Source organism: Cryptomeria japonica, chromosome 10, assembly GCF_030272615.1.
Source record: "Cryptomeria japonica chromosome 10, Sugi_1.0, whole genome shotgun sequence".
Taxonomy (NCBI): Eukaryota; Viridiplantae; Streptophyta; class Pinopsida; order Cupressales; family Cupressaceae; genus Cryptomeria; species Cryptomeria japonica.
In genome coordinates, this window is record NC_081414.1 from 917022210 (window position 1) to 917166388 (window position 144179).

Here is a 144179-nt window from a genome sequence, read left to right on the forward strand (position 1 = left end):
GTGAGTCAAATGGAACAAGCAAATCCTATGGCTCCGAGTGATAAGGGTGATAGTAGTCAAGAACCATTTGGAAAGTTTAAACCAAACAGAGAGTCCGTTAAGTTCAATGAAAACATCATCAACAACAATGTGAATGCAGCATCAGGTGTGCCTCCTATTTCTAAGTTTTTCAAGAAAGAAAGAAAGTTTACTCCTTTGAATGAATCATTGCATAGTATTATGAATAAGTTATTGGAACAAAATGTGCTTACTCTCACTCCTGTAAAACAAATAGATCCTACAAAGATTAATTCACCCTATTTTGATAACAAATCTTTTTGTCAATTTCATCGTCAACTTGGGCATGATACTGAAAAATGTTTTGCTTTAAAGGGTAAGATTCAAGATTTGATTGATAATAATACTATCTCTGTTTCAGGAGTGAATGATAAAGGAAATACATCTATAGCTCCTCCTAACCAAAATCCTAAGATTTTTACTGATCCATTACCTTCTCATACCTCTAATGTGATTGAGACTAATGATTCCTCTTTCTCATCTGATGGTCTTGTGTCTATGACTCCGAATGTGATTAACTTTATAGAGCAGCAAGAAAACCCTAAAGAACTTTCCATCACATTTGATTCTAGTGAAACTATCAGGGCACCTGATGGTCCTTTATACATAGTTGCAAAAGTCAAGAATACACCTTGCCGTGGAGTGCTTATTGATCCTACTTGCATGGTTAATGTTATTACTGAAGAATTTCTTTTTACTTTGCAATTGAATCAAGTGATCTATGACAAAATAGATGTGATTGTGAAATTATTTGATGCATTTTCTTCTCCTGCAATTGGTTCTATTACATTACCTATTGAAGTCCATAACAAATCCCTTGATGTGAACTTTGCTATTATTCCCTCATCTGAACAATTTCGTGTGAAGCTAGGCTATCCTTGGCTATCTTCCATGAAAGCTATTGCTTCTCCTATTCATAAATGTTTGAAATTTCCCCATAATGGTGAAGTTGTTACTGTCAATCATAGTCTCTTTAAACCAGCTGAAAGAACTTCTAGCATTCCTATTGATTATTTTTGGCCTAAACAATTCCAATCTCTTCCTCCGCAAAGTGATCATCTTTTCAAATCTTATCAAAAGTGGAAAATAGATATGATCCTATCTCTAAGTGAACCTAGAACACCCAAACTTGATATTCCTATTGTTCTTGAGAAGGAAGTTCTTCCTTTGAAAGATAAAACTAATGTCTTTCCTCAAGAAGATTCCCAACCCATTCCTATGGATGTGACTATGTCTGTGTCTAATAAACTTTATAAAAGTAGACCTATACCTCCTCGTCATGATGGACTTGGTCTCCTTCCTAAACCAAATATTCCTCCTTTATATGGAGCAGTTCCTCCTCCTTCCTTTTATAGAGAGAAGAGACCTTCTTCTTCTCCTATTATCCAACCTAAGAAACCACAACCTAAACACCCAAGTGATAAGGATGAGAACATTCCTCCTCCTCAATCTTCTCCACTTCCTACTAAGACTAGACGAAACCGTTCTGCACGTGAACGCCGACGAAAGCATTGTCTTAGAGCTTAGGCAGTTGCTTCTCAAACTTTGCAATCTCCAAAAACACCTTCAGCTAGTATTATTCCATTTTCTCCTCAGCCGAAAATTGAGCCAAAATCTCCTAAACATAAGATACATGATGGTTTTGATCTTGTGCGAGTTAAAGATCCTATTTTTATAAATCTTGATGATGATATAGATGAAAATGTTATTCATGATGAAAATGTTACTTCTCTTGCTTCTGATAGTGAATATGAATATGTTGATGTTGATAACCATTTATCTAACGAATTTTCTAAAGCACTTATCCTAGCTCCTAGACAAGAACAACGTGGCTTGGAACATGAACATAGCCCTTGTTTGGATCTTGTGATAGCTCCATCTACTGTGTTGAATGTTCCTCCTCTAGCGTGTTTCCTGCCTTCCCGAAATATTGATCAGCAAGATCGGGGGGTGGATGATGTGCTAGACTAGTTACATTAGCATAGCAGACTCTCTCCTCCTCTCTTGTGTTACTTCTTCTATGTGTTATTCTCATTCTTCTATTTGTTGCCCTTAGTGTTGTCTACTTGAGGATGATGCAAAGCATTGAGATCTCTTTTGTCTCTCTCATGTTGACTCAAAAGATACATGTGTTCCCTTCTTCTAGGTGACCTTCCTTAATTGGGGAATGAAGAACAATTATGCATACATACATATGATATACATGAATTATCATACAGCATATTGAACCTAAGGAAAGTGAAGTCACCTCGTGCTTTGTGTTTTGTGTCTATTATCCTTGGGTTTATCTCACACTTGGGGGCTAAATCTTTGTGATAACGTGCTCCTTTCCCTTCTCATTTCTTATGTGTATCACTACCTTAAAGCAATCACCCCCGTTGAGGCATGTGCGATCGCTTTAACATAGGGGGGCATACACCCTGTCTATCCCTTCAGGATACTTGAAAATTTCTTGGTGAACTTAGCTTTGCCTTAAAAAATTTTGGTATTTTTCTTGCATGACTCATAGTGAGGGAACCTTACTACTGACAGTCATGGTTCTCCCTCATGATCTTCCCTTTTACTTTGTCAATCAAAGTCGTAAGATCCTTAGTCCACTGGGGGCTTGGTGTGTCTTGCCTCCTTGATGTGGTGAAAGTCTTTCAATGTTGTTTCCTTGTACTTTACCGAAAGTATGAGGGTATGCTTATACTCCCGCTAAAGTGGGGGCTAAATGTAGCATCCTAAAATTGTGACACTTGCAATTTCAACTGCATTTGGGTCTTCACGATGGCGATGCAACTTGGAACTTGAATGGAGACCTCGAAACTTGTTCATGACATCAAAAACTGCATTTTTCAGCACCCTGGCCTAATCCTCCTTGCACCTTGCTATCCCTAGAGGTGGGACCATGGCACCCAGTGCCCTCGTCCTTTAGGACCATGGCGCCCAGTGCCCTGGTCCCCCAGGACCATGGCGCCTAGTGCCCTGGTCCCTGGCCCTATTTTGGGCCCAGTCTCTTTTGGGCCTCGGGTCTTTATGTTTGCAATTTGGGAAATAATGTTTCCTGGTCGGCCTAAGGTCAGAAAAATCAGTCTATCAGCCCTAATTGACAAGTATATAAACTACATTTCCTCTCCCATTTTGAGGAGGAAGGACATATGTGTACAAGACGTGGAAACGATATTCAAACATTCAAGCATTCAAGCATTCAAGCATTCCTTCAAGCAATTGAGCATTCTAAGTCTCCATTCAAGGCTAAGTGTTGCATTCAAGACAAGGATTCAACCATTGAAGAGGAGATCACATACAACATACAACATACAACATACATTTACACCTTCACATGTAAGAATACAAACATTCTTACAACAAGGTATCAGTACTTGTTTACATTACAAACATTTACATTTACAACATTCTCATTTCTTGGTTAATTCCAAAACCAGGGTTTGACCTAAAGGCAAACCCCTAATCCCTAACCCCCCAATCATCCTCTCTTTTCTGTGTGTAGGTTGTAGGTACGCGGCTGTAATTGAAGATCTGGAACCCTTGTGCAGAGACGAACAGATCCCCCTTCGTTTCGTGGATTTTTTGGAGGACCGTGTGCACGTCGGGTGCCATCGTCCCATCAACTTTCGCTCAAATTTGCAGGATAGCAACGTCTCGACATTTTACTACTAATTCCAGGTCCACAGCTTCATCCCATATCCCTATCTCCATTTACAAGTGAATCTTTCTTTCTTCTACATACATTCCTAGTTCAATCATTCTATCTACATTCTTTACAAAAGAGGGTAGCATTGCTGTCACAACCCTTGAAACCCATTTAGAATCCAATCTTGCATTGTGTGGGATTGGATCTTGTGGGTTTCAACCCCTCTTTTGAATGTAAAGTCTCCCCTAAGTGAAAACCGTCAACCCTTGTGACCTCCTTTCTCTCTCCTTGGAGTGGTGGGGGGAACACTTAGGGTTCGATCACGATTTTCCACTTTACATATAGATGAATGAATGAAAATGGAATATGGATGTTTATTTTTATTTCTTTTTATGCAAATAAATGAGGAGAATGGGTAACTAGTAATGCAAATGTTTATTTTTCTTCATCCAATAATATGGATGCAAATAAGTATAAAATAAAATGTATGGGTTTATAGAAGATGCTCATGTATGCAACTAGCATCTCAATACACGAGTACTTGATCAGAGAAATGATGATGAAAAAGAGACCACTTAGTTGAGAAATGATGAAGCTTCCAACTATTTAGAAGATAAAGAGATTATTGTTATTACACCGAAATCACTCTAAATTCACAAAATGCAAAATGAAATGCAAGATGAGATGCAAAATGAGATGCAATCGAAACCTAGTCACTGGATTTCAAAAGCTTAATTTTTATCATTGAGCATTTTACAAACATAGCAAACAGAATAGAGTTCATTTCTTTGCATATGCAATATGAATTATCTTGTCCACAATGACCCTTTTTTCATTCATATCCTTGGACAAATTTCACAAGGACCTGGATTTCATGATAAAGAAATTCCCTCAAAACAAACAAAGAAATTATGGGAACCTCCCTGTAGCATACAAATAAGTGGAGTTGAGGTATGTGTGGTGATTTCACCTTAATGTGAAGGCATGTATCACACTGGTGCTGGACACCCAATTGATTAGATGTTTTCAGATCATCCGAATCATTCCTACAAGCAGAAAACAAAGAAAATATTGTGCCCCCAATCCTTTCTCCTCTTAGTCAAGATAGACTTCCTCGAGTTACTCAGAGAGATAATAATCAAAAACCAATATAAAAGACAACACACAAAGAAAATTTTCATGCATAGCTCAAACTGTTCAATAGTTGTTTTCAATTATGTTGTTTTGCTGGTTTACTCAATGATAAAAACTCTTCAGTAGTTAGGAGACAGGTGACTGACTCAAAGTGGATGACCAGGTTTCACTGACGTAAAGATGACTTGGTTGATACTTCTTAGGACATGTAGATTGATCAGTAGATTACCCTAAGACTAGGACATTAATCAGTTTCAAGCCATCAGGGTTCCAACAAACCAAGATGTCACAAAAGTGACTGAAATTTATGTACAAATGAAATTAAAGAATACATGAAAGTGGGAATGCCAACGTTGCATTGATAGATGGAGTGCTTGAGTAGAAGAGGCACCTATTTGCTAGGTTTTCACCTGCTTGGCAAAGATTCCCTTTTTTTTTTAGGACTTTTTCTGATTTTTAGGATTTCTTCAGGATATTTTATGATTTTTAGAATTTTTGTTCAGGACATTTTATGATTTTTAGGAGTTTTGTTCAGGACTTTTTATGATTTTTAGGATTTTTAAATGTTTTCCCCTAGTGTCTAGCAAGGCAATAGGTATTTTGAGTACATGAATGGATAAGAAAATGATGGTGGACACTTTCAAGGACTATCTCACAATGTTAATCCAAGCACAGGGTTCAGATATAGCAATGTAAACCAAGGATTTTAGCAATGTAAAGCAAGGATTTTAGTGATGTAAAGAAAGGATATAGCACAGCGAAGCAAGGACATAGCGTAATGAAGCCATATGGTCCAAAGAAGTGGCTATGTCAAGAGGTTTGTGGAAAGCATGTTTTTGCATTTTGTCCATAGTGTTGATCAAGATCAAGGGATAGATTTGGATAGGAGGCAGATATGATAAGCAAGATCAAAAGGGAGTAATGAAGGATGTAAGCAAGCAATGAAGAGGAGCTAAAGAGTCTAGATCAAGTGTAATAGATAGGACACATGAAGGCTACAAAGGTCCTTAACCTTGTCAAGATCAAAGGTGGAAAAGGGATATGAACGTAGATAGAGCGGACGATAGATAATAGAGGATGAAGGATAATGGAGGAAGAAGGATAATAGATGGATGTACATGGATGGAACTTTCCCCCAATGTAAAGTGCAAAAGGATAATGGATTACACATGATGCCTATTTGCCAGGTTTTCATCATGGTACCTGCCCAAGGCACCACAAGAAGTGGTTTTCACACAAGGACAAATTTATTTCTCTTTACTTTTTTTTTTCTGATTTTTTTTTTCACTTTTTCATCATTTTTTTTTTCTTTTTTTGGAAGATAATGAAGGCATGCTAAGGGATGGAAGAAGGACCCCATAATCTCGCTTCTTTGGATGGTACCCTTGGAATATGAGTTGCAATAGACCATGGCTATGAAGGTATGCTCAAAGATGATGGCAGGATAATGAAATGAAACTAAGGCAAGGACTTATGCAAAGGATTGGATAAGAGGGATGGAAGGGTGAAAAAGAGGTGTTGGATAATGGATGGGATGTTAGAAGAATTGTGTATGGATAGATGGAAATGTTGAAAAGATCAACATTGGCACACACCTTGAGGGATGGTGGACATATGGAGGAGAAGTGAATCTTAGATTTTGAGATTTGGATGGAGGAAAGGTTACATATTTTGGAGCATAAGAACCAAAAATGGATGAAGGAGGTGATGGAGGAATAGACTTGGAAGGCTTGGATGGGGGACCAACAATTTTGGATGCCAATTTTGATTTTTCTTTAGACTGTTGTGCTTCAAGAAACCGCTTAGGGATCCACATGGTTTTTAATTTTTCATTCTTTTGTAGTTCCTTAGAGTGCATTTCTTGTACAATTTCCTTAGGAACCCATATAACTTTTGACTTTTCTTCTTTCTTTGTGGGCCTTTGTGGCATTTTGTATTTTTCTTTTTCTTTTTGGATCATATTTTGCTTTTTTTTGACATGTCAATTAGATGAGACATGTTGATCCTTGAATACATGTGGATTACTTGACTTATGACTTTTATGCTTGGCATCCAAATTGCTTGGAGGGAGATGTGTGGATAGATAGGAATGATATGGAGGTATTTTAGATGGATGGAAGGTACTCGAAGATGTGTGCCTTTTTTGATCCCACATAAGGGATGGAGGGGTATAGGGACCTAAAATGGATGGAAGAGGTGAAGGGAAGGTGTGTATCTGGATTTAACTAGAGAAATATAGGATCTATGAGGGATACCAACATCTTGAGAGTGAGCAATGTATCCATTATAATCAAGATTTTCTTTTATAGCAGGGGATTCTAATATACCATGTTCATGAATGTCTAACCCCTTTCTTTGATAATGCATGCTTTGAAAGATCTTTTTAACAAAGGGTTTCTTCTTACTTTTGATGCTAGAGGAAAGTCTATTTTGAGGTGGAGGTGGCTAGCAAGGAATGATAGGATCATGAGAGGGCTTTATGGGCATGATGGACTCTTGAGGTGAACATGGAGGATTATGACAAGGAGATGAAGGGATACTTTGATCTTGACCATTGGATATAGTAGGAAGGGTGTTTGACTCTTCATTTTGAATAGGATCATTTGAAAAGGAGGAAGAGGCATCATGATCTTGCTTAGGAAGTAGACTAGGAATGGGATTTGGAAGGATGGTTTGCTCTTGAGATGGAAGGGGGTCATCTTGGAAGAAATGGAAAGATATAAAGAGATCATCATGGGGTTCTAGTGAAATAGGATCTTTTTCAATAATTAGATGGGATTGAGGAGTTTTGGTGTCTTGATCTTGATTTATGATAGGACTTGTTTCTTCATTTTTCAAATTATCCTCTTGATGCGGAGTCACTTCTAAGGAAGGGGTAGGATTGTGCATAGGCGTAGGGGATTCTTGGAAGATCTCCATATTTTGGCATGATGGAGAAGAATTTTGAGTAGGACTCTCTTGAGTGGGTATGTTTGGAATTGAAGTGTATGATGGCATAGAATCTGGGATTTTTAAATCTTTAGAGGAACTTGTATTACTATTGGGATTAACTTGGATTTCCATAGGAGATAGCCCTTGAAGGTAAACATGAGAAGTTTCATTGTTTGAAGGAGATGAAGACATCATGGAAGGGATGGAGGCTACATATGGAGCCTTGCTAGACATAGGTTCATGAGTTTGATCATGCTTAGAAATAGTTCCTTCTTTTCCTTTACATGAGCCATTAGGATCTTCAATTTCAATGACACCATTATCAATGAGATCTTGAATCTTATGTTTTAATTCCATACACATTGAAGTCTTATGTTTGTTATGCCTATGAACTACTCAAAATTGGACAACCCCATGTGGTATTTTTAGGTAATATGATAAGATTGTTCTTAAGAAGCTCTTCCAAAGCTGACTCAATAGATTGCCCCAAAGGTGTAAACTGTCTATATAGTGAATAGATGTCTTTTTGTCTTGGTGAAGGTGTTTTGTGATCTTGTATGAGATTTGGTCTTTGATTGTCATTTATTTATTGGTATTCGATTGTCAAATCACATAATCATTTTAGCATTCCTTGAAGTTTCTCACTCTTGATATCATGCATTTGTTTTTCAAATGGAGTCATTGACTTATTTTGTTGGGTTTTCATGTCATATATATTTTCCTTGATATCTTGAAGCATTTGAGCCAAGGTAGCAATGGGAATTGGAGCTAAGGTATCCATGAGATTCTTACTTTTGTCAAAAAATTTAGAAGAGCTTCTGGTTTGAACAAGCTTTTGAAAATAGAGGACCAGGCTCTGATACCAATGGTTAGGATTCCCAAAGATACTCAGAGGGGGGTGAATCAATATCTAACCAGTTAATGAATTTTTTGAATTTATTATATGAAAAGCATTCCAAAATTGTCTACCGGTAAACAAAAATTAATGCAGCAAGTAAGAACAACAACCACAACACAATATTTTTAACGAGGAAACCCAGTGTGGGAAAAAAATCGATGGGATTTGTGACCCACAATATTCGCTTATTGGCCAATAAGAGAATATTACTATTACAATAGGGGCCTGTACATGCAGGAAGGCCAAGTGCCTAGAGCTCACTGCTCAGTTACAAAAGAAGTCTCACTGACTTACAAAAATGGATTATACAAATCCAATGTCATGTACTACTTCAAATCAACATCTTCTATGCCAGATTCAGTACTGGTTTAAGCTCTGCAATAATCATAAACCCTTATCCAAAATCTGCCTTACAATTCGCACATTAGGTCTACAATAATCTAACCATATCAACTTCTACTAAATTATCTACAAGATCTCATACTTATATGAGTCTTATTACAATCTGCCATGTCGGCTTACAAAAAGATTTTATAATTAAATACAAAATACAATTAAACAAAATTCCTGTTGGCCATGGTACCGGTAATCAATCTTTTTGGTGCTGGTGAACTATATGTCGATGTAGAGTCTTCCAGTGCCGGTCCTTGTTGGTAACATATGATTGTAAGGTTGCCATCAATGAAAAAACCTTCAATCACATACAATTTCTCATTGGAGTGTGCATTTGCCAACAATCTCCCCCTTTGGCACTGATGGCAACACTCATGAGAAAAATCCAAAAAGTGTCCAAAAAGAATCTGCAAAAATGTCTTATCAAAACTATGTTATCAAAAGGTGCACTCCCCCTGAGCTGATGATGTCTTTCTTCTGATCATTTTTCTCATCACCACTACTCCCCCTTTGGCATCAATGACAAAGGTTGTCATTCACTGTCAATGGAGTGTGGTTCCTACCTAGATCCTTGTAACCAGTGGGTTACAATATGATATATGTCCGCCAATGCAAAATTTTGACTTTCGCTGTCCTTTATTGTTGCTTCTGTTCTCTGAATTGTACTGGTGAGTATGTGCATTTTCTCTTCCAGTGTCTTAAGTCCTAGAACCAGAGCCTCAAAAATTTATTTTCTCAAAGAAATGAGGTAATCCAGTTTAGGGCCTAGTTTGCATTTTAAATCCTTTGCCTTAAACTTTATCTTTTCTTTATCTTTTTCTAACTTTTCAATTTTCTCCTCAAGAATTGCAATATTATTTTCAACTTCCAAAAATGAGTTTGATGTTCCTATTAAGTTGTTAGCAATATTGTTGATTTATTTTTGTGCTTTGTTGATCTCTGAATCTATGTCCTCTATCAAAATATCAGTTTTGCAGGTATCTCTATATAGTTTCTTGAAATCCAAAATTGTTTCTCCTAATGTCGGTAATACGGTTTCCATTTGTTCCTTATTCTTCTTAATAGTTTCCTCAAAGAATTTTTCTTTTTCCTTATTCATTTTCTCTTTGAATGTATCTTCATTTATCTGGTCTAGTGTTATTAGGTTGACGGTTATATACTTAGACAATGTGTCTAATTGGCTCAAAGAATCTTTATTATCTATGTTACACTTTGGAGCTATCATCTTCAAAATTGGTAAAGTGTCATATATAGCCTTATAAGCTTGTGCATTACACTATTATTTTCTTTATTGAATCCAAGAGTACCTCTGTTACATTTGTTGGCCTAAATTTAGTCATTGATGTGCCGGATGACTGTCCAACTATTCTCACAATCTGTAGTCCGCCGGTTGTAGTGATATCTTTGCTTTCCTCTTTCTCTGGAGGATCTGTTTGAGTTTACATTTCTACTACCAAAGGCTTGGGCTTATCAGATGTAGTCGGTGGTACAATCTGAGTAGGTACCTGAGAAGGAGCATGTTTCTCTACATGTTTCTATGTTTTCCTCAGCAAGAGCCTATTTCTTTGATGGTTTCTCTATTTTTGCTTTAGATGATTTTACTTTAGTGTCCACAAGCAGTTTTTCTTTATTTACCTCTATGTTGTCTACTATCGGTGACTCGGTTTGTTTTTTAGTTTCAGTAGTTGTCGGTGGCTCAATAGATGCAACAGTATGCACATCTATGGTCTCTGCCTTTCCAGTGTCCAAGGGTTCATTTGATCCTTCAGTTTGTTGTTGCTCCCCAATTCCAATGTTTTCAACTCCAACATTTCCTGTCGGTGGCTCTATTGTCACATCTATATTCTTAGTTGATTCCTTATCTACCACAGTATTGACTTCCTGAGTGTCAATGTTCATTGTGTATAATACCTTAGAATCAGGATTCGTATCCTCATGTGGTGTACCCATGCCCTCAGTTTTCAGTTGTGTGTCAACAGTTTCTACTGATGGAGTATCAGAGAGAGGTGGGGGAAAGTTATCATTTATCTTTAGGCTCGGAGGTCCACCTACCTTACCTTTCCCCTTATCCTCCTAGTAGACTTTGATATTCTTTGGTTTCTTAAGTTCTTCCTGTTTTTCTTTCTCTATAAAAAATGTCCCACTTATCTATTGTTTCCTCTTATATCTCATTTACTCTTCCTGCCATTAATGCTACATGTCGGTGTCTAGTTGAGAATACTGTCCAATTAGCTTCATTGATTAGCTCAACAATTTCTTCAGTGGAGTTCACTAGGTGAAGTGGAAGTAGGTTTTGCATTTTTATTTTCTTGGCTAACTCCACAATGGCTACCCTTCTAGCTTCTAGTCTTCTGTATAGATCATTGGGTATGTCATCTACAATCTCCATCAAAAAATTCTTATAAATGTCAAGATGTAAGATTACACTATTTTCTATGCTCTCCTTTTCATCATTGGATAATTTATTATACAACTTGCTGATATTTATCAGTTTGCCATCTTCAATGATCTCTTCCAAAAGTTTATCAAAAGTACGAATAACTTGTTTTTGTTTCCTCTTCTTTGGTGTCAATTTCTTAGCCGGAGGCCTAACTGCCTGTTGTTTTTGTCTTGTCTTTCTCAGTGTAGGTAAGGGTGTCGGTGAGGGTTTTCTTTTTCTTTCTACCCTTCTTTTATTGCTTTTGCCTGTCTTGTTCCCTTCCTCACTATCTGTTCAGGTTTCTTAACTCTTTTCTGAGATTGAATGCCACTTTCAATTGTTTCAGCATTGCCAAATACTTTTTCTGTCAGTTCCTTATGGCCTTCTAAGAGGGCTTTTGCATAAGTTTCAACTATGTTGTTATCTGTCTCATATCCCATCTAGGTAACCCAAATAGTTCTAGGGACAACTGCCTCCATCAAGATTTCATCTTTCTTTATCACAAAGCATATCTCCTATTGATACTTATCAACAATTTCTTGAGATATCCTTATTCTTGTCTTCATTCTTGCTTTCAAGGTTTGAATATATTCATTTATATTTTTCTCTCTATCATCTCCCATGTTGTTTAGTATGTCTAACAGTTGCTTTCCTACCGGTATATCAAAACCAAAGTCTTTCCTACCAATATCGGGTACTTCCTTGGTAATGTATAGCATTAAGCACACAAGAAAGATACCAAATCTAAAAGTTCCCTTCTTATTACCTTTGATTTTCTTTAAGTTGTCTATCAGTTCATCTTTAAGCCATTCACATAGATCAATTCTTGCATTGTTATTCACCATGTCATATGCACTTTTAATACATAAGCTAGAGACATAATTTAGTTTGTTTGCATGTGTAGCCTTATAACCAAGAATCATACTGACAAATCTAACATTTATGTCCTTCACATCATTGACTCTCAGGGATCTTTTGTCAAATGTTGTGTCAGTTAAGCTTATCATAGTATCATTCGGAACTTTTTTAGTTCTGTCAGGCCTGCTACCGATGGAAGGTAAGCCTGTTACTACCCTAATTGCCTCTTTAGTGATCTTATGGATGGAATCCAACCAAAAGAATTCACCATGGACTCTACTTAGGACTATCCTTATCACATCTTTAGGAAAATCAGGGATACTAAGAATGTCCACAAAACCTAGGGTTTTCACCACCTTGTGTTCCGGTTTAACATTACCATTTTCATCACAAATTATAGTCCTATACATGTTCATTATTTCTTCAGCTCCTAGTTCCTCAATATGACAATGTATATACATTATAGGATCCTCTACATTAACTACTTCCTTAGGTATTTTCAAAAATGCTCCTAGGGTATCATCTTTCTTTGTAATTTAGAGAATAAGTTTGAACACGGGTCTAGGGCACTTGATAACATCAATCATAGTAGAGTTTGCAATAAATTTAGGTGCAGATGAAGAAGCCATAGTTATACATACCTTAATCTTCCTTTAGGATGAGTGCTTGACTAAACTGCTTCACTTTTCACTAAGGATGCCTTCGCTTGTGATTTTCGCACTCTCTGGAGATTTGAATGCTCAGTGAATGAAAAAAGAGCCAAAACACTTGCTTTATAGTGTTATAACCTCCAACTACCACATTTAATGCCTATCAGTTAAGTCAAAAACTTAACTCATCTGTCAATAAGGAAGTACTTCAACTTCTCACCATCAACTGAGGGTAAATTAGTATGTTTTCAATTTGTTGCCATACCCCCAAAGGATTTTCCTTCGGTTAGATGAAGAATCTCCTGCCGGTGGAGTGATACTCTATTCTACTGGTGGAGGAGTATTCCCATCAATATTTTGATCTGACTTTTTGATCCATTGCTTTACCTCTTCAACTTTTTCTTTACCTTTCCAACTGGTTCCTTTGTTATTTTCCGATGATGTCTTACTTCTACATAATTTTGCATTATGTCCAATCTTGTTTCAAGCATAACAAGTCACATTGTTTTTCTGAATAGCTTTCCCATATCCTATGTCGGTATGTGTTCTGCATTGATTAGATAAGTGTCCAAATCTTCCACAAACATAACATCTTACATTCATTCTGCAATTTTCTGAATTGTGACCAACTTTGTTGCATTTAGAACATTGACCAGTGGGTGTATTAGTGTTCTGATAATTTCTAGATCTACACTGATTTTCTCTATGACCATACTTGTTATAGTTAAAGAATTTCCCATTAAATTTGTAAGCATTAGGTTGTCTTACTGGTTTGCTGTGATCATGATTGTTCGCAGTATCGAAGCTTTCACCAATTTCAAAGCCAAGGCCATTTGTATCACCATTAGGTTTCTAATTCTTTAGCATTTCATCAAGTTCTTCTGAACTTTTCTTGAATTTCTCCTTGTGTTGATTTGCACTAGCCAATTCATTTTCCAAGAAATCTTTCTGTCTCATGAGTTTAGTTTTGTCATGTTCTAAGTGAAATAGATTTTTTTTTATCATATCATTCTCATGACTAAGTCTTAGATTTTCATTTGTAGCATCATTGATTCTTCTAGTCAAGTCATCTTCATTCTTCTTCCAATTTTCAGTCTCTTTACAAAATCTCATAGTCATATCCTGCATCTCATTCTGCATTGTACTGTTTTCTTGTCTTAGTTTGTTCACCAGATCATTAAGAGTTTTCTTTTCATCATCATCATCATTATGCATCTTTCACAAAGTTCTCTTCTTTTGTTTCTTGCAATAGTGAGATTCTCTTGAAGTCCTTGAATGATATCATGTGCAGCCTTCAAATCATCTTCAAGTTTGATATTCTTCAATTTTTCTACATCATAGTATGAAAGAGTTATTTCCAATTGCTTTCTCAAAATTTTCATCACTACCAGTGTCAGAATCTTCCTCAAGTTGTGAGGCTTTTGAAAATAGAGGACCAGGATTTGATACCAATTGTTAGGATTCCCAAAGATACTGGGAGGGGGGGGCGAGAATCAGTATCTGACCGGTTAATGAATTTTTTGAATTTATTATATGAAAATCATTCCAAAACTATGTATCAATAAACCAAAATTAATGTAGTAAGTAAGAACAACAACCACAACATGAAAGACACACCATAACACAATATTTTTAACGAGGAAACCTGGTGTTGTAAAAACCTTGGTGGGATTTGTGACCCACAACATTTTCTTACTGGCCAATAAGAGAATATTACTGTTACAATAGGGGCCTGCACATGCAGGAAGGCCAAGTGCCTAGAGCTCACTACTCAGTTACAAAATAAGTCTCACTGACTTACAAAAATGGATTATACAAATCCAATGTCATGTACTAATTCAAATCAACATCTGCTATGCCAGATTCAGTACCGGTTTAAGCTCTGCAATAATCATAAACCCTTCCCAAAATCTACTTTACAATTCGCACATTAGGTCTATAATAATCTAACCATATCAACTTCTACTAAATGATGTACAAGATCTCATACTTATATGAGTCTTATTACAATCTGCCATATCGGCTTACAAAAAGATTTTACAATTAATAAAAAATGCAATTAAACAAAAATTTTGTCGGTCATGGTGTCGGTAATCAATCTTTTTGGTGTCGGTGTAGAGTCTGCCAATGCTAGTGCCTGTCGGTAAAATATTATTGTAAGGTTGCCATCAATGACAAAACCTTCAATCACCTACAATTTCTCATTGGAGTGTGCATTTGCCAACACAACTCAGATAGCATAGACCTGTAGCAAGGTTCTCGGTACCTTACTGATTACTGTGGCATCTTCCACTTTCCCTCCTACACTCTTTATCTCTCCAACTATCTCTTTAATCCTTTGACCCTAGTGCTGGATATTCTTACCTTTAGCCATTCTCATGTCATCAAACTTTCCTCTTAAACTCTCCTCTTTGGAAATCTTAACATTTTCATTGCCACTATAAATCTCTTCAAGTTTTTGCCACACTTCATGTGTAGTATCAAGACCATGAACATCTACATATTCAGCATTAGACAAAGAACTGATAATGGCTTCTAATGCTTGGCGATTTTCTTGTTGTTCTTTCTTGTGATCATCAGTCGAGATTCCAGTGGGTGCAATATACTTAGTTTCTATATGATCCCAATACTGACTATGAAGACTCTTAATGTAAATCTTCATTCTGTCACTCCATATTCTATAGTTATCTTTGTTGAACTTCAGACCTTCTTTCTTCATCGTGATCCACAAGATCTTTTCCTCAACCTATTAGGCTTTTAGATTAAGAGGACCTGAGACACTCTGATACCAATTGATGGTATGATGAAAGAATAAGTATTCGGTAGAATACTAAGAGGGGGGGGGTGAATATTGAAAAATTGATACAAAGTTACCAATCTCAAACTCAATCACACAAAGTAAACATATCTCAGCCAAGATCAATATTCATAAGAATACTTGACATCAATTGGTTTAACTATTATGACAACTTAATAGTAAACAACTTCAATCTTGTAAACATCAACAATGCTTAATCATAACTCAATATATTCATCTTTCAATGCTTCTACTTATCATGCCTTATCAGAAGTTAAACAAATCAACAAAAAAAGATCACAACCACAAAAGCATTCACCACTTGACACAAATGTTTATACGTGGAAAACCCAAATAGGTAAAAACCACAGTGAGATAAGACTCATAAGGATAGCTATCTGAACTCTTCTGAAGTTCACCCTATTAGGAGCGAAGCCTATTAAAGCTTTACAATAAGTCTTGTTAAGAGCTAATTTTGGTTAGGAATCACTCGGTTAAGGGATTTACAAATATGCCATGATGAAAAGCACAATACCTTGTTAGGAGTAACCTCGCTGGAGGATTTAAGAGTCCAAGCTAATGGACCACCTTGTTAGAGCTTACCCGGTTAAGGGATTTCACTTCTGCTATAATTGTTAGAAAATAATAGGTTTTCTTGATCTATCTGAGTAGCACTACATTTGCTTGATCAGATCCTTCTAAGCTTCAATCTGCCTTCACTCAAAGTGCAGATCCATTCCCTGGTTAGGAAACTACACACTCAACAGGTTTCTATCAATCTTGCCAATAACCTTTACAAACAACTTCATCGACCTTAAATACAAATCAGTTAGGTTGGTAACACAACAAAAACCTAATTATCATCATCGAGATTACAAACAAGTTAGTATAATATTGACCATTAGAAATCATGACAATCTCTTTACATTCTTCAAGAAAAATCCAACCACTCTATGATCACCGCTTCATCAGACTTTGTAACTCATCACGCGTTGTGCATTGCATGCAATCCACTTTTCTCCTTCCCTAGACAAAAAAACAAATGCGCCAAAACAATTTGAACTTATCCTCATACAATGATCACACATGTCTCCATCATTACCGCTTATTAGATAATAAACCATCAAACTTGATCAGTTAGGCTTTAACAACTGATAGGGTTTACCAGTTGCATTGCTTAGAAAGGTTTAAAACTTTACATCAGTTCAGCGATTCAACTCACAAACTTTTACATACCAGTTTACAACATCTTCCACAAAGCTCTTCTTACCGGTTACTAGCCAATATAAAAAACAACAATATCAGCAATAACATGAATACCATTACCGGTTCAATTAACATCAATGACAACATATCATTAATGTAATCTATATGCAAAATTCCAACAAACTCAAAATGCCAACATTGACATAATTGCATGGATCTATGAGGATATGAAGACCTATGATACCTCGATTATTACCCACACCATCCCACTCAAACTAGGGGTGAAGCCTTTCAAGCAAGGACAAAGGCCCATGAATTTCATAATTGAACCTTTGATCTATCATGAGATTAAGAATATGTTAGTAGTGAAAATATTATTCCCCTCTAGACACTCAACTTGGGTGGCAAATTTGTTCCCAGTTAGTAAGAAAAATAGAGACATCAGGTTATGTGTGGATTCCCAAAACCAAACAAAGCATCAGAAAAGGATAACTATCCCTTGCCTTCATTAGATGAGGTGTTATAAATAGTCAATGGTTCTCAAATTATGTTCTTATGAGATGGCTACTCTCAAGATAACCAAGTGATGGTAGAGAAATAAGATAGGTTAAAATAGCTTTTAATACTAAGTGAAGAGTCTTTGCCTACAAAAGAATGTCATTTGGGCTAATTAAGGCTTAAGCTAGGTTACAAAGGGCCATGCAAATCACTGTCAAGGACATGGAAGGGAAGTCTATTATCATCTATATAGATGATTTGATAGTATTTTCAAAGAAAATAGAGGAACATGTGTATGACTGAAGGAAATTGTTTCAAATATGTAGAAAGTATGACATCTTTCTAAATCCAAGGAAATGTATGTTTGAAGTTATCGAAGGAAATGCTGGCAATTGACACTCATCAGGTGGATATTGTTGCTTGATTAATGGTTTAGGGTTGTCATTGATAGCAAATTTTCATGGAAATCCTATCCGCCAATGATGGTTTTTGGTAACTAATGGATTACGTGATCCGATAATCTATTTCTGGTATTTTAGGATAGAAAAGCATTTTTTGGACCGGAAGCATTGCAGTGATTGCAGTGGTGAGATTTGTGCATGGGATAATAGGGACAACTTGTATAATTTATTTTGATATCATTTTATGGATCCACACATGTTTTGGTGATCCGATCTAAGCCAACACCCATTACACATTATACTGCATATTGTGCTTGGTCAACTTGGTGAATGATTTATTTTATGGTTGCGAATATATAAGACGGGTGTGAAAGATATTTTTGATGTAAGGAATGAGTGAATTGAGATTGAGAAGCCATTTTGGTGCAATTTCACGTGCGCATTCTTGATCTGGTAGCTGACAGAGAGGTAGAACACATCAGAGTTGCAAAGGAGTTGCAGTCGGACTTATTGCACTTAACCGAAACTCATCCAAGCATAGTTAGATGCTATTTGGAGTTCATACATTGTAGTGATTATTTTAATTGATTTTTAAGTCAGTAAGACTTTCATTTTGTAACTAAACGTTTGGTTCTAGGCAGCATTGTGCCTAAATTGATGGAGAGGGTGTGGTGTTGGTGCACAACTTTCTTGGTTTCTCTCTTCAAGGGTATTCACCTGACACCATCCAATGGTCAAATGTCTTCATCCTTCCCAAGGCTTGATATTCTTTCCCTAGATCATTCCCAAGGGTCTCCTAACTCAGGACAACTCACAATTGACAAGGAGTCTTCTACTCCTATTAATTCAACCCCTTCAACCAAGGACACCTAACAACCCCAAACCCCTAGAAAACATGATCTTTTGTTCAAATGGTGAAATATGACATTTGTGGATGAAATATTATGTAAGACATGGCATTTGCACTAACTTGGATATCTTCACCAGTTTCTACAAGATCTCCAATGTCATTTGTCCTTAGAGACCTACTAAGGGCTGCAAGCAATTAGGCATCCTAGTTGAGTTTCTACACAATACCTTCCAATATTCCTTAACAACCCCTAGAAAAAAACACTTTTTTAGATACCCTTTTGGATTCCATAAGAAAATTAACACTTTGGCATCTGGGTTTTGTGTGTAAATGGTTTGACCATGCTGCACCTAATTGGGTTTCTCTAATCAGTGTTGGACGCTTCGATCTAAAAGTCTTCACTAGTCACAAAGGAAGGAAGACTAGGAAATTGTCAAAGGTCTTCAAATGTTCAAGAGTCCCTCCCATACCAATTTTTCTCACTCATCAATCCACTGTTCAAGAGTTTCATCCACTTCTTCTACAACACAGGCTTGCCACATAGGAAATATCAAGCCTAGGGCATCATCTTAATAATACTAAGTGACACTTAATGCCTTCCAAACCACTTGGGACATTTATATTACATGTCAATTAAATATTCCCCAAGGTTTGAGGCCATTCCCACAGTGGAATGTTGAATTGTGACCCTTTTTGCATCAAAACCCTGGTTTTAAGGGTTTCTCAGGCCAGCGAGAAAGAAAATTATGTAACTTCTAAACCGGAGGGTCTCAAGACCTCAAACCAACGCAAAATGAAATTTAATTCAATTTTTCAACTTTTCCTATGTTTTGATCATGCAAACCATCCATACAGATCCATACAAATGTAGAAAACACAAGAAAAATGGGATAAAATTACAGTCACATATTTGTTTTGAAAGTAAGAATTTCATTCAAATCTTCTTCTAGCCTATTGGATTCATTCCTTAGGATTATATCATGCTAAGGATCTCCTCCAACCACCCCCAACATTTACACTCAGCCAACTAACCATTGGGGTAACCATAATTCAAAATTTGACAAAGTTGCTTATGACAACATTGGAACTTTTTGACCATTTATTAAATTTTGGATCTTGCCTTCACACAAGGGAAAGAGTGAACACGCAACACAAATAAAATTCCCATACAAGGCCTTGGACCAATTTTACAAATCTTGGAGCCTTAGGACTTATTACATTGTCTTAGGACCTAATCAATAGGCCTTCAAGGCAAAACTGAACCTACAACCTACTTCAAAGCATAACCATGAATCAAACACATATCCTAGTGATGCAAAAATATATTCTAGTGCTCCTGCACCATAGTCCCCAAGATAGGGAAACTCAAGTCCCTTGAGTTCCTAACTGGGTGACTGTGGTTCCATATTTGATGATATCACCTTCAAACATCCATGTAGCTTCAGATTCAGAAAGCCCCTTCCATTTGACTAGGTAGTCCTTGTACACTACTTTTATGGTTTGTTTGATCACCTTGGAGTCAAGAATGCACTCCAATTCCAATGGCTTGCTAGGCGGTAGATCCTTCTCCCAATCTACATCCTCTTCCATAAGAGATGAACTAGGTGATACATCTATCAAAGATCCTTTTAAGGTTGTCAGATCACACACATTGAAGATGAGAGATATCCCCAAGTTTGGTGGAAGTTCAACTTCATATGCATTGTTGCCAAATTTATGAACCACTCGGAGAGGACATATTTTCTTCATGAGCAGGTTGGAGGTTTGGCCCTTGGGTAGCCTCTCTTTCCTTAGGTAGGCCATCACCAAATCTCCTACTTTAAACTAAACATCTCTCCTCTTAACATCTGCTCTGAGTTTGTACCTTTTGGCACTTTGTTGAAGTGAAGCTTTGACTTGATCATGAATCTCCTTCATAGTGATGGCAAAGTCTTCTCCTTGGGCACTCATTTTGTCCATGCCTCCAAGATCTCCAAGTTCAAGTATATCTCTAGGATGTAAGCCATACATAACCTCAAATGGACTCCTCCTTGTACTTCTATTGACTAAATCATTGTATGCATATTCAGCTTGTCCAATCACCAAGTCTCAACTTTGTCCATGATGCTTGGTAAGGAATCTAAGGAGATTGCCAAGAGATCTATTAACCACCTCAATTTGTCCATTAGTCTGAAGGTGGTATGCTGAAGAAAATGATAGATTGGTACCCAATTTCTTCAGAGAGTTCTCCAAAAATGACCCACAAACTTTGAGTCTTTATCAGTGACAATATTGAGAGGCAAACCATGTATCCTTACATCTTCTTTGAAAAACATACTTTCAATATGAGATGCATCATTTGTGCATTTACATGGCACAAAATGAGAAATCTTACTGAACCTATCAACAATTACAAAGACACTATCAAACCCCCTATTGAACAAATTATTTATAATGACAATAAACCATGAGTTCATGTTGAAACTACAAATGTTTTCTAAAAAATGATTAAGTGTACCTTTAAGAGTCCCTATAAAGACAATTGAAAATTTCGTTGACATTACGTTCACAACCCTTATCGGCCAAATTCAACCATCATATGAACATAATTGACTCTCACCAAAAGGCTTAGTTTCATCGAAAAAGATGTATCCAATGTGTTGAAGAAATGGTTAAATGCTTCCTCGATAAAATAAACCATCAAAGAGACCATCACTACGAGTAGACTTGAAAGGGATTCACCAAAGTCATTGGTTCTATTGAAAAATACATTGAAAAGTCAGCAGTGATACTATTTTGAGGAGATTTGGGTTTCGAAGAACCGATACAGCAATAGGTTGACAAAGTAAAAGGGGACATCAAAGAAGGATTGATCATCGGTGAAATATTTTTTGCTCCTGGTGAAATGAAGAGTTTTATCGAAACAACAGTATCGAGTGAGATGAGAAGATCACTCATCGATGATTAGTTATCAATGAAAACTCAGACGTCGAACAAGTCATTTTAGGATATAACGATGGGCTGGGATTCACCAAAAAGAAAAGCGACAAAAACTCCCGTTACAATTAACCATCCAGGATAGGAAGGAGTGGGACCTATTTCGATGAAAAACAATGTTTCGATTGAAACTTAAAGCATATTGGCGAAAAAAATAATTTCACCGAAATGAAGGTGACTTCGATGAAAAAGGACCTTTTGATGAGAAAGAAATGGATGGTTAGAAAGAGAAATATTTCATTGAAGTAAACAATAGCATCTTGCCTGCCATAAAACATCAAAGAAAGGAAATGGAATCATTAGATGAGGCAATTACTCCCTGTTGCGAAATCATTCCAAAAATAAATGAAGTTTGGTCATCATAAATTTAAAATGAGTGAACTCATGATAGTTGCATAATAGACGGATGTAACCGATGAAACTACTACAATATCATAATAAAACAATAGGATAGAGGGCAATTCAGGTAATATTGCGTAAGGAATTCACAGATAGTTTTTCAAGGAAGAGCAGAAAGCCTAGAGAACCAAGTAAATTCCTCATTCCTAGTCTTCAAAATTATAATGAAAAATTCTTCATCTAAGAAACATAGGGCTAGGAAGCCGAAGGAATCCCAATCTACAGAAGAAAAGCCAAAGAGGCAAAAGAAGGAGGGTCACCCATTAGACCAAGATCTATTAGATAAATTTCCCACCTTAAGCCATAGATCAAAAAAGATAAGTCGGGGGATGAATGCCTAGAAGACAAATATTAGAGGGAATGAGCTATTCATGTTTGGATATGTGCGAAGAGATGCTCCAGAACTTGTAAAATAACTTATGGAGATTGAATCTTGGGAAGCTGGCAGTACCAAATGTCTTCGTGAATGTCAAACTTATGAAGTCTCAAGATAAAAATTATGCTCTCAAGACAAAGACCATATATGATTATACGGGAAAGCCAATACTGTCCATCACCGGGGAGATTATAGAAAGTGTATTTGATTTGGACTGGGGGTTTGAAGAGAAAGTAGACACCAACAAGCTCACCCAAGAGTATTTCAATATGGAAGATATCTATAAAGGTGGAGGCTCCCCATCCATAGACCGAAATTTGTAGGGTCAATAGTGCCATTTGGTGGAGGAGATAAATCTCCTTTTGATGTCAATCTTTTCCTTCCAAATTTCAAGTATATGTATTATTGTATGGCCCAGGCCTTAGGAATTCAATCCCCCCCGTTAAAGGATATAGTGGCTATGATAATCTATGCATATGTACAATCAAAAGATCCTAGGATGTTTGAATTTTCTGCTTATTTGTCTAAGGCTATGACTTACGGATTGGAAAAGTTGAAGGGAGATATGGTCAATGTCCACATCAAGTATTACTCTCTTCTCATGCACATATTACTAAGTATTGGGCAAGATAATGGATTATGGTCAGACGGGTTGTGTGTTAGAGCTTATGACAAAGCCAGAGTGAGAAAGCTCATGCAGTTATGGCTGTCTTCATGGGATCAGAGGTATAACAACAACCAGTATTGGCTTTTTGAAGAGTTCTTTGTTAAGACGCTATATAGATTATTGGGGAACCCATGTAATCACTTCATATCTCTAGAGGTCTAGAGATTCCTTAGGCCCAAGGAATTATGTGAAGACACTACGGTTATGCATAATTAGGGAGATTGGTATTGTTTTTTGGATTATACTCAAATAAGGGTGTATGGGTTTGAAGGAAAACCCTATTTACTGCCTATCACAATGCCTGATAGAGTGGCTTACCTTGAGATTGTTAGGCAATTATCAATAGCCAGTGCCAAATATTTGACAGATCATGGAAAGCAGTCCATAGTGCCTGGGTTGCTAGTTCTCTCAGATTTTATTGTTAAGAGTTCAAAGAGCTATGGCTTGTTGTAGAACAAGTTAAGTTACTATAAAATGGTAGAGGGTGATCTTAGGCCAAACTTTGATCTCGAGGGTTACATAAAGGAGGCAAGAGAATCTCAAAAGTTGAAGGCTGGAGAGCACGTCCCGTTGATGCCTAATGACTTCATAAGAAATATGGAAAGGCAGGAAGCCACTAAGAGAAGGATGAAATATGACAGAGTGTCTAGAGCGTACAAGTGGAAACTTGATCGAGGAAAGATAAATAAAGATATCATGCAGGGAATGGAGGACCCCTTGGCTAGAGCCATAAAACTTATGGAACATGAGTTGGAAATTTTAGAGGGTGTTCCTGCATATTTTTTCAAGGATGAAAAACAGAACATCAGGGATATAGAGCCTCTGGCATATATGTATCCCTAATCTATTTCTGAATCAATTCCAATTGATTCACAAAGGGAAGAGTATCCGGCTAGATACAGACATGATGAACAAATGAATTTATCAACTGTCCAATCTGACATCCAGGAAGTCAATGATGTCAAGTTGTTGGAGCATGAAGAATTTACTTCTGATAGTGATTTTATGCATACTAAGGAATTTAGTACATTCTTGTACCAGCACAAAGGGGCATTAGTCAGGGCTGGCACTGAAGGAAGAACTGAAGAAGAGATGATCAGGATACTCCAAGAGGAAGTGGACCAAGCCATGAAGGAGATGATGCCTGAGAGAGGAAGGTTGTTACTCAAGGATGTTGGGGTGTTGATATACCCAAGACAGGATATCAGATATGCCCTATTGTTCGATGATTTTTTAAAGAAACAAGGGCCAAAGAAGCAGATTATGCCTGAAGAGGTGGATAAGATCTTTATGGGATCAAGATATGATCTTGATTAGAAGGATCTTATGTTTTCCACTCTGTATCCCAAATACAAAAGGCCCTTGCTTGTCGACACTAATCAGGCCTTTGGGCATCTAATGATATAGTAGGTTGGGAAAAATGATCATACGGTTACTGCCAAACTGAATCTAGATGTGGAAAAACTCAATCAAGATCAGATTGAGTTTCTAGTCAGAGAGAACAATACTTATAAAGGATTGTATGAAAAGGCCAATGAGGAAGTACAATGGCTACAAGAGAGACTACTGCAGCAGAGCTCTACTCCAAGCATCGGTGAACTAGACATGGCACTTGAGACTGACCGAAAGGTCATGGATGCTCTAATAGACACTATCTACTAGAAGACCAAGAGTGAGAAATTAGTCAAATAAGTGGAGAGTATCTAGTAGAAAACAAATAAATTGGTTAATGATATCATAGAGAACAGGTTCAAAACCATGTTGATACATGCAGATCAATATTGGAAAGTATATACTTGGATTGTCAAGGCTCAAAAGAAGCATGAAAGACTAAAGGAATGATTGCAAGAGGTGATGAACACTGTGGATACCATGACACCTGAAAAAAAACCAGAGGGGATGGAATACTTGGAGAAGCATGATAGATATGCATATGCCTTGAGTAGAGATATCCAAGCACTAGATAATGGGAGCATCTCACAAATGCCGACAATCTACAAGGAGGGAGAGTTGATATCACTAGAGAAATAGCAATATGAGTTGGCTGGTATGAAAGAACAAACCATCTCAAGGTTGGATCGGGAAAAAGATTTGGCTCCTACCATCAACCAAATAATCTTCAAGTATATCTTAATGGGCGAAGAATTGAAGAAGCAAAATGCCCACACCAAAGGCTACAAGGACAATGATTACATGAATCATTTAGGAATGCTTAGCCTATTTTTCTTTAACTTTGTCAAGAATGTACAAAACAATTGTTAATATTGGGAAGAGACATGACTCTTCATGAGGGATAGGTTTTGTTCTCATATATATGAGAAGTATTTTGTAAAAAAAGGACATTCAAGAATAGATGTACAATATACTCTAGCATTTTTTTGTAACTTTGGAAACTCTATCAATATAATCAGTTGCTTTTTCCTTTACATATGTGCTGTGAGTTTTTTTATTTCAATTGGTAGTTGTTCTGTGATATTGTCTCATAGAAGATAAGGTTTCTCGTATCTTCCTAGTGAAGTTTATTTTCCAGTTGCTATTAATTTGAATAAAAGGCCTACTTGTGGATTGTAACTGTTCCTTGTAAGTCTTCCTTGAATGGTTTCTTAAATTAAAGGTTAAATTCATTGAAGCAAATTATAGCATAAGACTATTAAAATGGATATTTTTTTAGGGAAGGTGACTGACAAATCTACTTGGGGGGTGATTTAAAAATTGTCTCATAGAAGCATACATTAAGTTATAATGAAGTAATAGACTCTGTGGCCCAAACAAGAGGAAAGGCACTGATCATTCATAGACAACAACTTTTTACCATATCAATTTAGTTTACTTTAAAGAAATAGGAATAGTTGAGTAGGATATATAGAATCAATTAGCAATAGTGTATACATATAAATTTCAAGCACAAAGATTGAATAGCTTTCACAACAACAATATTGAACTCATCTAAAACCACCTATCCTAGGAACCTATGCCATTCTGAGATAGGGAAAAATTTAGATCAAGATACTCAATCTACTATAAAAAGCATTAGTCATAAAAAATTACTAGTGAATAGGTATACCCGCCTAGGTCTTGCAGAGCCCAAAGTGAGGGAGTTAGTAACCAAATAGGTTCACTCTATAAGTTGGCCAAGTCAATTGGAGGGTTTGATAATAGGAGTTGGCATTTCCTTCTGACTTATCCAATCTATTGATTTGAGATCCAACAAATTGGCGACTCTGCTGGGGATTGATTATGAAGAATTATTAAGACTCTGTTGTGCAAAACAACTCAGAAGAATGAAATAATTTTTATCCTCTATGAAAGAGGTGGTGACTTTGTAAAAAAAAAATGAAATGAAAAAGATCAGTAGCATCCAGTATGTATCAGTATCCATATTCTTATGAGGCTCTGTGTTCAAGGATACAACATACATATACACAATGGAAACTTTATGAAGCATACAAGCCGTTGGATTTCAGTAACATCCCTATGTATCCATATCCATTCCCATATGATCTTAAAACACATATGTTGAGGTTTCATAGAGCAGAAGGTGAATTACCAATTGATCATTTGAAAGCATTTTACTAGTTTATTGAAAATTTTCAAATTTGTGCGGAGGAATTGATCATGAAACTGTTTGTGATGACACTGGAAGATGTTGCAGAGAATTTATTTAGGTTGTTGTCCTCATAAAGATTCTTATCATGGGAGGAACTTGAATGGTGGTTTGTAGAGGAATTCTATGGCATCATTGAAGAAAATGTATCTGCCATCAATCCATCAGTCCATTCTCCACAATGTTTTACATTCCATAATTAGATTCAAACAGATCACTATATTGATCCCTTGGCACATGTTAATGAATTCCTCAACATAAGGAGAAAGGAAGGTGAATCTATAAAAGGATTAATTGGTAGAATGATGACAACTTAATTGCAAACACCTGATGATACAAGGCCAAATATATCTACACTTATGAAATTACTCATGAGGGAATGCGGACTTGATAATTTGCAATTAGCATGTTCGGTTGTTATGGAGATGAATAGGGCAATACGTGATGTGCATAAGAAGAGTAACATCAACATAAGAGATGCAAATGAAGATGAATATATAGGAGAATAAATTATCCATTTGGAAGGCCCTTTTGATGAAGAAGCAATTGATGATGTTTATGAGTATGAGTCAAAACCTAAAGAAATTATTGTTGATAGTGATGATGAGGAATGGTCTACATGTGAAGAAGCATATTTGTTTGACAGTGAACAAATGGTTGATTCATCCATACATGAGAACTACAATGATTTAATTGGTGAAGAAGAAGAATATTCACTCAGTAGTGAACAAGTTTCAGATTTGTTGGATATAGAGTATCAGAAATATAAGAGAAATTAAAAACCTCTATGTACTGCATAGATAAAATTTGATACTGAAGATATGAAACATATAAATTCACTAAAGACAAAAGAGGTGAATATGTTTAAAGAGGAGGTTGTATTTAATAAAAATGTGCATTATGATGAACACAAAGAAGAAAATACATTTGGAAATGGCCTCCAATTGTTTTCAAATCCATTATATGGTGAAGTCTTAGAGGAACCTCAATTATTTTGCCAGGGCATATACACATATGGTATGTTTGAATTTTCCAGTCCAATGTTTGAAGAGGAAAAAGTAGATTTAGATGGAATGTGCAATATAATGATGGATGTTGGTTCGGTGGGAAAATATGAGGTGTATAGTTCTATGGAGGAATGTGAAACAATATTCAAAGAAAAAAATAATTACTTCTTGAGTTCCAATGTTGGCATTGTTAAGGATGAAATAAAAGTTTAACAACAAAATTTTTTGATTAAAGTGGAGCACCCCTATAATATAGGGATGGACAATAGGGCATTTGTTGACATGAAGATAATTTAAAAGGAAAATAGGAAAAAATATAAGTTTTTAACTTTTTATGAGGAAATACCCGAAGAAGAGAGTAATAACATTTTGAACACTAATATTGATATTTCGCCTAAACCTAAGCATGAAGTAGAAGGCGAAAAAAAATGTCAACTGGGTAATGTGCATCATGCTCGAAAAAGAGGAACAAGAAATAAGATATAGGTAAACTAGGGACAATTTCAAAGTGTAGATATAATAATTTATGAAATTTCAAAGTCCCCAAAAGTAGGGGGAAAAGGAGAAAGTAATTACCTGAGTAATTACTCAAACGACCATTATCCAGGTTATAGGACAAATTATAACAATAAAAGTCACTATAACATATATGCCAAACATGGAAAGATGACGATTGATGTGCCTGATGATGGAATTGGATTGGTCAATGATATGTGCCAAATTGGAATGTTGTTACAAAATGAGAACCAGGTGTTTGATCGAGGAAAATAAGTGTTCATGTTTTTGGGACTTAGGGGCCACCAGATGTAGTTTTAACATAGTCTATAGGAGGGAGGTGATTAGCAATGGTCTACTCTACTAGAGAAAACTGGATTCTTGCTATGCCCACAAGAGGCATACATCCCCAGACAGAGTCACTATTGGAACCCTAAATTTTGGCAAAATTTAGGGTCCCCTCAATGAGATAATTTAGTGGACACCCCTAAAAATGCACTCATAGATCTTGATCTTAGTAAGAAATTTGACCTTGCAGTTAGGTTTACCACTTATCAATAAGCATGATTATCCATATTGAGCTCCCCACTATCAAATTTAATACCTCTCTCAAAAAACAAAATTTATGGTCCACACCAGTTGGAGTCACACAACCATTGCAAGTAACCATTTTCTAGGATTAATATCTTTCATGAGTATTCATACTAATTTGCTTTTCCCAATCAATTCCCCTATCAAAAAAGTATTCCTATACCAATTTGCAGATCCTCACTACCTAATTTTCTATTTTTCCTATGCCCATATCATTTGCAATTTATTTCATTTCTTCATTAAAAACTATTACAAGTGGTCCTTTGTTTGAGTTCATATTTTGCAACCTAGCGATCCCAATATCGAACTAGTTGTTTTCTACAATTCTCCATACCATTATGAACCCTTATGCAAGTTTTGGGAGCCCTAACAATCCATTTGATATTTTTTCTAAGCTTAAACCAAATGCAATTTATGCAAATATAAAACTTGTATAAAGTGAAAATCAATTGTGGAACCTACTTTGGAAATTAATGTCTTTCACCTCAGAAGGAATTTATCAAAGTTGTCAGTTGCATTGCATTCTCTAGTTAAATGTCTACATGATTGCCAACTTTTGTGACCTCATGGTATGATTTGGATAGTTTTCAACATTGATTTTGGATGCAAAAATCATGATTGGACACTTCTTACAAAATGTCAAAGTGCACAATTTGATAATGTTTAATTAGTTCATGACCACAAATTTACTCCAAATTATTCCTATCATCTATTCAAATGAATTATTTGGTAAAATAAGTCAGAGCAAGGTATGGAGTGTTCGTTCGAGAAGAATGGTTTATTTGATCATCAGATAAGATTAGTACTGTTACAAGTTCATTAATGAAAGACATCTTCTTTATGAAAGATGATAATTCAAATTAATATATTTGATATCATTGAAACCAAATATTTACTATATGTGGGGATAAATGCGGCTCCCATAAGGGTAGAGGCCAGCATATAGTTTTAAAAGGGGATTGACTTTCATCTGTGCAAACAAATAATAGCTTGTTATTCGAATTCCAATAATAATATTTCAAATGGCCACATGATATGTTTGAAGAGGAATAACACTCAAGAGAAATCAAAATTTAAATCAATAAAAAATGATTTAAATTAATCATTATGGAGCATTATAAGAAATGATCTTCTATATATAAACTATATGTGTGATGGTAAAATGAAGACCATTGAGTTAGTTAATATGAGCCAAAGTGGTGGACCCCGCAAAGAGAAGAGTTTGCTCAATTGTGTTATCGACAACACAAGGCTAATTTGCATAACAAAAAATATCTTCTTCGAAATGGTATGTTATAACGAAATAGTGTTGCAGATTGTAATAACCCATCATAATTAACTCAACAAAATTGACCATTCTTTTTTTTTGATTAATTTAATCATTATGTTTGATTCAATCGCATACTCTAGGCATCCATCCATTTGGATTAGGCATTCATCCATCCGGGATGAGCATCTAACCATACGGGTTAGGCATTTGTCCATACAGGGCATAAGATTTCATCTATCCAATATGGGATAGGCATCTACCCATACGAGGCAGGCATCTATCCAATTGGGATAGGAGGTGCTCTGGCCAGAGATTTAGACTCATTGGGACCATTCGGGTCCTGAGCCACTCACTAAGTACTACACTCTTTTAACAGAAGTGCACCGAGGTCACCGTCCTTAGGAGTAATTGAATAACATAATACAAGATTGAATTCTACCTCAGAATTTGGCTTAAAGCCTCAGGAAGTCAAGTGAATCCATATGGGATTCCTTTCGAGTATGCATTGAATTTCTTTTTCCAATTTAATTATCTTATCTTTTAAAATAGGATTCTTACTCAATCTTTCTTTTACCAAGCCTAGACCCCACCCACAAATGCCTGAGTACGAGGGACAACTCTGTCCCAAGACTACCTACATACTCACTTCGCCATGGGATCAAGTCATAAAGTATGTAGTTCTATTTTCTACTCTATGGTTTGATGTAAACTGATTAGTGGGTATGCAACCCTTTCTAGGGTCAATGTCCCAGACAGTTTCTCTGCGGTTGCTACCCATAGTGGTAGCGCTTAAGCAAAGGCTCAAGATGGCCTATTGCTTGTGGTGCCTATTGCCTGTGGCCTAAAACACTAGATCCTAAACTCTTATCATAAGCGTCACCCATGACCAATTGTCAATTGACAACAATTTTTGAGATTAAATCAATTTCATAAAAGCATTTCACTCACCATCCCTATGGGGGTTTACTATAGTTTAACTCAGCAAATGAAAGATTGTTATAGAGTTATCTTATTAAATTATTGATCCAAGGGGGATTACCCGCCCCTTGGATTTTAACTTCCAATTGTCCCTTATTAATCCTTGATGATTTATAGGGACGATGCCACAAACGTCGTTGATGTAGCTTTATTAGGCGGTAAGTGCAGTAGTTCAACATGACGGTATTACCCGTAAGCGTGACCCAGAGGCATGGTATATACCGAACACTACTTGGTTTTGGTTTTCCAACTTCCTTTATTTAATTTTCTAACTTATGATAAACATCATCCTTGAAAAATAATTATGAATTTAGACATTTGCAAAGCTCAATTACCTAAAATAACTACTTGATGAATTACATGGAATAAAAACCATAACTAACATTATTTCTTATTCAAAACTTGAAATATAACTTTGCATAATAATAACGATTAGGAAACTTGCATAATAATATTTAAATGTGAAACTTGCATGGAGATGTAAATGACAATAAATGAAATTAATCTATAAGTAATTTGCATGTTATAAGAATAGTGCAACTTGCATGAAAAAATCAATAAATGTAATTAATCTATAAGTAATTTGCATGTTATAAGAATAGTGCAACTTGCATGAGAAAGTCAATAAATGTAAATAAATATATAAGTAATTTGCATGTTATAAGAATAGTGCAACTTGCATGAAAAAGTCAATAAATGTAAATAAATATATAAGTAGTTTGCATGTTATAAGAATAGTGCAACTTGCATGAAAAAGTCAACAAATGTAATTAATCTATAAGTAATTTGCATGTTATAAGAATAGTGCAACTTGCGTGCATGATTAAGCAATGCATGATTCCTATGGTCATAGATTCAAAAATAGCGATTAATTTAGTCATTAGATTCAAATCATGATAATGTGCAATAATTACTTTTCAATGAGTCCAAATACCAACTAAGTAATCCAACGAATTTTAAGTAGTTTTCCAATTATAAAATTTAATACAATTTTTAACTTACAATTTGAAAATTGCAAAAAGGTAATTTAATTATTATTATAAATTTTCCTAAGGCAACTATACAAATTAATTTACAATTGGAAAAGGAATCTAAATATATATATATATATATATATATATATATATATATATATATATATATATATATATATATATATATATATATATATACTGTTCAGAAATTACCTAAGTTAAAAATTTCTATTAAACTAAAATTTATATTTATATAAAAAAAGGAATTTAAATAAACTAACGTTTTAAACATATATGAAAAAGAGAATTTCTTTTTAAAAATTAATGTTGCCCTTCGAATTATGTTGATTGGTATTAAAAAGGGGTTAGTGGGAGTGGGACCCCACGGGTCCCCTCCACTACCCTGTGGCCATTGCCACGGCAGTAACCGCAGGCTAGTGGGGGGCTGTAACGGTACCACTCCCTGTGGAGTATTAACTCCATCCTTTACCTACAAGCCGGTACGCACAGGTGCTACATCATGCGAAAATAATATTAATCACCTCACATACTCCTCATAAATTTATTAATCACTTCACATCATTTATATATATATATATATATATATATATATATATATATATATATATATAGTTCATTCCAGAATATTAATTTGTATATATAAAAAAAAGAATACACAAACAGGTATGAACACATAAGAAGATATTAATGTAAGAGGGAATATCATATTAATCGGATGAAATATAATAGAGAAATAAAAATAACCAGAGAAGTAATTTGCTCCAGCGATGCATAGATTATTACAGAGGGATTATATTCTATTCCTCAACCAAAGTCCAGAGAGGGGGATAGAGAGTTGTTTACAGGAGATTATTTATTCTCAGATTTGACAGGGAGATAGTTTGTTCGACTGATATTCACAGAGGTTCAGCTAATATTCACAGAGAAATTTTATTTGACTCATTTAACTAATATTCACAGAGATTCAGCTAATATTCACAGAGAAATTTTATTCGACTCATTTAACTAATATTCACAGAGATTCAGCTAATATTCATAGAGAAATTGTATTTATTCATTCACAAAGAGGGAGATTTATTTATTTTTATATTCAATATCATCTAAGAGAAAATAGAAAAGCAAAAATCTGATTTTCTACCTTTTAAAATAGATAAGATATGCAAGAGAGATCTGCATTTGCATAAAAAAAGAGAAGAAACTATATCACTGCATTTCTTAAAGAAACAAAAATAGATTTATTTATTTATATTTTCTTCCTATCTAGAAATTGAGAGATGATTTCTTCAAAATACTATATTCAACCAAAGAATCTAAAAACTATACAAATTCCTCATATGATAAAAGGAGAGAACCTGGTTTTACTGAAGCTCGAAGTTGAATCCTCTAGCTATTCTTTGATCCTTCCTTGCAACTTTAGAGAAACCCTTCAACAACAACTCAAAAATTCTTGCAACCAAAATGAAACTAACAAAGAGAATCCTACTTCTAAACTTGGGAAATTTTTCTTCAAAACAAAATCAACTCCCCTCTTTGAAACTTGCATATAATTTTATAAGAGAATTCCCTCCATTCCACTATCTGAAAATTTAATTAAAAAAAAGAGATTCTTTCCCAATTTTGGACTTCATGCAAATTGATTAGACTTAGTGGGAGGAGTTACATGCAAGGTGGTGGAGAATCCTCTAGAAGCTTCTTATTCTTCCTACAACATGTGCCATAATTGGATGTGGAAAATAAATAAATAAAAATAATGTATATTTTCCATGTGTGTGTGTGTGTGTGTATTATTATTTTATCCTTTTATAATATTCATTCACTCATTTTAATAGCTTATCCAAAAATATAATAGAGTTTGTATTTTAAATCCAAAAGTGATAAAGGAGGGTTGTGAGATCCTCCCCCCCTTAATTTGTGCATCATCCTGATGCACTTATTGAATGCATCCAAAAGAGTCTATAGTTCATGATTAAAACAAAAAAGGAAACAATTGTTGCATCTCCTTAGTATCTTCCCACGTGGCATTCTTTTCATCATACTAGTCCCATTGCACTTTGCACTGATCAACCTCTCTATTGCGCAACTGGCACTGGCACCTCTCCAAGGTTTTTAATGGCTCTATCATTATTCCTCCCATTTTCTAGACTTGTAAGGCATCCCAATTCAAAATGTGTTTCTCATCAGGTACATACTTTTTAAGAAGAGATACATGGAAGACATCATGGATTTGGCTCAACTGGGGAGGTAAGGCCAACCGGTATGCAACAGGATTAATCCTTCCCAATATTTCAAAGGGTCCAACATAACAAGGTGCAAGCTTAGTCTTTTTCCCAAATCTTATGGAACTCTTGTGTGGCCTAATCCTTAGGAAAACTTTCTCTCCTACCTCAAACTCCCTTGGTGTCCTATTTTGTCTGCATAACTCTTCTGCCTATCCGAGGCTTCCTTCAATCTTTGCCTAATTTCCTTAGTTTTCCTTTCCATCTTTTTCAACATATCTGGTCCAACGATCACTCTATCTTCAAGACTATCCCAACTCAAAGGTGTTCGACATGGTCTACCATACAAAGCTTCGAAAGGTGCCATTCCCAAAGATGTTTGATATGTATTATTGTAAGCAAATTCTACTAGAGGTAGGTATTCTTCCCATTTCCTTTGTTGGTCCATGTAGCCTAAATATTTCCTTAGCAAAGTGCCTAGCCAAGGTAGGTGCATCATCCGTTAGGTTCCCTGGTATAAAGTGTGCCACCTTAGTGATTTTGTCAATTACCACCATTATTGCATCATTCCTAGAAGGTGACATGGGTAACCCTTGCACAAAATCCATGCTAATAACTTTGCCACTTGTGTTGAGGTATATCGTGCAATTGTAACAATCCAGCTAGATGTCTATGTTTTGCCTTTACTCTTTGACACTCCAAACATTTAGCCACATACTTGAAAATGTCATCTTCATCCCTTGCCAAAAGTATAACTTCTTTAAATCTGCACAAAGTTTGTTAACTCCTAGGTGCCCTGAATAAGGGGCATTGTGAGCCTCTAACAAGACTACTTCCCTTAAGTTCCCTGAATTAGGAATATAGATTCTATTATTGTATCTGAGCAACCCATCTTTGTCTAATGTATACCCTTCAATCTTAGGATTGGTTGGATCATATTCTAAAGTCAATTTGACTTGCTCATACCATGGGTCATGTCCTTGTTCATCCATTACTTGCCTTTTGAAAGAAGTTTTGAATGTTGCTATAGTCATCAAGTGTCTCCTCCTACTTAAGGCATCTGCCACCCTATTTTCCTTCCCCTTAATATATTCAATTTCAAAATCATATTCACTTAGAAACTCTAACCACCTTCTTTGTCTGGCATTTAACTGGGGTTGGGTAAAGATGTACTTTACTCCTTGGTTATCTGACTTTAATTCAAAGGGCTTCCCTAGTAAGAAGTGTCTCCATTTTTGTAGGCCATGCACAATCGTTGCCAACTCTAAGTTGTGGGGTGAATAATTGACTTCATGAGTCTTTAGCTTTCTGGATTTGTAATCTACTACCCCTTCATCTTGGACAAGTACTCCTCCTAAACCTTCAATAGAAGCATCAGTTACGACTGTGAAGTGTCCATTCGGATCTAGTACCTTTAGAATGGGTGTTGAAGTTAGTTTCCCTTTCAAAATTTGGAATGCCTTATCACTTTGTTCTGTCCACACAAACCTTTTACCCTTCCTTTGTAATGAGGTGATGGGGTTTTCTATCTTAGAGAATCCTTCCACAAACCTCCTATAGTAACCTGCTAGCCCCATAAAGCTTCTTACCTCTGAAACATTTTTAGGGATCGGTCATTCTACTATTGCCTTTAATTTATCTAGATCAACTGCTATTCCTTCCTTTGATATTATATGCCCAAGGTAGTGAATCTCTTCCTCGAAGAAGGCACATTTTGACAATTTCCCATATAACATATGTTCCCTCAACCTTTGCAAAACAATTTGTAGGTGCACTAAATGTTCCTCCTCATTCCTAGAGTAAATCAATATGTCATCCAGAAATACCAAATTAAATTTATCCAAGTAGTCATGGAGTACACTATTCATTAGGTTCATAAATGAAGTTGGGGCGTTGGTTACACCAAAAGGAACTACAATGAATTCATAATGCCCATATCTAGTCCTAAAATTTATCTTCAGAATGTCTTCCTCCTTAATTTTGAGTTGATGGTACCCTGACCGGAGGTCTATCTTTGAGAAAACTGTTGCTCCCTTCATCTGGTAAAAAAGATCCTCTATGCGAGGTAAGGGATACCTATTCTTTATTCTGACCTTGTTCAACATCCTATAGTCGATGCATAGTCTTAAGGTTCTATCCTTCTTCTTAACAAACAAAATTGGTGCTCCCCATGGTGATACACTTGGCCTTATTAATCCCTTAGCTAAGAGTTCCTCTAATTGCATTTTGAGCTCTTGTAATTCAGTTGTGTTCATTCGGTAAGGTGCCCTTGGTACTGGTTCAGCTCCTGGTAGTACTTCGATAGAAAAGTCAAACTTCCTTTTAGAGGGTAAGCTAGGTAATTCTTCTAGAAAAACATCCTTGAATTCTTTTATGAGAAGTGGGTAAAGTGTTCAATCAAAGAGAAAAATTTATCGATGACCAAGAAGAGTATGATAATTCATAGTGGACATTTTTAAATATTTTCTCCATACGAAATACATTATGGTATTTTCTAATTTTCTATACCCACAATTTGTGAAAGGAAGGATTATTTTTCAAGTGAAAATTATTACGAGAAGTTGCCAGCGAAGGAGAGTTATCATAACTACCTCCACAAAATACAAAGGGACTAAAATTAAAATATTTTTAACCTATTAAAGATTGTGAAGGGTTACAACCCTAAAATGTTATATATATATATATATATATATATATATATATATATATATATATATATATATATATATATATATATATATATATATATATATATATATATATATATATATATATATATATATATATATATATATATATATATATATATATATATATATATATATATATATATATAACATTAGAAAGGAAGGAGAATTAAGAAATAGATGTACAATATACTTTGGTAGTTTTTTGTAACTTTCAAATAATCTATCAATATAACCAGCTATTTTTTCCTTTACATATGTGTTGTGAGTTGTTTATTTCAATTGGCAGTTGTTCTGTGATATTGTCTCATAGAAGATAAGGTTGCTTGTAACTTCCTAGTGAAGTTTATTTTCCTGCTGCTAATAATTTGAATAAAAGGCCTACTTGTGGATTGTAACTGTTCCTTGTAAGTCTTCCTTGAATGGTCTCTTAAAGTAAGGGTTAAATTCATTCGAGCAAATTATAGCATAAGACTATTAAAACATATCTTTTCAAGGAAAGGTGACTGACAGGTCTACTTGGGGGGTGATTTAAAAATTGTCTCATAGAAGCATACATTAAGTCTTGTTGAACTAATAGACTTTGTGGCCCAAAGAAGAGGAAAGGCACAGATCATTCATAAACAACAACTTTTTACCATATCAATTACCTTTACTTTAAAGCAATAGGAATAGTTGAGTAGGATACATATAAATTTCAAGCACAAAGATCAAATAGCTTTCACAACAATAATATTGAACTCATCTAAAAGCCACCTATCCTAGGAACCTATGCCATTCCGAGATAGGGAAAAATTTAGATCAAGATGATAGTTCTGATACTAAATGTTTAGTACATATACCAAGCTAATAAGATGAGAGGGGGGGGTGAATCATACAAACTTAACCTTCCATAAAAACAACAAATTCAACCTCGGTAACCTTATCAGAAAAACTGTAAAGCATGAAAACTCATAAACAGATAAGATCACAAAACATATAACACCAGATTTAACATGGAAACCCAAATAGGGAAAAATCACTATGGGATTTTGGACCCACTACGAAATATACTCTTCTAGAGTATGCTTGGTTAAAAGCAAATCTTGTTAAAGATTACAAACACATTGCTAGATGTGACCCGGTTAAGGGATTTCCCTCAGATCTGTTAGGATCTTCACCTTGTTACAAGTGACCTTGTCAAAGGATTTCAAACACTCAATTAGAATGTCACCTTGCTAGAGGATTTACAAATAAGACTGTTAAGTCCACTCGGTTAAGAGATTTTCTGTCACTTTACAAAATAACAGTAATAAAATCTATCTACAACTTCAAATCTAAAATGATAAAGTAGATTCTTATTTGCTCAATACAATCTAGTCATAGGACTTATCTTGTCCTTTTGCTGGGCTCTATACTCTATTTCACAAATAGGTCTTCAAGCTTTTGTGCTCAATAAATACTTGTGTAGCATCCTTGTGCTTACACTTGCCCGCATGCATTGTTCATCAACAGTTCCTTATTTATAAACATTTTGCCAACCGCTTAATCTCCTTGATCACAACTCCCATGATCAATCATAGCCATCAGATCTTCAAACTTGACTACGTTCAATGTATCCTTCGATCTGAAAATGTTTTACCCCACCTTGGAACTTGCATACATTTCTTGGAACTTGTGCTAGGGTATTGCGGTTCAATCTAAGCTGTAGATCTTCTTGCCGATTTTCCTTTGCCATAGATTCTTTAACAAACTTGATGCATGACATACCAATCATTTAATCAGTTCACACTCATTAGCTTCCTTCATTAAATAATGATTTTATTCATTCTATGCATTTTGTTATTACTCGGTTGCAACTCGGTGAATAATAAACTTCACTCGGTAGACATTCTGCCTTCATTAACCGATAGCGATAACCTTAGGGTTTACCGACTAGGTTCTTTGATCAGTAACATAGTATAGTATTAACCTTACAAACAACAACATATGTAGGATATCAAAACAATCTAAGACATCATGATCTCATCATTGTCTAACTCAGTAATACTTATCCATTGAATAACCTATTTCTCCCCTTATTCATCACATTCATTCTGTATCTTTTACTGACTTCTTTATACTCTTCAAATCATTCTTCTTAAGATACAGCAACATTGTACTGAATCAGAAAATCAATTTCTTGACATCAATGACAAAATAATAATATTAAGACAGTAAACATCTTTAATCAGTTATATCCATAATCATCATCATCCTTCTCAATATCCTTATTGAAATGCCAACAATCTCTCTTTGTGTGTTATAATGCCAACAATCTCCCCCTTTGGCATTGATGGCAAAATCAATTGATTTGACCTAATGGTTCGGATTCAGATTGCTGATATCCTCTTCTTTTGTCATCAGTCTTCTCCCCCATACAATAGTCTTCTCCTCCTTTCTTCATTCTTCTCCCCCTTTGACAACAATGCACAAAAAATTGAGAACTAAAACATAATTTCTTCCTTTGAGAAGTGAATCCTTACTGATATGTGTCAACTCAGTCTCGGTCAAAGCATTTTGTCTTCAATTCTTGTTCCCTGCTATTGTATCCTGCACACCTTTAGAAAACTTCCTAAAGTGTGTAAATAAGCATCAACTCCTAAAAGATATTTTGTAGAGTCATCGAATTGATGCTTTCATTGAACTCGATCAGTGAATGGAAGATAGGGGTAGGACCCCTAACTTGCTTCTGAGACACTCAAAAGTATCCCTTGGCAGTGGCTTGGTGAAGATATATGCTATTTGTTCCTTTGTGCTAACATACTCCAACACCACTTTCTTCTCTTGAACTTCTTCTCTAAGATAATGATATTTGATAGAGATGTGCTTTGTCTTAGAGTGCATAACAGGATTCTTTGAAATGTTAATGGCACTAGTATTGTCATAAAATATAGTTACTGGCTCGGTAAATTTCTCATTTATGCCTTCCAACAGTTGTTTGATCCATGCTATATTGGTACAATTCAATGCTGCAGCAACATATTCAATTTCTGATGTTGACTCTGAAACACATCCTTGTTTCTTGCTTAGCCAACTTACTATTCTTTCTCCTAAAAAGAAAGCTCCTCCACTTGTGCTTTTCCTGTCATCAATGTTGCCTCCAATCAGCATTAGTATAAACTTTTAAATCAAAATCATATCCTTTCTGATATACTAAGCCATAATCTTTAGTGCCTTTCAGGTATCTAAAAATTCTCTTGATCGCTATCATGTGTGTTTCCTTGGGATCTGCAGAAAATCTTGCAACTATACCTACTGCATGTGCTAGACCTAGTCTATTGTGAACAACATATTGCAGCTTTCCAATCATAGATCAGTAAAGTGTCTCATCAACAGATACATATTCATCATTCTTTGATAATTTACAATTGGTAGTCATAGGAGTACTTACTAGTTTTGAATCCTCCATTCCAAATTTCTTCAAAATTTCCTTTATGTACTTGGATTGGGTAATGAAAATCTCATTTTTCATTTGTAGTATCTGTAAACCTATTAAATACTTTATCTCACTGATTAGTGACATCTCAAATTCTTTTCTCATTTCATTTCCAAATTTTTTGCATAGAGAATCATTCCCACAAAATATAATGTCATCAACAAATATGGCTGAGATCAGTATTCCATTGTCTTCATCATTCTTCATGTACATATTGCTATTTTCACTTGTCCTTATAAAACCAATCTTGATCAAATAAGAGTGCAATCTCTCATACCATGCTCTAGGTGCTTGTTTCAAACCATATAAAGCTTTGTTCAATTTACATACCTAATCATTATTCTTTCCTTCAACAAATCCTTCAGGTTGTTCAATGAAAACTTCTTCTTCTAATATACCATTCAGAAATGTAGATTTGACATCCATTTGATATACCTTGAAATTCTTGTAAGTAGCATATGCCAACAATGTTCTTACTCCTTCAAGTCTTGGCACAGGTGCAAAAGTTTCATCATAATCAATTCCTTCTTCTTGAGCATAACCTTTGCAAACTAGTCTTGATTTACTTCTAATGACCTCACCTTTTTCATTCAGCTTGTTCCCGAAAACTCACTTTGTACCGATTACATTTTTGTCCTTCGATCTTGGGACTAGTGTCCATGTGTCATTCTTCTTGATTTAATCAATCTCTTTTGTCATAGCATTTATCCAATCTTCACTGTTAAATGCCTCTTTCACTATCCTCTGCTCAAATTCAGATATCAGACATGTATACTATCTTAGTTTGTTCCTTGTCATCACTAGATCATCCTTATCTCCTATAATCTGACTTGATGCATGATTTCTTCTAACATACTTGGCTAATACAGGTTCAGTAGGCTCTGCATGATCTTCTTCATCACTCGGTAACTGGATATTCTCTTCATTTCCTTCAACAGTCTTCTCAATAAGACTTGTCAGTTGAACATAGACAAATTCATCATAATCTTCTAGTTTCTTGGAATTTCATTCATCATTTCTTTCTGCAAATTCATCAATTTTCACATTTGCACTTTCTACTATTTTGTTAGATGATTTGATTAGACATTTAAATGCTTTGCTTCTAGAAGAATAACCTAGAAATGTTCCTTCTTCACTTTTTTGATCAAACTTGCCATTTCTATCATCTTTGTGAACATAGCATCTACTTCCAAAGATTTTAAAATAACTTACATTACATTTCTTATCATACCATGTTTCATATGGTGTCTTCAAAGTTCCTTTCTTCAATTGTACTCGGTTCAGGGTGTAAAGTGTTGTGCTTATTGCTTCTCTCCAAAATATTTTCTTGTAACTTGTAACTTCCTAGTGAAGTTTATTTTCCTGTTGCTATTAATTTGAATAAAAGGCCTACTTGTGGATTGTAACTGTTCCTTGAATGGTCTCTTAAATTAAGGGTTAAATTCATTCAAGCAAATTATAGCATAAGACTATTAAAACGGATCTTTTCAAGGAAAGGTGACTGACAGGTCTACCTAGGGGGTGATTTAAAAATTGTCTCATAGAAGCATGCGTTAAGTATTGTTGAACTAATAGACTCTATGGCCCAAAGAAGAGGAAAGGCATAGACCATTCATAAACAGCAACTTTTTACCAAATCAATTACCTTTACTTTAAAGCAATAGGAATAGTTGAGTAGGATACATATAAATTTCAAGCACAAAGATCAAATAGCTTTCACAACAATAATATTGAACTCATCTAAAAGCCACCTATCCTAGGAACCTATGCCATTCCGAGATAGGGAAAAATTTAGATCAAGATGATAGTTCTGATACTAAATGTTTAGTACAGATACCAAGCTAATAAGATGAGAGTGGGGGGGGGGGGGGGTGAATCATACAAACTTAACCTTCCATAAAAACAATAGATTCAACCTCAGTAACCTTATCAGAAAAACTATAAAGCATGCAAACTCATAAATAGATAAGATCACAAAACATATAACACCAAATTTAACGTGGAAACCCAAATAGGGAAAAACCATTATGCGATTTTAGACCCACTAAGAAATATACTCTTCTAGAGTATGCTCGGTTAAAAGCAAATCCTATTAAAGATTACAAACACATTGCTAGATGTGACCCGGTTAAGGGATTTCCCTCAAATCTGTTAGGAACTTCACCTTGTTACAAGTGACCTTGTCAAAGGATTTCAAGCACTCAATCAGAATGTCACCTTGCTAGAGGATTTACAAATAAGACTGTTAAGTCCACTCGGTTAAGAGATTTTTTGTCACTTTACAAAATAACAGTAATAAAATCTATCTACAACTTCAAATCTAAAATGCTAAAGAAAATTCTTATTTACTCAATACAATCTAGTCATAGGACTTATCTTGTCCTTCTGCTGGGCTCTATACTCTATTTCACAAATAGGTCTTCAAGCTTCTATGCTCGGTAAATACTGTGTAGCATCCCTATGCTTACACTTGCCTGCATGCATTGTTCATCAATAGTTCCTTATTTATAAACATTTTGCCAACCGCTTAATCTCCTTGATCACATTTCCCATGATCAATCATAGCCATCAGATCTTCAAACTTGACTAGGTTCAATGTATCCTTCGATCTAAAAATGTTTTACCCCGCCTTGGAAATTGCATATATTTCTTGTAACTTGTGCTAGGGTATTACAGTTCAATCTGAGCTATAGATACTCTTGCCAATTTTCCTTTGCCATAGATTCTTTAACAAACTTGATGCACGGCATACCAATCATTTAATCAATTCTAGCTCATCAACTTCCTTCATTAAATAATGCTTTTATTCATTCTATGCATTCTGTTATTACTCGATTGCAACTCGTGAATATTAAACTTCACTCGATAGACATTTTGCCTTCATTAACCGATAGCGATAACCTTAGGGTTTACCGACTAGGTTCCTTAGGGTTTATTGACTAGGTTCTTTGGTCAGTAACATAGTATAGTATTAACCTTACAAACAATAACATATGTAGGATATCAAAACAATCTAAAACATCATGATCTCATCATTGTCTAACTCAATAATAGTTTCCCATTGAATAAATTATTTCTCCCCTTATTCATCACATTCTTTCTGTGTATTTTACTGACTTCTTTATACTCTTCAAATCATTCTTCTTAAGATATGGCAACATCATACTGAATCAGAAAATCAATTTCTTGACATCAATGAAAAAATAATAATATTAAGACAGTAAACATACTTAATCAGTTATATCCATAATCATCATCAACCTTCTCAATATCCTTATTGAAATGCCAACAATCCCTCTTTGTATGTTATAATGCCAACACAAGATACTCAATCTGCTATAAAAGTCATTAGTCATCAAAAGTGACTAGTGAATAGGTATACATGCCTAGGTCTTGCAGAGCCTAAAGTGAGGGAGTTAGTAACCAAATGGGTTCACTCTATAAGGTGGCCAAGTCAATTGGAGGTTTTGATCATAGGAGCTGGCATTTCCGTAGAACCTATCCAATCTATTGATTTGAGAACCAACATATTAGTGACTCTGCTGGGGAGCAGTATTCATTTTAGAAAGACTCTGTTGTGAGAAAGAACACATATACAAAACACAATTTTCACTTCAACAAGAAGGGTGGCGACCCTGAAATAAGAAATTTTATGTATGGAAGAAGGTCATTAACACAAGGTCATCCTATTGTGCAGTTGGAGTTCAATAGAAAAAGAAGCCAAAACAATCAAAAGAAAGAATCACCAAATAAACAAATGGATGATTTCATGTAGAGAGGTATAAACAATATTGCTCTGAGACTAATCCACCTTCATCTTGGAACAAGCAAAGCAATGTATAATTTCCTACATATCAAGGGAGTGAAGATCTGGCAGTTGTGAACAAAGCACGAAAGGGAAAAAGCAAGGTCCCTCTTGGTTTTGAAAACCATTGCTCAAACTCAAGAACGGATTCAACAAGTTCATCTAGCTCGAGGGGGATAGATGCACCTAAACTTTTTACAGGACTTTTGAAGCATCTTTAAGAGGTGGTTGAAGAAATAAAAAATACTGGGAGGTCACGAGAGGCTGTTGAATTATGTGCTAAGTTAGGCATCGAAATTGATGAAGATGACATTGATAATGATTTGAATAAACACAAAGAAGCATTTGCAACTGCTAATACAACCCAAGGGATGAAACAAGAAAAGAATCCCAGAAGTGAAGCAAATACAAGGGGTGAAAATTTTAAAACATGTGACAATCCCTTGTATCATAAACACCACCAAAAGATGAACAATTTTGCACATGTTAACAATAACATACCTTATGAGAAACAATATAATCATTTCAACAACTTCGCTTATCAAAATCACTATCAGAAACATAATCAATTTCCTCCTTTTATTTATCCATATAAGAGTGCAAACCAAAACTATGGGAATTACTTCCAAGGAGGCTTTGGGGTGGTTAACACAAAACATATCAGACAATTTTATTTCTTGGGAATAATGCTCTATCCTCATCCCATATCAAATCAAGTCAAAACTTTAATTTTGAAATTCACAGGGAGCAACGTTGTTACTGGGGAAGTGCACTGTAAAGCTTTTGATACAGTCATGGAGGATTTTTGCCTTCCCTATGAAGATGTCAAAATGAATTTGTTCATGTAGTCACTGATAGAAAATGCAAGGGATTAGTTTAGAACATTGCCTGATGCTTCAATAAGCAACCTTACATAATTCAAAAGGCTTTTTCTAGAGCAATATGGGGATCATAATAGCCCAGAGTTTGCATTACACGAGATCATAAGTATCAAGAAGGAGAAAAATGAAACAGTGGTTGAATTCAACAAAAAAATTAACAAAGTCATGAGCAAAATTCCTAATAGGATAAAACTAGTACTTGAAGTGAGCATCCTTTATTACATAAATGCTTTTGATAGCAAGACAAATTATGAACTTGGAACAAAAAACCCTACAACTCTTCAAGAGGCAATGAAGGCTGCTATAACTATAGAAAATAATAGGAAAGTTGTTGGAAGGGTTGGGAAGAGAGATGATGCTAGACTATTTAATCCAAGAGCCCCCAAGCAAACTAAGGAGGAGGACAAAATGGATAAAGTATTGAGTGCTCTGAAAGACTTATCTATGAAGGTGAACAAAATAGAAAAAAATAGTTCTACCATCGTGACAAACCCAGATTACATGACATGCCTTACAATACTACATGGAAGGATGGAAAACCAGTAGAAAAGCATCAGGTGAATGCCATACCACCCCCAGATCCGTTGAAGAGACCTGTGAATCATATGATAGATGATGGTAAGTGTTGTTTGGCTTGTGACATGCCTCATTCTCTTTCTCAATATATAATGGAAAAGAAGTTACAAGAACAGGAGGAAAACTATGAGTATGCCAATGATCAAACTATAAACATGTTATCATTTGAAGAATATGACTCATCAGAAGAAGAAGAGGAGTGCGATGTAAACTCTAGATGAATCAGTCAACAATATTGTATACAATAGGTATTTTTTGGATGAAGAAGATGAAGTCGAGCTTAGGATCCCTATTGAAGAGGAAAGAGAGAGAATCACAATAGCTGCAGTTGAACAAGCCAAGAGGATGTATAATCTAAGGAATAGAATTATAAACCCTAAACAAGGAAAGCCCTCTAGTATGTTCATAGGAGATAATAACAAAATAATCAAGCAAACAACTAAGCCGAACAAGATCCAAGAAGAAAATTCAGAAAAAGCTAAAGAGAGAGATCTTGAAGCTACAAAATTGCAAAGGACTGAAAAGGGCGAGGCAATAAAATTCCCAATGGTACCCATTACCACGTCATTTGACATTACTAATGCCCTGACACAAATGAAGGTCTTTGTTCCTTTGCTCGAAATGATGAAGTTCCCAAAATATATAGACAAGACTTTGAAAATGATTACAGATATCCTAGAGGAAAAGGTAAGGGGGCACAAAAATAATGATAACAACAAAGGCAATAAGGTTGATCGATCCCCAATGATATATTTTAGATCTGCAATAACAAAAAACCCTACTCAAGTGGACCCTTTTTATTTGACTCTGAAAATCAATAACAAAAGAATTAAAAATTGCATGATAGATTAAGGGCCAGTAATAAATGTTATGCATGTTGGAGTCATGAGGGAACTTGGAATGGGTGTAGACACTATATTTGGTAAATGCTATGCTATGGATAAAAAATCTGTTTTGGTAGTGGGTGTCATGAGAGATGTAGAATTCAAGTTAGTAGCCTACTCTGAAGCCTCTTACAAGATAGATATCATAGTAGTGGATGTTCCTACAAATTATGGGATGTTGTTGTCCAGACAATGGTTAAATCTGATAGGTGGACATGTCCAATTGGATTTGTCATATCCTACCATACCAATAAAGGGACATGAAGTGAGAATTGAAAGAGACCTTTTTTCTCCTTACATCATTGAGGGTATCGAACTAATGGAGAAAATATGTTTCATCCAATTAGATATGGATAATTTTAAGGTATAGTTAACAAAACTAAAAACAAAAGAGTTGACCTCGATCAAATCCTACATCCGAGAAAATGATGACCAATTATGGCGCATGCACTTTGATGGATCATGTAGCAAGGAAGGAAGTGGGGCTGTTGTTTTATTCATTTCACTGAATGGAGAAATATTCAAATATTCATTTAAACTAGTATTTGAGTGCACGAACAACATTGTTGAGTATGAAGCCCTGCTGATTGGATTGAATTTGGCAGCTAAATATGGAATCAAGGTGCTTAGTGTGTTTGGGGATTCAGAATTAATAGTGTCTCTGATTAAAGAAAAATATGTTTCTAAACACCTCAGACTAAGGCACTACAAGAATGTAGTATGGGATACAACTGAATTGCTTGACACTTTCCAAATCAATTGGATTGATAGGTCAAAAAATATAATGAGTGACTTTTTAGCAAATGTTGCATTAAAAGAAAATGATATGACTCTAAATGGAGTATCAGAAGTGGAGATCAAAGTTAGACCCTCTATTCTTGATCATTTGTACAATTGGGAGATCTTCCAGGATGATGCTAATTTACTAAACTTCCTGCAATGTGTCAATCATTATCAAGCACAAGCCATTAATTTCAATGACTTTGTGGAGAAGACTAACAGGAAAGAAACTTTGTTTGGTCAGGAAATCATACAATTGAAATCCAATAAATTTATAAGAGGTCTAGTGGCATTAGAAAGAACCTTCAATGCATAAGAAAAGATGGAAATAAAAGTAGTTCCAACCAAATAAAATGATGTTGAGCAGATAAAATTAGGAAATGAGGAGTCCCCGGGACATGTGTACATTGGGAAAAGGTTAACCCCAAAAATGAGACAAGAATTGGTGGTCTTACTCAGGAAGTACAAGCATGTGTTTGTCTGGTCCTATGATGATCTTAAATCCTACAGAGAGGATTTATTTCAGCATGAGATACCACTCAAATCAGATGCTAAACCATTCAAATAAAAACAGAGGCCTATAAATCCTACATTGCTACCCAAGATGAGAGAAGAAATAATTAAGATGCAAGATGCAGGGATAATTAAACCTTGTAGATATTCTACTTGGGTTTCAAACTTGGTACCTATCAGAAAAAAGAATGGAGATATCAAACTGTGTGTGGACTTCAGGAACCTAAACATATCATCATTGAAAGATAACTATCCTTTGCCCAACATGGATATGATATTGCATAAAGTAACTGAGGGCAAATTGCTATCTATGATGGATGGATTTTCAAGCTATAACCAGGTGAAGGTTAGAGAAGTTGAATAATACAAGACAACTTTTATGACACCATGGGGTACATATGTGTATGTTATAATGTCCTTTGGGTTGACTACCGCAGGAGCCACTTTCCAAAGGGTGATGGATGTAGCATTTGTAGAACTTATTGATGTAATCATGGTGGTATATCAAGATGACATGACTGCCTACTCAAAAAGGGAAAAAGACAATTGTAATCACTTGGAAAAAATCTTTAAAAGAGATTTGGAATATGGGATATCACTCAACCCAAAGAAATGTCACTTTGGTGTTGAGGAGGGCAAGCTTTTAGGACATATAGTGTCTAAGGAAGAAGTGAGAATCGATCTAGAGAGGGTGGCTACAATTAATGAAGTTCCCATCCCAAAAACCATCAAGGCTATTCAGTCATTCCTTGGCTAGATAGATTTTGTCAGAAGATTTATCTTGAATTTTGCAGATATTTTGAAACCTATAGTGTGGATATTAAAAAAGGGAGCTAGAATAGACTGGACTGGTGAAGCATTAGATGCATTTGTAGCCATCAATAAGGCAATAACTGAAGCACCTGTGTTGATGTCACTAGATTTCAATAAACCATTTTTGATATTTTCTTTTGCTTCCTATCACACAGTAGAAGCGATGTTATTACAAAAGAATAAAGATGGTTGTGAACAACCCATTGCATACTTTAGTAATTCATTAAGCCCTACTGAAATAAAGTATGAGATAAATAAAAAGAAGGCCTATGCCTTGGTGAAAGAAATTAAACACTTTAGGCCATATCTAGTAGGGGAAAAATTTATAGCTTATGTCCCTAATGCAACAATGAAGGATATATTTAGACAAACTGAGGTCACAGGGAAAAGATGTAAATGGATAAACCAAATTCAAGAGTTCAACATTGAGTTTAAGATTTCACAAGTCATAAAAGGATAGGGATTGGCTAGACTCCTGGCTAAAGAAGATGTTGAGGAATCACAGATAAATGAAATTAGGATAGAAGAAGCTAATTTTAGTATTGAGCACACAATTTGGTATAAAGACATTGTGTATTACCTCAAACACATGAAGTGTTCAGACAGTATGACTAACAATCAAAAGAGGACTTTAAAGTTGCAGTCCTCAAAGTATGTGACATTTAATGGTGAATTATATTTGAAAAATAAAGATGGAATATTGCTACTTTTCTTAGATGAGCACCAGGCAGAAAAAATCTTGTAGGAAATGCATAGTGCGGTATGTGGGGGTCATTTCTCTACTAAAACTGCAACCCATAAGATACTAAGGGCTAGATATTACTGGCCACATGTCTTCAATGATTCTTATAAGTATGTTAGGAAGTGTGAACCCTGCCAAAATTTCTCAAGAAAAACAAAATACCAGGGAGCACTCCCACTAAAACCCATGCAGATAGAAGAACCCTTCCAACAATGGGGATTGGATTATATAGGAGAAATATCTGATAGATTGAGTGGATGACATAGATGGATATTGGTAGCTATTGATTACCTTACCAAGTGGGTAGAAGCAATCCCTACTAGACAATCTACTAGTAAAGTGGTAATCAAGTTCATGATGAAAAATATTATTTCCAAGTTTGGTGTCCCTATGAAAGTCATTACTGACAACGGTATGTGCTTTAGATCTAAAGAATTTAATACTTTCTATGAGGAGTATAGCATTAAGGTATCATATTCATCCCCTTACCATCCTCAAGGAAATGGACAAGCCGAATACAACAATAAAAATATTCTCAAGATCATTAAGAAAGTGTTGGGACAAAATAAGAAGGCTTGGGATTGGCACTCTGGGCAAATAGGATAACTATAAAAAATTCCATAGGAAGGTCCCCATTTGAATTGGTCTGTGGCAAAAAAGATAGACTCCCCCTTGATAATCTCTTTCATGTTCACACATTTATCATACAAGAAGAAATTGATATTGAGGATCCTCTACAAGAAAGACTTGTACAATTAATAGAACTAGATGAAATCAGGACAGAAGCTTAGAAACAAACTATCATAGCACAAAATTAGATGAAGAGGTTGTATGACAGAAGGACGACAAACAAAAAATTTGAGGTAGGTGATTGGGTCCTGATGTGGGGTGCAAGAAATCAAGAGAAGGACAAGCATGAAAAATTTGAAGCTTTATGGAAAGGGCCATTTGTAATTGTAAACAAAGCAGGGGAAGATTCCAATTTTCTATAGAGTGCTATAGGAGAGATCCAAGAATAGTCGGTACATGGACAATTCCTGAAGTATTTCTTTTCTTAATAACAAGATATTTTTCCATGTTTAGTAGATTAGGACATGTCCTCCCATTGTAGATACCACGGTTTTCCATTAATATGTTCTCCCTATACCAGAGACTCTAAGTTCTTGAAGGCATCCATAGCATACCTCCGTCCCCAATCAGAGCCACTATTGAACAATTTATTTATAATGACAATAAACCATGAGTTCATGTTGAAACTACATAATTTTTCTAAAAAATGATTAAGTCTACCTTTAAGAGTCCCTATAAAGACCATTGAAAATTTCATTGACATTAGGTTTACAATCCTTATTGGCCAAATTCAACCATCAGATGAACATAATTAACTCTCACCAAAAGGCTTAGTTTCACCGAAAACGATGTATCTAGTATGTCAAAGAAATGGTTAAATGGTTCCTCGATAAAATAAACCATTAAAGAGACCATGGCCACGAGTAGACTTGAAAGGGATTCACCGAAGTCATTAGTTCTATCAAAAAATACATTGAAAAGTCAGCAGCGATACTATTTCGAGGAGATGTGGGTTTCGAAGAACCGATACAGCAATAGGCCAACAAAGTAAAAGGGGACATCGAAGAAGGATTGATTAGATCGATGAAAACTCAGATGTTGAATAAGTCATTTTAGGATATAACGATGGGCTGGGATTCATCGAAAAGGAAAGTGACAAAAAATTCGGTTAGAATTAACCATCCAGGATAGGAAGGAGTAGGACCCATTTTGATGAAAAACAATGTTTCGATGGAAACTTAAAACATATTGGCAAAAACAATAATTTCACCAAAATGAAGGTGAGTTCGATGAAAAAGGGCCTTTCAATGAGAAAAAAATGGATGGTATTGAATAGCAATGTTTCATCGAAGTAAACATTAGCATCTTGCCTGCCACAAAACATCGAAGAAAGGAAAAGGAACCATTACATGAGGCAATTACTCCTTGCAATGAAATCATTCTAAAAATAAATGAAGTCTGGTCATCATAAATTTAAAACGAGTGAACTCATGACCGTTGCATGATAGACGGATGTAAATGATGAAACTACTACAAGATCATAATAAAATAGCAAGATAGAGTGCAATTTAGACAACATTGGCTAAAGAATTCATAGAGAGTTTTTCAAGGAAGAGAATAAATCCTAGAGCACCAAGTAAATTCCTCATTCCTAGTCTTTGGAATTATAATGGAAACTTCTTCATCTAAGAAAACTAGGGATAACTTTAAGAACCCTCCCCCCCAAGCAACTGTATAAAATCCTAGCAAATCAGACATTATTTTTGGGGGGGAATTTTCATATCGATGGCAAAAAAAAAATTTAAATGAGGAAAAAATTATTTTGTATTGGCGATTTTTTTTCTAGGGTACGAAAATGCCATAAATTTTTGGCGAATAATACCTTGTTCTATGGGGAAAATATTTATTGTGGGAGGCGAATAATTATTGTTAAAAGGAACAAATATATAATTGTATGAGCGAAAAATTTTACTCCGAAGGATAACTTATTTAAATGTATTGGCAATTTTTATCCACCACTTGAAAATTATTTAAATGTATTGGCGATTTTTATCCACCACTTGAAAATTATTTAATTTGTTTTGGCGAATATTTTGTTATTTATGGTACAATATATAATTCATTGGTGATTTCAGGAATTCATTGCCAATTGCCATTAATAGACAAGGCACATCACATCACATAATACATTGAGTCCAGACTCTGCACGATGTATCAATAAGTGTGACCTCTTTGACACATAAAGGGTGACACATACCTAAAATATATCAATGATTTTAAACCATTCGATGATCGTAGATCAATGACTGAAGTTTTATTTCGGCCCAATTTTCTGAAGAGAACATAGCTCACCAAAAAGTGTCGAGAATGGAATTGGATTCAATAGACATGTATCAAATGTCACGAATCACAATCGATAATTTCTCTCATTTAATATATATCTATTCACTTACGGCAATCCACTCTGTCCCCATGACTTCCAATGTGATACTTGCCAATTTAGTACTGGTCCATAGCTGTTTCCATTTTCACACAATAGTGCATTTATGGGAAAGATTTGTAGAGATACGAAAGATTTAAATTTTTTTATAGCAATTAATATTGTTAAAGAAGTAATTATTACTGTCAGGAGCTTCAACAATTTATATACAATCTCTGCTTCTTTCATCTTCAATTAGCCTTTGCTCATGGTATTTTAGGTTTATAGGCTCACTGCTTAGGTTGTTTAATTTGTTAATCTATTTTCTCAAGATGGACACTCCCATCCGCTTGAGAAGCATTTCTGCATAGGACCAGAGGGCCTTTCTAGGCTCTGTTAGAGACCCAACCCTCCAATCGGTCTACAAGGAGGTTGGTTCATTCACCAATGAGGCTGTGCGGATGGTGTTGGGTAGAGAATTTCTACGAAATGAAAATAGGTATCGTGTTAACATGGACCTTACATCCCTCTTCTTAGCATCTCTTCTGGACCTGGGAGGAGACAAGGTGGATATGCTGATGCTATTGAGGAAGGTTTTTAAGGAAGACTTCCTCAGAGATGACATTACTCTTTTCATTCTTGTAGAAGTAGGGGTGGGGATCCCTTGGGTGAGTGATTTATCCAAGCTTCTCCTCCCTAACCAAACACTGCCAATGGCCAGGCAACCATTTCTCCTAAACCTGAATGCGGAGCAACCAACACATCACAGAAAATGGGCATGGATTGGCAAGGACTTCCTCCAAAAATGTTTCCTCCTAGATGACTTTCCAAACTACATTTGGATTGAAGAATTCTCTCAGCTTATGCTATCCGAAGAATTCTACATGGAAGGAGGGCCAGATTCTTAGGGTAAAATTGTAAACAATTCCACTACCTGTGCCCTAGCCCTGCCCCCCTGTAGTTTTTTTTTCCTATGTCCTTGAACCCTAATAGGCTACCAGTGGCTCACTCATTTTGACTTTTAAGTTTTTGGGGGACTCAAGTCTCAGACGAAAAAATTGTAAATTTCAAAAGCATAAATATTAATGATAATTTTTCAAATTCTAGTTTGTTTCACTTTGCCTCTTACAGTCTTATAGATATAAAAAATGCTTTCTATAATTCTATTTCATTTTTATTAATTAATTTCTTTCAAATGCTTTTTGTATATGAGCTACGTTATTTCAATTATTTGTTAAACAATGGAAATAAATCTAATACCATGATCTTTTTTATGTAATGCTATAAAAAAAAATTCAATTCATTCCATTAATTATTTGTACATTGATTATGGTTGATTATAATTTTATAAATATATACTATTACTATATAGTCATTCAAAATACAAAATTTCAAAAGTTGCAAGATATAAAAGTTTATCGGTAAAGGTTTTCTCATTCAATTAATTGAAAAGTTTCAAGATACAAAATTTGCCCACAGCTTATAGCAAGCAAACAAAAAAACTAGTTCATTGCCGATAGGCCACTCACTCAATCTCACTATCCCCCTAGGTCGCCTCCTCCCAGTCCCTTCCCTCCTCAGAGGTTGATGCTTTGGCTTTCCCTTTTGCCGCTTCAGCTTTCATTTTTGGAATATAGTTTAGGAACACGAAGTCAAGGTCGCCCTCCAAGCTTGCCAGTAGCTATATGGCACTTCCTTCTTCAGCCCTATCTCTCAATGCCCTACCAACCTCCATCCTTGCCACCACATGCAAAGCATTCAGGACTTCATCCACCCTCATTAATTTAACAAAGAGTTTCATCACTTCCCACCCCACTTGGGCTCGTTCATGGCACTGGTATTTGATTTCATCCTCTGGGCCATGAATAAAAGGAAGTAATTCCTCCTGGTCATCCCCTTCCTTAATTCAAATGCCAACTCCCAACACCACCCACTCCAAGATTGAATCCAGGTTAATCAAAAACTCCTCATCAATCAATTTGACCAATGTGAGTTTTACCTTTTCCACCTCCGGTTTGAATTCACAGGCTCACATCATAATCAGAGAGTAAACCTCCATGTTAGTTCGATACCGGTGACTGATATGTGCCACCTCCTCTGCAAGCATCAGTCGAGCTACCACCCACAACTTCTCCTCCTTAAACCTGAACAGTCCTTGCATTTGTTTATCAGATACTTTGCCCAAAAAGGGCACCAACTTCTTGTCTGTTTGAAGTGTGAAATTGGCCTCCATTGTCACCTGCAATTTCAAAATCACTTCCTGCAAAAAATATCTTACAGAAGGTACGATTCTATGAACTACAAATTTGTTCTGCAACTGCTTCAAAGCAAAAAGTGGTACATAGATCAAAAGGTAAAAATATCTGCCTCCTTCTTATAGGTTGGGTAATGAACGTGCACGATAAGACATTAATGCCATGAGATTAGGAAAAAAATTTCTTGCCATCCTCCCCTTCCTCCTTTCATGCGGCATGCCGCAGACAACTCCTTGTGCAACAATTAATTGCCACCTTGGCATTTGTACTTTCCAAATTTGCTCGCCTTAACAGTTTGAGGACTGCAATTGCACATTTTTTTAAATTAATAGACTAAATTTATGTTGAACTTTTATATATATTTTTAAACTATTTTTGAAAATTATATATCGTAAACATATTTTCAACGAATTTTGTTAAACTTTAAATTAATATTTTAGATTTAATATTGAATGTTTTCTTTTTAATATTAAACTTTTACCTTTCAAATTGCATATCAAAATTTATATTTTTATTTAGTTATTTGTTTTATTCTAGAAACTAAGTTTCATGTTTTATACTATTTTTGAATTTCAAATTTTTACAAATAATATTAACATTATATTTAATAGTTATCTCAAACTATTGCCCGACATTGAAAATTTTAAATTTAATTAAATAGAATTAAGTCTATAGTCTATAGACTATAAATCTCTTTTTCGGGCGAAATTTTAAAATGATTAAATAGACTTTAAAAACAGACCCAAAAAGTAACACGAGTATGGTGACATGCCAAAAAAATGGCAGAAGTCGTGGGACCACTTCATCTTAAAATAGGTACCATCGACCGTTGGATGAACAAAGATCAACAACTAGGGTGGATTTCGGCCTGAGTGTGGGAAGTGAACACCTTTCTGAGAACTTTGCCCGGAATTGGACATTTTAAATTTAATTAAATATAATTAAGTCTATAAAGATTTTTTTCGGGCAAAGGTTTAAAATGATTAAATAGACTAAAAATCAAACCCGAAAAGTGACAAGTATGGTGACGTGCCAGAAAAATGGTAAAAGTCGTGGGACCCACTACATCTTAAAACAAGTACCATCGACCGTCAGATGAACAAAGATCAACAGCTTAGGGTGGATTTTGGGGTGAATGTGGGAAGTGAACAGATTTATGAGAACTTTGCCCAGAAAAGTGACATGAGTGTGGTGACGTGCCTAAAAACTGGCAGAAGTCATGGGACCCACGACAACTGACAACAGGTACCATCATCCATTGGATGAGCAAAGATCAATGGCTTAGGGTGGAATTCGGCCCGAATGTGGGAAGTGAACACATTTGGGAGAACTTCACTCGAAATTGAAACATTTTAAATTTAATTAAATATAAGTCTATAAAGCACTTTTTCAGACGGAAGTTTAAAATTATTAAACAGACTTGTAAAGTCACAACAGGTACCTTGGTCCCTCATCCGTTGAATGAGAAAAGATCAATGACTTAGGGTGGATTTCGGCCCAAATGTGGGAAGTGAACACATTTGGGAGAACTTCGCCTAGAATTGAACATATTACATTTAATGTCCTCAAAATTTATACTGAAGTAGTGAATGTTTTGTCCTTTGGCATCAAATAGTTATTAATAATAATTAATAGAATTACAACATGATTCTTAATGTCCTCGAAATTTATACTGAAGTAATGAATGTTTTGACCTTCGGTATCGAATAGTTATTAATAGTAATTAATAAAATTACAACATGATTCTTGATATTTTGCCCTTTAGGTTTTACTTTTCTACTTTTTAGAGTTTTCAAAATAAGAGACTCGTAAATCATAATCGTATTTCATTTCTTGGACAAGCCTGTAAATTGAGGGAGATTCAGAAACAACTACTAGATTGAGGAATGCAAGTTGCAACAAAGATTGTCTGCGCCAATCTAGTGAAATAGAAATTCCAATTTCTAGGTAAAATCTAGAATGCCTACATCCCACATTTTTTGCTTTTGGTAATCCCGTGGTCCAATTTGAGGGTTAGCATTTTCAGGTTTTTATCGAGCATTATTTTGAATTATTAACAATAATAGTGATGGGGAAAATGGGAAGCAGTAGTTCAACAATAAGCCAAGTGAAAAACAAAATGTACCTAACCGAACTGGTTAAAACACCAGGTTTCACTGATGAATACCATGATATTTATGACCCTGCTATCCATGGTGAAAAGCGTATCATAGATATTAGATATACATTGTCTAGTAAGGTGGTAGATGCATCCAGGGCAAAATTTACTGTTTTCAACCCAATGTTACAACAAAAAACAAATAAAATCACATCGTGGGATGTTGGATTGGGAAGCATGGTGTTACCTAAAGTATTCCCTTGCCTTGATTTTGTCATGGTCTGCGCCAAAAATTATGATGAAGATAAAAAAGAAATTGTCAATAAAAATACAAAAGAGGAAATTCTATCCATAAACGAGGGAGAATTTGCTTGTTTGTTGAACCTAGGATTTGAAGCCCAAAATTCAAACGTCCAAATTGACCTTGAAAAGCTGGCAGGGAATTATGAGAGTCTCAATCCAAGTTGCAAAGATTCATTTATCAAAGCTCTAATAAATATTAGTACTGGTATCGTGTTGGATCAGAATCATAAGCCTCCTTATGATTCTAAGATTTTTGTTCCATGGGTTAGGGATACTATTTCCTTGCTGTCGTTTTGCCTGGGATTGGAAAATGATAGGGAAGTGGGTGCAAGCCTTCTTGAAATGATTTATAATATCCATTGTGCAAGTCAGCCAATAAGATATAATTTTATTGAACACATTGTAAAATCCATGCAAAAACAATTACTAATGATCAAAAAAGGTTCTTGTAAGACATTTAGGTTCTCATCCTACTTGTTCTATCTCCTTCTATCCAAGTATCGTGCAATATTTGAGACCAACAAGCTTCAAATTGTGAGCTATAAGATTGATGAGAAGACAAGGAAGAGAACTAAGTGTCCAATATATGATTGGACCCCAAAGATAAGGATGCATGATAATAGAAAGAACTACAACCATTTGTAGACTTCTTTTTAGCACCAATGTATAATGAAATTACAAGCACTCCAATGCCTAGGTTGTCGGTGTCTTGTAGAGATTGTATTCAACTCGAAAGTCAAATAGAATTGGCTGACTGGTTCTTCATGGAAGAATTCACTATGTTAAGGTTTTACGGATCAGCAATAAAACCATACAGACTTCCAATACATGTGACAGAGAGGGTATTTGCATTAGAGTATGTATGACAATTGGAGAGCATAGATAGACACTTCCATGGTCAGCAAAAGAAGAGCATATTTCCTTCCTTGCCTTTCTCATGTGGAGGGTTCACATTTGAGAGAAAAGCATTCATTGTGGCACATGATTTCTTGACAATTTTTAACTTTGGTGATGAGGGTCTCTAGCAGTATGATCCAATCGGTGTAGTTCAAGGAAGGCTTAAGAAAAATGGGAACTCTTCAGCATTATGTCAACATGAAAGTAAACCATTGCTAGAAAAGCTTAGAAACAAGGACTCCCAGGATGAGGTTAAAAAAGAGATGGAGAAAATTGCAGCTGACACTAACATTTCAATAGAATAAATTTCATCACAAATTATGGCATTGCAAATGCACACATAGAGGACAACAGAGGAGGGCCAGGGCATCCAAAATAGGAGGTCCTACAATTTCTACCTAAAATCTACTAATCTATCTAAAAAATCTATTCCCAAATCAATTCTGCACAAATGTAAAGAGAATTATTTCACTCAAACCAAAATAAATGATTTTTGGACTATGAGGATGAATCTCGGTGAACCAAAGACAAGTGCAGAATTTGAGAGCATCGATGAGGATGCAGAGTTTAGCAAATTGTGGGATATAGAGCATGGCGGGACTGAAGGTGATGATGATGAGCATGAGGTTGCCATTGAGCCCCCTCCAACAACTACTACAATCTTGAAAATATTAGGTGGAGTCAGTGAGTCCATGAAAGAAAAATATAGCAAAGGGGCAAACCTTGTGGAAAAAATGGGTTTTGAAGGTGGTGGTCTAGGTGCCAGAGGAGATGTCATTTGGTATCCACTTCAGGTACAACTTCCATCACAGTCAAAATCAAAAGGTCCTTATAAACCAGTCATTGGACTTGATTCTTCAGATTCATTACCTTCAGGGTCCACCTTCATTTGTTTCAGGTTCAAATCCACAACCACCACCACATCATGGTATTCCCATTGGTGGTGAATCAAGTGCCACTACCATTGGTGGAGAATCTGGGGATAGTATTCCTATTATTGTTCAGTCAAGTGCCGCTGTGATTGGTGGGGTTGGCATGGGTACTACTACTGATACCAGTTGTCTTGGTGTTGGACAAGGGCAACAACAAAATATCTCTCACAAGAGGCCACTAGAGGTAGATACTCAATCTCATACTATTGAGAATCCTATATCAAATGCCACTGACACTACAAATCAATCATTTGCAGCTTCAGATCGCACACCTCAAAAGACTATGAAAACTACACATGAAAGTGTCAGTGGGAGTGGGATAACATCAGGAGCTGTTGTTGGTAATCCTAGTCAAGCATTAGTTAAAACATATGTCACCTTTCAAACATTCAATTGCTTCAGCAAGCCCAGATTTTCAATTTCGTGATTACTATGAAAAATATGAACACACAACAAAAGCAAATAAAGAAAAAAAGACAGCATTTCATAGGAATTTCGTGTCTGAAGTTGTAAACGAACAACCTGCAAGGAACATGGTATTTCCAATATATGACCCACAGAAAGATATGATTGAGTTCATGGTTGTTATGCCCCCAAACAAATCTAAAGATAAAAATCCACCACATAGTTAGATAGATCCCTCTCAATTTCAAGTTAGCACCCTCCAAATCAATTTTTCCAAAGTACATAATGTGGACAAAATTAGTGTGTCAAAAAGGACTAACGAAGTGGTCTACACTTCACTACTAAAGGTGGATAGAGAAAAAAATAAACTGGAGAAACAAATAGAAAAGTTACAAGCAAACTTGGAAAACAAAAAATCAAGGAGGAAAGTAGCAAATAGCAAGTGCAATGATTTATAGAAAAGGATTAAAAATTCAAGCTCTGCAGTAGAAATTGTAGAGCAGGAGAAGAAGGATGCAGAATTGAAGGACCTGACTGAAAAACTGGCTAAAAGCAGTAAAAAAATTGTTGAGGAAAAAGCCAGTTTTCAAAAATTATACAAAAGTTATGAGTCTACTGCCACCGAAATGAGACAGTTATAGGACCTATTGGATCATGGGAAGGAAAAAGAAAAACATTTGCAAGAGGAAGTAGAGGAAGAAAGAAAAAAATGTGCACAAATGAAAGAAGACCTGCACAATGCAAATGATAAAATAAAAACTTTGGAGGATAGATTGAAAGATAATATGAAAAATACAATGAAGTATATACAAGAAAAAATTTGGTGGCAAATAATGCAGAGGAGTGAGAAGTTGTGTGAATGGTTTCAATTGACTGAAAGTATGAGACAAATTTTTATAAAATCAAAGGGCACTATGAGAAGAGCACACATGTTTATTCAAAAGAGAAAATGGCAAAAAAGATTCTGAAAGTAGTCTACAGTTCCAATGACAGCTACTTGGCATCCAAGGGAATTAAGAGCCACATTGATGCCACAGTTAAGACATCATCTATCATTCAAAAATGCCAGAAGCTAAGGGAAACATCAGAAGTTATGGACAATTATGGAAAAAAGATAATGAAGTTGCAAGAAAAGAAAAATGATTTGATTAAACTTGGTTTGCCCAAGCCTGCTGACACATGAAATAAATTCATTAGAGAAGAAGCTTACAAAAAAATCATGCAAATAAAAATGAAGTCTAATTTAGACTTGCTTCCAAAGGACACAACTCCCAAAAGCTTTCTGGAATTTATTCAACCATTTACAACTCTAAATATGGTATTGGATGAAACAGTGATGTCAAGTAAATCTTATAAATATGGAATGTTGATGAAGTTGGAGTTGACTTTCCATAGTTTACAAAATATTGACCTTCCATTAGACGAAGAGTGGAGCACCCTACAAAAACTGGCACAAAATTCTTAAGAATCATAGTATGTATTGCATAATTTTCTTCTTTTATTCTTAATTTCAAGGTTTTATGTTTTTTTTGTTTGCTATTTTGCTAATCCAGCCTATGAATCTATGATGCACTCGCTAATGCTATTTTGCTAATCCAACCTATGAATCTATTTTATAAATAGGAAAAAAACAGCACTCGCTATTGCTATTTTGCTAATCCAGCCTATGAATCTATGATGCACAGTGCAAAACTTCAGCCAGTAAATTTGTATTCTCAAATTCTCCCTTTCTTTAACATTTATGCATTTCTCTATTTCTGATTAGTAGGTTTTAGGCACTACTATTATCTATGTTTAATTTGTCATGGTGTGAATTAATATTTAATTTTGAACTCTATTTTTTTAACAGGAGACATCAAACATGTAGCAGATGTTAAATTGCTAATACGACCTGTGATGGCCATATAAATATGTGTTGAGTTTGTGATTTTGATGTTCAGTGTTCACATGTTGCAAACTTTCAATTTGATCTGAAGCTGTTGTTGCTCCCTTGCTTCTATAAAAGGGAATTCAAGGTCTTTTGCAATTTTGCAAAGGGTTCTACTTTTGAAACTTTGTATTCACTTTTTCATGGACATTGGAGAATCACACAGTAGTTGTTGTTGCTCTCTTGTATCATATGGCTATATTTTGAAAGAATTAATGAAAACCTAAGTTCTCGACATGTGTATTACTATTGAATGAATTGTATCATATGGTTCTGAAATGTATCACATAGATTTGAGACTCAAACATGTATAAATAAACAATAAACATCTCTGTATCAATAAACACATTATGGTTTTTTTAAATTATGCTATTTTAAATCTGGAAATAGAAAGTTGAAAAATATAATTACAAATCAATATTAAATTCTAATTGCAAAAAGTAATATGCTTTTGCAATATGAATGATGAGATACAGTAATAAGATTAATAAATACCACTCCCTTACAGTTGTCATTCATCCTCATCAACTTCAGTGATTTCTTGATTCTCGTATGTGGTTTCTACACTCTGAGTCTGAGTCTGCATATCTTCGTCGAACTGCATCTCAATGCTACCAGTAGGTCTAGTAGTTCTTTTGGCACTTTGGTTTGAAGCGTTGCCCAAACCTCTTCTTTCACATTTGGACCTCCAGATTTGTAGTGCCCTATCGTAAGGAAAAGTGTGGACATCATACTTAGATGTATAGAGCCTCAAGCAATTTTCCAAATTTTTGTCTAGTTTGTTTCTTAGCTTTGATTTGAGGAACCCCAAAGCACTGAAAACTCTCTCATCTTCCACCGAAACCAATATCATGGTAAGACATAAATCAGCAAGCTTCACATATTCTGGCATTGAATCACGCAAGGATTTGTTCTTAGCTATATATTTCCAAATCCTTGTTATTGATCCCTCTTTGCGGGGGTTCTCCATTTTGGCATATTGTTCTTTCATAGTATATGCAAAATGAGATGATTGCTCTCGAAGATGAGTTTCATCTAATATTCCATTTATAGTTACTCCATTAAATTCTTTGGATATGCAAAATTGTTTTACCAAAGTCAGTAGCTTACTTCAAAAATCAGTTGCACTGTTGAGGCTCCAATAATGAGGAAACACAATAGACATGGCTTCAAGTAGGTTGTCAGGAGGGAATCTGCTTCTAATTTGTGAGGAAAGATCATATGCAATTTTCTTCACAGAAGTAGTTACAATCTCAATAATCTTGTCAAAATCTTCCTTTGTAACTCTTTCTAGTTTCTTCCTGGAGTGCTTTCCTGGTTCCTCGAGGTCAACCGTGGCATAGAAGTGTATTGGTATCTCAAATCCCTATACATTGGCACATACCTCCCCGTCTACACCGATTTGTAAAAATTTATCAGGATTGTTCAAATCTGTGAGTGTCCACCACTTAACAAATTTTTCATCAAATAGTGTTGGTTGATTTTGATAGAGATTGTCGAGGGTCAGGCATGTCATCTTACGCAGCGTAGCATATTCTACAATATACAGAGCTCTTTTTTGGGCAGCCTTCATAATATTCCTCATTTCCTCTAGCATGGGCATAAGAGCTGCGAAAGTTAAGAGTGTCTCTAAATTACTTAACCTGCCAAGAAGTTCAGGAAATTTTGGTTGATCTGATTCATCATGAGTTGTGTGAAATAGTCCAATCAAGGATGGATATTCTGAAAACACTTGATGCCCTAGACTATCCAAAGAGATCGATCTAGTATCATTATCCTTGAGAAGCTTGTTCCCATCAGTTAATCCATCAGCAAAGTGTTGAAATTCCATAAATTGCTTTGGACTTCGACATAAGTGTGAGTAGAGCTCTTTGATTAAAATTTCAATTTTTTTAACCAGAGCAAACTTGCTCACAATTCCAAAAGCTAGATTCATTTTGTGAGCCATGCAGTGAATTACAGTAATGTACGGTGCAAATGAAGTTTCAATCTTTATACAAAGTCCATTCCTATGACCTTGCATTACTGAAGCTCCATTTGCTCCAACACAAACCAATTTTTTGGCTACCATCATGTCATCCATACCTCCATATTCAATTAAACTTCTCTTTACTAGCTGAAATAAATTTTCTGCTATCGCACTCCTTCATTTTAGCAACAAATAGTAGATGAGGTTGGCGGGTATGATTCTCTATAGTATAAACATGCATACATACCCATGAAGTATTGTCTACTACAGTAACTTCATCTAAAGAAAATTTAATGAAGTTTGACTCTCTTATTTTTTCCTGTACATCTTCTTTTTCAACCTCAACAAGACAACTTGCCCATTTCCATCCATTGTTTACTGACCAGTGTCTATTAGGATAGTTAGGAACTTTCAAAAAGTGTAATAAACCATCAATTGATGGGAAATCTATCATAGCACACCCTCTGCTCAAAATATGAAAAAAAAAACACTTAACTGAACAACTTTTCCCAGTTGTTCTATTTGTATTGCTTTTCCAAAAATAGATTCAATAGAACCTTTAACTTCAGTAGGCTTCGTCTGTAATTTCTCATGAAAATAATACTCTTCAGCATTCCTCACATGCTTACATTCATCCTTTGTTTTCCATCTTATCATTGATTTTTCAACCCCGTCCATCATTTGTTTTCATAAACTTTACCCATATGCTTTTCTATGGTGTCAAATTTTAACCGCAACCTAATTTCCTTGTTATGTTTCCAAGTGCAAATCTTACACCTACATTCTATTGGAGGCTCGCCTTCAATTGGATTCTGCACTGGTTCAATGAATGGATACTTTGATGCCCAATTAATTTGAAAATTCCTCACTGACATATCCCACTCCTGATCCTTTTTTGATTGTGGTTCACCCTTTTTTGATATGGCTTTTCTTTTCCCCTTCCATGCATTATCATCAATGGCATTATCACCCAAGTCGATTATATCATTCTGGCTAACTTGGGTATCTACCAGATAATCTTCTTCAAGATCATCCTGATCTGAGATATCAAGTTTGCCGTCATCTTCAACATGCAGTGTAGGTGGTGAATTTTGTACTTGTACTTGTGATGATGTACCTTCCTGATTTTCACTAGTACCACAATCTTTTCCATTGCCAAAGTACGAAGACAACATTCTGCTTTTTGTTGGCCTCTCCTAGCCTTCCCCACATTCAGTTTTCCTACCCCTCTTCTTGTTCGACATCTCCAACAAGATAAAGGCTACCAAAAAAAATCAATTTGCTGAAGAAGCAATAATAGGCTATAATGTGTAATATACCACTTCAAAAATATGATCGCTCACTTTTAGGCTTTAGGTCACTAGTAGTCGCCAATATAGTCAATAACTCAACAACAATGATTTTCCTTGGTCTAAAACTTCACTATTGATCATAATTCAGAGCCTAGAACCCACCAGATTGTGTTGAGATAGATTTGATCTTTGCATGTATTTATACCAATCCTTTAATGGTGAATTCCATGGGAATTTTATATGGTATACAAATATTTGGCGAATCCCGTGTAACTATAACACGACATGTAATTTTTGAGGTGATTATAGGTCATCCAAATAATAGGTGAATACAATATAGTTGGTGAAAGTTGGGGTGAATGGAGACACACGTCGGCAAGATGTCAGGCGAATTGGGTCCCCCTAGCTAACAAATCTTCACATGCCTATAGACGAATTAAGGTCATCTATTAAGGCAACCTCGGAGAGTGTAGGTGAAACAATTGAATTTATCGTGTGTCCGCCATATATTTTATTGGCAAAATCATCGCATAGAAACATTTATTTGCATAAAATATATGGCAATCGGGCCATGACTTTGACAAAAATTGATAATGTTCTGGCGACATGGCCACCCCAATTCGGTACAAAATATTTGCCATTTTCGACATGGCCGATGTGAGAAATTCGCCATTGGCGAATATTCGCCACTAAAGTAAACTTTGAAGAAAACTAGGGCTAGGAAGCCGAAGAAAGCCCAATCTTTAGAAGAAAAGCCAAAGAGGCAAAAGGAGGGTGGCCCATTAGACCAAGATCTATTAGATCAATTTCCCACCTCAAGCCATCGATCAAAAAAGATAAGTCAGGGGATGAAGGCCTACAAGACAAATTTCACAACCTAGGAGATATTTGGACAGAGATTAGAGGGCATGAGTTGTTCATATTTGGATATGTATTAAGTAATGCTCCAAAACCTGTAAATAACTTATGGAGATTTAATCTTGGGAAGTTGGCAGTACCAAATGTCCTTGTTAATTTCAAACTTATGAAGTCTTTGGCTAACAATTATGATCCCAAGACAAAGACCATATATGATTATATGGGAAAGCCAATAGCGTCCATCACCAAGGACATTATAGAAAGTGTATTTGATTTAGAAAGGGGGTTTGAAGAGAAAGTAGACACTGACAAGCTCACCCAGGAGTATCTCAATATGGAAGATATCTATAAAAGGTGGAGGCTCCCCATCCATAGATTGAAAGTTGCAGGGTCAATAGTGCCATTTGGTGGAGGAAATAAAGCTCCTTTTGATGTCAATATTTTCCTTCCATATTTCAAGTAGACGTATTACTTTGTGGCCCAAGTCTTAGGAATTAAAGCCCCCCATTAATGGATATAATGGCTATAATAATCTTTGCAGACGTAAAATCAAAAGATCCTAGGATGTTTGACTTTGCTGCTTATCTGTCTTAGGCTGTGAATTACGGGTTGGAAAAGTTGAAGGGAGATATGGTCAATGTCCACTTCAAGTATTACTCTCTCCTCATGCACATATTACCAAGTAATTGGGCATGATAACAGATTATGGTCAGACGGGTTGTGTGTTAGAGCTTATGGAAAAGCCGAAGTGAGAAAGCCCAGGCAGTTATAGTTATCTTCATGGGATCAGAGGTACAACAACAGAGAATATTGGCATTTCGAAGAGTTCTTTGGTAAGATGTTATATAGATTACTCAGGAACCCATGTAATCACTTCATATCTCTAGAGGTCCAGAGATTCCTTCGGCCCAAGGAATTATGTGAAGACACTACGGTTATGAATAATTGGGGAGATTGGTCTTTTTTTTTGGATTATACTCAAATAAGGGTGTATAGGTTTAAAGGAAAACCCTATTTACTACCTATCATGGTGCCTGACAGAGTGGCTTACCTTGAGACTATTAGGCAATTGTCAATAGCCAGTGCCAAACATTTGACAGATCATGGAAAATAGTCCATAGTGCCTGGGTTGTTGGTTTTATCAGATTTTATTGTTAAGAGTTCAAAGAGCTATGGCTTGTTGTAGAGAAAGTTAAGTTACTATAAAAATGGTAGAGGGTGATCCCAGGCCAAACTTTGATCTCAAGAGTTACATAAAGGAGGCAAGAGCATCTCAAAAGCTGAAGGCTGGAGAGAATGTCCCGTTGATCCCTGATGAATTCATAAGGAATATGGAAAGGCAGGAAGCCACTGAGAGAAGGACAAAATATGATATAGTGTCCAGAGCGTACGAGTGGAAACTTGGCCAAGGAAAGATAAATGAAGATATCATGTAGGGAATGGAGGACCCCTTGGCTAGAGCCAAAAAACTTATGGAACATGAATTAGAAATTTTAGAGGGTGTTCCTACATATGTTTTCAGGGACAAAAACAAAACATCATGGATACAGAGCCTCTGGCACATATGTCTCCCCGATATATTTCTTAATCTATTCCAGTTGATTCACCAAAGGAAGAGTATCCACTTGGATACGGACATGATGAACAAATGAATTTAGCAACTGGCCAATATGACATCTAGGAAGTCAATGATGTCAGGCTATTGGAGCATGAAGAATTTACTTAGAATAGTGATTTTATTCATACTAAGGAATTTAGTACATTCTTGTACGAGCACAAAGGGCCGTTAGTCAGGGCTAACACTGAAGGAAGAACTAAAGAAGAGATGCTCAAGATACCCTAGGAGGAAGTGGACCAAGCCATGCAGGAGATGACACCTGAGAGAGGACTCAAGGATGTTGGGGTGCTGATATACCAAGGATGGGATATGAGATCTGCCCTTTTGTTTGATGGTTTTTTAAAGAAACAAGGGCTAGACAAGTAGATTATGCCTGAAGATGTGGATAAGATCTTTATGGAATCAGGATATAATCCTGATCAGAAGGCTCTTATATTGTGGGCTCTGTATCCTAAAGAAAAAAGGCCTTTTCTCATGGACGCAGATCAGGCATTTGGGCATCTACTGATCCAGTAGGCTGGGAAAATTGATCCTAGGGTTACTACCAAACTGTATCTGGATGTGGCAAAACTCAATCAAGATAAGATTGAGTTTCTAGTCAAAGAGAACAATACTTATAAAGGATTGTATGAAAAGGCAAATGAGGAAGTACAACAACTACAAGAGAGACTACTACAACAGAGCTCTACTCCAAGCATCAGTGAACTAGACATGGTACTTGAGACTGACTGAAAGGTCATGGATGCTCTAACATACACTATCTACTAGAAGACCAAGAGTGAGAAATTAGTTAAACAAGTGGAGAGTGTTCGACAAAAAAAAATAAACTAGTTAATATTATCATAGATCACAGGTTCAAAACCATGTTGATACATGCAGACCAATATTGGAAAGTATATACTGTGACTGTGAAGGCTCAAAAGGAGCATGAAAGACTAAAGGAATGATTGCAGGAGGTGATGAACACTTTGGATACCATGACACCTGAAAACAAAGTAGAGGGGATGGCATACCTAGAGAAGCATGATAGATATGCATATGCCTTGAGCAGAGATCTCCAAGCACTCGATGATGCGATCATCTCACGAATGTCAACAATCTACAAGAAAGGAGAGTTGATATCACTAGAGAAATGGCGAAATGAGATGACTGGTATGAAAGAACGAACCATCTCAGGGTTGGACTGGGACAAAGATTTGGCTTCTACCATCAACCAGATAATCTTCAAGTATATCTCGATGGGTGAAGAATTGAAGAAGTGAAATGCTGACACCAAAGGCTACAAGGATGATGATTACATAAATCATTTAGGAATGCTTAATCTATTTTTGTTTAACTTTGTCAAGAATGTGCAAACAAATTGTTAATATTGGGAAGAGACATGACTCTTCGTGAGGGATAGGTTTTGTTCTCATATATATGAAAAGTAATTTGTTAAAAAAAGAGATTCAAGAATAGATGTACAATATAATCTGGCAGTTTTTTGTAACTTTGGAAACTCTATCAATATAATTAGTTGTTTTTTACTTTACATATGTGCTGTGAGTTTTTTTATTTCAATTGGCAGTTGTTCTGTGATATTGCCTCATAGAAGATAAGGTTGCTTGTATCTTCCTAGTGAAGTTTATTTTCCTATTGCTATTAATATGAATAAAAGGCCTACTTGTGGATTGTAACTATTCCATGTAAGTCTTTCTTGAATGGTCTCTTAAAGTAAGGGTTAAATTCATTCGAGCAAATTATAACATAAGACTATTAAACGAGATCTTTTTTTAGGGAAGGTGACTGACAGATCTACCTGGGGGGTGATTTAAAAATTGTCTCATAGAAGCATGCATTAAAACCTGTTGAAGTAATAGACTTTGTGGCCCAAACAAGAGGAAAGGCACTAATCATTCATAGACAACAACTTTTTACCATATCAATTATATTTACTTTAAAGCAATAGGAATAGTTGAGTAGGATATATAGAATCAATTAGCAATATTGTAACCATATAAATTTCAAGCACAAAGATCAAATAGCTTTCACAACAACAATCTTGAACTCATCTAAAAGTCACCTATCCTAGGAACCTATGTCATTCTGAGATAGGGAAAAATTTAGATCACGACACTCAATCTTCTATAAAAAGCATTAGTCATAAAAAATTACTAGTGAATAGGTATACTCGTCTAGGTCTTGCAAAGCCTAAAGTGAGGGAGTTAGTAACCAAATAGGTTCACTCTATAAGTTTACCAAGGCAATTGGAGGGTTTGATAATAGGAGTTGGCATTGCCTTAGAGCTTATCCAATCTATTGATTTGAGATCCAACACCCCCTAGGAGTTTTGGGCAAGCAAAGTACAAAATCCATACTAAGGCTTTCCCAAGGCCTAGTAGGAGCTGGTAAAGGCTGATATAACCCAACATTAGTTGAAAGACCTTTTTCCCTTTGACAAATAGGACAATTCGCCACAAATCGTCTTACCTTTGCTTGCATCTTAGGCCAAAATTAAAACCTTGATACCTGCTCCAAGGTCTTATCCAAACCAACATGGAATCAGGGAACTCAACATGAAAAGAGCCAACAAACTTAGTACATACATCATATGCATCCTTAAAATATTTATCCTCCTTGTACATGGCTTTAAGATAGTCAACACCAACTCTTTACAACTCAATTTATTGGACAATGAGGGTTTTCCTACTCAAAGCATCTGCAACCTTGTTATACACGCCCTTCTTATGCTTGATTGTGAAGGTATAAGGTTGGAGTTGTTCAACCCACTTGATGTGCCTTTGATTCAATTTCTCTTGTCCATTAAGAACACTCAATGCATGGTTATTAGTATAAACAATGAACTCCTTTGGAAGAAGGTGTACACATATAAATCTGACCACTTTCCTAAGTGAATACTTAATATTCACTTTAACCTCATTCCCCTCATTAATTAAATTCTATTTAATTAATTTCTCCATATTCACCTATTTGATTAAATGAATTACTCAATTTATTTAACTAAGTTCACCTAAACCTTTTCTAGCCTTTTAATTAAATAAATCACTTTATTCAATTAATTCCCCTTTCCCCCTTTTTAATTAAAATTACATTTAATTAAATTGATCTTTACAAATAAATAAGTCTAAATTGTTTACTTTAATCTCCCACTTGTATTTATGCAAGTTGCATTTATTTGATTGAAATAAAGTAATTTTATTTTAATTAAATTCCTTTTTCCTCCACTTGCAAAATCCTACATCTCCCACTTGCCTCCTAAATCCCTTCTAGATTCTTCTAATCACTTCCAAATTATCCTAATCCATCTCCTCAATATTGTCACAATCCTAAGCAAAGAGAAGTCACTTCTAAAAGTCTCCAAAGTCTTTAAAAACTATTAAAGGCTTTATCCATTCAACAAGATAAATTGATGAGTTCCCCCAAATTTGGAAGGACTCTTACAAATTTGTCCCGAAATTCTTCCTAACCATTAATGGTTAACTCAACCTTCTTTCATGGTTAAATACCTTCTCTCTAACTTAACCCTCATCTAACCCAAGGGTCTCATCAAGCATTCATGGCTTTAACCTTGGTTATCCCTTTAACCCTTGCATAAGAGTTTACCCCTTGGGTAAAAGCTTTATCCAATGGATAACCTGAACCTAACCTTAACACTTACCTCTTAAGGTAACCTTCATGTCTTCTCAAGCATTAAATGCTTCTTTCATCTCCTCTCAAGCAACCTCTTGTTGACAATTTTCACCATTTAATATTATTCAATCTTGACCATACATTGCCCTATTTTCCCTATAAATAGAGCTCTCATTCTATCATTTTGATATAGAAGTCTTTGTGAATCAAACTTATAGTCATTTAACTAAGAATTTTAGCCTCTCTTTGATAAATCATTTTAATAGTAGTTAGAAACATTCTAATATCAGAGCATATCCATGTTAGACTAGTATATCATTGTTAGGATAATTAGCTAATCTTATCATCATCTTTATGCTATATTAATCATCATAGTTTCAATATCATACATCTTAGAATGCATTCAAGCATAATAATCAAATATCACTCATTCTTGGAGTTGTCATTCCTAAGTCACTTCGGTCAATGGTCTGAGAGCAAAGGGATTGACTTTAAGGATCCTATGAGATAGAGAACAATGGGACACCCCTTGTGAAGTTGAGCTATTCAATATAGTTCCTATAACGTGTACCAAGAGTCTCATTGGTGTGTGGACCCTTTGAAACTTACTTTCATGTTTATGTCACCCTCATTTCCCACACACATTTTTAGCACCCACTGTGGCGCTCGAACCCATGAATCATATCATTTTTTATGTAGGAACAAGTTTGCAAGCATGTGGAAAAGTTGTTTTGGCACATTGGAACCTTTCATTAGCGCATTCAGTGCAAACACTAGCACTTTCAATGTATTGTTTAGCGCTTAAGACCCATTCCCTAGCGCATATAGACTTTCTATTAGCACATAACATTTTGGTTTTTATTATGCATATTGGAACAACATCATAGCACATTAGGTAACTAGTATAGCATGTAGGGACCTTTAGTTGGTGCATCACATCTGTGCCACAGTCTAGCACATGAATCTGATAGAGAAAAGGCAAAAACTGTAACCGAAGGGAGAAAATTTAGGCTTGTGTAAGCCCACTTTAGATTATGGTTTTCACTAACTTTCTTCTTGTAGGTAACTAACCATTCTCTTGCAGGTTTCAAATAAGTTAAAATATAAATTTTAATTCTTTCTAACTTTTTAAGTAGATAAAAAGAATTCAGTTTCTTTAAAATTGAACAAAATCTCACTTGTCTTTTGGGTTTAAAATTCACCACATCTTCCTTTGGGTTTCAAAAAGAACTTTATTGTTGGATAAAAAGAACAACAAAGCAAACTTTTCATTGTTTAAAAAGAACAAGCAAATTTGCTTTTCAGTTTACAAAAGGTAAAAAGAATTTCATCTTCCTTTGGTGCATAAAAAAGAACTCATTTTCATTTTGCAAAGGATAAAAAGAACCTCATCTTTATTTTATGCAAAAGAAAGGAAATTTTCACTTGTCGAATTTACTTTTGTTGACCAATATCACGATTTCTTTTGTTGACTAGGATTTTCACTTTCTTAGATAGAAAATCATTGCTATGAAAAGTTAAAAAGAACACCATTCTTTTTGGAGAAAAATCTCCAAGTAGAAGCTAGAAAATCATTGCTTTGAAGAATTAAAAAGAACACTTGTGTGCTTTGTCTCAAAAGTGGAATGTATATGCTTTCCCCTTAACTGGGTGACCAAAAAGCCAAACCACTCTTAAAAGCTTTCTTTACTTCAATCATTTTAAATCCTTTAGTAGGCTTGCCCTCTCGAGTTGCTCTTAGAGTGCCATTAATGACCGATGAGAGGGGAATAACCTAAGTGGGAAACAATTTTATTGCCAAGTGTTCCAACCCACTATAATCAAATGTGGAGGCTGACGAAAGTCCCCTTCAACAGTTTTTCTTAGTGATTAGCCTTCGTCCAGTATCTTTAAGATACATAAAACCTTTGTTCTAAAGGTTGGGAAGCCTCCCGAGGGATTTTATCACTGAAGACCAAACAGAAGCCTGATTAAGAACCTTAGCATTAGAAACTTTTAGCCAAGTCAGTATCCAAACATTTTCAACATCATTGTGCAGGGTGGGGAAGAATCTGCCCCCAAGATAACTACTCAATTGTGAAGTAATTCACTTTGAGTTAATTTCTAGTAAAAGGCAAAAAAAAGGGTGCCCCCTAGGGGGTGACAAGGTTGTTTGAGCTAACAGAGTATCGAGACTAGTGGGCTATGATGTTGTTGATGACTTTTGAATAAAGAGTCTACTTGATTTGTCTTATTTTTTATCTAAACCAGTGAAAACATCGGCGATTTGAACACATCCTCATAGAACATACACTACTTGTCTAGCATAGGCAAAATTTGTTATCTCTTTCATGTTGTGTTTGCAATTTATTTTTCAAAAAGTCATCCATCCAAAACACAAGTGTTAAAAATCCAAAAAGCGGCATAAGCAAAGAAATCAGGGCAGCTTAGCGCATAGGAGAAACTTCCTAGCGCATATCAACTATTTTGTGGCACATTTCAACCAAAACATAGTGCTTTCAACAATCATATTAGCACATATCAACTATTTTGTGGCACATTTCAACCAAAACATAGTGCTTTCAACAATCATATTAGTGCATAACCAATATCATGCTGGTAAAACTTCCAGCAACGCTTTTTGGCACTAGTCTAGCAAATTTAAACATCATCTTAGCACATCAAAGGCATATCTTAGCGCTTTCAGCTCAAACAGTAATGTTTATCAAGGACATATTGGCATGTAACTCTTCCAACCAAGTTAGTTTTAAACAATCCGAGTTAGCGCGTAGGAGAGACAACTTAGCGCATAGAGAACCTTTTGTGGCACATATAGAACATTTGTTAGCGCATCCAGTCTCTATCTTAGCACATATTAAAAACCAAGAAAAACAAAGAGCAAATCAAGCCTTTCAGGAAAATTTCATCAATAGTCTTGAGTACCCTTTTATGTCTTTTTTCAAACTCAGCAGTCAAAAACTGAATCAAATTATCAGAGAAAACAATTTCAAAACCAACAAAGCATCTTTTGAGGTGGTTATCAACATTTCAACTATATTTAGGAAAGACTTTCATCCAACAAGATTAGGGGAATATCAAACCAAGTGATCAGGAGTTTATCATCCAACTATCTCAATGACGACAATACCTAGCTAGGTATTCAAGTTAGTCAAATCAAGTTTCCATATCAGGAGACTTGATCCATATCATTTGATGTTCTTTATCATAAGGGCCTATCAAAAAAACCCTTTATTCGACTTAGTAAGCTTGAGTATCCAAAATGAAGTATCCATCAAGTCATAAAAGTTATTTTCCAACATCAAAATAAAGAAATCAGGATAGTTAGCGCATAGGAGCAACAACCTAGCGCATCTCAAACATTCAATAGCACATGTGCAACAAAACTTAGCGCTTTCATCACTCAACCTAGTGCATAATCAAGGTCATACTAGTAAAAATTCAGGTAGTTCTTATCAGCATCATTGTAGCGCATTAAATCATCAACCTAACACATTCAAGACATCTTATAGCACTTTCATGTCAAACATGAGTGCATAACATATCGAGCAAATTTATTATCAAGCAATCTAAAATAGTGAATTAGAGAGGCAGCATAGCGCATAGTGAACATTTTGTAGCACTTCAAGAACTTTCTTTAGCGTAGAAAATATTTGTCTTAGTGCATGATCAATATTAGTGAAAAGCAGAGAGATAACCAATCACTTTGAGAATTGTTATCAATAGTTTCAAATACCCTTTCAGGTCCTTTAGCAAATCCAACAACAATACTTTAAATCTGATCATCAGTGAGAAAATTTCCAAATCCAACAACGCAGGAATCACATTGGCTCAGGAACAATAACAGAATAGTCGACAAACACCTATCAAAACTGAAGTCGTTTCTCTCATCTATTTCAACTCACGACGCATTGTTCCAAACTTTTTTTCACTAGTTTTGGACCATACATGCTAAGCTGCTACTTATTTGCTATCCTTCTCCTCCAATGTGCTAGAAACTTTACTCTACATGCTGAAACCCCTTACGCGCTAACTGGAAACTCCAATGCGCTACCCTACTAATCGTATGCACTAAACCCCCAACGTGCTACTCTATCTACCCCATGCACCCTCTTGTAGACTCTATGTGCTAATTCTTCACACACGCTAACTTAGCTTATAGACGCACTCCAGAAAGATACTCAGAGGCTAACCTACCTACATTTACCCTATGCACTAACTTGTCTATTATTTACACTATGGAATTCAATCTACATGCTAAACCGACAAATTTTAAACCAAAAAATTAAAAGCGTGATCAAAACATGCAAAATCAATCAAAAACATGGAAAGATTTGGACCACTTATAGGTGGTCCATAGGCGACAGGCCTCCGGTGTCGCCTGACACGCTCAAATTGGTGCAAAAAATATGGAATCAACATTTTTGTTAGAGCTCAAACGTCACAATCACAAAGACCCAAGTGTGCAAATGATATTTTTACAATCACTTTTTACCTTTTTATAGGGTAAAATCAACAAGGTTAGTGGGGCATGTATTTTCCTCACTTTTTCATTTTTAACCTTATCAACATCATTTTAGGGAGATGAATCAATAAAATGCATTCAACATAATCAAAATTTTCAAAATGCAATTAATCAAAAAATGCTCATCAAATCGACAAATTTTTCAAAATCCTTGATTCATCTCCTAAGGGGGCATCATCAATATCGTTCATCAAATCTGGGGCATCATATCGACATCTCGACAGACAACATCATATTGATCAAATTTTGACAGCATAACTGACAATTTTTCTTTGAATTAACATGTCCACACACGTCACTTCAAAGAGGGGCAAAATGTAGACGTATAAATTTGACCACTTTCCTAAGTGAATATTTAAAATTCACTTTAACCTCATTCCCCTCATTAATTAAATTATATTTAATTAATTTCTCCATATTCATCTATTTTATTAAATGAATTACTCAATTTATTTAATCAAGCTCACCTAAACTTTTTCTAGCCTTTTAATTAAATAAATCACTTTATTTAATTAATTCCCCTTTCTCCCTTTTTAATTAAATTTACAATTAATTAAATTGATCTTTGTAAATAAATAAATCTAAATTGTTTACTTTAATCTCCCACTTGTATTTATGCAAGTTGCATCTATTTGATTGAAATAAAGTAATTTTATTTTAATTAAATTCCTTTTTCCTCCACTTGCAAAATCCTACATCTCCCACTTGCCTCCTAAACCCCTTCTAAATTCTTCTATTCACTTCCAATTTATCCTAATCCATCTCCTAAATATTGTCACAATCCTAAGCAAAGAGAAGTCACTTCTAAAAGTCTCCAAAGTCTTTGAAAACCATTAAAGGCTTTATCCATTCAACAAGGTAACTTGTTGAGTTCCCCCAAATTTGGAAGGACTCTTACAAATTTGTCCCCAAATTCTTCCCAACCATTAATGGTTAACTCAACCCTCTTGCATGGTTAGAGACTTTCTCTCTAACTTAACCCTTATCTAACCCAAGGGTCTCATCAAGCATTCATGGCTTTAACCTTGGTTATCCCTTTAGCCCTTGCACAAGATTTTACCCCTTGGGTAAAAGCTTTATCCAATGGATAACCCTAACCTAACCTTAACCCTTACCTCTTAAGGTAACCTTCATGTCTTCTCAAGCATTAAATGCTTCTTTCATCTCCTCTCAAGCAACCTCTTGTTGACAATTGTCACTATTTCATTGGTGAGAATTGTGAACATGGATTGATTAACTTTCATTCCTGATCCTTGTTAAGATTATTCAATCTTGATCATCCATTGCCCTATTTTTCCTATAAATAAAACTCTCATTCTCTCATTTTGATATAGCAGTCTTTGTGCATCAAATTTATAGTCATTAACTAAACATTTTAGCCTCTCTTTGATAAATCATCTTAATAGTAGTTAGAAACATTCTAATATCATAACATATCCATGTTAGACTAGTATATCATTGCTAGTATAATTAGCTAATCTTATCATCATCTTTATGCTAGATTAATCATCATATTTTCAATATCATACATCTTAGAATGCATTCAAGCATAATAATCTAACATAATTCATTCTTGGAGTTGTCATTCCTAAGTCACTTTGCTCAGTGATCTAAGAGAAAAGGCATTGACTTTAGGGATCCTATGAGATAGAGAAAAATGGGACACCCCTTGGGAAGTTGAGTTATTCAATATAGTTCCTATAACCTACACCAAGAGTCTCATTGGTGTGCGGACCCTTTGAAACTGACTTTCATTCTTATGTCGCCCTCATTTCCTTCACACAGAAGGTAATGGTGCCACTTTTTGAGTGCTTGCACCATTTTATAGAGCTCCAAATCATAGGTTGAATACCTTTTATTAGCCTCATTCAACTTCTCTGAAAAAAATGCCACTAGATGCCCTTCTTGGCTAAGGATCGCACCTATTTCTTGCTTGCTTGCATCACATTCAACTATAAAGAGTTGATCAAAGTTAGGAAGCCTCAAGGTGGGAAGTTTTGCAACCTTCCTCTTCAAAATCTGAAATCTTTGGGATGCCTTCAATGTCCATTCAAACCTGCATTTGATTCCTCCTTTTATAGTGACAAGAATAGGAGGACAAACATGACTAAAACCTTTGATGAACTTTATAAAAAAGAAGCCAATCCATGAAAGCTCCTAACATCACCTACTATCTTAGGTGTAGGCAAATTGATAATAGCATCAACCTTTGAAGGATCCATTTTCAAACATTCATTAGAAACCACAAAGCCTAGATAAACCAATTCAGTTTTCATGAATTCACACTTCTCTAGATTGATTACCAATTTCTCCTCATGAAGCTTCCTCAAAACTTGATCCAAATGCTTCAAATTTTCTTCCTTGGACCTGCTAAACACCAAGATGTCATCAAGATAAATAATAACAAATTTTCCAATAAATTCAACCAATACCTTATTCATGAGGTGCATAAAGGTACTTGGTGCATTTGTGAGCTCAAATGAAATCACCAACCACTCATATAAGCCCTCATTTGTTTTAAAGGTTGTTTTCCACTCATCACCAAGTTTGATTCTGATATGATTATAGCCAGATTTCAAATCAATCTTTGAAAAATAGCATGATCCTCCAAGATAGTCCATTAGGTCTTCAATCCTAGGTATAAGAAACCAGTACCTAATTGTGATCTTGTTGATGGCCCTGGAATCAGTGCACATCCTCCATGCTCCACCTTTTTTTGGTGCCAACATATGGGCTCAAACTTTTCCTAATCAACCCCTTATCTAGAAGTTCTTGCACTTGTCTTGCTATCTCCTTATTTTGACCGAGAGTCATCTTGTAGGCAACTTTATTAGGCAAGGTTACACCAAGCATTAGATCAATTTGATGACTGATAACACTGATTGGAGGCAAGTTATCAAGAATTTCTTTGGCCACAACTCCCTTATATCTATCCAACATGGCTTGTACTTCACTAGGAATCTCCTTCTTTTCACCATTTCACTATTTAGATTCATCCTTTGGTTCCAAAACTAAAGCATAGCCTTGGGTTCCCTCTTGCTTGAGGACTTCTGAAAACTCCTTTCCACTAAGCAACATGATATTTGGACTAACAATCTTCTCTTCCCCTTGATCAAGAAAAGTATCCATCTTGAATTATCTACCATTCTTGGTAATGATGTACACATTCTTCTCCCCACCATGTTGTGCTTTGACATCATATTTCCAAGGGCGTCCTAACAATAGGTGACAAGCATCCATAGGAAGGCTATCACACAAGATCCTATCCTTATAACCCCCTATTTCAAAATCCACCCAGGTTTGTTCATCTACTACTACATGATGCCCCTTGTTAAGCCAAAAAACCCTATAAGGACTCACATATGGTAACCTTTTCAATTTAAAATTCTCAACCATTTCCAAAGAAACAATATTCTATGTGGATCCAGAATCAACAATTACCCTGCAAACCTTACCATGATACTCGTAAGTGGTCTTCAAGAGTGACTTTCTTTGTTGAGGCTCCTTGTGTTGGGGTACGTTCAATAATGTCCTCCTTAGCATGAGACTATCTCTACCCAAGGTAGGACCTTCATTTCCCATGGGAGAATTGACACTTTGACCATCATCCTCTTGCACAAGTTGGTTCCTTCTTTCTAGTCCATGTGAACTAGAAGCTTTCTCAAGGCATCTACTCATGGTATGGCCCACTTGGTCGCAATTATAGCACTTGCCAGTAAAAACACCAAGACCTCTCCCTTGACTTCCTTGTCTATTCCAAATGGTCTCCATCCTCCTCTAAAGCCTCCATTCTTATTATTGGATTCTCCATTAGGCTCTTGTTGACTAGAGTCACCATTTTTGTTAGGAGTGTTCCTTCCTCCATAGCCACCTCTACCTCTGAAATTTATGCCTCCCCTTCCTTTATTTTTTTCTGTCCTCTCCTCCTTATCTTATATTCCACTCTCAATTCCAATTGAAAATACTTGTGTATAATGTCTAGAGCCAAGATTCTTAACTCATCTTGAATGTTTTGCCTTATCCCATTCAAGTATCTAGCCACCTTCTCTGCCTCATCTTCATGCTTCCTTGATCTAAGACTTAGTTTGTGGAATTATTCAATATATGCACTCACATCTAACTCTCCATGTCTGATATTTTATAGCTTCTTGTACATCTGTACCTCATAATCTATTGGTAGGAATTGGCTCTTGATTTTTTTCTTAATACTCTCCCAAGAGGATATCTTCTTCTTCCATTCATTCACCCTTTCTTCTTGCAATACTGTCCACCACAACAAGGCATACCCCTTGAGTCAAGACTTTGCCAAACTCACTCTCTTCTCCTCAAGAATTTCTTTGTACTCAAAGTGGTTGTTGAGTGCTTCTATCCATTCAAGCACCTCTTCTCCATCCATGCTACTACCATAGGTAGGCAAACTCTCTACATTGTCTCTATTTACTAACTTCAAAGCATCCAAGAATATCTTTTGATCAGGTGCCATCTTCTGAGCCTCTTTGGCAATAGCCTCCTACTCCTTATTCTCTTTCTCTTCCTTTGAGTCATCATTCCATGCTTTGTCCTTTCCTTTGGACTGCCCAATCTCTTTGAGTTTCTCAACAAGAAACTCCTATACCATCTTCTTGATGGCCTCTAGGTTCATTTCCTTAGGAGGCATTGTGTCAACCTCTTCTCCAAATTATGTGTCTAACATACACTACTTCACCCCAAGTATTGTCTCTAATACCAATATGATGCAAAGGGTTTGGTGTTGTTGCACAACTTGCTTGGTTTCTCTCTTCAAGGGTCTTCACCTGACACCATCCAATGGTCCAATGTCTTTAGCCTTCCCAAGGTTTTATATAATTTCCCTAGATCCTTCCCAAGGATATCCCCACTTAGGACAACTCACAATTGACAAGGAGTCTTCTACTCCTATTAATTCAACCCCTTCAACCAAGGACACCTAGCAACCTCAAACCCCTAGAAAATAGGATATTTTGTTCAAATGGTGAAATATGAAATTTGTGGATGAAATATTATGTAAGACATGGAATTTTCACCAACTTAGTGTTGGCATTATAACAGACAAAGGGATAATGTTGGCATTCCAATTACAATAAGAGATTGTTGGCATTTCAATAAGGATATTGGGAAGGTTGATGATGATTATGGATATAATTGATTAAGGATGCTTACTGCCTTAATATTATTATTTTGTCATTGATGTCAAGAAATTGATTTTTTGATTCAGTATGATGTTGCCATATCTTAAGAAGAATGATTTGAAGAGTATAAAGAAGTTGGTAAAAGACACAGAAAGAATGTGATGAATAAGGGGAGAAATAAGTTATTCAATGTGCAACTATTACCGAGTTAGACAATGATGAGATCATGATGTTTTAGATTGTTTTTGATATCCTACATACGTTGTTGTTTGTAAGATTAATACTATACTATGTTACCGACCAAAGAACCTAGTCGGTAAACCCTAAGGAACTTAGTCGGTAAACCCTAAGGTTATCGCTATTGGTTATTGAAGGCGGAATGTCTACCGAGTGAAGTTTAGTATTCACTGAGTTGTAACTGAGTAATAACAGAATGCATAGAACGAATAAAAGCATTATTTAATGAACGAAGCTGATGAGATGGAACTGATTAAATGATTGGTATGTCGTGCATCAAGTTTTTTAAAGAATCTATGCCAAAGAAAAATCGGCAAGAAGATCTACAACTCAGATTGAACCGCAATACCCTAGCACAAGTTCCAAGAAATGTATGCAAGTTCCAAGGCGGGGTAAAACATTTTTAGATTGAAGGATACATTGAACCTAGTCAAGTTTTAAGATCTGATGGCTATGATTGATCATGGGAAATGTGATCAAGGAGATTAAGCGGTTGACAAAATGTTTATAAATAAGGAACTGTTGATGAACAATATATGCGGACAAGTGTAAGCACATGGATGCTACATAGTATTTACCGAGCACAAAAGCTTGAAGACCTGTTTGTGAAACAGAGTATAGAGCCCAGCAGAAGGACAAGATAAGTCCTATGACTAGATTGTATTGAGCAAATAATAATCTGCTTTAGCATTTTAGATGTGAAGTTGCAGATAGATTTTATTATTGTTATTTTGTAAAGTGACAGAAAATCTCATAACCGAGTGGACTTAACAATCTTATTTGTAAATCCTCTAGAAAGGTGGCATTCTAGTTGAGTGTTTGAAATCCTTTGACAAGGTCACTTCTAACAAGGTGAAGATCCTAACAGATCTAAGGGAAATCCCTTAACTGGGTCACATCTAGCAATGTGTTTGTAATCTTTAAGAGGATTTTCTTTTAACCGAGCATACTCTAGAAGAGTATATTTCTTAGTGGGTCTGAAAATCTAGTGTTATATGTTTTGTGATCTTATCTATTTATGAGTTTGCATGCTTTACAGTTTTTCTAATAAGGTTACCGAAGTTGAATCTGTTGTTTTTATGGAAGGTTAAGTTTGTATGATTCACCCCCCCTCTCATCTTATTGTCTTGGTATCTGTACTAAACATTTAGTATCAAAACTATCAATCGGTATCAGAGCTTTGGACTCCGAGATAAAAAGTTTAAAGGTACTTGAGGCAAAGATCCAAAGATGTATAAGAGGGATGTACCGAAGCTGAACAAGTCAAGTTTCTCTACATGGAAGAAAGGATGAAGCTGCACCTATCAAGAGTTGGAGAGTATGTTGTATATTATCTGGAGAATGATTTCATTACACCAAGCACCTATCCATTAACCATGGAAGAGATAAAGGCAAAGCAAGAACATATCCAAGCAATGATTGAAATAACATCTGCACTAAGCGACTCGGAGTTTAATGATCTAGAAGACTGCAATGATGCAAAGGCAATGTGGGATAAGCTCATATCTATGTATGGTGGTGATGAACATGTTCAAAGAGAAAAAGTGGATAGTCTAAGAGGACAACTTGAATCTATGAGGATGAATGAAGGTGAGAACATAAGCCAGTACAGTATAACATTAAAAGAGATTGTCAATCAAATCAAAGGAGCAGGTGGAACTATTGAAGAAAAGGATATAACAAGTTGTTAAGAACCCTTCTACCATCTTATGCAATCTGAGTCTCTGCAATCAATGAGTTGAGGTTTGTACCCAATATGCCAGTTTCTTTAGATGCTACTATTGGTAAGCTACATGCATTTGAGTTAAGTAATTTTGATAACAGTGGGTCATCGGTAAATAAAGTAGAATCTCCTTTCAGTTCTTTTCATCTTGATGAATCTGATGATTACAATGATAGAATGAGTAAGTACATTGAAGGAGATCATAGTGGAGCAAGTGAGAAATTTCGCAAGAACATGGAAAAAGTACACAAGCTGTACGAGGAAATCGGGAAACAAGAAGAGTTTGAAGCACTATTAGCTAGAAGGCTACCGAGAGGCAAAGGTAAGTATAAAGGAAATTACCTTTGAAATGTTTCAATTGTGATAAGATAGGACATATGGCCTCAAACTGTCTTGACAGAGAATCTAGTGAAAAGAGAGATTACCGAGATGACAGACAGAAAGATAATCATTACAGAGGACACCGAGAGTTCAGAAGAAGAGAAAAGAAGACATGCCTAATAGCTAATGAGGAATCTAATGATTATAAATCAGATGAAACTGATACAGAGGAAGTTGTTTATGTGGCTATCAAAGATGGATCAGATGAAGAAAGGTATGAAGAAAAAGCCCTACTATCTCAAATAAGTAAAAATGATTCTTGGATCATAGATAGTGGATGCTCACATCACATGACAGGTGATAAACACAAGTTTGTTATATTAGAAGATTATGATGGAGGCTATGTAAGATTTGGTAATGATGCACCATGTCCAGTAAGAGTTTACTGAATAGAATTTCAGAAAGGAATTGTCAAAGTTCATGACAAGAATGGAAAGTTAGCTGCTACCGGGACACAAACAAAAGGTAACACATTTCATCTTGACTCAACTTGAAATAAGTGTTTATATGCAAAGATAGATGATACATGGTTATGGTATAAAAGGTTTTGTCATGTAAATTTTGATAGTCTGATCAAAATAAGTAAGAAGCACCAAGTAAGAGGTCTACCGAATCTTGAGAAACCTAATAATGCTATGTGTCGAGGATGCCAAATGGGTAAGATGACAAGAGCAAGCTTTACAAGTAAGTCCTACACTTCGAAGGGAATTTTAGATCTTGTGCACACTTATCGTTGTGGTCCTATGAAAGTTTAGAGTTATTACGGTGATAAATATTTCATATTATTTGTGGATGATTACTCAAGGATGATGTCAGTAATGTTTTTAAAAGAAAAATCAGAAACTTTTCAAATGTTTAAATGGTACAAGGCAAGAGTTGAAAATGAAATAGGAAGACAACTGAAATGTCTTAGATCTGATAGAGGAGAGTTCACCTCTGATGAGTTCAACTTATTCTGCATTGATCATGGTATAAAAACACAAGTCTCTGCACCGAGAACTCCACAACAAAATGGAGTTGCTGAGAGAAGAAATAGATCTATTGTGGATTGTTCCAGAACCCTGATGATTGAAAAGAATGTGTCACAAACATTTTGGAGAGAAGCAATAAGCACAACAGTTTACACCCTGAACTGAGTACAACTGAAGAAAGGAACTTTGAAGACACCATATAAAATCTGGTATGATAAGAAACCTAATCTAAGTTATTTTAAAATCTTTGGAAGTAGATGTTATGTTCACAAAGATGATAGAAATGGCAAGTTTGATCAGAAAAGTGAAGAAGGAACATTTCTAGGTTATTCTTCTAGAAGCAAAGCATTTAAATGTCTGATCAAATCATCTAACAAAATAGTAGAAAGTGTAAATGTGAAAATTGATGAATTTGCAGAAAGAAATGATGAAGGAAATTCCAAGGAACCAGAAGATTATGATGAATTTTTCTATTTTCAACCGACAAGTCTTACCGAGAAGACTATTGAAGGAAATGAAGAGAATATCCAATTACCGAGTGATGAAGAAGATCATACAGAGCCTACCGAGCTTGTATTAGCCAAGTATGTTAGAAGAAATCATGCATCAAGTCACATTATAGGAGATAAGGATGATCTAGTGATGACAAGGAACAAACTGAGACAGTACACATGTCTGATATCTGAATTTGAACCAAGGATAGTGAAAGAGGCATTTAACAGTGAAGATTGGATAAATGCTATGACAGAAGAGATTGATCAAATCAAGAAGAATGCCACATGGACACTAGTCCCAAGACTAAAGGACAAAAATGTAATCGGTACAAAGTGGATTTTCAGAAACAAGCTAAATAAAAAAGGTGAAATCATTAGAAATAAAGCAAGACTAGTTTACAAAGGTTATGCTCAAGAAGAAGGAATTTATTATGGTGAAACTTTTGCACCTGTGGCAAGACTTGAAGGAGTAAGAACATTGTTGGCATATGCTGCTTACAAGAATTTCAAGGTATATCAAATGGATGTTGAATCTATATTTCTGAATGGTATATTAGAAGAAGAAGTTTTCATTGAACAACCTGAAGGATTTGTTGAAGGAAAGAATAATGATCAGGTATGTAAATTGAACAAAGCTTTATATGGTTTGAAACAAGCACCTAGAGCATGCTATGAGAGATTGCACTCTTATTTGTTCAAGATTGGTTTTATAACAACAAGTGAAAATAGCAATATGTACATGAAGAATGATGAAGACAATGGAATACTGATCTCAGCCATATTTGTTGATGACATTATATTTTGTGGGAATGATTCTCTATGAAAAAAATTTGGAAATGAAATGCGCAAAGAATTTTAGATGTCACTAATTGGTGAGATAAAGTATTTTATAGGTTTACAGATACTACAAATGAAAAATGAGATTTTCATTACCCAATCCAAGTACATAAAGGAAATTTTGAAGAAATTTGGAATGGAGGATTCAAAACCAGTAAGTACTCCTATGACTACCAACTATAAATTATCAAAGAATGATGAATTTTCATCTGTTGATGAGACACTTTATCGATCTATGATTGGAAAACTGCAATATGTTGTTCATAACAGACTAGATATAGCACATGCAATAGGTATAGTTGCAAGATTTTCTACAGATCCCAAGGAAACACACATGACAACGATCAAGAAAATTTTCAGATACTTGAAAGGCACTGAAGATTATGGCTTAGTATATCAAAAAGGATATGATTTTGACTTAAAAGTTTATACTAATGCTGATTGGGCAGGCAACATTGATGACAGGAAAAGCACAAGTGGAGGAGCTTTCTTTTTAGGAGAAAGACTAGTAAGTTGGCTAAGCAAGAAACAAGGATGTGTTTCACAGTCAACAACAAAAGCTGAATATGTTGCTACATCATTGAATTGTACTAATATAGCATGGATCAAACAACTATTGGAAGGCATAAATGAGAAAGCTACCGAGCCAGTAGCTATATTCTGTGACAATACTAGTGCCATTAACATTTCAAAGAATCTTGTTATGCACTCTAAGACAAAGCACATCTCTATCAAATATCATTATCTTAGAGAAGAAGTTCAAGAGAAGAAAGTGGTGTTGGAGTATGTTAGCACAAAGGAACAAATAGCAGATATCTTCACCAAGCCATTGCCAAGGGATACTTTTGAGTATCTCAGAAGCAAGTTAGGGGCCCTACCCCTATCTTCCATTCACTGACCGAGTTTAGTGAAAGCATTAATTCGATGACTCTACAAAATATCTTTTAGGAGTTGATGCTTATTTACACACTTTAGGAAGTTTTCTAAAGGTGTGCAGGATACAATAACAGGGAACAAGAATTGAAGACAAAATGCTCTGACCAAGAGTGAGTTGACACATATTAGTAAGGATTCACTTCTTATAGGAAGAAATTATGTTTTAGTTCTTTACTTTTTGGCATTGTTGTCAAAGAGGGAGAAGAATGAAGAAAGGAGGAGAAAAAGGAGGAGAAGACTATTGTATGGGGGAGAAGATTGATGACAGAAGGAGAGCATTTCAGCAATCTAAATCCGAACCATTAGGTCAAATCAATTGGTTTTGCCATCAATGCCAAAGGGGGAGATTGTTGGCATTATAACAGACAAAGGGAGATTGTTGGCATTCCAATTACAATAAGAGATTGTTGGCATTTCAATAAGGATATTGAGAAGGTTGATGATGATTATGGATATAACTGATTATGGATGTTTACTGTCTTAATATTATTATTTTGTCATTGATATCAAGAAATTGATTTTTTAATTTAGTATGATGTTGTCATATCTTAAGAAGAATGATTTGAAGAGTATAAAGAAGTCAGTAATACACACAAAAAGAATGTGATGAATAAGGGGAGAAATAAGTTATTCAATGGGCAACTATTACCGAGTTAGACAATGATGAGATCATGATGTTTTAGATTGTTTTTGATATCCTACATATTTTGTTGTTTGTAAGGTTAATAGTATACTATGTTACCGACCAAAGAACCTAGTCAGTAAACCCTAAGGAACTTAGTCGGTAAACCCTAAGGTTATCGCTATCAGTCAATAAAGGTGGAATGTCTACCGAGTGAAGTTCAGTATTCATCGAGTTGCAACTGAGTAATAATAGAATGCATAGAATGAATAAAATCATTATTTAATGAAGGAAGCTGATGAGCTAGAACTGATTAAATGATTGGTATGTCGTGCATCAAGTTTGTTAAAGAATCTATGGCAAAGGAAAATTGACAAGAAGATCTGTAGCTCAGATTGAACTGCAATACCCTAGCACAAGTTCCAAGAAATGTATGCAAGTTCCAAGGTAGGGTAAAACATTTTCAGATCGAATGATACATTGAACCTAGTCAAATTTGAAGATCTGATGGCTATGATTGATCATGGGAAATGTGATCAAGGAGATTAAGTGGTTGGCAAAATGTTTATAAATAAGGAACTGTTGATGAACAATATATGTGGGCAAGTGTAAGCACGGGGATGCTACACAGTATTTACCGAGCACAGAAGCTTGAAGACCTATTTGTGAAACATAGTATAGAGCCCAGTAGAAGGACAAGATAAGTCCTATGACTAGATTGCATTGAGTAAATAATAATCTGCTTTACCATTTTAGATGTGAAGTTGCAGATAGATTTTATTACTGTTATTTTGTAAAGTGACAAAAAATCTCTTAATCGAGTGGACTTAACAGTCTTATTTGTAAATCCTCTATTAAGGTGACATTCTGATTGAGTGTTTGAAATCCTTTGACAAGGTCACTTCTAACAAGGTGAAGATCCTAACAGATCTGAGGGAAATCCCTTAACTGGGTCACATCTAGCAATGTGTTTGTAATCTTTAACAGGATTTTCTTTTAACGGAGCATACTCTAGAAGAGTATATTTCTTAGTGGGTCCGAAATCCCATAGTGGGTTTTCCCTATTTGGGTTTCCACATTAAATCTGGTGTTATATGTTTTGTGATCTTATCTGTTTATGTGTTTGCATGGTTTACAGTTTTTCTAATAAGGTTACCAAGGTTGAATCTATTGTTTTTATGGAAGGTTAAGTTTGTATGATTCACCCCCCCCCCTCATCTTATTAGCTTAGTATTTGTACTAAACATTTAGTATCAGAACTATCACTTAGATCTCTTGATCGGTTTCTACTAGGCCTCCAGTGTCATTTGTCCTTAGAGACCTCTATGGGCTACAAGCAATTAGGCCTCCTAGTTGAGTTTCTACACAATCCCTTCCAATCTTCCTTAACAAACCAAAGAAAAAATAACATTTTTAGATACCCTTTTGGATTCCCTAAGAAAATTCACACTTTGGCATATGGGTTTTGTGTGTAAATGGTCTGATCATGCTGCACCTAATTGGGCTTCTCTAGCCAGTCTTGGAGACTTGGCTCTAAAAGTATTTACTAGTCATAAAGCAGGGAAGAGTGGTCACTTGTCATAGGTCTAAACATGTTCAAGGGTCCCTCCCATACCAATTTTTCTCACTCATCAATCCGTTGTTCAAGAGTTTCATCCACTTCTTCTGTTGCATAGGCTTGCCACATAGGAAATGTCAAGCCTAGGGCATCATCTCAAAAATACCAAGTGATACTTCTTGCCTTCCAAACCACTTGGAACATTTATATTACATGTCAATTAAACATTCCCCAAGGTTTCAGGCCATTCCCATAGTGGAATGTTGAATTGTGACCCTTTTTGCATCAAAACCCTGGTTTTAAGGGTTTCTCAGGCTAGCAAGAAAGAAAATTATGTAACTTCTAAACCGAAGGCTCTCAAGACCTTAAACCAACACCAAATAAAATTTCATTCACTACTTAAAATTTTCCTATGTGGGTGAACTCACAAAGTTGGTTCCCACTTTCGCCAACGAAGGAATTTGGCGAAAGTGGGAAGTTTATTTTTTGAGAGGTTTGAGCAAAATAGGCCTGTTCGATTGAACTACCCCTCCAAGTTCGAGCGAACTAGCTTGCAGTCGTAGGTTTGCTCAAACCACGAGTGGATTTTTAGTTCGAGTGAACCTAGCATAATATTATTATTTTAAGGGGTTTGCTCGAACCCCCCATTCGCTCGAACCCATTTTCAGTTAGGTTTTTTTCAAACTTATATAAATAGAGAATGTGGTAGTTAAAGAGACATTGTCAAACTTGTCTTTTTCTGTCCAGTGGGGGTTGGATCAAGCTAGTCATCAACATCATGTCACTGAGCTTTGTCTGCAATAGCTAGTGTCTCTCATATTTCAATTTTTGACCTTTATTATATCAGGTGCACAAAATAACCCTTTGTTTGGTTTAATAATGTTTTTTTTATTAAATTAATAAATAATTTGTTTGTTAATTTATTTTTTTAACTAAATAATTGTATAGTTATTATTTTTCAGCATTTTAGAAAAATGTTTGATAATTTATTGTTTTTCATTATTTTAGAAAAATGTGTGATAATTTAATGTTTTGACTGAAATGTGTCAATTTGTTTTTAAAATTACATAATTGTATATATGTATTTTTTTTCAACATTTTAAAAAATTGTTATGAAAAACATAGAAAACTAAGGTAGTAAGTTAGAACTTAGAAAAACATTAGCAAAAAAATAAAATTAGAAAAATGTCATAAACCTAAATATAATAAATTAAATGTTAGAAAAATTAATAAATTTTAATTTAAAAAAATATTAGAAAATTTAAATAAATTTTTTTTAAAAAATAGACAAAATAAATCCTCTACAATGTGACCCATTTTCACATCCTATTACATGCACAACATGACCCCTTAAGACCACATATGCCCCTGATGACACTATACATTCCCTTAGGACCATAGAGGATCACATATAACATACTAGTGTACATATGACATTCCCTTCAGGATCACATAGTGTCCTAAGCATATGTGGTCCTAAGGGGTCACACATGTGTTATAACACATGGGTGGCCCCTTAGAACCACATATGACCCCTTATAAAATCCTAGTGTGAACGACATACCCCTTAGTCCATCACATAGTGTCTTAAGGGGTCGTATGTTGTTCTAAGGGGTCATGCATGCATTAACACATACATGACCCCTTAGTAGGTCGCATATGACCCCTTATAACATCCTAGTGTACATATGACATTCCCCTTACAATCACATAGTGTCCTAAGGGGTCATATGTGGTCCTAAGGGGTCACACATGTGTTATAACACATGCGTGACCCCTTAGAACCGCATATGACCCCTTATAAAATCCTAGTGTGAATGACATACCCCTTAGTCCATCACATAGTGTATTAAGGGGTCGTATGTGGTCCTAAGGGGTCACACATGCATTAACACATGTGTGACCCCTTATAACATACTAGTGTACATATGACAATCCCTTTAGGATCACATAGTGTCCTAAGGGGTCATCTGTGGTCCTCAGGGGTCACACATGTGTTATAACGCATGTGTGACCCCTTAGAACCACATATGACCCTTTATAAAATCCTAGTTTGAACAACATACCCCTTAGTCCATCACATAGTGTCTTAAGGGGTCGTATGTGGTCCTAAGGGGTCACGCATGCATTAACACATGTGTGACCCCTTAGTAGGTCACATATGACCCCTTATAACATCCTAGTGTACATATGACATTCCCCTTATGATCACATAGTGTCCTAAGGGGTCATATGTGGTCCTCAGGGGTCACACATGTGTTATAACACATGCGTGACCCCTTAGAACCACATATGACCCCTTATAAATTCCTAGTGTGAATGACATACCCCTTAGTCCATCACATAGTGTCTTAAGGGGTTGTATGTGGTCCTAAGGGGTCACGCATGCATTAACACATGTGTGACCCCTTAGTAGGTCACATATGACACCTTATAACATACTAGTGTACATATGACATTCCCTTTAGGATCACATAGTGTCCTAAGGGGTCATATGTGGTCCTAAGGGGTCACGCATGTGTTATAACACATGCGTGACCCCTTAGAACCACATATGACCCCTTATAAAATCCTAGTGTGAACAACATACCCCTTAGTCCATCACATAGTGTCTTAAGGGGTCGTATGTGGTCCTAAGGGGTCACGCATGCCTTAACACATGCGTGACCCCTTAGTAGGTCATATATGACCCATTATAACATACTAGTGTACATATGACATTCTCTTTAGGATCATGTTGTGTCCTAAGGGGTAATATGTGGTCCTAAGGAGTCACGCATGTTTTATAACACATGCATGACCCCTTAGAACCACATATGACCCCTTATAAAATATGTGTGAATGACATACTCCTTAGTCCATCACATAGTGTCTTAAGGGGTCGTATGTGAACGAAATACCCCTTAGTCCATCACATAGTGTCTTAAGGGGTCGTATGACATTCCCCTTAAGATTACATATTACAGATTTAATAATTTTATAACCATATGGGCCCAAATTACAAAAATACAATGACCTCTATTTTTTTTAGATATGGAGTTCAATAACAAAAAAATTGTCAAAAAATTTAGAGACTTGTTGCATTCCATGTTATATATCATGTTCTTGAATTTTTTTTGTGTATTTCAAAGATTTAAATATACACACAGTTAGATCTCTCTATCTCTCTAAAATATATGTTATCTCTAGATCTGAAATATATGTTATATCTCTCTCTCTTTGAAATATTTGAATTTTTTATGTATTCTTGAAGATTTAAATATTTGAAAATGAAAATGATCTCTCTCTCTCATGAAGATTTATATGTATAATCTCTCTCTCTCTCTCTCTCTCTCTCTCTCTCTCTCATAAAAATGATATCTCTCTCTCTGCTTACGTATTTATTTTAACGTTATGACGTGTACCTAGATAGATGGCATCCTAGGATATACCTTTGCAGGCTCCTGATCAGGATCCACCTACACAAGCTCCTGATTAGGAGCCACACATTGATGATGTTGATCCTCCACAGTAGGATCCCCCCTTTCCCGACATTGCTACTATTTTCTAGTACAATGATCATGAGTTGCATAGGTTGAGGGCCATATTAGATGACCCCTGTATTGATGGCATGTACAAGAGTACATGCACATCCATTTTTGATAGTTTGTAGACATTCAGGGACCGCTTAGTTTCTCACATGAGGTTATAGAGGATATATATAGACAGTTGAGGAGTGAGGTGAGGGGTCCTCATTCTCTTGTTGATGTGATGGGGGTGGTCTCAAAGGAGACCATCAAGGAGAGATGCTTTCCACAATATTAGGAGAAGAGTAAGGTGAGGGGATATCAGGTCATGAGATGTATCGGCCCACAAGTTACATCATTGATTTACCCACGCTTCTTAGATGCCCATGGTCATTATCCTAATAACAACCAGATACCATTATACTTTGCACATCAGGTATTTGTTGAGGTTCATTGTTAGATGAAAATAAACTACCTTGATATTCTAGGATATTATGGACAAGGGAGGGGCAGGATTGCTGATAGAGATGCATATCGTAGGCATGATAGAGGTCCACCTAGACACAGAGACCTTTATGGCCAGAGATTTCCTATAGTAGTCCCAGCCATGGCCCCCATAGAGGATCACATTGTGATTGCTTCTTAGAGAGAAGCAATTGATAGGATTGGACAGATTGCATCAGCAACAACCACCATATCTTCTGACAAGCTGGGCACATATATGATGAGTCAACCACGTTCGCAATCATCCACAGATCATGCATCTTCTAGTCACGGGGGTGATTTAGATTCAGATGATTGGTATATTACTATTGGCATCCCCTCCCCAGATAAGGTAGTAGCTATAGTTGGAGGTAGTAGACATGTACAGATGTCACAGTATTTAGCTGAGGACCTACTACATGCTTACAGTTTTATTTCATCTCAACTTCGGATACCATTGGCTGATGTTAGAGAGGACATTCTCAGAGATGGTTAGGCTACAGTGGCATCAACACATACCCTGAGGCAGTCACAACATTCTCATCACTCTACGTATGCTCTAGGCATTGACCCACCTATAGATCACTCTATTGCTACAGAGGAGGAGCTACGAGCTGATCAGGTCCATATCACAGATGAGGGCCACTTGGATTCATTTGAGGAGGAGATACTAGTTGATCAGGTCCATATAATAGATGAGGGTTTGGACTCATTTGAGGAATAGCTAAGAGATTTGAGCCATACTGGGTTTATGGACATGTTACTACAGTCAAACACTTCATCCATGATGCCCACTCGTCTAGTTAGCCCCTTGCACTCCTCAGTGATATGTATAGCTAGAGAGAGATATGCAGGCACGAGTGATGTTGTTGATATGATCACGGGACAGGATCCGACTATACAGCCTACTCCAGGTGATACACAGGTATGTACATGTACATGTGTGTTTAAATTTTTAGAAGATATGTATACATGTTGTAAATTTTTAGGATAAATCTATATATATATATATATATATATATATATAGATCATGTTTAATATATAATCTAGTTCTAAGTTTTAATTTGTAGATCATTTAAACTGATCGTGGACTAATCCTTAAATTGACAATTAGCTCATGTCACTCCTTCCTTGAGCTCTGAGCATGTGCGTAGGAGAGATTCTCTAGATGTTGTTAGTGGACAGGTTAGTTATGGTTTTTGGTACATATATGTACATGTATGTATACATGCACATTACAATTTATATTTAAATTTTTATTTAACTCTACTTGGATTTGATGTACATGCACGTCTAGAGAGATAGATATATTATATTTAATATTTAAATAAATTCTACTTTTGCAAGGGTCTATTGGACATCTAGACTCTCACCAGGAGTCTCCCTCAGATGGTCACTCAGTTCATAGCCGACATGATCCCTACTGATTTGCTCCAGACTTTATAGCTCATTTACATTTATCTTTTTATATACTTTCATATTATATATATATTCATGCACGCACATGAAGTTTAGACTAGATTATACTTTATACCTGGTTTGTGTTTAATCAGTTCATATGTATTTCATGCATGTACATGGATTTTAGACTAGATTATACTTTATACCTTGTTTGTGTTTGATCAAATTATATATATATTTCATGCATGTATGCAGTTTAGACTAGATTATACTTTACACCTGGTTTGTGTTTTATATGGATTATATATATTTCATGCATCATGTATGAAGTTTAGACTAGATTATATTCTTTAAATACCTCGGTTACATGTTTGATCAGATTGTATATTTCATGCATGTATGAAGTTTAGACTAGATTATACTTTATACCTCCGTTGTGTTTGATCAGATTATATATATTTCCTGCATCATGTGATATGAAGTTTAGACTAGAGATTATATATTTCATGCACATGTACATACAAGCTAGATTATATATGTACTTTATGTTTAATGGACTAGACTGGATTATATATATATATATCATGTGCACATGTTAGAAATACTTATGTGTACACTTTATATATGTGCGTGTGTGTGTGTGTGTGTGTGTGTGTGTGTGTGAGATCAAGAATGCATGTATGTTCTCTAAAACTTTCAACTTTATATATATATATATACAATCAAGAATGCACGTGTTAGAGCTAAAACTTTAAATTTTAAACTACATGTAACATGTATGTACATACAGTAGATATGCATTAAAATTTAAAAGAACATGTTCAAACAAAAGAGTATATGGACACTCCAATGAACAATATAAAAATCACACTTGAACTAATTAATATCAAATGAACAAACTAAACTTAATAGGTCATGTACTAAATAGTTCACATGGTATGTGCTTCTAGGTATGTATACTGTAGTTAAATAGTTCACAACATGTACATGTCCTAATTCCATATATCAATTGTACACATATACACATTACATTCTAATTTGAATATGCATTTTTTAATTAAATTATTTTAACTAGTGGTCCTTACAAATTACATGCATTTAGAATTAGATACAGTACCTTATACATACAAATTAAACATGCATTTAAACATGTACATACTTGAATTAACTTCATACATCCTAATTTGATATAATTAAAAATTTCATGTATTTAAACTTAAAAAATATTTATCTAAGTTTCAAAACAAGTTAAGAGATCTAGAATTCATCAAGTACTAATTCAATTCATGTGGGCACATGTGTACTTTGGATTACTAAATATATATAGTTCAAACCACATCAAGTGGTTCAGAACGCTCTTCAATAACACTTAATATTTTTTCATGATCTTCACTATCTAGTCTCCACTTTTGAGACTGCCCTTGACGTGGAACTGTTTGAAGAATTAGGCCAACAACAATGACCAAGTAACTATACTGATATACCTTGTTGTCAATTTGGTATTCAGTGAAATGAATCCAATGTTGAACAATTTTAACTTGTTTGAAATATGTCCCTTACACTACAACTGAGCCTACATGTACATGTATATAAGAAACGTGAGAAATTAAAAATTTCCACGTAAGTGATTTGTACATACATATTCAAATCAGTTCAAACCTATGGGAAATGACATTCCATCACTCATTTCAGATTTTGATAACTTCTTGCTCTCTTCGGTGCAATGCAATAAATAATAACTAATACCTTCTATATTTCCATCTTCTGCTATGACTGCAAAAATATCTCTTGCAATTTGACACAAGTTAAATAAATTCTAAGTTACATGTCATTTTTAAGGAAATATTTACATGTGTACATCATATGTACCTTTTTTAATCAATCTTGAAATATGATCATAATCACCAGAAATCAAAGGAATGTCTTCAAAGTTTTCATCCTCATTTGAATCCTTGTATGTATTAGAAACATCTAGTGGAACCAATTTCCATTCACTAACATATCCAAGCTCCTAGTTTTTGCAATCAACATAGTTTTCGAAAATGCATTCAGAACAAAAACATGAATAATCCCTAGTGTATAATGTCCATGGACGATTATCTGTACTCATGACACAATGCAAAGATCTTGTCCTCTCCACACTCTTGCATCCATGCATTGATCTTCTATCCACATCTGCAAAATGTACATGTGTACAAGAATGTACATGTAGATCAAGTTGTTAAATTTAAACATTTGAACTAGGAACATGTATTTTTTAAAAGATTAAAAAAAATCAAATAAAACACTAAAAGAGAACACGTACCGATTATCTCCCAAAACACTCTATATGGAATGGGTATGTATGTTCTTGTTGATGATTCCCCAAGATAATTAGGTTGCTCAAAGTGTTTCTCACACCATTCAACAACATCATGTGCATCTTCTATACAATCTCCTGTGTACTTTATTTGATGCTTTCTTAGAGCATGTTTGATATAAGCTCCTGCACCATCATGTTCACCCTTTCCATGACCACTCTCAAAAAAACTCCAAACATGTGGTATTTTGTCATTTCGGTGATATACACATAGTGCATAAAATAGCCTCGAAGATTTGAATTGTGTCGCACATCCATTAGACCAAACAAAAATTTTAACTATTGTTATGCCTCTATCTTTCAAATATTCAAAAAACTTCTTAAAGCAATGTTGTACAAAAAGTGTGTCATACTCCTTATCATCATTGATATAGAAGTGGTACTCTTTCTTAATGACATGATTTTCAAATGTACTATCAACACCATCCAAATTCATTTGTGCATGTCGATAACACACATGCACCAAAATAGTGATTTGCTTTGAAAAGTAATACTTTGATTGAATCTCTTTTTGATGTGCAAAAGAGTAATTCTCTACAAAGTAAACTACAAATAGAATAGTTCCAAGTGGGAAAGTGTCTCTTAATCTTGTAAATTGTTCTGCTTGCCACTTGGCAAAAAAACCATGGCATATGTATGGTTTTATCAACTTACAAAAATTTTCCATAAATGTTCCAATAGGTATTTCCTCTTCTACATTATCTAGCCTTGTAGATTACTTTCCAAATTTTGTTTCAAATTTTTTGTACTTTTAACTCTTGCAATTTACCATCTTCCTCATGTCAGTATCTTCATCTCTCAAAGGCAATTTAGCCAAGTCCCCGCATTTTCCACAAATTCCTCTTATGCAATTTATTTGACCAGTTGCATTATCATTTGATTTATAACATAAGATGGATGCTATGAATTGACTTGTTCGTTTAGGAGGAGCATTTTCATAACCATCACTATCTTCTCTAATCTTTCAAACCATCTGATAGTACAAGTCAAATTTGATGTGATAACGACAACAACAAGTTTCGAAAACTTTGTTTAACTTCAGATAATATGGCCTTAACCGTTCAAACATGGTTTGTCCAATCTTTATATGAGGGTTTGTTTTAGTAAACAACACATATAATTCATGTTTTGTTGTGTCTATCCAATGTTTTACATGGAGATCATAACGATCAGGACCAATCCTTTGCTTGATAACATCTCTACTATTTGATGAAGGATGAGTATTATCATTACAAAAACTTGTCAAAAAGTTCCTAACAACATCTTCAATTCTATTAGAACGAGGATCTCTACACATAATTGCCCAATTCCCTTCTGAGGTAGTATCATCCAAAATATTCTCCTTTTAACATATTTAGATATTGTCCTTCTACTAAAACCAAACTCAGATGATAGTGAAGAGATTTGTCTTTCTTGAGGCAATCTTTCATTTACTAAAGATGTCAACATCACTCTTCTTGAAATGGTCTTATCTATTTTCTGAGAACTTTTACCAATGTTCATCAAACCTTTCTTAACATTATCAACAATAGATTTTTGTAGCTGAGAAGTTTTCCTCTTTTGATTTGTCGTATCTATACCCAACAATTTTAGTGGAACTATTAAGTCTTTATAAGTAAGTACAATTGATAAAAATTGAGCTTTTTCTAGTGTAGTATCAAGATTGTTGAAATGAGACATTATTTCTTTTTCACTTTTATTCATTTACCTCCTTTTAGTATGTCTAGGTTCTTCACTGAGACATTTCAACTCATCCACATCCATTTCAAGTAAATGATCTAAATTTTTATAAGAAATATTTCTCTTCACCTGTTTAGCTAGATCCACAATATGCTCATCCATATCAGTGGTAGGAGGTAAGGAGCTTGACCCCTCTCCTTCAAAGGTCTCCATTGGTTCAACTTGGACAATCTCCTCCCTATGTTCATCAACTATATTGTGTTCTTCAACAAGTTTGTTTGCCTCAACTCCCGCTTCAGAACTCCCTTCTTCTCGAGCCCGTTCTGCACATAATTTAAGAGTTGGTGTAAGGTTCAAATTAATAGATTATTCAATTAGGTTGAAGAATAGGGGTGAATCTGGCTTAAAGCTTTGTGTTAAAATTAGGGTTCAATTTGGCTTATTAAATTTAATAACTCCTAGGACCTTAGTGTTATAACTCTAATTAAATTACCTGTTTAGGTTTAAAATTCAATTTGTTCTCAGGTTAGGATTAGGGCTCAAATTTATTTAACTTGTGCAAGTAGGTTTAGAGTTAGAGTTAAATTTTGTTCAGTAATTAATATTTCAAGAAGATGATAATTATTTTAATTTAATTTTTTTTCTGATGTTTAATTCTAGATTTACTCATGAAGAATTATAATTAGTTTATTATTATCATTTAATTTGTGTTATTCCTCACGTATAGTGTTTAAGGTTAAATTTTATTTTGCGCTAATATAGCAAATAAACATAAATATATAAAGTGGAAATAAATATTGATGAGTTATTTTGAAAACCTCAATCTCTCGCTAATAACACATAAAATGAAATTTTGATAAATTAGAAATTCCAATTTTGAAAATTAAAATTACAAATATTTTGATGCATGCATACGATAAAGGTGACCTTATATTAATTTGTTATGGACCATAATGTAGGTGGACTATAATTTATCACATTTGTGTATATTTAAGAGCTATTATTGCATATTAGACCTCCTAATCTGAAATGTTTTTGCATACGTGAAGTCATATAAATAGAACCTAAATTATTCAACATGTAATAGGTTATAAATTTATGTCACATTTAAGACTTATAATCAATGTAATAGTCCTAATAGGCCTTATTATTAAAATTAATATGACCACATATGCAAAAACATTTCACATTAATATACTTAACTCCCCTTAAGACAGATATTGTTACTACTTATCAAATTGCCATTAGTTTCATATCCAAAGTCATACTATATTCTAGTCGGTTAGTATTACCGAATCATGCAGTCAGTACACACAGAGAAGTCGGTATGAACAGTCTAGTCGGTTACTGAAGAAAGCAGTCACAGAACACAGTATTCACTGAGTTGTTTATCGAGTAAAGGTTCATGGCTACCGAATGGTAAAGTTAACTCACCAAGTCGATATTCACCGAGTGAAATGTTTTACTAGATACATTGAACCTGGACATGCACATGAAAATGTGTTACAAGATCGAGGCACATCTAACCTTTTTTGCATTGGAAATTGCACTATGAGATTATGTATGATTACAAGGCCAATCTAACCTATGAGATATTTTGTTTAGTTATTCATTCGAAGAATCTTTTTGTAAGATCGAAGCAATGAATCAGATCACCACTGTAAGAGATCTATATATATAGCATGATTCTAGGGTTAGACATATGACATGATATGATGTGATAAGAGATGCAATGAGATAGCAGTGTGTATGCATGAAGGAAGACTATTATAGAGACATAGAGAGGTCACCGAGAAGGTTATCAGTGAACAGTCGAAGAACAGAGTAAACAGAAGGGTTTACCGAGTTTCATTATGGGTTACTGAGGTATGCTACAAGATAGGTAATCTTATTCAAAGCACATGGAATCTGCTTTAACATTTTAGATGTAAAGTTGTAGATATTTGTAATGATTATATTGTAATATTTTGAAGTTATAAGAGAAACCTTTAACAAGGTAAAAGACTCTAACCAAGTCTATAAATTGTAAATCCTTTAACCAAGTGCTACACTTATATAGTGTTGTAAAAATCCTTTAGTAAGGTAGATCTAACTGATCTTAATACTCCTAACAGGGTAAGCTATCAGAAATAGCTAAATGTAGCTCTAACCGAGCATTCTTTATTATTGCAATAGTGAAGTTGTCGGTGCCATCCCCACCGCAGTTTTTCTCTCTAACCAAGAGTTTCCGCATGACCAAAATATATGTGTTATGGAGTGAATCATGTATGATTGTTATCTGTTGATTATAGTTTTATTTTATGTTACTGCACTATTATGTTTATGCATAACAGTAAGGTTATCACAAAAGAAAAATTTTGGAGTACTGATTCACCCCTCCCCTCTCAGTACATTAGTTTTCTATATTGGGCCTAACAATTGGTATCAGAGCTTGAATCTTGGAAAAGGGTTTAACCACCTAAAGAGAAAGATCTTAGCAATGGAAGGCTACAAACAATCTTGGAGGATTGTGCATCTTCAAGAAGAGTTGGATAATGCAAATCAAGTGATTGTAGACATGCAGAGGCAAATGCAAAAATCTCTGAAAGTAAGGAGAAGATTATCTGATGACTTGTAGGATTCTCAAGAGCTAGTGGAACAAATCGAGACATCATCTGAGAATAGTATATCTGAAGAAACTGAAGAAATGATTGGAATGTTGAAAGAAAAGAACAAAGCATTGGTTGATCAACTAAAAGCAATGAAAAGAGAACATGAACATTTTAGTACACAAATGACTGAAAATCTAGATGCATTAAGGAGAGATGAGGATAAAGCAAGAGATCTACAAAGAGAGAAACAACAACTTGAAGCTCTAGTATCTGATAAGGATGATGAAATCATAAGGTTAACTGGTATTCAAAAAAATATGACAGATCAACTAGGTTATGCTCATCATGAAGCAATTATGAAGAATGATGAAAATCAGTCATTGAAACTTGAAGTATCAAGGTTGACTGGTGAACCTGAAACAGAAAAGAAATCCAAAGAATCATTGGAGAAAATTTATGAAGCATCAAAGATGTTGGATGAGCAACTGAATACAAGAAGACTCTACAAAGATGGAGGACTTAGTTACAAAGGAAAAGACTCTACCAAGAAAGGAATTAATACTACCGAGAGAGCAGAATCATCAAAACAAGCTGAAAAAAGAAATAACATCAAAAGGAAGAAGCCTATTTGCTACTACTATGGAAATCAAGGTCATACTGCCAACATATGCCAGATCAGAAAAGGTAAGCAACTGAATATCTCTAAGTCCAATGGATATTGTTATAATTGCAAAAAATATGGTCACATACCTAATCAATGTAGGACAAAGTCTGTTAACAACCATCAGAAGGCAAAATTCAAAGGGTTTTGTAAAAACTACAATATATATGGACATAGTACCGAGAGATGTTGGTTTAAGAAAAAGAACTACATGAAGTATCCACACCGAGCAAACACTGGAGGTTACCAAACTCACATAGATTCTTACCGACAATATGCAGTAGTACCATGGGATTACCATACAAGGATATGGTGTGAATGTTGTGGAAGATATGGACATATAAGTGCCAACTATTTTATAAGGTTTGGAATGAACAACCGGAGATCATGGAGAAATCTCAGTATGGCATGTTTTCATTGTCACAAAGCTGGACATTTAGCTGGAGATTGCAAAGATCAACCGAGAAGAGACACTGAAGAGATAAAAGAAAAATTCAAGATGATTTTGAAAAAGAAAGAAATTATGTCTGATGAAGAAAGCACCTTACCTACCGAGTTAGGTGCACCTATTTCAAACTAATCAAGAAAAGGAAACCTGTCAAGTCGGTTAACAAAGCAAAGTTGGATACTCGGTGAAAATAGAAAATGAAGTAAATCGGTAAAAGGTGAACCGAGTGCATTTAATATCATGACCTAACTTGCACGGAGCCTGATAAGGTATTTTTGAGTACTTAAAAGTGTTTTCGTGGTCATTTTCATTCACCCAAGTTTTTGAGAAGCAGAGCAGAATGAATCAAAGCGACCAAACTTCATTCAGAGTGAATTTTCAAGGTATTTACATCAATCTATTCACACTATTTAGCTGGTTTCTGATCTAGTCAAATTGCTAGTGTCTACCGAGTGTGAAGAATAAGCTACTTGTAAACCCTAAGGATAACCTGTCAAATTTTTACTTCAGATCTACCATGGCGCCCAAGATCCAAGACCCTGTAGTTGTCCAAAATGTGGAGAAGACATCTCTGAAGTATTCCCTAACTCCTAAAGTTACCTCAGAACCGGATGATAAAACTGCATTTTCACTCATCCCGGATCGAGTCTTATTGGTAGAAGATGTCAGATTCTTTACCAAGTGTCGTGCAGAGGAACTCGGTCATGTAGAGATTAGTGACACATATGATGAATTGTGCATTGATGGCAAACTAGATAGTAAATTTGAACATATCAGAATCAAGGGATTAACTGAAGCCCTAGTCTATCCTCATGTGTTCAAACCCCAATGGGTTAAGTTTGTATTGAGTAGAGTACATGATGATTTCATGTTGCTACAAGAGCAACCGTTCAAGATCCCGAAGGAAGTCATTCACCTAATCATTGGATATCCCATCTACGATCATGCTCATGCATAGAAAATGATATCACAAAAGGAGCTAATCAGTCTAACTGGAGTAGAATCTAATTACTGAGGACTGAAATTGAATAATATCACTGATGCTGAACTAAAATTTGCAATCAGAGTCATTGGTTACTATTTCTTCCAATCTGCAAGGGAAAACAGTGTACCATGTGCTGCAATAGACTTGGCCTACAAAATAGTAAAGAAGGGAATGAAAGTAGACTTGTGTGAATTACTACTAAAGAACTTATTTGAGAACCTGAACACAATAAGGAAGTTGAAGAAGAACAACTCGGCAAACACACTCAAGTTTGGTTCACTAGTTGTTTGTATGTTTTTCTATTTTGAAAAGTTCTTTCCCTCAGTCGGTAAAGTAGTATGGGAGCTACACTGACCTATCACCCATCAGATCATTGATTACATCAAGAAGTTAGGAGATAACTTTAATGATGTCATGGATGATTACTTTAGCAAATTCCAAGAGAAAATGCACAACAGGTACAAGATCCCACCATAGCTAGTTGAAAAATACAAGGACAATATTTGTTTTGAAGTCAACACTGATTACTGCTATGTAAATGCTATTGAACTAAGGATTTGGTCGTTGCAACCAATGGGTTATGAAATTGATTATGATATCACATAGCATCAAATTGATGCCTACCTATCATTGCCAAGGCATGCAACTAAACTAAGGTATGGAACCTATGAAGAGGTAAAGGAGAAAGTAAAAATGAGCATTGTAGTTCCTAAGGCTACAAGGAAAGCTACAAAGATGATAAAAGCTCTATCTAAGAAATTCAGAGAAGAATCCTCATCTACACCTCTCAAAGGCAAGGAAGAATCAAAAGCACAGGAGGCTGCAATAACATTGAGCATAGAGTTGCCAAAGGGAAAAGTTCTAAAAAGAAAGAAACAAGACATCACAAAGAACCTGCCGACTCCACCAACAAAGAGACCCAACACCAGAGCATCAGCTGCATCACCAAGCAAGAAACAAAAGACTATTGCCGCTCCTAAGGTAACAAAGACTTACAAGAAATCTACTCGGAGACTCATCTTGGCAAAAGAGTCGAGTGATACAGAGTCTGATGATGCTAACAAATTCCAGATTGTGAAGAGCAAAAAGGCAAACATTCACAGTGTTGAAAACTTTTGTGCCAATCTTAAGGAATACGGTGGATTTGTAGGATTCAGATATGTTAAGTATGAGTCTAGGAACAATGATGAGAAATGACAGATTGAAGAAGCTATCATATGTACACTTCTGAAGTTTCGGTTAGCACCATTGGAACTAGCAAAGTCACTTCCAAGTGAACTCTACTCACATATTGATAACAGATGGAAATATGCAATGGATTCAGAGAGACAAATAAGAGAAAGAAGTCTTGTCCACTTATTTCCTGACATGTCCATAGCTGAAATCAAGGAGCATTTGTCCACATAAAATTCAAAATTTCTTGTGAAACAGAGAGCCTTAAAATTGATTATTGGGCAATATATTGATGTGGAGAATGAGACTAAGGGCAAGTGGCAGGAGATCTTCAAACAAAAGGATGTCGATAAACAATCTAAAATTGAAATTGTTGATGTCACCGAGCAAGGTCTAGACCCGGTTGACACAATACAAATTGATGAAGATGTAATGGATGAAGCCGCACCAGAGCAAGAAATGACTGAAGGCACCACTTATGCAAAACTTGTGTCTAGTGAATCGGTCTTAGAACAAGTTCAGCCTTATCTGCCAATGAAGCCAATAGTACCAACCAAAGCCCCCAGGGACACCGAACAAGTTACCAAAGGTAACAAATCTGAAGCTGCAAAAGATACAGGTAACAAGTCTGAAGCTGCAACAGACACAACAAAAGATCAATCATCTCAGAGACAGACAAGCACAACAAATATTACAGTAGATACCCCTAGCACCAAGCCATCCAAAGACACTGCAACTATTACAGAAATAGTGCAAAGTGTTGCATCTACCGAGCAACCTATCGAGGGAGAACAAGCCTCACAAGCACTTGTCTTAGTGCCCCAGACAAAAGGAAAAGAGAAAAAGGTGAGAAAGCATGGTTTTAAATTTGAATTATCTAAACCGATCGTGTTTCCCAAAGTCGACATCTCCAAATTAAAAGGGCAAGCACTCATTGAATTCGGTGAACTATGCAAAGAAAAGGATGAATAGGAGAAACAACTGGCAATACAGAAAAAGAACAAGGTACTTGAAAAGGTTAGGACACTGCTCATAGAAATGCTACCATCAACAACAATGTCAACCGATGCAGCCATCCATATTCAGTTGGATGAACTCCTTAATCAAATTGAAACATTTAGAGTTGATGCATCCGAATACCTAAGCAAGCTCAAGGATAAAGAGCTCACAGCAAAAATGATAGAGGAAGTCCAAAAATCAATTGTTGTTGGCAAGGTAAAACTTGTCAAATTCATTGTTGAGTTGACCTCTCAACTCAAGCACATTCTTTATTTATTCCAAAATTGTGTACATTTTCTTTATTTATTAAAGACATCAAAAATAAAACTGATGCAATTGAGAAAGAGATCACCAATCTCTCATCCAAGTTGACCACTGAGCCTAATTCAGTTCAGACTTTTTACAAAAAGCTACAACAGCTCATGGCTCAATAGTTAGAACTGAGGAATGAAGAGCATAAAAATAGGATGGATATAATGACCCTTCAAACATTATTCCTTCCTCATCTCTCATCAATCCAAGAGCAGCTTAACCGAGCTACAACCTTATCAACTACCCAAGAGGGGAGCACTCTTGATGGCTTGATATCACTCTTATCTGATATTCAAGCACAGAACTCATTAATGGAAAGTCTCAAGGACTCACTCTCAGTCGCCCTCACTGATGCCTAGACCAAGTATAAGACTATTTTTGATCAATTACTGCCTCCGGATGCAATTTAAGTTTTTAATGTTTGTCAAAAAGGGGGAGTAATATTATGTTACTACACAAGGGAGGAAAGCCTAGCAAAGGGGGAGTAATTCTACACTTGGAGAGTAGTACAGTTTTGATAAGACAATTTTGAGTATTGTATACAAGGGGAGTATACCAAGCAGAATATACAGAGCATTCAGAGCACACAAGTACAGTACAGAACTGAACCGAACATGCAAAATTCAGAGTTATGTATAGGATAATGATAAGGGGAGTATATCTACATATACTATTGACTATTGTACATATTGTCAAGTATAGTCATTTTGTCAAGTATATAGTTTTTTGAGTTATGACTTTGTAAGTAGTTTTTGTCAAACATCTCAACTAATGTCAAAAGGGGAGATTGTTACTACTTATCAAATTGCCATTAGTTTCATATCCAAAGTCATACTATATTCTAGTCGATACACAGAGAGAAGTCGGTATGAACAGTTTAGTCGGTTACTGAAGAAAGTAGTCATAGAACACAGTATTCACCGAGCTGTTTATCGAGTAAAGGGTCATGGCTACCGAGTGGTAAAGTTAACTCACCAAGTTGATATTCACAGAGTGAAACATTTTACTAGATACATTGAACCTGGACATGCACATGAAAACGTGTTACAAGATCGAGGCACATCTAACCGTTTTTGCATTGGAAATTGCACTATGAGATTATGTATGATTACAAGGCCAATCTAACCTATGAGATATTTTGTTTAGTTATTCATTCGAAGAATCTTTTTGTAAGATCGAAGCAATGAATCAGATCACCACTGTAAGAGATCTATATATACAACATGATTCTAGGGTTAGACATATGACATGATATGATGTGATAAGAGATGCAATGAGATAGCAGTGTGTATGCATGAAGGAAGACTATTATAGAGACATAGAGAGGTCACCAAGAAGGTTATCAGTGAATAGTCAAAGAACAGAGTAAACAGAAGGGTTTACCGAGTTTCATTATGGGTTACTGAGGTATGCTACAAGATAGGTAATCTTATTCAGAGCACATAGAATCTGCTTTAACATTTTAGATGTAAAGTTACAGATATTTGTAATGATTATATTGTAATATTTTGAAGTTGCAAGAGAAACCTTTAACAGGGTAAAAGACTCTAACCAAGTCTATAAATTGTAAATCCTTTAACCAGGTGCTACACTTATATAGTGTTGTAAAAATCCTTTAGTAAGGTAGATCTAACTGATCTTAATACTCCTAACAGGGTAAGCTATCAGAAATAGCTAAATGTAGCTCTAACTGAGCATTCTTTATTATTGCAGTAGTGAAGTTGTCGGTGCCATCCCCACCACAGTTTTTCTCTCTAACCAAGAGTTTCTGCGTGACCAAAATATATGTGTTATGGAGTGAATCATGTATGATTGTTATCTGTTGATTATAGTTTTATTTTACGTTACTGCACTATTATGTTTATGCATAACAATAAGGTTATCACAAAAGAAAAATTTTGGAGTACTGATTCACCCCTCCCCTCTTAGTACATTAGCTTTCTATATTGGGCCTAACAAGATATATTATGTGATATTAAAGGACCTATCACATGAAATTAAGTACATGTCTTAAATATTCAATATATATAAGTTAGAACCTAAACTATGACATAATAGGTCTTATTAATTTTATGACTTAATAGGTCTTATCTATTATAAATGGACTTAATTATATAGGAGAAAAATTAAATTACACAACAAGCAGGTTAATGGAATTTGAAATTTGCAAATACACATATTATCTCAAATTAATTATGCTTTCCAATTAAAATGAGATTATTTTTAATCCTATTATTTCCAATTAATTTAATTAAGATTTTTTAAATTAATTTTCATTAAAAATAGTAGATAAAAAGTATTGAACTAATTAATACTAACAAATAAACACTACTTTTGGTACGTAATACATATAAAATTAAATAGAAATAAAAATAAAAATACATACTTGCATCATGATATCTTTGTCTTCTTTGTTCTTGATATCTTTCTATTGTTTTGGGAGAATAATTCCTTGAAGTCTTATTTTGCCTTCTCTTCTTGTTCCCCATGCTTTTAAAAAAACCTTCAAATATCTTCAAATTATTGCCCTCAAAATAATTTTCAAATGTCTTCTCTCATCCAAAAATATGAATTATTTTAATCATTTGTGTGATAAAAAAAGAAAAAAATTATGGACATTTATACAACTCCACAAATGAAAAAAAAAAAGTTTGCATCAGCCAGAGTTTGAAGGAAACCCGACAGTTAAAAATGGTCAGGTTCGTTCGAACCTGACCATTACGAAAAAGTACAGGCCAAAATTAAGCCCATGGGTTCGAGTGAATGAGGGTTCGAGTGAACCCCTTATGGTTCGAGCGAACCCAATTCGATCGAAGTACTATTCATTTGAACCATGCTGTTAGAGGTTTCTCCCAAAAATTTTCAGAGTTCTAAAGAATTTATGACTTCAGAGCTCTGATTCAAAGAACGAATGAAATAATCTTGATAACCCAAAAATATTAGATGGTAGTACTCAGAGAAATCTTTCCAACGAGTATAATTTTGTTATATTTTGAATTTATTATGTTCTTGTTTTTTTAATTTTATGGAAAATTGGGTTTTCACTGAACTTGAACTTCTCTATTCAACACATCAAGAAAAATAAGAAACTAATTCAAAAAAATTCTGAAAAATATCTACGCCCCTGCAATTGATGTCTTCTTTCTAACAAAAAAAATAAAATTGAATTTCGATATATATAGAACAAGTTATGTGTTCAAACTTAAACCTATGTCTGAATTATGACTGGTCGGACTTCAAAACTTTATAAAATAAAATATATTGAACATATCACTATCAAACCAAATGCAAGCCCTGGATATTGATGTTGCAAACCAAAATTCAAAAAAATTGAGTTTTTATAATTTATAGAAAAAAAGTTATGCATTTCGAGAGGCACGTTACTCTTAAAAAATGTAGTCTGTTGTAAGAAACTACTTTTCGAGGGAGATGGAAAATTTAAAAAAAAATCCTTCAAAAAAATTTGAAAAAAATGTATATAGAATCTACAAACAAAATGCTACAAATCACTAATTTATTTACATCATCTTCAAATTTTTAATAGTTTAAAAGTTATAGTTCTCAGAAGTTGAAGATTATTTTTAAAATGTTCATCTCAGTGTCAAAAGTGGCAAAAAAGTGGGAACCATTATTGTGAGTTCACCCATGTGTTGATCATGCAAACCATCCATACAAATCTATACAAATGCAGAAAACACAAGAAAAATGGGATAAAATTGTAGTCACAGATTTGTTTTGAAAGCAAGAATTTCATTCAAAGCTTCTTCTAAATTGTTGGCATCATTCCTCAAGACTATATCATGCCAAGGAACTCCTCCAACCACCCCCAATGTGTACACTCAACCAACTAACCGTTGGGGTAACCATAATTCAAAATTTGACAAAGTTGCTTATGACAACATTGCAACTTTTTTAACATTTATTAAATTTGGATCTTTCCTTCACACAAAAGGGCGAGTGAACACACAACACAACTAAGACCCCTAAACACCAAAAATACAAATAAAATGCCCATACAAGGCCTTGGACCAATTTTACACATCTTGGAGCCTTAGGACTTATTACATTGTCTTAGGACCTAATCAATAGGCCTTCAAGGCCAAAATCATCCTAAAACCTACCTCAAAGCATAACCATGAATCAAGCACATATCCTAGTGATGCAAACATATATTCTAGTGCCCCTGCACCATGAATTCATGTGCATTTCCCTTATGTAATATTTATGTACTCCTGATCACAGTATATGAAGATTGTGGGTTCCAGTCCCACTGTGATTTTTCCATTTCCGGATTTCCACCTAAAAATCCTGGTATTATGATTTTGTGGTTGTTTCTCTTATGTTCCCACATTTGCTTCCGGTGGTCTGAGAATAAGTTGAAAATTTTATTTGTCGATAGATCACTGATTCAGCCCCCAAGTTGAAAAATTTATTTGTCGATAGATCACTGATTCAGCCCCCCCCCCCCTCTCAGTGATCCTTGATTCCAACAATTGGTATTAGAGTCTAGTTCCTCTGAGGAAGCCTAACCATGTGAGGAAGGTCTGGGAGATTAAATCAATGGGTTTTGGTTTTTAGAGATAACTTTGTGTGGCACTCGAGGATCTTGATGCAGTAAGAAATGAGACAATCTCCTTAAAGAGAAAATTGAATGCAGCGGAGGACTTCATTAATGATTTGAAAGATCAGGTCAACACATCAAGAGACAAGAGGAAAGAGCTGATGGACAAGATGAAGGAGAAAGAAGATCAAAGCATGGAAAATCAACACAAAGCTGATGAATGTGATAAACTTGCAAGAGAAAATGTTGTATTGAAGAATGAGATGGAATCCATTGTGATGAAGTTGACTAAGGAGATTGAAGACCAGAAGAAGAATGAAGAAAGCTTAACACAATCATTGAAGGTAAGAGTAGATGAATGCTTCAGGCTTACCTATCAGAATGATCAATTGAAGCTAGAGTTTGCACAATCAAGGAATAATGATGAAGAACTTGAAAGATAGATTTTTGCCCTAAGAGATGAACTTGCTACTATAAATGAATAAAAAGACAAATTCAATGCCAACTCAACAAGTCTTGATGAGATGTTGGAAAGTCGGAGACATGGAAAGGACATGTGAGGACTTGGATTTGAGAAGGGAGAATCCTCCGGATCTGGACAAGGCAATGCAAAACCTAATTACAAGAAGAGTAAGAATCCTCTGGTAGGACAACCTAATGCTCATATATTCAATGGTAGATGCTTTACTTTTAATAAATTTGGTCATATGGAAAATTAGTGTAGAAGTAGGATGAATAATGGAATGAATAATATGAACAATGGTCCTACCTTTACCAGTCTTTGTTTCATATGCAATAACTTTGGTCACAATTCAAATATGCACAGAGCAGTAATGAAGAATTTAAAGAACAAAAGATGTTATGCTTGTGGGATGTATGGACATATCTCTAACCAATGCAGGATGAGACTAAATCAGATGAATTTCAGACCTATGTAGAGAAATGTTGTTTGTCGTGCATGCAATAAAACTGGTCACATTGCAAAATTCTACAGAAGCAAGAATAATGATCTGGTAAACAAAGGGAAACTAGATGAGAAAGGAAAAGCTAAAGTTGAAGAGATCAGAGACAAACATGAGAAGATGTGGGTTAGAAAAGATGAATCCAAGACAAATAGTGGATTTGCACCCAAATCCGGTTTAGGATCTTCATCCGATAACCAAGGCGTTTGCCCTTAGGGGGTAGCATTTTCATGCACAATCTTGTAGAACCCCCCAGAGAGATCTGTGATCGATCAAGGTTGATTGAAGTGTTGGAATTTGGCATAATTGATACATATGAGTTGATGTAGTTAAAGACCGATGACTGCATTGGTAGAGGATAGAAGACTATTTGTGATGAAGAGATTGAGATTTTTTTATTAGATGACTTGATCAATTATTCGTGTTGTCATTGATGGAAACTGATGTTAAATGATGATTACTGATATTCCTGATTTTTTTTTTTCATCTAAGTGATTTGGTTTACCGAAAGACAAGGTTTACCAGCAAAGAACTGAAGTCTGTGAAATAGGACTTTAACCGGTAAAGAAGAGATGTTCTGGTTGAATTGGACGATCGGCGATGATTGGTGATTTATGGTTTGGAATGTGAACTTGTATCATGGAAAGGTGTATCTAACTAGAACCGGAACTTGTGATGACTATCAGAAGGCATGTTTCAACTTTCTAATGAAGTTTTGCTAAGGTTTTAGTAGGGTTTAAGATCGATGAAGAAATCATCAAACCGCTAATGATTTTTGTTATGACGGTGATCAATGATGAGTCTACATGAAGGTGGTAACACGACACAACCTGTGTGAGATTTTTGATTGTTGTTTTGGTAAGATTCAAGGAATAATTTCTTAGGAAACAACGAAATGCTTAGTGGAGTATTTTGAGGTTTTGACTTTGGTATAGATCGGATTTTCGTGATGGGTTTTGATCAACCAATGATTGATATTCCATTGTAATTTGATGTAATGATCTATATATTGATCTGAGATGATATCTTATGATTTGTATTATAATTTCATGATGTAATTAGGGTTTAGTGGCCGACCTAGTTGAGATGGCTATTTAGGATGGCACAGTTGATGTTTATTGTGTTGATGGTCTTAAGAGAGTGTGTTGAGCTATCCAAGAGAAGTGTGAGATCTTCCTTAGAGTTGCAGAGTGTTTAGCATTTCTCGATCTGATTTAGCAAGATGAGAAGTGCAAAAAATAAATCACTTTTTCACTATTGTTCCCTAATAGTTGCAGCAGGTTAAATCCCTTAACCGGGTAGGTCCTAACAGGCCTTAAATATTTAAGTCCCCTAATAGGTCAGCTCTCAAAAGAGTGTTAAATCCTCTAACGAGGTTGATCCTAACAGATCATCAAGCTCATAACCGGGCTTCTAGGCAAATCCCTTAACTAAGTGACTCCTACCACGATATGCTCGTAACAGGGCGTATTCTAAGCTCCTAACAGGGTGTACTTCAAAAGAGTACAAATATTTGTGGGTGCCAACTCCCACCATGTTTTTTCCCTATTTGGGTTTCCAAGTCAAAATTATGGTGTTCATGTGTGGAATACTTTTCATGTGATGTTCTTGTTTATGTTACATTTCATGCACTATTTTTTAGTACACCGATTATGATGTTTTATCATATGTTTATCAAAGGTTACCAGTACTAATAAGAGTTTTTGGAGAAGGTGTTTGATCTGATTGATGAGGATAATGAGTTAGTAAATGATCAAATCTATATGATTTCTTAAGTGGTGAAATTATTTGATTAATGTGTTAGAAAATATGATAAAGAGGTTGTTAGATCTAATAAAAGAAGTTGAGATATTTGTTAAATGATTTCAGATCTGATATAAGTTTGTTTTTGGTTTATAGTTTAAATTTGTATTAATATTGATTCACCCCCCCTCTCAATATTAACCAGATCCTCATAGGATTAACAATTGGTATCAGAGCCTTGGTCCTCTATGTGCAGAAAGCTTAACTACTTGAGAGAAAGATTCTTTGGAAGTCAAGATGATGAAGAAAGAGGGTCCTAAGTTCAACAAGGATAACTACAAGATTTGAAAAGATAGAATGAAGATCTATATCAAAGGTCTTGGTGCACAATATTGGAAGCAAGTTGAAATAAAATATTTTGCTCCTACTACTCCCTTGACACTGGATGAACTTAGAGAGAAGCAAGATAACATGCAAGCCTTAGAAGCTATTGTAAATAATTTATCTGATTCAGAATATATTGATGTTCAAGGACTAGAAACTGCAGGTGAGGTTTAGGAAAAGTTAGATTTAATCTATGGAGGAGATGAGCATGTTCAAAGAGCCAAAGAGGAAATCTTGAGAGGAAAGTTCGATGACATGAGAATGCTTGAAAGATAAAATATTGCACTGTATGGTCAAAGAATCAAATAAGTTATTTGCGGCATAAAGAGTGTTGGAGGTAAAATGGATGATGACACAATAGTAAGTAAAGTGCTTAGAACTCTTCAACCTCAATATGCTATAAGAGTATCTACAATCCAAGATTTTAGATCTATTTGAAAGGATAAGGTAACTACTGATTCATTGATTGGTAAGGTTACAAATTTTGAGTTAAATAGTTTTGACAACGATGTGATAAAATCTATTGAATCTTCCTTTAAAACTTCTGTTACCAATTCATCTACTAGAAAAGGAAAAGATATATGTCAAAATCATGAGCACAGGTCAAGTCATGGAAGTAACCGAGGAAATAAAGACAATGAAGATCAAGTGATGGAACTTGAGGCACTGTTAGCAAAAAATATTTCCAAGAGGCAACAGTAAGTATAAAGGAAAGCTACCTTTGAAGTGTTTCTCTTGTAGTAAAATTGGTCATATTGCTGCTAACTACCCTAACACTAATAAGAAAGAAAAGTTTAGGAGATTCAAAGGAAAGGGAAAGAAACATTGTTATGTTGCAGTAGATGAAGGTGTGACCGATGAGGAGTCTAAAGATGGAGATGACAATGAGGAAATTGTGTTTGTAGCCGTGAAGGAGGAACTGATAGATGAAAAGGCACTGGTATCTCATATGGAGAATAGTGATGAATGGATTATAGATAGTGGCTCCTCACACCACATGACCGGAGATAAAAGTAAGTTCATAACCATTGATGAATTTGATGGAGGTGTTGTTAGATTTGGAAAATAACTCTCCCTGCATGGTGAAAGGTAAAGGTTCAATTTCTCTAAATCAGAACACTTATGTTGATGATTTGTTTTGGGTTGCTGGTCTGAAGCATAATCTTTTAAATGTTGGTCAGCTCAATGATAAAGGTTATGGGACACATCAAGAAAACACACACAAGCAAAAAAGAAAGATTGTGCCCCTAGTTTCCCCATTCATAGAACACCATGATATAAAGGATAATGGTGACCATATGGTGGTAAAAATTAGAAAGATAAAGATAAAGATAAACAAATATCCAAAAGCACCAAAGAAATAACAAGTATTTCAAGTACCTTTTTTCCATAGGGAGGATTGATGGATGGGATTGATTGGTCTAATATGAGGAAGGATACATCCTACAAAGACTGATGATGGATATTAAACTATGACTCCTGTGACAAGAGATAAGCAAGACACTGAAACCTCAAAGATACCAAAAGATGATTGTCAAAGCACCAGCTAGATAGGGACATAGTCTTGACAACACAAGTAACTGACACAAAAGAATGAGACCTAAGGAATATATACAAATGAGACTAGGTGAAGAAACATGACTAATACTATGTACAAGACACTATTTATAAAATGAACAAGAGTGTGGGATGATGGATGATGAACCAAAGACAAACATGATGTGGCCCTAGACAGGATGATAAGCCATGACAGATTGATGATTGATGGAGTGCTATTGATTTGGAAATGATATATCCCAAAACAACAAAAGGATTGGATTGATGATAGATGGAGTGTTGATTTGGGAATGATATATCCCACAAAAACAAAAGTATTAGATTGATGGTGATGGTGATGGTGATGGTGATGATGATGGTGGTGATGATGATGATGATGATGATGATGATGATGATGATGATGATGATGATGATGATGATGATGATGATGATGATGATGGTGATGGTGATGATGATGATGGTGATGATGGTGATTATGGTGATGATGATGATGGTGATTATGGTGATGGTGATGGTGATGGTGATGATGATGGTGATGATGATGATGATGATGATGGTGGTGGTGGTGGTGGTGGTGGTGGTGGTGGTGGTGGTGGGAACAAGACCATGGATGTGATTGGATGGATTGATTGGTGTTGATGTTGGATTTCCATGGTGGATGGATAAAAATTTCATGCAATGGTGGGTTATAAGGAGAATTGGGATTGATGGGGTGGATGGAATTGGATTGCATGGGGGTATCCTAGAGATAGATCCAGTGACAAGGGATGTAAGAGGTGATGGAATGATATGATAGGAGGGATAAAAATATGGGGGATTGAATGAAAAGGATTAAATAGAGATGGAAGCATTATGAGATGAGGATTGTGAGATGGAAGATGGTGTAGTATAAGAATTAATAGATGGAGGGATGAAGCAAGATAGGGATTGGGTAATGGATGAAGGCAGGAAGTAAGTGGGAGATGAAAGGACTATTGGATGGATGGATTAGTGGATAGATAGTGGGTGTGATAGGGTCTCTAAGGACTACGTCACAAAGGAAATAATATGCCCCCACTCTAGATATTTTATGTGTGATGAGGTATGAGGAGGCATGTGATAGGATGTACGATAGGTGACAAGAGGATTAGGGATGTGGATGGAAGATAAGATGATGGGTGGATAAGGACTATGAAGCTATGCAAAGGGATTATATGGATGGGGGGAAGGATGGGTAGTTAAGTGTTTGGATTGATAAAAAATTTGATGGGAAAAATAATGGTAATATAAGTTTCCAAAGAATGCATACATGGTGGCCTTTCCTTTTATCAAGATCCAAAGGAGGATGGAGGAAGTGAAATGGATATGATATGGCGGAAATGGTAGATAGGATGGATGGAGGAAGAGATAGATGGATAGATAGAAGAACTTGTCCCCAAGTGTATAGAGACAAATAATGGAGGGATTACACATGACATCTATTTTATAGGTTTTCATCATGGTACTTTTTGAAGGCACCTATTTGCCAAGTTTTCACCATTGGACGATTTTATTTTTTTTTGAATTTTTTTAATTTTTGGGAGGAACTTTATGGATGGAGATGGGTGTGGATAAATAGATTTCTAAGATAGGTGAGATAAGGAAATGGATGGAAGACAAGCATCAATTTATAAATCAAGGTATTAGCAGTCCATATGTAGTGATCATTGGATGTTGGTACAACCTTATTAGGATGAGTGGATAATGAAAAGGCATGGATTAGATGGTTTTGGTGGTGGATAAATGTGGGATAATGGATATGGTGTTGGAAAGTGTTTGGATAGAATGATGAAAAGTGATTATGATGGCAAGATGTTGTTAGGATCAACATTGGCCCTTGTTGTGAGAGGTGTTGAATGGGTGGAAGAAAAATGGATGGAGGATATGGATATGATGGAGGAGCTATGATAGGTATTTTTGGGACATAGGGACTAAAAATGGATTTAGAGGATGGAGGGGAGGAACACTTAGCTTGTGGATTAGCAACTTTGGATTCCACGGGGAATTTTTATTTTGGATGCATTGCTTCTTTTCTCTTAGGGATCCACATTGTTTCTACATTTTCTTTAATGGGCCTTTGTCAAGCCTTTGGTATTTACTAATTTTTTTATTAGATTTTTCTTTGTGGGAGCATGTCTCTTTGAGGGGACATGGTGATCTTTATATTTTTGTGAATGTTTATCTTTATGCATTTTTATTTATCATCCAACTCTCTTTTATTAGCAATGGTAGGAGTGTGAGAAGATGGAGGATGTTGGGGAATATGAATGGAGAGATAAAGGTATAATTTTGGATAGGATGCATGTGGATGTGTTTTTGTTGATCCTAATTGGGAATTAAAGGTGTGGTATGTTTATGATGGGTGATGGGGATATGGGATTTTTGGATGAGGGGATGAGATGGAGGATGGGATTTTGAGATATAAGGGCCCAAAATAGATTTAGCATGTGGGAGATATGTGATGATCGATTTTCGGATATAGGGATGTAGAATGGATGTGGAGGATGGAGGAAGATGGATGGTTGTTCTAGTTTTATACATGATGGAGGAGATAGGATGGCAATAAATGATTTGGAGGAATGGCGGGAATATGTGATGGTGGGTTTGAAAGCACACTTAGATTTTCCATTAGTTCTACAAATATTTTTGGATGAAGTGCCTTGGGATATGTAACAAAGACCATGAGATCCTAGATTTTATTTAGCATGGATGGTCTCCAAAGTACCTTTCTCATGTAGGCCTAAGCCTTTATCTTGATAGTTCATCTTTTTGAGAATTCAATCCAAAGTAGGATACTTTTTCTTTGGGAAACATGATATGAATCCAGTATTAGGTGGAGGTAGATGAGTGGTGAATATGAGGTGTTCTTATACTATAAATGAACTGCCATGGATGAGTGTAAGTGAACCAAGGGGATAGAGTGGTGGTGGTGAGATGGTTTGGATGAGAGGTAATAAGGGATCATGCAATGGGTTTGATAAGATGGGAGGATCTTTACTTGGATGAGTAAATGATAAGGTATCATGAGATGGAGGAGGTGGGATGGTAGGATCATGATGTGGATGAAGGGATGATAATGGATATTGTGGTGGAGGTGGTAGAATGGTAGGATCTTGATTTGAATAGCTGGATACTTCAACATACTCTAGAGAAAGATCTTGGCATGATGAGATTGATGTTGATGGTGGTTTAGAAGATGAGTGGATAGACTTTTCAAATGGAATGGATGGAAGGATGGGAGGTTCTTTGACTAGGGTAGATGGATTGGATGGAAGGATGGGAGGGATTTGATTGTGTTAGGAGGTGGAAGAGGAATGATAGGTGTGGGAGGTGGAAGGGCCTCATCAATAGTGTCTTCACATGATATAATGGGGTGACATGACTCATGAACCTTGGGAGTTGGGTTTTGTGATAGTTCTTTTGTGATTAGTCCTTGGAAGGTTTTTGGAGTGAGAGAATTGTGTATGTGATGGAATTTGTGTATTTGAGGTTGAGGTGGGTGGTTAGCATTCATAGATGGTGGGAAGATGAGATAGTTCACATATGATAGTCCGGGAGTAGCTTGTGAACCTGGTTGATTGGATGATGATGGAGAAGAAGTGAACTAGGTGGTGAATATGGAGGATGGCATGGATAGATAGTTCACAAAACCATGCACAAAGGTGAATTGTGAACTGGGTTGACTAATGGGTGGACAAGGAGGAGTAGATTATGCCACACCACAAGAAATGGATTGAGGGGTGGTGGTGGATTGTGGAATAGAAGATGGTGGAATTAGATAGGGTGGAGTGGATGACTATGGATTAATGTAGGATGGGAAGGATGAAGGTGGTTTGATGTATGATGGAGTGGAAGATGGTGGAGTGGGATTTGATGGAGGTTCAAGAGTATGGATTACATATTAGATTTGATGGATAATTATAGTGGATTTTGATTAGGGATGTAGGTGGTAGTGTTTTTATGAAAAAGATGGAGGTGATAACTCAATGATGAATGGATAGTACCAAACCAGTACTGAGAGGGGGGGGTGAATCAGTATAGACAAAAATAAACCCAAAAACCAGTTTGTCAACAAACACTATTTATTTATTGGCAAATAGTAACACCGGTCCTAAAACAGAGTACAACTGGCAAAACCCAAAATAACTCAGATAAGCACAAACCGGTTAACACTTGTTTTCTCATATAATCTAATACTTCATTCTATTTCACCCTAATGCATGAATAGGTAATCTACCATTAAAGATATACATATAAGCAAGTAGATCAACATGATTCACTGCTTGACAGAAAACAACATATCATCACATGAAGAAGACATCACACATGACACACATATTTTTCACGTGGAAACCCAACTGGGAAAAACCACGATGGGGATGAATACCCACAAGCTTGTTTTTTAACTCTTTAGAAGTTCACTCAGTTAGGAGCCTTATCTGGTTAAAGACTGATACAATAGGTTCTGTTAGGAACTGATCCTGTTAGGGATCACCCGATTTAGGGATGACTAAAATGCCCAGTTAAGGGTTAAACCCTGTTAAAGGTTACCTTGTTAGAGGATTTCAAGAACTAAATAGCTAAAGGATTTCAATCACTCAATAGCTTCGAGTTACCCTGTTAAAGGATTTACAGCAAGTCGGTTAAGGCTACCATGTTAAGGGATTTCACAACTGTTGAAGTGGTTAAAGATCAACAGGTATAACAATGATTTGATGATTGCACTCAATGCCAATGTAGATCCGCTTAAGCTCCTCTTCACCTTCTGCACTTACACTTTGCAGGTATCACTTCTCTCCTCTTGTTCTGGCAAGAATCACATATCCCTTCTCTTAGATACACACACACAACTTTTTCCAACAACTTCAAAAAGAGACACAACATCAACCTTATAGGAAAATAGATAGGTCAATAGCATAAACCCTGAACCTGTTAGGTTAAGGAATTCAAACGGTTCAATCCTGGCCGTTGAGCATACTGCATTAAATGCAATAGTTCTTGATCCAATCTCAATACTTTCTCCATCATCCATTTTCCATCGATTTCATGGCGACTGATAACCCATCACACGTTATCACCATTTACAGACTTTGCAAATTCTTGAGATAGATAGGAACAATCTCCTTCATGCAAGATCCTTCACGTGCACAAGGCTTATGTGGCAACATGATCTATTCTTTGTTACCATGCCAACTCATCACACAAAGTCACCGATTGAGCCATATAGGCTTGAGGCACTTCAACTAGAAACCCTGAAGTGGAAACTACCAACCAGTAGTCATAAAATGCTTCCATGTGTCGATTCCCATAACTATATGCTGGTTCGCCTTGAACAAACACACTGCTTCACTTTGGCACAAATGTCAGTTCAGTGTTATACCGGTTCTCACATATGTTGGTTCTCACCTCTTCAGCATATTGACATCAATGACAATATACAATGTCATTATGTCCTCATACCAGTTCGCATAATGCCAATAGGAGGTTGGGATATGACCATGAGGAAGGTGGAGGCATGGATGTTGCATATAGGGGGTATGTGGATTTGATTGTAGATGCGTGATATAATGAGTTTTCCTTGTGAAAGGATTGATAAGGATCATGAGTGGATATGCATGGATTAATGGTGGGGTAACTAGGATGGATGATTGGTGCAAGATTTCTAAGGATGATGGTATCAAGGTTTTCAATTTCATACTCATCTTGATCAACAAGACTCTCATCATCATAGAAATGGAATGAAGTGGAACAAAATGAAGGATGGAAAAGCTCATCATACTAAGATTATGACATGATGATTAGTTGATGAGTTATATAAGGATGAAGGAGAAAGATGGATAACAAACTAAAGCTTACGATAGGATGAAGACTAAATCTAAAGATGATGGAAATATAATGATGGTGACAAAAAAGAATTAGTTATCTAAGGATATGAAGGAAAGACAATATTTGATGGGGATTTTGGACTAGGGAGAATGAGGGCTAAGGACTACTTGGGGGATGAAGGGTTGACTCTCTAGATTTTGGAGGGGATGGGTTTGCCAAAAGATAGGATGAACCCATTGGACTATAGGGTATACCTGCTAAAGTGGCTAAAAAGTGACTACGAAGTATATTCAAGCCCACTAAATGACAAAGCAATTTTTTTAAAGAAAGAGGCAAACCCGTTGAAGGATGAGCTGAATAGGAAAGGTGAAACAATTGTACAAGAGAGAGGATCCACCAAACTAAAGGTGTATCTATTGGAATAGAGAAAAAATCTGTTGAAGGATGGATTGACTGGGAAGGTAAATCTAACACACTAGGGAGCAAATCTGTTAAAGGATGGACTAACTAGGAAGGCAAATCTGCCAAACTAGGGAAAAAATCTAATAAACTAGGAGGAAAATCCATTGGAGGATGGACATGACTGGGAGAGATGAATCTGCTAGACTAGGGAGTGAATCCACTAAAGGATAGACTAAATGGAAGGTGAATTTGTCAAACTAGGGAGAAATTTTCTAAACTAAGAGGTAAATCCATTGGAGGATGGAGATGACTGGGAGAGGTGAATCTACCAAACTAGGGAGCGAATCCGTTGAAGGATAGACTAACTAGGAAGGTGAATCCTCTGAACTAGGGAGAGAATCCAGTAAAGGATGGACTAACTAGGAAAGGTGAATCCATTAAAGGATCAACTAACTAGGAAGGCAAATCTGTCAGAATAGGGAGTGAATTCACTGAAGGATGATGATAACATACTGGACTAACTAAGATGGCAAAAAGGATAGAAGACAACAAATAAAAATACAAAAGATGACTTAGATTGGACTAATGGGAATAAATACTAGATATTGTTGGATATGGTTATTCATTGTTGTTGCTAGGATATGTTATTTTCATTGATGTCAACATATTCATGTGATTTATTCCGATGAGTTTGGGAAGATCTTTTGATCCATTTTTTGTAGTTTGGTTTTGCTGAACACTATTTATGGAATCCGATATTTCCTCTGATATATTCTGGTGTGTTCATATCTTGTGCTGAGGCTTTGGGATGATCTTATATATCTTTATTTTAGATGGTTCATGATTTGGTGCCATGCAAGTTATCTTTCTTTGCGACAGTTGTTGATTGGTTGTGTTCTTGAGCTTTCTGATGTTGATCGATGAAGATTTGATAAGTGGTGTTGGTGCAGCTGTTGGTGATGATTATAACATGCTTGTTGGTGTTTCCTAGTCGTGTCCTATATTTTTTGGCAATCCACATTAATTGTTGTATTATTTTTTGGTGGTTTTCATCAATCGGTGATGATTTTCATGTTATGCGGTATTTTTGATGGTGTAGCATGTTGCAGTTGATCTTGGCATGATTTCCAGTGGATGTGATCATTTAGAAATTTGAATTAGGTCCATGCTATGTGATTTAAATCATTATATTGGTTCAGTGATTAATCTTTGTATCATGTAATGTAATTTTGTGAGTTGAGGGTATAGCTGACATTGTTATCAAGGTTGATGAATTGTATATATAGGTGTGTTATTCACTTAGTCTTTGGGTCAGTATTGTATCTGCATTATCATAGAGAGGTGAATGTGCAAACAAGAGATTTATCATACAATGAAGTGTTAAGGTGAGATTGGTGTTGCAAAGCAGACAATTCTGCTTAACCAGAACCATCATCAAGCATTTGTAGATACTATTGTTGCAGTTCATTTCTTCCGGATTGTAGTATGAATCATCTTGTAAGTCAGTGAAACTTCCCTGAGGGTTGTAGCCTTCCGGGAAAATATATTTTAAGCAGTGAGCTCTAGGCAGTGTGCCTAAATGCATGTGCATTCCCAATTTTTATATTTTTCACATACTACTGTAGAGTATCATCATATTGTGGGTAGGTTTCCATCATGGTTTTTCCCTCAACTGAGTTTTCCACATAAAAAATCTTGGTGTTGTGTGTTGTAATGTTAATTTTCTTATCTATTTATTTTTGTAGTTTATTGGGTTTTTTTTTGGAGTTTTATTTTTTGTATCTAGAGAAGACTAATTCACACCCCGCTCTTATTCTTCCTTCTCAATTGCTACTAATAGATATAAACAAGAAGACATGACAGAAATGCTCACATGCCTATGCTGGACAAGTAGGAATACTTACTGCACAAGGCTCAGAATGTAAGTGCTATTACCATAGAGGAAAATAGATAGATCTTTGGGCTTATAAAGAGATGTATCTTCACTCTCTCTCAAAGTGGCTAGATAAGCCCAACCAAGAGATTTATATCTCAACCCAAAAAAGTACATCATTAGTAACTTCAAGGTATGATCCACATCCCCTACACCAATGTAGTGGTGGGTGAAATATTCTATCTAGTTTTATATAGGAAAATAGGGGTATCCTCAATATATGCAAGGTACATAAGGCACATCTATGAGCACCACTTTGTATCAAGCATGGGCCGAGAAGGTCCATTAAGCCCTTTGGACCATCCCTACACCTCTATCTTAGTATCACCCAAGCTTCAATATTGTGCTAGACATGATATGAGATACATTAGGCTACAAATTTAATTTCACCCCTTTATATACCCTATCAATTCACGTGGCTGAGGTTGTCCTTTAGGGTGATAAAATCCCCAAATAGGACTCCTAACAGAAAAAAGGGAGCTAGTGTGTGTTTCTCTTACACCCAACATCTGCAAAGGCGAGGAAATAGGATACTCACACTCTAGGTCGAATGATAAAAAAATGTACAAGTGTACCATAGACATAAGATAGTCTATCTTTTCCTTTAATAAATTGAAGTGTTCCTAGATTAGTGATAAAAATATTTTCTTTGATTGCAAGCTTGCAGAAGAAATAATAGTAGTTTTGGATTTTGTCTTTGGCAATTGATTAAAGTTGCATAACAAATGATTAGATGCTAAGAAATCTCAAAAAGATAGTGGCAGGTTAGCCCAAGGGGGGTTGGTGCACTTAACCTAACAATAAGGGAGTTGTGGGAGGAATGGTTTGATCCCCCATTGGCGAGGATTTTGGGGTGCAACCCTCAAAGAAATTTTTTTGTTAGACCCCCAAAATGATAATGAAAAATTGCACAAAAATTGATTTAAAACTAATTTTTATACCTGATTGTGAATCCACTAAAACACAATGCAAATTTGCTAAATGATAGTGCAAATCTATTGATTCTGAGCAAATACGCTAAAGCACAAAGTGTGTCCAATAATGCACGAAGTGCTTCTACTGATATATAATGTATCCACTTGTTCACAATGCGAATACACTAGAATGCAGAGTGGATCCATTAAACCCTCTAAAGTAATTAATTTTAGCAAATCTACTAGATCTTGAATTTCTAGCAATTTAGTGAATTCATTGAACTTTTAGAAAATCCACTAGACTTTCAACAAATCCACTAGATCTTGAATTTTAAGCAATTTTAGTGATTCTACTAATTTTTTAGCAAATCCACTAGTTTGTCAACAAATTTGCTATTTATTGGTGATTGGTTGGTTGGTAGTTGATCAAATTGATTATGTTGATTAGTAGGGTGTGAATCTGTTGGTTAACAAAGCAGTTCCACCAACCTATAGAGTGTTCTTCCGAATTAATAATATATTGCTTGTGAGTTGTGGTTGACGAATCCACAATAGAAAAGATCAAAATACACCCATGAAGTGGGTCCCATCGGACATGCTAGAATGTGTACACTAAAATGTGAGTTCAAGAGGAGTGCATTCAACAAAGAAAAACACTCAAAAAAAGTAATCAAAGGAACGTCAAGATTAGGCAAAATGAAGTTAAAAGAGCATATAAAAATTAAATCAAACCCCTTTGTTGAGTAGATTTTCCCATGATATTTGATCTAGATGTTGTGCTCACTCAATTCAACAACATAATGGAACTCTAATGAAAAATGGGTGAGATAGGTAAAAATGGTTAAAGTTTCAATTTATAAGATTTGGGTGAGATAGGATGAATGGTCAAAGATTAATTGATTAAGCTCTATGGTCGAGGATGAAGGAAAGAAATACAGGAATTAAAAATTCCTTTTAGGGTTCTTGAAGGGACAAGTCCATATGCTTGTATAAGCCCATGTGCTTGATCCGATGGGAGGAGTTGAGTTTCACTTAATCAAGGATTAAGTATCTGCACATGATTAGTGGAGTGGGTTAGGTGGATATTAGAATTAAGATTAAGATGCAAGTGGGAAAGTTAGGAGAATGCAAGTGGATGAGGGTAAATAGAAATTTTTAATTAATTTTAATTTAAAATTATAGGAAAGAGGTGATGAAGATTTTAATTAAATAAACAAGGGTATTTATTTAATTAATGGATAAGGGTCTTAGAGGTATTATTGAATAGGAAAATTAATTAAATTAATTACCTTAGGAAATAGAAGAATAAAGATGACCAATTGAATAATAATAGATTATTTAATTAATAGAAATAGCCATAATAGATGAACAATGGAAATAAATTAATCAAATGCAAGTGATCAATTTTAGGTGTCTACACTTATTAAGTGAAAAATATAAAGGTTTCTCTTGCTACTACCTCAACTTCTAAAAGCTTGTTGATATTAAGAGCAAAAGAACAAAAGAAAGTTTTTGAATGTAAAAAAATTGGACTATCTTAGCTAACATGAACAACTCTACCATGGATATGAACGCAAATTTGGCAATAGATCTATGTTCAATTAAAATTTTAGAGGTATCCTTGTCGAGGCTATGGATGCCTAACTCGCTACAAGTATCTATCCTAGTCAACTTAGAAGGAGTAAATAACTCACGTACCTTAATAAGGACATCGCCTCTACTTCATTTACTCTTGAAATGGGAAGAAAATAATTCAAATCACACACATTAGGATGGATAAGGGTTCCAATGTCCATAAGTTCATAATAACCACCACTAAGTACTTCATGAAGTGGTTTAAAGTCATTCCCCTCACACATTACTAGTAAGCAAATCACCATATTTATCCTTAATTACATTATATGTCAATATAGTGTTCCCCTTTCCATCATCACAGATAATGTGCATCCTTTCAAAAATTAGGATGTTTATGAGCTCTATGGCATGTTTCATATCCAACATCATTTCTCCACTCCATACAATCCACAAGGAAACAATCAAGCCAAGGCATATAATAAAAACTATCTTGAACATCCTCAAAAATATATTCAATGATATTTCTCATGATTGGCACATATAAGTTAATCCTCCCTTATAGACCTACTACACAAGTGTTCACACTCCCACTAGCGCCACACCATGTTTACTTATATATGGTGATAAAGCTATCTTACCTATTAAGTTCAAGTTACCATCCTTGTAGATCTCTTTACATGATCTTATCAATGATGAGGATTACGGAGTCTCCCGACTTCAAGATCTTGAATTATTGAATGAGCGTAGATAGAATGCTTTCAATCATCTCAGAGCATAATAATAGAACATAATTTGAAGGTACAATCAAAAGTTAAAACCTCACACATTTGAGGTAGATAACTTGGTTCTTAAAGAAAATTCTAAGAGTCAAACAAACCATAAGGTGAAAAGAAATAGGTTACTCAGGTGGGCATAATTTCTAACATAATTTGAATTTGAAACAGAACCTTAAAGGGACAAAAAACCTATTTGCAAATTTCCTAAGTAGGGAACACAACAGAGTAATACGCTTCAAGTCAAAATTATTAGGGAAACATAAACAATCTCCAAAGAAGACCTATTGCAAGGAATAGGTCCATTAAGGGCTTAGGCTCAACAAAGATATTTTGTAGCTAAGAGAATATTGCAAGAATCAAGAATTTCTAGAATTAAACTGCCAAGACCCATAAGGGATTTTGACTTTCGAGATCCTTTCCCAAAAGAATTATATGGACCAGATTTTCACCTTGACAAAAACTTGTCAAACAAGCATCTCGTGTGACACAAAAAAAATGAAAAATAAAAAAGGTAAAGAGAAATAAATCTATCCAACAATGAAAACCACTTTGGTGGTGCCCTGGGAAAGTACCATGGTGAAAATGGGGCAATTGATGCCATTTGTAGTGACTTTGATCCTCCCTCCTTCAATATTTTGCATCATATCTTCACTTTTCACACACTCATAGTCAATCATTTTACAATAAACCTTTCATCCCCATCATGGCTTGTCATTGTTCTACCTAGGGTCCTCATCCTTTGTAGTAAACCTTTTGTCACCCTTTCTCTATCCATAATAATCATTTCCTATCCCTAAACTAGGGGAATATATCCTCCACCTAGTGATGAAATGGAGTCCTTGGCATCGCATGTTATGAGGAACATCACTTTTATACCTTCTTTCGATCATAATTTAAAATAAAGTTTCATGTGCATTAATTGGCAGTCCGCAATAAAGCTTTTTTATCCTCACAATAAGCCTTTTTTTTAATGGAGTAATATTTAGATGAGACATGAGCAGTATTTGGGGTTCAACAAAATCAATCTTTGGAGTGGACCGACTAGAGAGACTAGTGATCATGTTTTCCTTATTAATGTCTATCCTTTATTGAGATACTATCAACATCATGACCAGATCAAATTAATTTAAAACATGTGTGGCAAGAAACATCCGTGGCATGAGGATTTCATTGTCTATTATTTTTATTTGATTTTATCTTTTGGTGACATGTTTTTTATGCTTCTCCAGGATATATATGGACTCAAGTGGCTGATATGGGGCATGTTCACCGAATTTTTGGTTGTGAATTATTCTCTAGTAATACTATGACTCTTATGAGGATATGGTGAGATATGACCATAAAATACACAATGAACTTTGTCTGAATGGAGAAATTCCTTGTTTCAAATTATCTTATTTCCATGCAAATGGTATGTTGGCTATCTAGGTCAAAAAAATATCTATATGGTCACAATCATTTAACATAATAATCTCAATGATGATAAATGCACTATATCTCATCACTCTCATATCTTCTACCTTCCATTCATTTTTTCCATAGCCTCTCATTTGGCCTTCAACTCATGTAGTCTTGCATTATCTGATTGAGTATGATGACACACCAAAAATATTAGAGGCATGCATTGCATTACCATCCATCATATATCACCACATGTTAGCCATACATATATAAGTATATCATCTAATATACATCATGAATAATGATATCATAATAGGCATCATCATCCATACATCATAGGTAAATATATACATATCCACATAGCATGATTATACACTCATCAATAGAAGGTATATCCATAATCATATATAGATCATACATCATCATCTAGAATCATATAGAGTCATCATAAATACATATCATCATAAGCATCATAGAGTAATAACTGCATCACATAGTACATCATGCATAATCCATCACATCTCATCATAAGCATCATAAAACATAAGTCATAATAGGAATTACATCAACATCATAAGAAGCATGTAGAATCATAAAATCACATAGAATATTACATAAGAAAAAATGCATATATAGTCACCGCAAGGAAAAGGTCTCATCTCATATATATATATATATATATATATATATATCAAAAAATAATGTGTTATAGATGCGATGATGTCAAAATCATAAATGGCTACTAAAATCCCAAAATCACCCTAGGTGTCTAGAAATACTGATACAAAATTGGGACTAAACAAGGGCTATGATGAACTACGACCCTCAAAACTAGTCGGTCTCAAAGGTCTCTAAGCCCTGCAAGGTCCTGCAACTCCTATCCCCTTTGATGGTGCTCTAGGTAGTCCCATAACTCCCCCACTCTATGTCTTTTGTCTTTGTTGCCTACCCTATGAGATCATTGTGAATCTCCCTACCCTCTGCCCTATTGGCAATGCAACATCATACAACTGCCACCAGTATGCTACCTTTGTAAAGTCGTCAATCTAGGATCTAACCCTAAATTACTCTTTATTCATAAATAAACTTAAATTTCAATCTCTAAGCATATTTTATACAAGATATAAGCAAACTTCGAAAATGGATATAAATTACATTCATAGATATATCATAATAATGCACATGAATAATACAATATCCAATACTAAGAAGTTCTTATTTCCTACTTAGGCTTCCAAATTGCCTTAAGAATATACAAGAAGATGCATCTATCGATCTTTAGTCTAAGTCGCTTCCTTTTGTCTTTTGAATGCAGATGAGAACAAGAATCAGGCACTTTTTCCATCCAACCTTGAAGCTTACGCTTCCCCGAAATTCTTGGTCAATCAAGAATACCCGACCCTGCACGAATTGGTTTAACCAAAGAATTCGAAAGAAGAGGGAATCTGGTGCATGCCTATGGATAATTCAAACAATAACTCGGCCAAGTATATGCCACGCACAGCAAAATAATAGTTGGAAAAAGCAACTATTCTCCCTAAAACATCCACATTCGGCACCCGTCCCGAAAGGTAAATTTTCTAACTCAAGCTTAACCCTAGCTTGATTCCCTCAAACACAAATTCCATTGAGAATACAATCTTTCTTTTAAAACAAAAATAGAGATATCATTTTTCCTTACTAATCATTACTTGTCTAATATATATCTATCGAAGACAATCTTTCATATTTTGGAAAATGATAAACTTTTATAAGTAATAATCTTAAAATCAATCTTTCGACTAAATAAAGTACATACAAAAGAAGGTGTTATACATGTATGAAATTAATCTCATATATAACCAAAATTACGCAAACACATTCTTAAAATAGAAATAGAACTAATTATTTTTGTGCAAAATATGATATTAACATCTTTTCTCTAAATTCTTTTCTTCTATACCACAATGGTTTACAAATCATTTCAAATAAAATAATAAAAATTGCTACCCATTTGGACGTACATATCTATTATCTAAACTTCCATTTCTACACATTTTATACCAAATTTAACAAATAAAATAAAACATAAACAAAGGATTCTAACCTCTTGGAAACTTAGAGTAGATTGTAAGATTTTGACCTTGTCGCTCTTCGTCAAATGATTACACACCTTGATCGCAAGTCTCTCTCTCTCTCTCCAACTATTCTTATCTCTATATCAACTATCTCTCTATCCAACTATTCTTAGCTCTATATCCAACTATCTCTCTATCCAACTATTCTTACCTCTATATCCAACTATCTCTCTATCCAACTATTCTTCTCCTCTATATCCAACTTATTCTTCTCCTCTATATCCAACTTATTCTCTCTATCCAACTATTCTTCTCCTCTATATCCAACTTATTCTTATCCTCTATATCCAACTTATTCTTCTCCCCTCTCCCTGTGAGAAAGAATGAAAGAATGTGTGTGTTTATACGTCTATTTATTCTAATCTTCAACTACGTTTGCTGCTATCCTTTGGGCCTTATTTACTGTTACCATTATTTCTATTGTCATGTTTATTAGTTGGTTATAACTGAAATCTCCACGCATGTCTTTAAATTAAATATGACCCTCATTTTGTGGCAAGCTCGAGTCTTTTTATTGTTTAAACTTGCAACCGTTTCAGTTGGAGCTTTGATTGCTGCTTGAGTCGAACATGGATCATGGAGGCGTTTACACTAACTGCCGACTTCTCAGCTTATACACCGAAGAGTCACGTTGCATGCCAAGTCACCCACCAAGGGTCATGGGAGTGTTAAGTCTCCCATCGTGCCTTGGCCTGCGTAAATGTTTTAACCACGACTATTGTGGGTGGAGGGAGTCGACTAACAAACTGACCAAAGCGACTCTTCCTTTGGCTTCAAACAGTCGTTTACCCTTAACCCGCCACCTTTTACTATTAACATGTTTAATAAAACAATAATATATTTGTAATATGGTTTTTTTTTTAATAGTTTATTTATATTTTATATATATATTTAATGACTTTTTATTAATATTAAACATTAAACTTTGTTTAATGAATTCTTTGATAAACCCTTTCTTTGATTAAATATATATATCGGATTTTCATTACATAATTTAATTTCATAAATACATATACAATAATTACATACATATTTACAAGTACATGATCAAATTATTATTAGAATTCATATACACACACACACATATATATATATATATATAATGTGTATATATTTTTAATCTCAAATGATTACGTATATGTATAAACAAAATTCTTGACGAAGTCAAATTTCATGATAATTGGATATTGATGTATGTAAATGATTGAATAAATTTCTCATATATACATATTATACTATTATTCAATTTTCAAAAGTAAACTCATAAGTACAATTTTCATACATTTATACATATCTAAAAATAACATTAAACCTAGGGTCAATATTCATTTTTGAATCGTTTATACATTCTATCTCTTTTAACAATAAAGCATAATATTTCACAATCACTCACACAACTTAGATTTAATTCAAACACTACTCACATCATGCAATTAATGCACATGTATAAACATTTAAATCAATCTACTTCTCATTCCAAATTCATCATTTCAATTTGAACAAACACTCAAATAAGGTCATTTAAATCATCCATATTTTCAATATGCGAATTATAAATCCTAATGTGGTGTGTGAGAGATTCCCTTTTCCATCGAAGTCATTTAGTTAAAAGCAATTCTACCCGATTCGTGTTCTTGCCTTCGACCTCCTTCACCTCATCCTGCATTACTTGCACTCAAAAGTTTATCAGTATTGACAAACCCAAAAGAATATTTAAATGTCGAATTTCATATCAATTGCAGGAGTAAAAAGCATACTATATTTCCTCATACTAGATTATGAATGATCTAATCTATTTTAAATTTCAAAATCACATTACATCTTTAAATTGCACATTATTAAATAAAATGATTCGTGACAACCTCATGTACAACCCTAAACACAAAATCCATCCTAGAGTTGATTTCACCCTACTATGTGTCTCTCGCCTGCTTTATGGCCTCTTATGTCCTAGTATATTATTATATATCAATATCCCTCTCTCCCACTAGTGTCTACACCTACTGTCTCAAGGATGCTATCTACACAACTTGCATTTGTATCTATGTGTCTCTCACAAATATTTGTGCCCATAGGATTCTCATATCCTGACCCTATGACCCCTGTCCTTTCTCATCTCATCCTCTTTGACGAAACCCAGACCTTGTACCTATAGTGGGATCAAAACCTATTGCACATGTACCTCTACCTATTGCTAAGAACCCTATGATCATCTATCCTATCCTCTGTCATGCGCAAAATTTAGGGCAAAAACGGAACAAATTTTTTTTTTTAAAACATACTAATTTAATTAACAAGTTCACTCTCGCGACAAGCGTTAATGAAATTTCCATTATTAAATTCGAGCTAATTTTGAAACGAACTAAGCATCGATAAATTGTTTAATTTTAATTGCAGAAAACCTAATTGGTATAATTCTATCTCCAAGAGATACCTAGTCATTAGGTTTATTAAATTAATCAAGCTAAAGGAAATAGGAGGGGAAATTTAATTTAATCTCCAATATGTCTATATAGCCTAATCAACCATTTATAAATTTCTCTTTATTATTTATTCCAAATAAAAACCAGGATTATATAAATAAATAAATATATATATATATATATATATATATATATATATATATATATATATATATATATATATATATATATATATATATATATATATATATATATATATATATATATATATATATATGATCAAAATTCATATATATACATATATATATATACCCTTATATATATATATATATGGATACATATATATATATATGGATACATATATATATATATATATATTTTACATATATGTTAAATATTTTAATTCTAATTCAAAAACCATTTTAACCTCCTAAATTTTAATCCATTTTTCCCCCCCAACCCTAATTAGGGTTCTAATTTCTCACATATATATTATCTAAACTATTTAACATATTTATTTTTAAAACCAAATTGCCCTAGCCCCATCCGGGCTAGGGTTTAATCCATTTTTTTTTTTTTTTAAATTTTTACAAGGAATTATCTTGCTGGGCCGAAACCCTTGGCGGCCATGAAATCTTTTTTTTGTGCAGGTCACAGGAGATTGAAGGCGGGAGAGAGCCGTGCGCCACTGTGTGAGCGCATAGTGGGCTCCGCGGCACCACTGTGTGCCCACACAGTGGGCGCCGCTAGCGGCTCCCCACTGTGTGGCCACACAGTGGCGGTCGTGGCCGTCCACTGTGTGCCCACAAAGTGGGAGCTGAAAACGGCTCCACTGTGTGTGCACACAGTGGGCGCCGCGTGGCCCTCCACTGTGCGTACACACAGTGGAGTCCGCGAGGACCCAAACACATTCTCCCTTTTTTTTTTTAATTTATTTTTTTTTAAATATAATATATAAATATATATATATATATATAAATATATATATTTATATATATATATATATATATATATTTATATTCACTTAACTTTTATAATCATAGTTTAGAAGATGAAATTTATTTCAATATAAATTTATATATATTTTTTAAAAGAGAATTTACATGCAAAATTTTAAACTATTATAATAAAGGGAAAAGCATTAAGACAAATCAGATATATATATATATATATATATATATATATATATATATATATATATATATATATATATATATATATATATATATAAATAATTAATAAGCTTTTAAATCAATGCTAACTAAAATACAATTTAGAATACTATTCAAAGATACAATTTACTTTGTTCTGGAAATGAAGGAATTCATTGATTTTTTCTTCTAATAAAATATTTACATAAAACAACTTTTTCCATTTAAAATACTTAAAAACTTCCAACATTAATAAACTACTATTTGCCACAAGTGAAATATAGATAAAATCTAAATGAAAATAAATCTCTTTTTTTCTTTTCCATAATTCAATGAAGCTTTTGCATGCAACACAAATTAACTTTTCTTTTTCTAAAACCAGAAGTAGAAATAACAAGCTTTTCTTTTTAATAACATCTCTAAGATATTCTACCAAATTTTTAGGATGTTTCTCCGAATAGTCACAACAATAAAAACTTCAAGCCTATTTTCACAATTTACAACTTGCTTCTCTTTTCTATGAATGAGGCATATTTCTATTACAATTTTAAACAAACATCTGCAACTGAATTTAAAATCTTCAATAATAAATCTTCAGTGTCTTTTTCTTGGTTCCTATTCTCTTTCCTCTGAATTTCCTGCATAATAGAAAACACAAATATGACCACGGAGTGCTCACCTCCCAGCCTAGGCTAACTGGTAGCCACCCCCGAGCTCGGAGAACCAATTCCTAGACGGGTAACAAACAGGCAAACACATAGAAAGCATTGCATACAGATTCTTTTCAGACACATTCCCAACTTGGTTTTCACATCACCACACTCTGGTGATGAACATTTTCAAAGGGTGGTAGTGGACCAATACCCTGAGGAGAACTGCAAGTATGAAATAAACAAGAAGCCACCTCATGGCACAATAAAAATATCAAGAATCTCAATCCCTTATTCCTTATGCCCCCCAAAGGCATTCTAGCCTTATTTCCCTCCTTATGACCCCCATTGCACAAACAGGCCATGCAGCAAGGGTCACACAAAGATCCCTTGTGATCGCTCTCAAAAGAGAGTCTCTCACTCGAGGGCTATCACTGCTACCACCCTCAAGATCCTCTTCTCTCCCAAGAGTTAGAGATCTTGAGAAAACTCCCAAAACACAACATTTTCATAAAGCAAAAATACCAAGAGATTTTCAAACATAAACTTTCAAGAACACAGATTTCTTATACAAACAACTTCCAGACATAAATAAGAAGAAGACATTAAAAATAATAATTGAAACCAACCTTAATCTGCCCAAAGGTTATTATGATATCTGATGAAGAGCTGCCCAATCCACAAATCTTTTTCCTTCTACCCTTATTCAATTTCTTTATTCCATAACATTATTTTCTTTCCAAATTTTCTTCTGTCTCCAAAAATGGAGAGTGGGGGATTACCCTGCTATTCCCAAAAATCTTCCTTAAGAAGCTCACTCTCTGAGTTCTCACAGGATTCTAAAAAAAACAAAAAGAAGAAAGAAAGCAAAATGCAAAAAGACTCTCCTTCCAAAAAGAAAAATCTTGATTTGATTTAACTTCAATTTTCAATTTTCGCTCAACTCAAAAAAACCAATTTTTAAAGCGTTAAAAAGATCATTATAAAGTAGAAACTTGCCTAAAATTACCCCTAACCCCTAGGTATACCTTATGGGCTTTAGGAAACCCTATTAAACTACCCCTAGGTGTTCATTTAACCCATTTTAAACCCCTCTGAAGTTTATTTTCGGGTCAAACATAAGTTGACCACTCCAAATATTATATTCCCAAAGTATTTATGACAACACATTAATTTATTAAGAAAACTATAATTAAACACTTTCCCACCAAGAGACAAAATAAAACATCTAAATTAAATACACGCGTGTCAAGTGACACAAATAAAACACTTTTACAAAAATAAAACATGAAATTGTCTCTTGAGGTTTTTACACAATAATTTAAATAACACTTAACACTCATGCAGGATATACTGTTACGAATAAAATACAACACAAACGGGGTGTTGTCTCTCCAAATAGACAAACCCTGGCTTTACGAACGTACATAAGTCTAGGTTTGATTCTCCGTAATTTTCCATGGTCACATGGTAAATTTCCTGCGCATCTCAATTTACACATTAGTACTTCCAAATATCCAAATATAATATAATTCAATAATATAACAATGCACATCATCACTTGCATACAATTTCCATCTGCACAGATTGAATACATCTTTTATCAAACAATTTCACATAAGCAATTTTCATCCCAATTCACATAAACTAAACATACATCATAGTTCTATATTCAGAGTAAAGTCCTGCAAATTCAATAACGACATCTATCATTGCAATTTCATTCTATCTAATAATCATGTAGTGTTCTATCTCATAAAGCATGTAAGTAAATCATCAAATCATAGCAATGTTATCCAATATCCTGAAATCATATAAGTTCTAAGTCTCAAAATGCATCAAAATAAAGTATCCATAATAGTCTAAAATATAAAATCCACTGAATGTCAGACTGAGTCGAGGTGAGGCCTCACATCCTCCCCTCCCCATAGGTATCCTAGGTGGCCATCATCCTCTGGCTCCATCCCACTCATTGTCCTCGTCTCCTTGGTCTCCTTGGCACCTCATCCTTAGTGGTCCCTCTCTGTTAGTGTCATCATCGATCTTAGGAGCTAGCTCTCCTACTCCCATCAACCTGTGAAAAGGGTGTGCTCTGAGCCATGCCTAAAATTGAGTGTCATCCCTACATCTGCAATATCCCTTAGTGGATCCCATTGTACTAGGACTAGTGCCCTAAATGCATCCATTGCCACCTCATTTGATAGGGTAGGCCCCCATCATGATACCTCCCACCATGTCCTCATAAACTTGGCTAATCCTATAGGATTTCCTTGAATCCAACCAAATTGTTGAGATACCCTATCAAGTAATTGTCTCTCTATAATGTAAGGTGTTCATCTGATTAAACACATGGTCTGATAATAGTAGGGGGATACCTCTACATCCTCCTTCCACTCCTCACAATTTAGGTATGGTCTCCATATAACTCTATCTATATTGTCAATGACCTTCCTCTAGTAATCCATCTTCCCTAGTTGTGGTTGGGAGACAATCATGGTATAAGTGTGCACATATGGTTGGTCAATGCTGCAAAACCTATAACATATTGGCCTCATCTCTAAAACATTCTCATGAGCGTAGACCTATAGTAAAGTAACCCTGGATAACAATCTACATCCTCCCAAGTATACAAACTAATGTAAATTATGGTATAGGTGAGCTAGCAGGCAAGATCCCCATGCAAACCAAGTCCCCTCTATCAACATCATCTTCAGAGCTCATGCCACCCAATCTACATCCCATGACTCATCCTATCCAGGTATATGTAATTACTAATAACTCCTCCCAAAACTACTGATAATACTACTCTTGAGTCTGCCATCTCATCCCAACTAGCATTGCTCCCCTAGATCTCCAATTCATCATCATCAAACAAATGGTGCAGAGCATCTACTTCCCCATGGTCTCTATCATAAAAAACTAGCTCACCATGGATAGGAAGGTGTAGAATACAATAGACATCCTCCATAGTAACTGACATCTCTCTTGTGGGGATGTGAAAGGAGATCGTCTTGCTATACCACTGCTCGACCAATGTAGATAGTAGTCCTAGATTTAAACAAATCTTGGCAATGAATGTCATGTACCATAGTCCCATTGTTCTTAGAATTACATCATTTTTGCTAGTCAATTGTGACCGTAATCTCTGTGTGTGAGGGAATCTCTCCTGCAAATCCAATCATACTAAATCAACCTACAATCACAAATGCAATAGTATAAAGATTAGCTTTACTAGTTTTATCCTATCAAGATTTATTAGCTTTATCCTATCTAGCAGCTTTATCAGCTTCATTATTTTCTACTCAGCTTATTCTACTGGGGCAACAACTAGATTCTATCAATTTGATTGGTTATCCTACTTGACGTAGTTCTTTGTCACATTTGTATCTTTCCTAGCCCCTATCTTGCACTTTGAACAAAAAAGCATTGATATATATCATACACACATTAACAATTCAAAAAGGCACTTTTTGCATTCATTAAATATAAACCAAAAAGGTGCTACAATTGACTGCATACACACCAAGAAACCCTATATGCACTAGCCAACCAAAAACATAGTTTTACACTATGTAAATGTGCTAAGACCTAGTATAAAAATGTTTGCACACCAAAAATGCACTTTTACCTAACAAAAACACAATTTTAGCAATTTCCTATTCTATCGCATTTTTTTCTACCTAGCATTTCTACACTATTATCATGCAATAAATTCACAACACAAGAACAGTGAGGATCTACTCACTAGCTCTTAGCACTCCTTTGGTCATTTGTGTTTCCACACTTGCTTGAATCAATGGAATCACATTTCCATCATCCTAGTACTCTACGCTCCTTCTCTACTTTACGCTATGCCTTAATCTCTAAATGTGATAGATGCAAATGAGGAGATCCTTCTCCCAAGCTCCTATTTATAAGTGTTGTAACCCTAATTTCTTGTGGTCGTCTTTCATGGTCCTTGTGATCCTTTGTAACTTGTTCTTGGTTCATTTTTTGTCTGTCTAACTCTTCTTCTTTTTTCCTTTTTCTTTCTAGTCTATCCTCTCTCTTGTCAAGAGATTGTTTGAACATTGTTGCTTCTTTTTCACCCAAGCTCTCAAGAGGGCATACCACCTCTGCACTAGGGAAAATCTTGTATCAGTTAATTTGTCTTCTTTGAAACAACATGATAAACTACATTATCCCAAAGAGGGGCAAAATGTAGACACCCAAAATTTTCCTAGCCTAATTAAATAAATATATTTATTCATTTAATTATTTTGTTTTCTTCTATTAAATAAAATCTATTTTTATTTATTTAAATTTCCTTTTTTTACAAATTAAATTAAAATTTTATTTATTTAATTTATATGGTCCTCTCTCTATTAATTAAATAATTTATTTAATTAATTTAAATAGCTCATTTATCGTATTCCCTCATTTATTTTAACCACACCCTTTATTTTATTATTTCCTCTATGTACCCTTCAATGTTTGTCTTTTGTCCCACCTCTTTATCCTATCCCTCCAAATTTAGGATGTTCTTTATAAAAGAGGCTTGCTCCCCTCTCTTTTCATCAATCAACCTTGGAGTATACTTACATTCTACTAAATCAACTTTAGCCTACATCATCACAACCACATCCATTCACCATTGAGCTCTTGTGCAAGCATAAAAAATCTAAGACCAACCATACCAAAACAAGATCAATGGAGATAGGAGAACAATGAAGATCAAACCCATTTGAATGTGTGAAGTATCATTTGATTTATTTTATGATTTTTCATGTTTGATGATTCTTAATTGAGTAGATCTAGGTTTTTATGGTTGGAACTAGGGTTTGCAATATATAGGGTTTCAATTCGACATATACAGATACTTTTGAGTATCTCTACCAAAAGTTAGGGTTTATTGCCCCTCCAAATTCAAACTATATTCATAAATGTGGTGCATTTTTCTACAAGGAGATTCAAAATCTATCATTTATCTCCTAGATTAATGTGGTGGCTACTCTTAGGGAGAGTAGTGAAGCCTGTGGTTTCCTGATTCCAGGTTAATATTGCAAAAGAGAGATATCCCTAGCATGAGGAGTGTTGTAGAGATCACAGATATACTTAGGAGGGGCATATAACTATTTGGAGGGTTTTTTAGAGGTTTGAAGTGTTGTGCCCTTTGTCCTTGATGTCAAAGGGGGAGAGAGTTACAATTGGAGAGTTAGTTGTTTATTGGTGGTACAAGTGTTATCATTAGGGACAAAGGGGGATATTGTTAGTGATGTAAGTTCAGTGTTGTCATTGATGTCAACCTTATATGTGTGGATTATTTCCTCATGTAAAGGTCTATAAATGAGTGTTCAAATGGTGTTATTGATGTTTGGTGGTGATAATGAGTGATTATGAGGTGTTTCCAAAAGGTGATAGTATTGGAAGCTAAAATATGTAGGAAAGAATATTTAAAATATTTATGGGAGAATTCTTTGCATTCCTCTTATTTTGAAGATGATGGCTTGCAATTTGGGATTTAATATCTATGTTCTATGAATATTGCACTATTATTTTTTTTAGGTCCTCAACGATTCAAGTGTTTCAAAGTTGGTTGTTTCTATTTGCTAACAATAAGGCTATCTATCAGGACTGGTCTAGAGAATGTTCTGCATTGATCCACAATGTTGTTTTATGTCTTGCGGGTTGGAGGATATGTTCATATTGTTTGTGTAGTGTTCTAGTTCAAAATTCAAGTGTTGGTTTGCTCTGCAAGTGATTTTTTATTATGTTATTTGGCGTTATCATTTAAATGTTGACCTTTGGCTAACTCGGTTGGTTCATCTTATTTGGATCATACTCTTTTGGCCCAAATATGCATTGGAGGTTGTGTTAAGGTGTTTTTATGGGTCTTACTATCATTTGTGAAGATCTACATTAAGTCATTTGCATTGGATAATGTTTTTGGGCCAACTAGTTAACATACTTTTTTGCTTATCTACACATTATGTTTGATGTGGACTTTGGAAGATGTGTTGTTGTGTGTGGTTTATTCGAATAAACTTAGGAAGACATATTGTGATGTATTTGGGTCCTTTATCTCATGGAGTGGACCGCATATAGTGTAGTTGCTCAAGGTGGTTGACTTTCTATAAATTATGTTTATTCATTTGTGGCCAACCTAGTTGAGACTTTTGGAAAATAAGGTGATATGAATAGATGTGTGGATGTGTCAATTTGCATGTGGGTTGATTGAAAGTGATGTGAGTATATGCCCAAATTACAAGTAGTGAAATTCCTTGGCCTTGTGCCTAAAACATTGTATTCAATTATTCATATAGTGAGTGTGATTCTCAACATTTTTTTTTTTCATGTTGGATTATCCACATAAATATATGGTGTTCATGTGTTTGTTGTTCATTGCTTCATCTTTTATTAGTATTTGGATGGCTAAAGATAATTGATAAGTGTTTGTGATTGAAAAACAAGGATTTTCTCAAGACTAATTCACACCCCACTCCTCTCTTTTAGTCATGTGGTTTGTTCAACAAAGAGTTCTTGTGAACATAGTCATCAAACTAATACCACCTCCATTTGAACAACTACATTAGAAACTACCTGTGAAAGGAAAAGAGTCACAACTTAGAAATCCACTTATGTGAAAACCACCTCCACATTGGAAGTTCACTATGGAAGATCAAGAGTCACAACTTCAAATTCCAGATGCCCCTTTTATATTTAAACTTGGTCTCCACATCGATAACTCAATGCTTGAACAAATTAAGCTCAAACACTTTGACAATCTTAATTTTTTTTTAAAATCAAGATATATTGTATATATAGAGAGGGTATCATTTAAAAATCTTAATATTTATATTTAACAATCAATTTATGTAAATTATTTTTCAATAAAAATATGAAAATTATTTACAAATATATTAATTAACATTCAATAAATAATCAAATAAAATTTTAATAATTATAAAAATAATTGGAAATTTTTATTTATTTTTAATCATATTAGAGTTAAAAATAAAGATTTTTTTGAATGAATCCACAAATCAAAACTCCTAAAAGAGTAATTTTACTAACTACAAATTGTAATAATAATAATTTATTAAATACAATATTTTTATATATTTCATCATATTATTACGAGTTTATATGATTATTAATAGATTTTAGTTGTGTGATAACTTTTATCACCACGGTTTCTAATCACACTCAATAATCCACCATCATCATCATAATAAAAAGCACATAAATACCACACACCTAGTTATACCTTATCTCACAAGTATCATACAAAATAAAAATAAGGGATTTTTATAGTGTCATCTTCCACCACAATAGAGTTGTTCTAAGAGATAAAAATCCTCCCAACCCACATTTAACAAAACAAATAAACTGTGGAAGAACGTTTTGTTGGCATTTGGCATAACTGACACAAATGCAGGTGATGTAGTTGAAGATGGATCACTACACCGATAAAGGATAGAAGTCTATTTGTGATAAAGAGATTGGGATTCTATGAATAGATGACATGATCAATTATTTGTGTTCTCATTGATGGCAATTGATGTCAACTGATGTTCTTGATGTTTTGTTTTATCATTTAAGTTTTTTGGTTTATCGAAAGACAGGGTTTACTGACAGAGAAATGAAGTCTATGAAATAGGAATTTAACCAATAAAATAGAGATGTTTTGATTGAATCCAACGATCAGTGATGATTGGTGTTTGAGGTTTGGATGGTGAACTTGTATCATGGAAATGTGTATCTAACCAGAATCTAAACTTGTGAAGATTACCAGAAGGCGTGTTTCAAATTTTTGATGAAGTTTTGCTAAGATTTTAGTAGGGTTTAAGATTGGTGAAGAAATCATCAAAACAACAATGATTTATGTTATGATGGTGATCGACGGCAAGTCTACATGAAGTTGGCAACATGGCACAACCCGCGTGAAAGATTTAATTGTTGTTTTCATGCGATTCAAGGAATAATTTCTTGGGAATCAGTGAAATGATTAGTAGAGTGTTTTGAGGATACATATCAGATTTTTGTGATGGGTTACAATCAACCAACGATTGATATTGCATTGTAATTTGTTGTAATGATCTGTATAACGATCTATGATGATCTCTTATGATTTGAATTGTAAATTCATGATGTAATTAGGGTTTTGTGGCCGACCTAGTTGAGATGGCTATTTACGATTACACAACTGATTTTTATTGTGTCGGTGGTCTTAGAGAATGTGTTAAGGCGTCCAAGTGAAGTGTGAGATATGTCTGAGAGTTGTAGAGTGTTGTGCATAGTTGGATTTGATTAATCAAACAAAATAGATGTGAGTAACAGATCAATATTTCACTGTTGTCCCTAACAATTGCAGCAGGTTAAATCCCTTAACCGGGTAGGTCCTAACAGGCCTTAAACACTTACATCCCCTAACAGGGCATCTCTCAAAAGACTGTTAAATCCTCTCACAAGGTTTATCCTGATAGATCAGCAAGCTCCTAACCAAGCGTATTGTAATCTCCTAACATGGCATACTTCAAAAGAGTACAAATATTTGTGGGTGCCAACTCCCACCGCAGTTTTTCCCTATTTGGGTTTCCACCTCAAAAACTTATGGTGTTCATGTGTGGAATATTTTTCATGTGATGTTCTTGTTTATGTTTCATTTCATGCATTATTTCTAAGAAACCAGTTATGATATTTTATCAAAGTTGCAATTGGTATTAATACTGATTCACCCCCTCCCTCTCAGTATTAATTGGATCCTCATAGGATTAACAATTGGTATCAAATTTTTTGTCCTCTATGTGCAGAAAGCCTAACCACTTGAGGAAAAGATTTTGAGGAAGTCAATATGATGAAGAAAGAGGGTCCCAAGTTCAACAAGGATAACTACAAGATCTGGAAAGATAGGATGAAGATCTACATCAAAGATCTTGGTGCATAATATTGGAAGAAAACTGAAACAACATATGTTGCTCCTACTCCTACTCCCTTCACACCGGATGAACTCAAAGAGCAGCATGATAACATGCAAGCCCTAGAAGCTATTGTAAGTACTTTATCTAATTCATAATATATTGATGTTCAAGGATTGGAAACTGTAGGTGAGGTTTGGGAATAGTTACAGACAATCTATGGAGGAGATGAGCATGTTCAAAGAGCCAAAGAGGAAATCTTGAGAGGAAAGTTCAATGACATGAGAATGCTTGAAAGAGAAAATATTGCACAGTATGGTCAGAGAATCAAAGAAGTTGTTGGTGGCATAAAGAGTGCAGGAGGTAAAATAGAAGATTATGCTATAGCAAGTAAATTTCTTAGAACTCTTCAACCTCAGTATGCTATAAGAGTATCGGCAATCCAAGAACTTAGATCTATTTCAAAGGATAAGGTAAATGTTGATTTATAGATTGGTAAGCCTACAACTTTTGAGTTAAATAGTTTTGACAATAGTGTGACAAAATCTACTGAATCTGCATTTAAAGCTTCTATTAATGGTTTATCTACTAGAAAAGAAAAAGATATATGTCAAAATCATGAGTGCAGGATAAGTCATGGAAGTAACTGGGGAAATGAAGATAGTGAAGATCAAGTGATGGAACTTGAGGCACTATTAGCAAAGAGATTTCCAAGAGGCACTGGTAATTATAAAGGAAAGCTACCTTTGAAGTGTTTCTCTTGTAGTAAAATTGGCCATATTGTTGCTAACTGCCCTACACCGATAAGAAAGATAAGTTTAGAAGATTCAAAGGAAAGGGCAAGAAACATTGTTATGTTGCAGTAGATGAAGGTGTAACTAATGAGAAGTCTGAAGATGAAGATGACAATGAAGAAATTGTGTTTGTAGCCATGGAGGAGCTGTCTGATGAAAAGGCACTAGTATCTCATACGGAGAATAGTGATGAGTGGATTATAGACAGTGGTTGCTCACACCACATGATCGAAGACAAAAGTAAGTTCAAAACCCTTAATGAATTTGATGGAGGTGTTGTTAGATTTGGAAATAACTCTCCTTGCATGGTGAAAGATAAAGGTTCAATTTCTGTAAATGGGAAGAGTAATGTATATGATGTATTTTGGGTTGATGGTCTTAAGTCTTTTAAGTGTTGGTCAGCTCAATGATAAAGGTTATTTGCTTGAGTTTAAAAGTGGAGTCTGCGGAATTCTGGGAGGTAATGGTGAACTGATTGCTATCGAGAAGCAAACTAGAGGTAACTTATTCCATTTGAATAGTAATATTAATAATTATCTAGTTGCAAGAATGGAAGACAGATGGTTGTGGCATAAAAGATGTTGTCATGTTAATTTTGATAATTTGGTTAAGATAAGCAAGTCAAGTGTTGTAGGAGGATTACCCCAACTTTTCAAACTAGATAGTGTGATATGCAAAGATTGTCAAATCAGTAAGATGATCTCTATTTCTTTCAAGCACAAGAATTGTATTTATGAGAATGTTTTAGATTTGGTACATACTGATCTCTATGACCCTATGAGAACCAAGAGTTATTACGGTGATAGGTATTTCATGATTTTCACCGATGACTATTCTAATATGACATGGGTGACATTTTTGAGAGAGAAATCAGAAGCATTTAATAAATTTAAATCATTTAAAGCTCTAGTTGAGAAGGAAACCAGTAAGAACTTGAAGTGTTTAAGATCGAAATGACGAGGTGAATTCACATCTGATGAATTCGTTAAGTATTGTGATGAACATGGTATAAATAGACAGACTTCTTCTCTGAAGACACCACAACATAATGGCATAGCAGAAGGATGAACAGAACAATAGTTGAAGCTGCAAGAACCAGGTTATTACAGGGTGATGTATCCAAAAAAAATTGGAGAGAAGTGATCAGTACTGTTGTATACACTTTAAACTAGGTACTGGTAAATAGAGGTAACAATAAGACACCTTATGAGCTATGGTATGGAATGATAACTCAATGATGAACAATAAGTACCAAACCGATACTGAGAGGGGGGGAGGGTGAATCGGTACAGGCAAAAAAACCTTTCCCGAACTGGTTTGACTGCAAACACTACAAATATTTGATAGATAGTAACACCGGTCTAAAACAAAGTGCAACTGGTAGAGCTAAGAATGTCTGTGACAAGCATTAAGCAGTTAATCACTTAGTTTTCCACTCAACTTACTACTACACT